The sequence below is a fragment of the Thamnophis elegans genome, chromosome 4, assembly GCF_009769535.1.
Source record: "Thamnophis elegans isolate rThaEle1 chromosome 4, rThaEle1.pri, whole genome shotgun sequence".
Lineage (NCBI taxonomy): Eukaryota > Metazoa > Chordata > Lepidosauria > Squamata > Colubridae > Thamnophis > Thamnophis elegans.
In genome coordinates this window covers 104,450,685-104,572,580 of record NC_045544.1, presented here as the reverse complement: position 1 = coordinate 104,572,580, position 121,896 = coordinate 104,450,685, and the positions used below count along the sequence as shown (strand labels likewise).

Genomic DNA, 121,896 nt, shown 5'->3' with positions numbered 1-121,896 from the left:
AGCATTGAGAAGACATCTACAGATCCCCCCCCCCCCCATCCTGGATACAAACTCTTTCAACTCTTCCCCTTGGAATGACAGTACAGGGCACTGCGTGCCAAAACAACTAGATAGAGGGACATTTTTTCCTTCATGCCCTCAATCTGCTGAAACCTAATTTTCACTGTGCTGTCTAATGTCCTATGTATATTTACCCAACCCATATAGTATGGCTGTAGTATTATCACTTATCCTTCTCATCTTCTTTACTCCCCACCTCTTATTGGTATTATTATTCTATTGCTTTTCATGTACACTGAGAGCTACTATACCGAAGACAAATTCCTTGTGTGTTTAATCACACTTGGCCAATAAAGTATTCTGTTCTGTTCTATTCTAAATTGATATCTCTTCAAGACAGTACAAAAAGAGGCATGGCATGTATAGCACACAAACTATGTTGTGCTTCCCTCAGTTATTCCCCAAGTATGAACCCTCCCTCAACCATTCTACACCTTTCCTTAAGATGTATTTTGCTTACCTTTCGATTCATTCTCTTTCCATGATAGTGCTTATAATCTGGAACATTTTGTTGCTGTGAATTCAACAGCTGAACAGTTTTGAATGCCTCTGTCCTATCAAGTTGAATTTACTATTTGCATGACATCTTTTGGAAATTCCCTGTTAATAAGGATGTGAACTATTACATTACAATGTGGGAAAGAAAAGGAAAGCCCATTTTCAATGGTAACATCTGTTACAACTTGTAGATTGTTTCCCACAAGTGAATGATTAAATATGATGCAACAAGGAACCAAGGATCTTGCTTACTTTATCTTAATCAAATGAAGTGATTGCTTAGTGTTTAAGCAAATGCAATATGCAGAAGTTGCTTTAATCTGTTCCATCTCTTCCTGCAATGGCTTTTGGTCTCATATTCCTTGCTGACTTAATCAACATGGGTTTGGAAATGTCCTCCACCCAAGGTCCTGTACCTTCTAGCTTTCTTTTTCATAGTGAATCATTGAGGAAAGGTTTCTGAATCAAATAAGCTATAACAAATATTATTTTACCGACATCTTTATTCATTTCTCCCACCCACTTTTGCTGTTTCATTCAAAAGAAACAAAAATTGCTACAGACAGGAAACAAATTGCAGTAATCTGAGGTAACCTTTGCTGTTACTTCTGCATTGCTGAATTTTAAAAATTTTGCATAGCATTTCCAGAATTAATGCTAAATCTGAGCAGCAGCAAATGAAAACAATCTTTATAATGATTAATATGTACTTCAACCCAAAACAAAATAAAATCCTTCATGTGTGCATAATTTAATTATTGCCTGACACTTTTTGGTGAGGAATTCATAATGAAAATTCTGCTGGTTTGTATCAAGTGGCTTATAGACAAGAAAAAAAAGCCCTAAGAAAAATTCCTTTTTCTTAAATTAGATTTAGATTTCTATTCCCAGAATTCTCAGCCAGATGCTAGATATTCTGGAAGCTGATCTAACACATCTGGAAAAAACATCATGTTGGGAAACATTTTATCAGCTTAAGAAATCCTCATCAACAATGAAGGTTTTTCTTTAACACAATAGGATCAGTTGAGCAAAAATCTTTCAGCAGAAGGAAACTGAAGTTTTATAAATGATGCTTACTAATGATGCTTACTAAATAAATATTTTTCCACTTAGTATCATCACACCTAAATTGATACTAATTAATTAGGAAGTTCAGTTACTTGTCTTTCTGTGAGGCATTTTTTACTTCTCTATTTAGGCAGACCTGGAATATCCAGATGATCTATGCAAATATTGACCAGGACTAATCCTGCTCAGCTCCTGAGATCAGCTAGATATCTGTCCCTTACTTAGAACAAGAACCGTCACCTATAACTCCTTGATCAATCCCTAGCTCCAGTAGAAAAGCTTATTTCCCAGACAAGACTATAAAATAGCACCAACCATTGTTGGTTGAGAAAACTATGTAGGAATTATTTGGGATGGATAGAAAAGATTAATTTCAATAAGGTGAAGGCAAGGTGACAGAAAAATCCAAATTAACTTTTGGGTAAGTATTTGAATCACCCTCCTCCTGATTGTAAATCTGATCCAGATCAACTATTGATCTATTGCAACAGTAATTTGATAAGAAAATTCCTCTTAACTCTGATCGTTATCATCATCCCACCAGAGAATATCAGATTCAAAACATTTTTACAAAATGAGTTACCAGAGTTAGAAAGCATATCCTGAGAAGACGTCTTAATGTCTAATGAAAATACCAGCAGGGACAGGACCAAAATAGATTTACTGTGCAAAAGCTATTGTACTTTAGACACCTTCTGGTAAGCTGACGCATTTATGGAAAGTATGATAATACTGAGCAAGGTGGAAGAAGAGTCTGAGTGCATGTGAAGTGGATAGAGTTCTGGAAGCTGCATGAATACAAGAATTGCATAATGTAGCAAGACATATAATTAACAGAAATTGCTACAGTGCAACATAACATAATATCCCAATTAAATTGGGAATGGCAAGCCCTAGACAGAAGAGTCTTCAGTCCTCCACAGCTACAGATGTAACTGGAGAGTGTAGGTACTTCCTGGAATGATTACAAAAGCATTAGTAAGCATCCTGCCTAGACGGGGTTGGACTAGAAGACCTCCAAGGTCCCTTCCAGCTCTTTTGTATTGTATTATCTCAAAATCTGGACTCATTAATTTAAGAAACTTGTGTAAAGAGATGAAAGTATTTTTGTTCACCTAATTTCCTTCATGAGTCACAAATTCAAATGTATAGCAAAGACATAGAGAGATCTTCTGGTAAAAATTAATCGCTGATCATCTGAACAGATCAGAAAAACTCCTATGCAAAATAAACCAATGTAATAGAATAACAGAGTTGGAAGGGACCTTGGAGGTCTTCTAGTCCAACATCTTACTCAAGCAGGAGACAATATACCATTCCAGACAAGTGGCTGTCCAGTCTCTTCTTAAAAGCCTCTAGTGATGGAGCACTCACAACTTCTGAAGGTAAGCTGTTCCACTGGTTAATTGTTCTTACTGTTAAGGAAATTTCTCCTTAGTTCTAGGTTGCTGCTCTCCTTGAACTAAGGAGAAATTTAACAGTATTTTGATATATTATCAAAACAGAATCTTATTTTCATCTTTCATAACATGAAAAAGTAAATATTAAAAGAGACTCCATTCTGTATTAGAGTAAATGAAAGTGTCCAAGATTAGATTTTAATTTTTTAAAAGTTTATCATAGTCTCTTATATACATATAATATTCACAAAATAATTCACAATAGTTTTTTTTCTTTCTGTATGTCTACTGGTGAATTCCTCTGATTCTGTACTTCTTTTCACCCTTGGTTCACAAGGAGAACTGCAGGTGTACTTTTCTTCCTTCAGCTTTGTGATTCTGAATGTCCAATAATTTACCATGTCATTAACTTGGCACGGAAAGCAGTCCATACTCGTCTGCCGTATCCAGAATTTTACAGATAACTGGTGACTCTACCTGGAAAGAAAAAAATATTTACAAAGATGTTAGTCACAATGAAACTGACCAAAATAAGTCATGGGGAAAAAATCAAATCAAACAACTGTGACCAAAAAGCTACTATAAACTTAGTGCTCGTAAATCTGATGCTCTGGAGTTAGAAAAAGATTATCGGGGGATAATCTTGCAATCAAAATATGATTGGTCAAGCTTTTTGAACATCTTATGTATATACAAGGCTCTCAAAAAAAGTTAAAATCCACTGACTTGCTCACAAATATATTTTAATTAACAGAGTCTGTGTAAAGGTCTTACGGTTTTGGCTAAATTGTGCCCAATGTTTTTAACATTTAAACATTTTATTTGGGATAAAATGCATTTTTGCAAAAAAATAAAATAAAAATCTGTCAGTCTTCCTGGTTATTCCAAATAGGAAATATGACCAGACAGGCTAATTCTGCTTTATTGTAAGGCTAGGTTAACAGAATCTTGCAAATCTGAACATACAAGTTTCATGCTATTTCCTTTATATCTTGAGAAGCTAGGGAGGGTCCCTTCTTAGTCTCTTTCTACACCCATTATGCAGTTGTGGCCTATTCCCTCACTTATTTGACCATTCCCTGCATAGCATTTCTTTGCCCTATCTCTCGAAGTCTTTTTCACATAATATTATAACAGTTTAATATTATCTTTAATTTTGGGGTGTGTGTAGTCTAACTGCAATATTTTTTTTAAATAACAACTTTGTCTACCAACATTTTTGTCGTGGATTCCGATATTAAATATGACCTAAACAGACCTGAAAGTTCTATCCAATTTGAAATTTACTTAATATCACAGAGACTATTACCAAAAAATAAAAACTTATGGGAAAGCATTATGGTATACATCTGACATCTATGCCACATTGTTGTCACGTCACTCCATTCCTAATGCTGTAGAACAGGGGTGTCAATCTCATGGCCCATGGCCAGAATGTGTCACGTGCTGTCCATGCCCACCCCCATTTTAGTGAAGGAGAAAAAAGTCATGATGCATCATGTGACACGATGCCGCGAGGTTGACACCCCTACTCTAGGAAAATGCATTGTGTCATATTATCAAAGGCATTCGGTCCATATTAATGAAAAATTAGTACTAGAACTTTCATGTTTCTCTAAATGAAATACATTTTTCATGGGAAATTTTCCCCCCTAGAAGTCAACATAGTTTAGATCAAGATCTCAAACACATACCCCAAGAATATATTGGCAGGAATGAGGCTCCACCATATATATAGTTACTGCATGAGGAGAGTCAGATTCTTTGCACCTTAAAACAGGAAGTAGACAAAGCAGATTAAGAAAATGGTTCTTCAAGCCCCAAGATTTTCAATCACCATTCCTTCTAAGGTGCGCAGCTCTGGAGGCTAAGGGGCGTCAGAAAATCTAAGGTTTCCACAGGCGTGGGGATGGCGGCAGGAGCTTACATGGCACAGCCGATCTCCTAGGACCTCCTAGGCACCGGCTGCGCCATTCATTACCATGGGTCGCCCCGTGTTCAGCAAAGCAAACACGGGGAAGCCCTTTGCAGGCGGCTAGAACTGGCCACCCGCAAAGGACCTCCCCTGCGCCCGCTCAAACTAGCATCAGTCGCCCCATGTTCAGCAAAGCAAGCTCAGGGAGGTCCTTTGTGGGCGGCCAGTCCTAGCCGCTTGCGCCCGGCTCTGCGGCTGAGATGAAGCCGCCAAAGCTCCCGCCAGCACCCCCGCCCATGGCAGTGGTGCCTCCCCCTCCACACGGAGCACCTTTACTTTTACTTTTTTACTTTTGCCTTTATTTGTATGCCGCCCTTCTCCCTAATGGGACTCAGGGAGGCTCACAATTCAAAAGGGAGAGGGAAACAGCAAACAATAAACAATACAGCATATTAAAAGAGAAAAACGCAACATTCACACCATTCGAGTGGGGCTATAATCTTAACCCCAGGCCAGCCGGGACAGCCAGATCTTTACAGCAGCGCGGAAGGATTGGAGGGTGGTGAGGGTCCGAATCCCCACGGGGAGTTCGTTCCAAAGGGACGGAGCAGCCACCGAGAAGGCCCTCCTCCGGGTAGTTGCCAGTTTGCACTGGGTAGAAGATGGGATTCGGAGGAGGCCTAATCGATGCGATTGAATCGGTCTGGTGGAGGTAATTGGCAGTAGGCGGTCTCTCAAGTACCCAGGCCCACTACCATGAAGGGCTTTATAGGTGATAAGTAGCACCTTGAAGCGCACCCGGAGATCAACAGGTAGCCAGCGCAGCTCGCGGAGGATAGATGTTACGTGGGTGAACCAAGGTGCACCCACTATCGCTCGCGCGGCCGCATTCTGGACTAGCTGGAGTCGCCGAATGCTCTTCAAGGGCAGCCCCATGTAGAGCACATTGCAATATTCCAGCCTAGAGGTCACAAGGGCACGAGTGACTGTTGTGAGGGCCTCCCGGTTCAGGTAGGGCCGCAACTGGTGTACCAGGCGAACCTGGGCAAATGCCCCCCTGGTCACAGCTGACAAATGATGTTCGAAAGGTCAGCTGTGGGTCCAGGAGGACTCCCAAGTTGCGAACCCTGTCTGAGGGGCGTATAGTTTGACCCCCCAGCCTGAGAGATGGAGTACTTGGCCAATTCTTGGGAGGGAAACACAACAGCCACTCGGTCTTTTCTGGATTGAGCACAAGCTTGTTGACCCCCATCCAGTCTTTAACAGCATCCAGCCCCTGGCTCATCACATCCATCGCTTCGTTGAGTTGGCACGGGGCGGACAGATACAATTGAGTATCGTCCGCATATTGATGGCACTTTATCCTGTGCCGTCGAATGATCTCACCCAGCGGTTTCATGTAGATGTTGAAAAGAAGGGGGGACAGGACCGAACCCTGAGGCACCCCACACGTTAGGGGCCTAGGGGTCGATCTCTGCTCCCCAACTAACACCGACTGCGACCTGTCCGAGAGGTAAGAGGAGAACCACTGTAAAACAGTGCCTGAGCTGGCCCCCGCATTATTCCTCCCCCTTCCTCCTCCCCCGTGCTTTTGAGGAGCCATGAGGCCACGGGAGTTAGTAGGAAGGCGGCAGAGGGGGCGGGAGCAGGAACAAAGGCCTCATGGCTTCTCAAAAGCACGGCGGAGGTGGGGGTGGCAGCAGGGGTAACACAGTGCCCAGCTGAGGTGCTCCGAGCAGAGGGGGAGGCACCGCTTCACCTCAGCTGCAGCGCTGGGCAGCAAATGTGGTGGTGCTGTTGGAGGAGGAGGAGGTGGCGGCAGCAGTTATTCTAGTGGCGGCGGGGGCTCGTTGGCATCTTCAGCGGCAACCCTGCCCCCTGTGAAAAAAACCGAAGATGGAGCAGATCCACGCAGATGACATTGCTGCAACATGACTGGAGGAGGAATTCTGGGAGTTGAAGTCCACAAGTCTTAAAGCTGTCAGGTTTGAAGACCCCTGGGTTTTTTTCCCCTAAAGGGTTAGGGGTGCAAGGATCTTGTAACAACAGCTTTAAGACTTGCGTGCTTCAAATGCCAGACTTTCTGAGCCAACATTTTGGTTGCTAAGCAGGAGCGTTGTTAAGTGATACTGATATTATATAACACTTTTAATTAAGCAGGTACCTTGAATAAACATAACTTTGAGTTTCAAATAATACTGATTTCGTTGTTGTCTTAGGTGACATCTGTGAAAAAAATTCAGGTGCTCAGGCATGAAAATGTGCCGCCCAAACACTATACTTTTCTGCTCACACTGAAAAAAAATTAGAAGGAACATTGTTTTCCATTAGTATAGTGGTCTATGAATCATCTCTAAAGAGGATCCAAGTCTTGCTGCAATACGAGCAAAGAATTATGCTTTTAGATAACATTTCCTGGTGAATCTGGTATTTAGAAGAGCATTGTTGTAGCTCAGGATTGAATGGTTCTCTTTGAGCTTGGCTGTTTTCTTCCAGACATTTCATTACCCAAATAGTAACATCATCAGTGTTAGCACTTGTCTTGCAGGTAATTCTCAAATTATTTGTAACATATAAATATGAATTGTGCCCAATAATTAGTAAAGGAAAAAAGGAGCACTTTAAGGGTCCAGGCATCTTTTCCTTAGGAAACATATATAGCTCAATTAGTCAGTACAAAGAGTATTTATTTTAAGTGTAACTCACTTCAATCTCACAGTCACTTGTCGAGGTTTGTCAGTTAAGTCACAAACATCTCCATTGCCATAGTAGTGAGACACCATCCTGTCAGGAAAGACTCTGATTGCAATAATCACGTTTAAAACTCACTGCTTAAGGTCCAAAGCTTAAAGCTTTCATATGTCTTCTATACAATTACTATAAAATATATGAACAAAATCCTCAACTAGAGTTGAATATCAGAAAACAATTATACAATATTTAGCACGTTTAGATATCTTGCATTTAAATTTCATTATTTTTGTTTATCTCAAATATGTCTTCAGTACAAAGGAATATAATATGCAATCCATCTTTACAACCAACATTTCTTAGAAAGGGAGCCATAAGCAATTACCCATCCATTCATCTATAGGTGGGCTGATAAATATTTTTTAAAAATACAGTGAAGGGACATCTAAAAATTTAAAAGCATGAGATACAATATTATGCAACATTGAAGATTCCATCCTGGGTTGGATACTGAAAGTAAGTGGGACTTAAAAATCAGCTGGAGACTACACTTATGTTTTAAAAGTACAAAGCAGCAACCCTCTTTCTAAGCCATCATTTTAAAGCCAAATTGTGCATACTTGACTGTTTGCAGGTCATCGTCTTTCTGGTGATATGTTCTAGCCACATTTTTTTGTGCCCATTCAAGGTGTTCCTCTTTGTTCCATGTCCCCACAACTATAGTTGTTTTGCCATTTTCTTTATCCTAAAATAAGTAATATATTTTATTGGTTATTTATTCATATAATTCATATAATTTTCATATAATTCATATAATCCATGCATAATTCTGTTTTTTATACCACCCTAAACAGATATTCTAAGGTGGACAATAATCAATATTCATGCTGTTATGGCAGTTTCCCCATAATAAAATTATCCTTATGAACCCAATTGGCTCCAGGTAGGCTTCCTCCATTATATTTAAATGGCAATGGTTTTAACTAACTAGAAGTCTGTTTTTCTTTTGCTTATCCTTAGTTATATCTTGATGAGCATGTTCTGCTATTCTTAGTACAGGGAAATTGGTTGAATGAAGACAGGAAGGAGGATCTGGGAATTAGTAATGTAATAGGAGACTTTAGGTCGTATGATTGCATTTCTCTTGAGCAATAAGAGTGATTAAGTATGACATCCGTCATAACAAACTGAAAAAACCCTTCATGGCAAGTATCCAACAGTCCATTCTTACCATATATGGCATTATGAGGCAGAATTAAAGTAACACCTGTAACCACCCAAATGCTACCATTGCTCTAATGCCTGGCTACTGGTTTGCCCATCCTGGGTTGACAATATCAGAGACAGACCAAGGCACATAACTGAATATTGGTCTATTTTTATTATAGCATGAACCTCATACAGCTATAGCTTGATGCAGCTGCATGTGTTTTGCATGTAGTAGGTGCCAGATTCTGTCTTTGAGGGTAGACATATGTGAAAATTGCTGAAACCTGAAAGAACTGCTCCGAGTTTATGTAGGTCAGGGATAAGGAAGATGTTACTCTTGGCTTGATTTTATTCTAAAGAGAATGCCCAGAGAGAAGATAAATGCAGGAGGGGATAAAAAGAAAAAATCCGAAATGGACAGAAATGAAAGGGAAAATATTTTCAAAAACTTTTCTGACCAAAATAGTCCTGAAAGGGGTTTGAGATGACAGAAGAAATGATACTATGTACAATAAAAATAGGAATAATCTATCTCCTTCCCCTTCCCTGATTCCTTGGGACAAAATTAAAAAAAGACAAAAAAGGGGTTGGGGAAGGGTGGGTGGGTGACGAATGAATGTTCCTGCCCAGTTTGGATTCCAAGTCACGCAGTTACCTGCATGCAGTGCTGAACAGATCATTTCCAGGGCAGAATGCTAGATTAGATGGGCCAAAGATCTAATACAGTGTTAGGTGACTTCCTATATTTCATCTCTGCCGAGCCTAGTAGTAAAGGCAACAATGAATTTATGAACTTTAAATCTGTACTTTCAGATTCTTCTTTATGGACAATAATAGAAACATGTAGCCATCTAGTGGAACAGACTACCAATGATTATTTATATATACCTTGTGATACTGATGCACGTACTTGCCATAACAGAATTCATATCTCCACCAGCCAACACCCTAAGAGAAAAAACAGGTTTAGGCAGAGCACAACATTCAGTAGCACAACAACTAATATATTTTGTGTATTTTTATTTCACCCTTATTATTTTTATAAATAAGTCAAGGTGATGAACATACACAGTACTCCTTTCTTCTCTCATTTTCCACACAATCACCAACATGTGAGGTGGATTGGACTGAGAGAGAGTGATTAGTCCAAAGTCACTCAGCGTGCGTTCATGGCTAAGCAAGACTAGAACTTACACTTTCCTGGTTTCTAGTCTGGTGCCTTAACCAGAGACCAAACTGAAATTAAATAAGCCACAATTTCTACTTTGCTCTGTTCTGGAAGCTTAAGACAATTTTAATCTATGAAATGTGCTTTGTAAAAAAATTTGAGATAAAAGGGTGAAAAGGTGATTTCTGGTCTCATGCTAAGTTTTTATTTACAACGCTTTTCAATTATTTGAACAAAATATGCAAATTAACAAGATTGACATTACACAGGGTAAGCCTTCTGTACTTATGTTATAGTTCAGCCCCCAAGTTATATAGCCCAGAAATAGATTGCTTACCATGAGAACTAGACTGGTTAGTATTTGTTCTAGTCTGAAAAACAGTACTGCTAAAATAATTCCCTCTATTCCATCTGATACTTCTATTTCACTTTCTGTATTGCAAACTTCCAGTTTTATTTTGAAACATGTATTAAAATTGAGTACCAATAGATTGTAAACTCTTGGGATACTAAAAATGCATGTAGTACAAAACAATATATTCACTTCCAAGTCATATATTGTTTTACAGAAAACCATATCAAAATGAAGAAGAGCTTCCTTTTAAATTCAGAATGGGTGTTCTAATGCTTGGCATGCATATGCCCAAAACTCTGTATTATGAATGAGAATAATTTAAGGGTGCCTTAAATTATTCCATGGGGAATATATGTTGCTATTTTAAACCGTTTTCTATTGTTATGTGTTCATTATGTGTCTTTTGTTTTCTTTTTCTTTTTGTAAGCCCCTCGGAGTCCTTCGGGATTGGGCGGCATATAAATTTTATTAATAATAAATAAATAAATAAATAAATAAATAAATAAATAAATAAATAAATAAATAAATATACATATCTATATATGTGACAAAATAGAAAAGATGGGCATAATCTGCCTCTGGAAATTCTCTTCCTGCCAATTTTCTAGACATACAAACTGCACTATGCTGATCAGCTGAGCCTGGAAAAAAGCTAAGGAAAATAAAACCAGATTAGGTTTATCATATGCATTGTCTCTCTCATAGAGATAGGGTTATAATCTTGTTAAAGGTAAAGGTTCCCCTCGCACATATGTGTTAGTCGTTCCTGACTCTAGGGGACGGTGCTCATCTTTTTTTCAAAGCCAAAGACCAGCACTGTCTGAAGATGTCTTTGTAGTCATGTGGCTGGCATGACTAAATGGCAAAGACCCACGGAACACTGTTACCTTCCCACCAAGGTGGTTCCCATTTTTTCTACTTGCATTTTTACATGCTTTCAAACTGCAGAAGCTGGGACAAGTAATGGGAGCTCACTCCGTTACCCGGCACTAGGGATTCGAACTGTTGAACTGCTGACCTTCTGATTGACAAGCTCAGCATCTTAGCCACCATATCCTGCAATAATCTAGTGAGTAGGAAGGAATTGGGGTTGGAGTGAAAGGAAAGGAAATGATAAAGTGGCTTCCAGGTAAAAATTGGCTTAAGCAGTCTCAGTTGCTCAAGATTCCTGGATCGTTCAAAATCATCAAAGAGAAGATGGCACAGAAATCATTATGCTGGGAAGACAAAAGTATGGTGGACTTTTCTTGTCTGGTACAAATGCCTGGAAGAAGAGTAGAAGACACCAAGCAGAACACCAAGATTGTGCTAACCATGAAAGGTTGCAAGCTGAGTATTAATTATAGCCCTTCATTAACATATTCGGGGAATTAGCAGCAATTACCTTTTAGGGTAGGCACACAATTATATTAGTGTAAGGGACATGTTATTGGTAGAGTTAATCTTAGAATGGTAAAGCAATTAGGTAATAAAACAATACATTACATTGTTTCGAAGACAGAAAAAAGGGGGTTTAATTTCTGTTTAAATGTATTAATAGGGATGTCTAATTATCTGACTGAGTCCATTTAGTAGAGAGTCCAATATCATTTTATCCTTTTTTTAAAACAATTTTTATTTATTTTTGAACAAAGACAAACAAACATAAAAAAACAATCTTCCATTACAAATTGTAGAAAGTGTGTCAGCTGGTTACAGTATTTCCATGCATCTCTTCCATAGTCATCACCTGCTTTTCATATCAAATTGCAAATTTTAAATTCACATATATTCATGTATAACAGAATTATTATATCTCAACCTTAATTTGACTATAAATGTTTTTACATCCTTTTATATATAATATTCAAAATCTAGAATATGATAACATTCTATTAATAGCAATAGCAATAGCAGTTAGACTTCATAGGGCTTTCAGCCCTCTAAGTGGTTTACAGAGTCAGCATATTGCCCCCACAGTCTGGGTCCTCATTTCACCCAACTCGGAAGGATGGAAGGCTGAGTCAACCTTGAGCCGGTGAGATTTGAACCGCTGAACTGCAGATAACAGTCAGCTGAAGTGGCCTGCAGTACTGCACCCTAACCACTGCGCCACCTCGGCTCCTTAAATCATCCTAAAATCATCCAATCGCAATACATCTTTATAACATATTCTAGATAAAGCTTATAAACCTCCTCTCATATTCTCCATGTGTTGTTTATATAAAATTTCATATTATCAAATGAATATATCTATATGTATTGTTATCATTATTAATCACAATATAACATAGCTATTGTCACTTCATTTTATACATACTAGTAAACTAAATTTAGCTTAGTTTTTATTATACATTTTCACTGCATCTACCTGTATCTTTCCAGTAATAGTGCAGTGTTATATCTCTTGCCATTTTTAGCATTAATATTCTAATTACTTTCTTAATAAATCTTGTATGAAATCTCTTTGCAACATGTTGTTCCTTTCGTATCTCGTAAAAGCTTGAAACTCAGCATCTGATCTTTCCATCAGTTTATCTTTGGTTATCACTGGTGCTTCTGTGAAGATTTCTCTCCTTCTCTCCGTCAATTTTTCTCTCTTTTCTTCTAATGTGCTTTGAAGTCTGGGGTAGATTTCTGCCCTTTCCATATTCCGCTCTTGCCATTACCAACCACACTCACTTTATTGTCAGTATCCACAGTTTTCTTATCTCTTTGCTCATTTTTTTTCTTTCATTTTTTGAACTCTGTCCTCCACATTCTTCATTTGATAAACATCCTCAGTTTTTCCATCAAATTTTTCTGTTTTGTATTCCATATTCTCCAATCTATTTTCAATTCTCTTTGTCACAACTAATATATTTTGAATTTCAAACATAATCATTTGCAATGTTACAGTTTCTTTTTCCTGCTGCGCCATTCTTCCAATTTTGCAGGCACTGCCACCATAGGATTCAAGGCTATTTTAATAAACTTCAAACAGGTTCATTTATTATCTTTCAAGTCCAAATGTTGTCTTCCCTCCAATAGCTAGTGATAGAACTCCCAAAAAGCACCTGTATAAACAACTTGTGCTCTTCCTACTATCACTGTCAGTAAACAAACTGAAAGAACCTTGAATCTCAAGTGATCAAAGACAAAGAAGAAAAAACAATGTATCCAGCCTCCAGCCTCTAAGTGGCAGTGTAACTGCTTTTCCTCCTGTTGTTACAACCCTCTTTATAATCCTTCTTATCTTCTTTATATTCCAAGCTTAAGAAAGAAAAAAACCCTTAAATGGAGATCAAAAACAATCCAATCAAGCATTATAAAAAAAAGAAGGAAAATTTTAATCCATAGGTGTAAGCAAAAGTAAAAAAAGAAGAAAAAATTAATCCATTCAGTTTAAAAAATAGGGAGCCTTTGCAAAAATTCCAACCATGGGGAAAAAATATAGAAACAGGATAACACACTAAGTTTAATATAGATTGATTTCGCCGCTTACAGTCTTCTATCTTCAATTTTAATTTAACTTAATTTTTTTTGGGGGGGAGGGTAGTCTCTTTTTCTAATAATAAAATTTCCTCACCAATTTGACACACTTTCTCTTTTCGCTTTCTTCCTGTCCCAACTTCAGCAGCTTCATTAGCTGCGTTTCTGTCGCCAGAAAAAAAGACTATTCCTGGATCTTATAGGGACTTTGCAGTGTCCCTGAGATCAGCAGGAGGTGCCCTTCTCAATCACCTCTCTGTGGGACAGTTAAGGTCCGAATGGACCGTCCAGTGGCAGAAATATTGACTGCGATCTCAGAGAACCAAGATCGCACGTCGTGCCATTGCCCCCTTCTCTCCCTTTTATCCTTGATTATGCTATGGATAAAAACCCTGTGTGTTGTCTTTTATCTGGCTGAATCCAAGAATTCCTTAAACCATATGTAAGTTTGGAGAAATGACAGCAAAGAGTTTTTTGAGAGCTAAATTCTGAAATATCAAGGAAAATGTGATTCACACATACTGAGTACACATTTATTTATAAAGTTTGGGACTTTTTTAAAAGGAACTGTACACAAAAGGGAAACATTGGAGGTAATAAAACTATGAGTGGAACCAGTTTGAGATTCTCATCAGGGCTACTTTTTTAAGTATTATAAGTCTTCCAGAAACAGGTATGTATAAGCCTCATAAAGTCTGATTTGAGATATAAAAAAAACCACTTCCATATCCAGATTTTATATAAACCCCGCAAATCATATAAAATATATGTATATACGGTTCATAAATTGTGATTCTTACCCCATGGAAGCAATAAGACCCACTAAGAAATTCTTTAATGAGCTGCTCATCTGTCAGTTTGGAGATGTGTGTTGTTCCAACTGTTAAAAGCTGAGATGTCCCAACAGCAACCGGTTTGTGGAAGGAGGAAAATTTTTCTTCTTTTGCTGAACTGATTTCTTCCTGCAAATTAAAAATTACTAAGATTTAAAGACAACTGATGTTTCCTTACTACATACATTAAGATTAATGCCAGGGGAGCCTTAGTCAGCATCCTCAGTCTATACCAGAAAATACTCACAAGCTGCACTCAAATTAAAGTCTTAAACACATAAAATATTAATTTTAGGGACCAATTACAATATATAAATGCAAGGAAAAAACCCAAGGCATGCAGTGTTCTAAATTTGAATGTTTTTTTTAAAATCTAATGTTCTCCAGCTATGTTTGATTACAATTCTGTTATATCTAGGCAACAAAGCCATGGCTGCTCTGATGTAATGATAATAATGTGTCAATTTCACAATCTTCTTTGCTTCTGCATAAACAGAAAAAAATAACCTTGGTTTTGTCTTATAGGAATATAAGAACAGGCATAACTTAAGTAATATAGCTACGAAGAAGCCTTCTCTCTCTTTGACAATATTAGGTCATCCACTGTTTTTAAATACAGGAGGATTCAGTACTGACTTAAAAGGGTTCATGAGGCTCAATGGCTGCTAATTAATAGTATATGTGCAGGGATATGGATTATTCCCTTCAGGTTAATTACTATATTTTCCTTGATTAATTATTTTCAAATTTTGTTTTGTTATTTGCCACCCAATTGGAAGGCTGGAATTGAACAGCCTTCTAAATGTTTTAAAAAAAAATAGTATTTACACATATAGTAACAAAAAAGCCAGATATGATAGAGGGTGGTTGCAATTTATGTCCCAAACATGACATCAGTGCCCACACTTTCAGTTTCCAACCTCTTTGGCTCTTCTAAATGGCATCTTCATCATTTCTTGCTGCTGCTCTAGATGTTCCAATTTATGAGGTTTAAGTGGAGATCCTGGCAGTGACTGGCAAAATATGTCATTCACCGGGGAAGCTCTGAATCTGTCCAAAGAATAAAAAAGTTTATACTGAGCTTCTTAATAATCACAGAATGCAATGGCTCACAGTGTAATGCATATTCAGATAAAGTAGAAAAACTGCACCTAAATCCATCCAGATTATTTTGTGTTAAGATTGTATTTTAGTATAGTGCTATAGATACTTAAGCTTTCTATTGGTATGTATGAAATGGCATACACTGGTGATCTGCGAATCATAGGACAATATTACATAGGAGACACATGTTTAAATCATAGCTTGGGAGTGTAACATTAAAAAAGTTAAAATGTTTTTATTTGTCATGTTTGTCTGGTTAGGTCCACTGACTTCTCTCTAGCCGTGCCTGTGAGTCAAGCATTCTTGGATATAAGAAATACAAATACTGAGCAGTCATGCAGAAAGAGGAAAAAATAGCAGAGTAATAATATACCATGGATAAGTGATCCCCTTATTTAATATGGGGAAAAGGACAAAACGTGCCTTGAGTACTTCATTTTGTAAGAGTAAAGTAAACCTCAGCTAAAGCAATAATCTGGAAACACTACTAAGAGCTGTGATAAGAAGAATTAAAAAAGATAGTTATAGAACATTTTACTTTAATTCTAGCCTACAATGATAGCTGTTATTTCAATTCCTTACCTATATTTAGGATGGCTGCATAACAACGGAGTCAAAATAACTACTTCATATTCACAAGTAGTGACTTCAGCCACAGAAAGTATCTCGTGCTTTGCTTCTGGATGGCAGACGTACATCACTGTGCTTGATCTGGGAAGGTTTTGTCTCAGGCTACAAGGTGTGCCATTTCCCATTCTTATAGGAAAATATGGAGTCATCTGCCCTTCTATATTTTTTGTCGGAATCTAGATTTGTAAAATATAGAGAGAAATATAAGCATTATCTTGGAAAGTGATACAAATAGTCTTTCACCATATAGAATACCAAATGGTCTGAATGTAGTCAAAAGTACTAAGAAATTTATTTATTTCTTATGACTTTTTTGACATTGTCTTATGTTAGATTTAGATTTTAGATTTAGATTTTATTGACATTTGTAGGCCGCCCTTTTCCCTGAGGGGACTCAGGGCGGCTCACATAAAATCAGGGAAGGGGAAATGCAGACAATAACAAAGACACATATAATAAAAACAGTAACCAACATGCATTCATCATTCGGGAGGGGCAACTATCTTCATCCCCAGGCCTGACGGGCTAGCCAGTTCTTCAAGGCTATGCGGAAGGCCTGGACGGTGGTGAGGGTACGAATCTCCACGGGGAGTTCGTTCCAAAGGGTCGGGGCGACTACTGAGAAGGCCCTCCTCCTTGTAGTTGCCAGCCGACACTGGCTGGCCGATGGAATACGGAGGAGGCCCAATCTGTGTGATCTTATTGGTCGCAGGGAGGTGATTGGCAGAAGTAATAAGTCTCCCATCCTGTTGGTGCTTGGAGGACTACAAAGACCTTGTTATTCCTCCAGGCCTTGGGCTAGGCTGGCTGGAACCCCCTTCACTGCATGTTGGAGGTGGTGGGATATTTTATGGTGTCTGCTGAATTTACTATCTTGTTCTTTCTTTTTCTTCTGGTCTAGTTTAGTTTTGTTTGTTTCTTCCAATTACATTAGTTTTAATAATATCTAGTATATTGTGAGCTTCCCAGAGTTATTTGGAGTTGGGTGGCATCAAATTGAATGAATAAATAAAATCACATTTGTCATTATTATCTTTTGTCATGCTACAAGAAAAGCAAGCATGCATTAACCACTATGAAAAGTGAAACTACAGAAATTTAAGAGCAAATATGAATTACTAAGAAAAGCTGGCTATGGGATAAGTGAAATTGTAGATTTCTCACTCGCCTCTTTTGCTGTATCTTTTTCAATTTCATTTTCTTCTTGATCTGGAAAATATTGAGAAAAAAACACTTCTTCTTACCACCAGTAACCAATACCTGTGTTTTTATTTCTCTATACAGAAAACTAAATATTTTGAAAGGAAGATTTTCTTTTAGCACAATTCTAATACTTGACTGAGTATAACATAAAGTCGGTATGGAATAAGATAGTATGGCTATTCAAAGATAAATTATTAGCTATAGGTTTGGTGATCCTGATTTGATTCAATAATTATGAAAAAGTGCAAATGCATGAACAGGCGTTTTCATAAAATGTCTCTCTCTGTGTGTATATAATATAGTAGTGTGCACAAAATGCTACAGATTCCATTTAGTTTTGGGTTTTGTATAATTTTAAAATTCTAATTTGTATGGTTTTAATACTTTAATATATTTAATTATTTTTCTATTTGTTTTTATAATCTGTAAGCTGCTCAGAGCTACCCTATAGGGGAGATACTGTACTCCTGTATGGCTTAACAACTGCCACACTAGTAAGTTAGAGACCAGATTCAACAACACTATGAGGATTATAAGTGGATGTATTAAAACCATTTCAATTTGCTGGCTTCCTGTTCTGAGCCAAATAGCACCACAATGCACTAGTGAGAGAATACAGAAAAATTATGAACAATTCACTCCTTCCAGTGCATGCCAACCTTCCTCATTTATTAGCAGGAAGATTCAAAACCAGGATACCTCGACTGGCACTTGCACAACATCTGCCCAACAACTTTAACATCAATTCCCAATGGAAAGCCAAAGGGGTCACTGAATGCCCAGTTATAGGACAACATATAAATGATCCACAAAATAAGTTCCAGGTCAGCAATGGACAATCCTGAATAGGATTCGCACCTCACATGGTGTCTTGTTAGGACTCTGTATAAATGGGGTATAGTATTCTCCCCTTGGTGTTACTGCAGGGTCTCATTTCAAACTGTAGATCACATCTGGTTGTAAGCTGAGGGCATATATTGGTCCAGTATCTGATTTTTTAAAAATATAAATAATGTTGCACTTCAATGGTTAAATGGCCTAGACATTGATATTTGAACATAGATCTTTTTGACTATTGTGTTTTATTGGGATCTACTAATCTAGTTGAAATGTTAATTTATATTGCTAGTCTATGTATGATATGCCATACACTAAACAAATAAATAATTCCTCATGCTATCATGTAATTGACAAATTCTTTCTAAGCAAGGATTCAAATAGCAAGATAACATCAGTATACAGATAGTCCTCTCTAGCAACCATTCAAAGTTACAATGGACCTTCCCAGAGCTACTTAAGATCAATTTTCAAAGTGCCAATGCCAATCTCAGTGTAGTCATGTGACCACATTTTGGATACGTGGCAACTGGCTTGCATTTATGACCTTTTGCAGGGTTCTGCAGTGATGTGACAGTGTTTTTTTAAATGTTTTTTGTCAGTTTCCAGTGTTTACTTTGGCAAGAAACACCCACTGGAAAAATGGGTTAATGACCACAGTTTGTTTAACAACTATGGTGTTTGCTTAACCATGACCACCAAAAAAAGGTTGTAAAATCAAATTCAGTCATGTGGTGACTGCTTAATAACCACATGATTTGCTACTGTAATTCCAGGCTCAGTAATAGTTGTAAATTGAGGACTAGCTGTATGATAAAATGAAAAAAGAGGTAATTAACAAAGTTTAACTTCTACTGAAATCACATTTTCACTGAGAATTAGAGAAGGTGTATTTTCTATACAGTTTAAGCCTTACTCTTACTATTTTCTTTCATGAATAAGTCATAATGACTATTTATTTATTTATTAGATTTGTTTGCTGCCCATCTCTCGAAGCAACTCTGGGTGGCTTACAACAATAAAAGCCAGTAAACCATTACGAATAAATAGTTATAATAACAATGAAGATTACAATAAAAAAATGGGGAAGAAGGAACCAGGGTACTTCCTTTAAATATATTAAAGATGGGGGGTGGGGTGGAGGTGCAGTTTTCACTTAATCCATGAACCACCTCCAGCGTGATACACCGTTGTTGGGGCCGCAATCAAAGCCAGGTCTTTGGGCCCTAACAGAAGGTCAAAAGGATGGAAGTGGATCTCACCGGGGGGGAGGGGGGGAGGAGAAAAGGCTCTTCTGGACTCTGGCAGCCAAAATTCCTTAACAGAAGTATGCCCTTTCTGCTGGCATTAGTAGGGCAGCTCAATCCCATTGGGGTGAGATGGTTCTTCAATTAGCTTACATGGCTTTAAAGGTGATAGCCAACAACTTGAATTGCATGCAGAAGCAAACCAGTGCAGCTCATGGAATAACAGTGTAACATGGGACACTCTTCCTATTTTATTCATTAGCATTTAAAAACAAAGTAACCCACCTGGATCTAGTGGTGGGCTCTTTCTCGGCGTATTTCCAAGATAATATTCTTGAATATTTATTTTCTATAAATAAGAAAGACATTTTCATTTATTTTCATAATCATCACTTCTCCTCCAATGATTTAATCTTTGTTAAAGTAATAATTTAGAAGGACCCGAAGTATTGAACAAAATGCTAATTTAATGTTTTTTTTAAATGTATTTGAGGGTGAAATTATACATACCTGTCCAGTTTCTTTCTCTTCGTGATACTGACGAATGTGTTTACCATGACAAACTTCATAAGTCCAGTATGATTCAATCTAAAAATAATTGACACATATATTCTGCTTTTGGATAGTCAAATTAACAATTTAAAAGGGTTGAATATTTACATTATGCTATGATCTTAATTAGTATTTTTATAAAATGAGGTATTGTTTGAAAATAATGCCAAAAAAATTATCTAGAATTGAAAAAGTCATTCCAAATGTATGTTGGAAATGGGAACAATATGAAGGGAAGTTGTCTCATGCTTGATGGACATGTAAAAGCTAAATAATTTTAGATTCAAATACACATAGGGATACAGAGGATTTTAAAGAATAATGTTCAAGTACAGCTAGAAGTTTTTGTTTCAGGGCTTATGAATGCATCTAGAAAAGAGTCATGGAAGATTATTTTATTATATGATTACTGCGGTGAGGCTATTCTATGCCCAAAGATGGAAAGATTCTGTACTACCCACCATGGAAAAACATTTATGCACATTTTTAAAAATAAAAGCTATTCTAAAAAAAACTTCACAGGAAAATAATACAAATTTTTATGTAGTATATCAAATTTATAAGTGTTTAGATCAATTTATTCGGGATTTAAAACTACTTATCTCAAACCAAAGTAAACATACTCTATAAGAGCAACTACTTTGCTTGAACAGAGGTTCCAACAGTTCAGCTGGGCTTGGCCCTTTATAATCCTTGTCCTCCTCCTAAAATAGAAATAATTGGAGAGAATTATTATTTCAAATGAATTAAGAATATTAGCAAATTTATTAATTGTATATGTACTGAATAATTTATTTTATTAATTTCTAAAAATCTACAGGAAAAAACAAATTACTAGAAAATAAATAAAAAATTTATAAACCCAAGGCCCAAACCAGCTTTCATATTTATCAGACAGTTAATACTTCTATTATTCATGCAACAGAATACCTTAGACTTTTTCAAAAACTGAACAGGATTCAATCTGAATTTCTTCAATTCAGATTCAAAAAATTGATCTGGATCTAAAGAACCTTTAAACTATCTGAAGAATTTATGAATATCAACATCAGCCATACCTTCCTTGAATTAAACTGCTTTTGAATTTTGCAGAATAGTTTTTACAGCATAAATTTTTGCTAAGTTAATACATGCCTTTTATGACCATGTTGTGACCTACAAAGGCTCAACCTTTATAGAACCACCTATAAAACAATATTATTTCATAATATCAAAAAAATTAACAGCTAGATAAAATTATCAGCATATTGCTTATTTGTCCAAGGATTTTAGTTGATATCTCAGTAGCCTATTGTAAATTAAAAACACAATAACAGATATGACATATTCTATTTAACCATGTATTGAGACAATTTTAAAATAAGATTACTTTATACCACAAATTAAATCATTTTCCAAAAGAATTTGGAGCATAAATTGCTCTTAAAAGATACACGCTTTCAAGACTATACTCAAACTCAACAAGTTAAAAGGCATTTTATGGTGCATGTTTAATTTTTAACACAAGTTATCTTTTGCCAATTATCAATTAAAACCTCCTTATGTCAAGTTACATACTTGGCATGCTAACAATTCACAGCAATTAAGGAACCATGATCTTGCATTGGATTTAATTCCTTCTGTGCATCTTAAATATTTTATATAAAATGTATTGTAGGTTTCTATAATTGGTTCTAGAATAACTTGCCTCATCTCCGTTAGCTAATACTGGAAGAATGCACTTGTATTTTTCTTTATCTGCTGTTGTCATAATGATGTAATAATCTTCTTTGTATAGAACACCAGCAGTAGGCTTAAGAGGAAGAAACACAAACCAAAATTACTAAGAAGCAAGCTTAGATTTGTTAGATAAAAATGAGTTTACAGACTTGCTATATACACTATTGCAATCTATATTCATGATGGCGAACCTATGGCATACGTGCCGGAAGTGGCACACAGAGCCATCTTTCTGGTCATTTGAGCTGTCACCTGTTGCTCTTCCAGGTTCCGGTGCACTGGCCAGCTGGTCTTCACTTCTTCCAGAGTGCTGGAAACCAGAAGAGCAGCCAGAAGATCTTCCGGGTTCCAGTATGCACATATGCACTGGCCAGCTGGTCCTTGTGCATATATGCTTGCCAGAAACTGGAAGACCTGGTGGCCGGTGGACATGCGCACACCAGGAAGATGATTTTTTGGTTTCCGGCACGCACATGTGCACCGGCCACCAGGTCTTCCAGTTTATGGCAAGCATGTTCGCTCAAGGACCAGCTGGCCAGTGCATATGTGCATACTGGAACCCGGAAGATCTTCCTGGCATGTGCATGTGCTCCGGGCGGATGCTGGCACACACGTGTACTCCCGTTTCAGCACTCAATGCTGAAAATGTTCGCCAACACTGGTCTATACTTAGAGCTATAGAAAACATTACTGTTAAATAAGCTATTTGATTAAGATGCAAGCAGTGTCTTATTTACAGATGAAATTTTAAAGCAAGCTCCCTTTCTATCCCATGACTAGGGAAGTTAAAAAGTCATTTGATTATTTATAAATATCATAGCAATTACAAAATAGCTTTTGCAAAAAAAATTTTTTTTTTAGTGCTTGAATAATAGTTGCATGATATGTTCTCAGCTACACAGAGGATGATTCATTAGTTCCCACAGCCTGAAAGCAGGTATTGCTGCTACTCATAGCACCATTTATTACCTTTTACAATAAGCAATTGGTCCATATATCTGAAAATCTTAAACACTTATCAAGCATAATTCACTGGAGTTGCTAAGACACTCCTTTCCACAGAGGAAATTAGGGTTATGTTTTACTAATTTACAGCCTATCCACATAAATTGCTCATGCTCCCGAGTTGTTTTCTTCATAGCTTTGTTTCTGTGTATACATCATGCCCTTCAGCAATTTAACACTGTAACAAGGCAGAATCCATGAAAATAAATCTTCATAGACCTTGACAGAGAACATTTTTAGAAATACGTAATTCAGTGGAACTTATCCCACCAATTATGGAAAATGTAATTCTGCTCTAAAAATAATATCTGCTCATAAACCCCAAAAAGATGGTCAACAATCCATTTTAATCTGGAGTGGTGGTGCAATGGTTAGAATGCAGTACTGCAGGCTACTTCTGCTGACTGCTGACAGAGTCTCACCGGCTCAAGATTGACTTAGCCTTCCATCCTTCCGAGGTCAGTAAAATGAGAACCCAGATTGTTGGGGGCAATATGCTGACTCTGTAAACCACTTAGAGAAGACTGCAAAACACTGTGAAGCAGTATATAAGTGCTATTGCTATTCTTCATGAGTGAAAAAACCAACCCCTTATTTAAACAATATTCATAGTCTCATACAATGTTTCTTCTGCTTGTTAGGTTCCACCATCATCAATAAAGAAACAATCAATCAAAAATATGCTGCAGGTTAGCACTTGATAAAATAGCCTTGAAGACCTTGGAAAGGATATTCAAATACTGCTAAGCAGCTATAACTACAAAGATCAGAGCAGTGCAAAGCAAAGGAAGTAAAAGAGCTGCGGTGATGCAGTGGTTAGAGTGCAGTACTGCAGGCTACTTTTGCTGATCACTGGCTGCCAGCAGTTTGGCAGATGGAATATCACCAGGCTCAAGGTTGACTCAACTTTCCATCCTTCTGAGGTGGCTAAAATGAGGACACAGATTGTTTGGGGCAATATGCTAACTTTGTAAACTGCTTAGAGGGCTGTAAAGCACTGTGAAGCGGTATATAAGTTAAGTATTATTGCTATTGTTATGTGGTTGCTACAAATTGGCAACTTGATGGCATGTAATCAAACAAAATATAATGTTTATCAACCATAATAATAGCTGGGGAATTTTGGGAGTTGAAGTCTACACTTCTTAAAATTGTTGGGGTTGAGAAACACTGATCTGAAACCTTCCCCAAACTGCATAACCTCTAGGGGTATGGCCCACTAGTGGAGAATTGTGAAAATTGTTCAACATGTCTGGAAACGATCCAGGCTCAGTTAAGTCTAAAGTAAATAGCTAAGAGGAAATGTTGAATTTTAGCTTTGAATGACATTATGAGCCAGTTTTGTTTTACAAAATCAGCCTGATTTTCTTAATGACTTACATTTTTTCTAATCTATCTCTGACAATTATTTGGGCTACTCTCTCTCAGCCCAATCCACCTCACAGGGTTTTTGTTGTGGAGACAACTAGAATTGACTTTAAAAAAATTAACAGCAACTTCAGTGGTAAAGAGCAACCCTGCTGGATCACATCAGTCATCCAATTTCATTCAGTGTTTCCATAGAGGATGTCCAGTATTGAGTGTTTATAACAGTGAACAGATGACTCTGAAGGATCCTTGGTGCCTTCTGAGTTTGTTTACTTGCAGATGTGTCATTACCCTAACTAGGTAACATCATCAGTACTAGCACTGATGATGTTACCTAGTTAGAGTAATGAAACATGTGCAAGTAAACAAACTCAGAAGGCACCAAGGACCTTTCATTTTAACCCTGTGCTGCAAATATTCTCTTTTATAGATGACTCTGAGTAACTCGTGGTGCAAGAAGATAACAAGCTGGCCTTCAGTGTGAGAAAGTGCCTTGGAGCACAAAGGCTCAGTTAGGTACAGGAACTGACAACCACACACAGATCAATCCCAGTTTCCTTTAAAAAAGAAGAAGAAAGACATCATCACTTCAAAGCACACTGACGATGTCTCCTACGAAACGTTTGCAACCAAATTGCCGAGCTCGGCGCTCAGACCAACAGCCCGGAGGAAAGACAGCTCAACCACGTTGGCTGATTGGCAAAACGAAAGAAGGCGATCGGCGAGTAATATCCTACAACCAGCCAGTGTTAAGCCCACAACTATCTACTCTGGCATAAATACGGCTACAGTCCACGGCAACAAGCAAAGAGTTAAAGCGGTGGTCTTTCTTGGAGACGACTTGGCGGTCGCCCGTAATCCCCCACTTCATTTCCAGCAATCTTACGAAAACCTGGCAAACGCCGGTCCGCCCCTCCTCGCTTCGGCATATACTGGTCCCTCTTCCCGCCCCCTTTCCTCCCCGGCTCCCTCTATTTCTCCGGGTCTAAAAACTCTCATTTTCTCCAGGCAGAAAGCCACCCACCAGGATGAATTCTCTGCCCGGCCAGTGTACTCGGAAAGGCACGTCGTCGCTAAACTGCGGGAGGGACCGGCTGCCTCCGCCCGCCGCCGCCGTCTTCGCTTCCAGGAGCCCCCATAGCAAGAGGGGCACAAGCGCAGCCCCCCTGCGGGGCTCCAGCTTTCTCCGCTTCATTCTCTGCAGCGGGAGCCCGTCCGAAACGGCCGGCAACGACCAATCATCACACGCCCAAAGAAGCCGGCCACGTCTGTTTCCGGAGGAGCAAAGCACGTGATTTTCTCTCTCTCTCTCTCTCTCTCTCTCTCTCTGAAATCCTAGAGTTACCGGCAGTGGAGTTTAGTTTCCGTAGCCGTAGCCCTCGGGTTTATTTATGTTGTTGTTTCGGTTGCCCCACGGGGATTAAAAACAACAGCGGACTTCGCAAGCTTTATATTGTCGAAATACACAGATCCTTACAATCTTAACACCTCCAGCTAATTATTTTTGTGGTGCTGAGCCCATTCCCTGTCACAAGCATGAAGTAAAAAATAAGGGCTGTAAAAATAGGTCTACAGACTCTTCACATTCTGCACATAAATTGTTTAAACTCCTACCCTCAAAACGACGCTATAGAGCACTGCACATCAGAACCACTAGACACAAGGACAGTTTTCCCCTGAATGCCATCGCTTTGCTAAACAATTAATTCCCACAACACTGTCAATAATTTACCAAGAATGTATTAATATTATTCCTTCCTAGTAGCTATCTCTCCACACTTATGACTATAATCATGTTGCTTGTATTTTTCAATTTATGTTGTTTTTATTGTTTCCTGTACGATTTGATAGCTTATTACTAACCTTGATTATCACTGTTTTATCTTTTTATTCTTGATGAATGTATTTTTATTCTCCTTATGTACACTGAGAGCATATGCACCGAAGACAAATTCCTTGTGTGTACAATCACACTTGACCATTAAAGAATTCTATTCTATTCTATTCTATTCTATTCTATTCTATTCTATTCTATTCTATTCTATTCTATTCTATTCTATTCTATTCTATTCTATTCTATTCTAGGAATGGCCTTCAAAGAGACTTTTTCTCTCGAAACACCCTGCTTTCCATAGAGTTCGGCTCTTTCTGGCTAAGATTCCTTCCCATACCGGTCTACTCCTATAAATCCTTGGCCAACAATATCTTGGCATGCAACAACGTTTGTATAGGCTACACAAGATTAGTCGGCGGGGAGTCGAGCAATCATCTTGGAAGCTCAAAGCAGGCGCAGGTTGCGCGTGACTCTACACTCTGCGGTCTTCTATGAATTCTCCTCCCGCGGATCCGGCCTCTGGTCAACATCCGGGGCAGCCGGAGCGCGTTGCCTGAGGAGAGCAAGGGAAGGTAAGACGCTGGAAGGACGAGGAGGGGCAGAGAGGACCTTGCTGATCTCCGGGACCGGTGTTTTTTGTTTCGCTTCGTTCCGGATGGTCTGGTGGAAGCTGCCTCTCCTTTTTTTATTTATATGTATTTATTGAGAACTAGAGACCGAGAAATCCGTGGTTGCGAGGGATTTGCCGGACTCACCGTGGTGGGAAGTGGAATAAAGATACTTTAGTGGGAATTGGGAGGGTGGCGATTTCGGAGCGCTAGTTCTTGCGGCAAGAGAGAATGGGTTAAGTGATATATTGTCGGCAATTGACCAAATCTACCTCAGGTTAAGCTGGTTCCCTGTGGGGGTGGATCATATATGGCAGACCGCCAACCGAAATCTCAAAAGAGTTGTAAAGGTAAAGGTTCCCCTTGGAATAATGTGATTATGATAATAACGAAAATTGCACATACAGGTAGCCCTCGGCTTACAACAGTTCATTTAGTAACCATTCAAAGGTACAACGACCCTGAAAAAAGTGACTTATGACCCTTTTTCACATTGCAGCATCCTAGTGGTCACATAAACCAATCCAGATCCCTAGCAACTGACTTATATTTATGACAGTTGCAGTGTTCCAGGGTCATGTGATCACCTTTTGTGACCTGACAAAGTAAGTCAATGGGGAAAGCAGATTCATTTAACAATCATGTTATTAATGCAACAATTGCAGTGATTCACTTAACAACTGCAGCAAGAAAGGTTGTAAAATGAGGCAAAATTCACTTAAGTGAAACTTAACAAATGTTTCACTTTGCAACAGAGATTTTGGGCTCAACTGTGGCCTACAGGACTACCTGTACTTTAAACTGCCAAGAGCAAATAAATAAGATCCAGAGCAAAGTAACCTTACTGTAAACAAGGCTTTGATTCATCTCCAGATCAAACCAGGTACAATGTTTTTGACAGCTGAAGTTAAATAGTAGATTTCAGGGAGCTTAGTATGCAGGCAAAGAAGTAGAGGTAGTCCTGGACTTAACGACCACAACTGAGCCCAAAATTTCTGTTGCTAAGACATGTGTTAAGTGAATTTTGCCCCATTATACGAGCTTTCTTGCCACAGTTGTTAGTGACACAGTTTGTTGAGTGTGTTAATGGCTTTCCCATTGACTTTACTTGTCAGAAGGTTGCAAAAGGAGATCATGTAAACAGAGGACACCGCAACCATCATAAATATGAACCAGTTACCAAGTCTCTGAATTTTGATCAGGGATGCTGCAAAGGTGGTGGGAAAAATGGTCATAAGTCACTTTTTTTCACTGACATTGTAACTTTGAATAGTCACTAAATGAACCATTCTAAAACAAGGACTACCTCTAGTGCAAGATCAGAAGATCTGGAGAGACTTGGCCTATAGAATCACCAAGAGTCCGACACAACTGAATGGGTATTGCGGTTCCACCACAAAACCGCGTTCGACTAAAGCGCGCTCGACGAAACTGCATAGCTGACGTCATCACAGGGCGACAACAGTGCGGAGACAGAAGCACGCTGTAAACGCTAAACCTAAAATTAACCCCTAAACCTAAACCTAACCTCCCTAAACCTAATCCTAAACCTAACCCTAAACCTAACCCTTAACCTAATCCTAAACCTAACCCTAAACCTAACCCTTAACCTAACCCTAAACCTAATCCTAATCCTTAACCTAACCCTAAACCTAACCCTTAACCTAACCCTAACCCTAACCCTTAACCTAACCCTAAAGCTAACCCTAAACCTAACCCTTAACTTGAATCGGCTTGCTTTCAAAGCGCTATTTAAAGCGCCCTTCTTTCTCTGCGCTCGCTGTTGTCACCCTGTTGATGACATCAGCGACGCGGTTTAATCGGGCGCGCTTTAGTCGAGCACGGTTTTGTCGTGCCACGCGGTATTGCCACTTAGTATGCAGGGCTACCTGGAGTTTTCTATTTTGTCATGTGGAGGGAGATTTTGTTAGTGCCTATTTTATGGCTTAAAGTTTTGTTTCCCACCAAACAATACCACTAAAATCCACAATGGCTAACAACAACAACAATGGATTATTAAGTTTGCAAAAAAGTGGGGGGAAGGGGAGGAATTTAGCTCAGTAATTTGCCCTACCTGATAAATCCCAAAAGTGTTTTTTTCAAATGGCAACTGGACTTTATTGTTTCTTTGAAGATATCTCGCTTCTCACCCAAGAAGCTTCTTCAGCTTCTTGGATGAGGAGCAAAACATCTTGGGACAACCGTGACCTGGATGTCTGAGAATCTCCATCCGTACCTGCTTGATTAAGAAAATATAATAACATGAGAAAGCTCTTCTCTGTTAATTGAAACTATTACCAGGGCTTTGTCTGCCCTTGGCATTAGAAATTGCTGTTAATTTAGACTATGTATGTATCAAAGCTAGTAATTATGAGAGAAGAAATGCATACTGATTTTCCATAACTTGGTACTCTCTGAATTTATAATTATTAATTGGCACAGCTATGGAGGAGTCGCACTCCCCAGACATCTTTGAACTAATAAGGTCAAACAAGGAACTATGGCTGTTAGACCTGTTACTCTAATGACATTCCACACTAATTCTAGCAAGGCATTTTATTAATCTTTTTATGCAGTAAAATTAAAGAAGGAAATACATTTTCTCCTAATCTGCATACTCTCATTTACATATTACATGTATTTATAAGAAAAAAATAGTACAATAGTAGCAACAACTACTGCAACTCATATAAAAATACCGAATGTCGGATATTAATGTTTATCCATATTTAATTCAACAGATGCTACTCAACTAATCTGGAAATATGCCCAATATGGTTGCTTTTGACTTGGTAGTTTATAATTGTAACAAATATGTGAACAATGCATGCACTTTTTAAATAATTCAGGATTTAATTGGTACATAATCTCATTGAAAAATATTGCACTTAATGATATTATTTACTTTGCTTTGACAGTTATCTGGAATTAATTTTTTGATGGCATCTTCATACAAGCATTGAAAACTATTATTTTATAACAATCAAGTTTGAACTACTGTAATCCTAAAATAATAATTTCATTATTGGACCCTTTTGACAGAATGCTAGTTATTTATATTTCAGTATGTCTTTAACAAACTAGTCCTTATTAAGAACATTGTTTTCATTAAGTTGTGGTAACGTGGCAGATACATTTTATAATTATATTTTCTCAATGATGTCAAAATTGGTTTAAAGTTGAAATGAAACATTTTGTACTTCTCTGGTATGGTGGTGATTATTTATGGAACCTTGTTAGGTGCACATAACAATATATAATACAGCAGCTCATATTGCAGTGTACTGTATAAAAAGGGAAAATATCACTCCTTGGAATATTTTTATGACATCAAACACACAGTTGTAAAGACATCTAACAAATGCCTTTTTGCTTCTAATTAGGATTTCTCCCTCAGAAATATTGCAGATACTTTATATGGTATGTACAATTGTTCTCCATGCTACAATCTTTTTTCCCCACAGAAATTATTTTTGTTGTTGAGTCGCTAAATTGTCTCAGACCTTTCACAATCCCATGGACCATAGCACGCCAAGTTCCCCTGTCCTCTACTACTAGAGTTTACTCAAATTCATGTTCATTGCTACACTATTCATTCTATTCATCTCATCCTCTGCTGTCCCCTTCTCCTTTTGCCTTCAATCTTTCCCAACATCAGGGTCCAATGAATCCTCTCTTCTCCTTAAGTGGCAAAAGTATTTGAACTTCAGTTTCAGTATCTGTCCTTCCAAAGAGTTGATCTCCTTGCAGTCTAGAGGAAAATCAAGAGTCTCCTCCAACACCACAATTCAAAACCATCGATTCTTCAGTGCTCAGCCTTCCTTATGGTCCAACTCTCATAGTCATACATTACTACTGAAAAAACCATATACAGGCTTTTGTTGGCAAGGTGATGTCTCTGCTTTTTAATATGCTGCCTAGCTTTGCCACAGCTTTCCTCCCAAAGAGCAAGAGTCTTTTAATTTCATGGTTACAGTCACCGTCTGCAGTGATGTTAGAGCCCAAGAAAATAAAATTTCTCACTGCTTCCATTTCTTCTATCTGCCAGGAAGTGATGAGACCAGATGCCATGATCCTTTTTTTTAATGTTGAGTTTCAAACCAATTTTTGCACTCTCATCTTTCACCCTCATCAAGAACCTCTTAGTTCCTCCTCACAATCTGCTATTAGAACAGAAATTATACTCTTGTAAATAAATACAAGTAGTTCTCAAACTTGGAATTATATTTGTTACTGAAGTTATTAGTGAGGTGTCCATGTGCTCACCTTGTTTATGACCAGAATATCTGCTTTCCCCATGGTAATTGTTAATTGGAACACACAATGCCATAGCTGGTGGGGGACGCCTAATGCAGGACTGTAGTGCAGTGTACCTCCCCAGCTCACATATCGCCTGCATCAGGCCTCCCCCACTTCTTGAAGCACTCCTTCTACAGCTTCCTGCCCCCCTGGGTCCCACACTCTTGCGTATCCTCTCCTGCCTCACTCCACTTATCTTTTCCAGTTTACCATTCCAAGAGAGTACCCAACCCTAATGCAACCATGCAGCCTTCTTGCAGAGGCCGCTTTGTGTCATTCTGTAGGCAAGCGTCAATCTGCGAGATTGGTGTGTGTCACATCAACTGATTCTCTTTCCAAATGACAACTTCCAGAAATTGTCTTTCAGAAAGAGAAGCAGCAATTCATCACTATATTCACCTATACAGAAGTTGCCTGGTACCATACCGGAAACTGGTGCCATTTTAAAAGTGGCCATACTTCTTGAGATCTGAAAATTATGGCCACTCCCAAAATGGCACATTTCCAAGATGATTCCAAGCCAGTTTTATATAGGAAGACTGCATGATGCATTAGCTATTTTTCTTCAGGAAAGGGAATCTTTGATATAGGTAAGTGCATGGTGGGGTATGGGATCCAGCAAGATGGGAAGCAGGCTCATGGGAAACAGTGGGGTGAATGGGAGGAAGATAGATAAGTAGGGACAATTGCAGCATCCCTGATGTTGATTGTATGGATGCCTGAAGTGTGATGTCATGACCACGGGGAGGGGGGGCACTGCAGTGGCCATAGGTTTGGCTATAGGTCATAAGTCCCTTTATTCAGCGCCATTGTAATTTTGAATGGTCACTGAATCTTCATAAGTTGAAGGATACCTGTAACTCATTAAAATATGTATGTGCATTTATCTTCTAGTAAAACAAGCCACCCTCTGATGCTGAAGCAGGTTTCTAAGAGTGGTGCTGGCTTTTCAGTGTACTTCTAATTTCAAGCTTAAAAGTCACCACATTTCACCTATAACTTTTTGCATATTTATACCACTGTACTGCATCTCTAGTGTTGATGGCTGGGATCCAAAGATTTTCAGAATGCCCAATGGAATTGTATATATATTTTTTCAGAGAAGCAATTTATGGATTACAAACTTATTAAAATTCCATTTAATTTTTTAAGAGAGTACTTGATACGCAGCATGAGTTTCTACTTGGGAAATGAAAGTTGAACATTTCTTTGATTATACAGTATTCACATTTGCTGGTTGCTGAGCTCTGCTTTGCTTAATGTAATTGAATTAAAATTGAATTAAAAATCAGTGAAATTTTTTTATGGTAGCTAAGCCCTATTTCTATATAGATGTTTTTATAATGATGTAATAAGAATTAATCATATTTAACCTAAATATGATTTATTTTACTACGATCTGGAAATACCAGATCAGTTTATAATTTGTATCAGAATTCCTTTTCATTGTGTAATCTCTTGATTAACTCCTTATTAAAACTATACCCTTCAGATTCAGACTTAGTTATCACACTTTGTTGAATAAAAGTGCCTTCAAAAACACAAACAACAACACAGCATAACATTTGCGAGTTTTTGTTAAACAGAGGAAGAAAAACACTGTATGGGCTTAAATCATAATTGTTGTATTACTAATGCAAAATCATACAAGTTTCATTATGAAAATGACAGAAACATAGAACCAGTTTATGCTTTTGTTGAAAGTTTAAAGAAAAGAACTGAAACTGTGAGATGTACATGCATAGTTGGGACGGAAACGTTTTTTGTTGTTATGAGATCATCATCAAGTTAACGCAGCAGATAACCATTTTAGTGGAAGTTGAGAAGATTTAGAAGTCCCGGCAATTTACTGTGCAACTTACCCTTGATAAGTACAGAGTCCTGAAAAAAGAGGTACATTTAACTAAATCAATCAATTTTATTTACAGCCAAAAGATCCAAAAGCTACTTACAAACATAATCTAAATTTGACATTGGATAAAACAGTTTAGTAAGTAAAATATTTAAATTTATATTGTGTTTGTAAGTTGCTTATGGGCCTTCTGGACGCAAATAAAATTGGCTGATTAGATTTAAACTAAATCAACAGCTTATGCTTACCTGGTGTAAATTTTAATTTAGACTCTCAAATAATTACTTTGACGTGGTTTCAAAAATATTGTGACAGATTGCCTAGATATATGTAATACAATCTTCAATAAACATCAAGTTCAAAGCACTATGGGAGAGAGATGCACAATTAGAATTTTTAAAGGGTATTTACTGGCCAGCTATAGCCATGAAAGAGGCATTCCATAGTGTTTTTTTGAAATCCTAGTCTATGGGAGGAGTTATAATATTTTTATGTCTTTAAGAGATTGGAAATAGACTGGAGCTCATGTATTTTCTTTTGTTTACTGACATGTTTATCATTGCAGTAAAATATTCTAGCAAGCATTTCCAAATTTTGTTAGTAGAAAATATAATTAAGTTAATTATACTAAGTTATCCAGGTACAACTAGAACTATGCTAATGATAATAACTAGACTTGGACATTTGCAGCGAAAAATTTCCATTTAAAACCTATGCTGCAAGTTATGTGCCAACATTTTCTGAGGAACTTTGGCTTTCAAGGGAGCTTATTCCTTTAGATGCTTGCTAGATCTCTGCCAGTCCTTATAGAAACAATAATCCTATTCTTCTGTTTGAGGCAAAAAGAAATTAGTATAGAATAGTGTCAAAAATGTGCTTTTGTATTGCAAATGCTGATTCTCTGCTTTTCAAATGGGCTGGATAATCCATATACTTCCAAATTTTTCCAATTAAGAGTGTACAAAGAGAAGTGCAGTCTTCATAATGAAAGCTTTACAAATGCATAGAAATTTATAAAAACTAAGGATTGTCACTAAAAACAAAAATTGAAGAAGAAATATTCTTGTACCTCAATGTGTTATTGTGTGTTTAGAAGCAAGAAGTTGTGAAACTATAATAGGTATTGGTGACCACTTCATGTTGGCATAGTAAAGGTTGAACAAAGGGTTATTGTGAATTTTCATTAATGGAGTTCTAATTACTAGGATAAGGGCAAATTTGACTATCTCTAAAAATGCCCAATGATTATGGATAGGAGTTTTGTTACATACTTTTTACTCTAGATTCAAGTTGTTTCCCTGATTACAATTATTTTCCAAAAATGAGAGAAAGTCTTATGGTACCAGTATACATCATCTCTGAAGATATTGAAACCATGAATGCAAAGTGCTGTTTCCTTTCATTTGTAACTATTTGATCCTCTTATCACTAAGCAAATGTTATATATAAATTATTGAATTTGGGCAAGTGAAACTAAATGATAAATAATATATAATAAGCAATACATTTCAAACAGTTGTACAAATAATCCAGGCCTTTCATATAGATATAATTGCCATTTACAATGTAGTCCTACACATATTTACTTTGTACCATGTTGGACTCAATCCTAAACAAGTGTACAAAGAATTTTTCTCTCAGTGCTGTAATCCACAAATCCCATTGGGAACATTTTTGAAGGAATATACTGACATTTATGTCAACACACATCACTCAATCCTATGCATTTCTTTCTTTGTTGAAAGGACTTCCTTTTGTGCATAGGACTGCATCCATACCTAAGTGAAGAATCTAGTTCAAAACTTTTTTTTAGAAAGGAAAACAAAATCTAATAATTTAAAGTTAAGAAAGTTTCCCTTCAACTTAAATCAGGCCTAAGTTATTCCAATTTGAGAAATGAACAGAAAAGCATTCTTAAAACTTTATGGAAATTCAAAGTTCCTTCTTAAATTTAAATATCATTTTAAAAATCTCTGTTGCTCAAGGACAGTGATGCCTCAATGAAATATGAAAATTATTTTTTTAAAAATTTTGATGGCTAATTTCCAAATTATATAAACAATATAAACAGAATAAACTTAGTCTGATAGTGAAGAAACTGTTTGCAAAGCGACTGTTATACAGGTTTGTTTTGCTCTTGTTCCAATAGTTTCTTTACCAGTTTCTCTAAATTAAAAACATGTTCATCCACATCTTCTGGTACAAGATCCCTGAGGGAATTGCAAAGTTCAAATAGGTATTCTGTATTTCTTCCACTAGGACCAACTGCATTAAAAATCTGTTCGGCAATTTCTTCTAGAGGTGCAGGTCCGAGGTAGTTAGGGTTTTCACAGGTTCCAATATATAATAGCACATTAAAAGGTTCCACTGCAGGATCTTTAGGATAGAAGACAATAGTTGTAGTCCTATATCCACCCTTCTCTCGAAAATCAAGATAGGCTTTTACTTCAACTTCTTGTCCTATTGGCAGCTTGTATGCAACACCCCACACACAACCCTGGAGAAGAATACAACCAGAAAAATAAAGCATACTAAGATCAGACTCTATCAAAGAGTTGCAGAAGTCACTCTTCCAAACCATTATTGTCAGTAATGCATGCACATAACTTCTTTAATGAAAAAGTAGAAAACAGGATATTAATGAGGGAACTACAAATTCTCAAACCCATGTTTCCAATTCTCCACTGGCTCTCTTCCCTTCCCATGTTTTCTTCCAGGGTTTTACTACGGTTCAGAACTCTTTCTACTCTCCGAAGTACAGGTACTTCATCTAACAAGTACTGTTAATTTAGCAAGATAGATTGATAGAGATAAGCTAAAAATATTGCTCATTTCTAGTTATTTTAATACTGCACTATTAGGATGACTGCAGGATATTGATTTGAAATAACTAGTTTGCAATGATTGGAGTTTGTTTTGCAATACAAATGCTGGGGAAAGAAAGAGAAAAAAAACCAAGCTAAACTATTCTTTGCTTATAGAGGAAGCTGTCTGCTAACATAATAGGATCTAACTGCACAGCAGTATGAAAAAACTTACCAGAAAAGTACAGAAGAATTCACAGTGACAGACACTGTGTTGCATTTTGCTGATCTTGTCAAGTACAAAAGGTTGAAATCTGTAGCTGCCATTACTCTGATCTAAATTAGGCAGCATTACAGGGCAACTAGTGGTGTACAAACCTCCTTGTTTTCATGACATTTAATTTATTCTCAAGAAAATTTAAATACTGGGGGGGGAATTACTGATGCTACTTAGAAAAGATATACGGAATTGAGGCTTCAGGGCTGTAGGCAGTGACCATATCCCTCTAAAACCTGCCTCCAATTGCATTTTTAAGAGAAACTGCTCAGTGCATCATAAATAAATGGTGCATATTTTAATGTAATGTATATAATATCTCAACTAAACTATGGCAAAATGATTTTTATTTTTGTCTTAGCCACTTTTTAATCTTGGTTTCACTTAATTTTTTTTACAGGGTCCCATCTAGCATACCATCTAGAAGTCAAGAGTGGTCCTTGGTGTAAACACTCCTAATGTAGAAGAAATAAAGATTTATAATAGTAATACAAACTCAGCTTATTTTATTTCAGTTCAGTTTTTACTTTACAAAACATTTCACATGTATTTTCAGTAATATTGCAATAATTTTGCAACACCCTGTAAGTTTTTACTTTTGCTCGTCAGGTTTGAGAACACAAAGTTGAAAATTTAATTCACCTGTGAGTTTGCAGCTGATTTGAGGATGGAAGTGAGATTTTCATGGGTCACATTTTTAATTTCTGATCCTAAGCAAATTTACTTTAAATAAGTAGGTTTACTGGTACCTAGCTGTGTAAAACTGTAGTTTTAAGCATCAGTGTTGCAGTATTTAACAGCAGGACATAGAAAGGGAGCAGTTGTTTATTTTCTTTGTACTATAAACAAAACATTATTTTCTAAAAATAATGTAAACAGTTTTAAAATATGAACATTGTAATCAGAGTTAGCAGTTTTCAGCAACATGTTAAAATATAATGCTAATTATTCTGGGAAGTTAAATTTTAAAAAATCAAGGAAATCATTCAAGTACAAGATACATTACATTTGCAAAAAGTATATTGAGGACACACCAGAACTGTGGTTTTTCTTGAAGAAATATAATGGAATATGCTCTAAAGAGCCAGCATTTCAGAGAACAGATAATCTTAATGTTTAGATTTTTTTCTATATTTCCTTATTAACATTTTATTTTAGAATAATACTGACCAAATATATTTTAAATCAAGTTGAGTTTATATGGGGCAGGACACTAATTTCTTTGCTATTCAAAAAGTATAAATAGCTGCTTTACCATTCAACTCGATATTACTTCTTGCTCACCTATGATAGAGTCCAACACAAATACTGAACATATATACAACAGCAAGAAAATGCCATTAAGAGGGTGAATTTGGCACAGGATGTGTCTATCAGCACTGTCTGACAGCTTATTTTTCAGGCTGCAATGTATCTCATATTTACTTTGTATTAATTTACATTGTGTCTGAATTTATATCTCAATTGATGTGTATAAGATTACAGGTTAAAATTCTAGTTTTCTATCAGAATTAGGAAGGCAGATGCTACATGCTACTATTGAGGACAAAACGTATTTATAGAATATGTAAAAATGCAACTACTTTACCTCAGGATCTTCAATAAGTGTCACAACTCTTCCAGGCTAAAATTAAAAACAAAACAAGCAAAAAATCAGTAAAAATTTATCAGAGCTGGTACAAAAGTGAAGTTTTTTTTTAAAACAAAAATCCAAACCACAGATCATTATATAAATGAAATATAATTTTAAAAGTATTCGAATTCTGTCATAGTGAAGGTATATTTGCTGGCTGAGGAGCTTATATTTGATAAGACTGGAGATAGTAATATAAATCCATTTGTAATCATTTTATTTATGTACAAGTGTTTCGTGTGCTTTTAGGCTGGTTTAACCAAGCAAAATAATTCACCTCAGTAGTAATAAACCAATAAGTAGTGCCCATATGTTTCTCAGGCACATTTATCATTGGTTCTTTAGCCCTTAAATGCCTGTTAAATATTTTCAGAGACTTTGAAATATCAAGATGCTTATCTTATTTTAGAAGACAGGTACTTCTATAAATGGAGAGATCCAGGAGAGAATGGTTTTTTTTGAAGTCCCTTCTATAGACATTTTTGAGGATGTATGAATATTCTAACTGTGCTTCTTTTATTTGCCTTGTAGAGGCAGATTCTACTTGGAGCTCCCAAGTAGAAATGATTTCATAGATATCAAGGTCTCTCATCTTTAACTCTTATTGTTATAATCGCAATAATTAATTATTAATGTAATAATTAATAATTCTTACAGCATAATGAATTGCATCCAGAAATAAACTGGCAACTGTTGTAGCTTCTATAATATAGATGTTGTATGATGATGAGCCAGTTGTCCTAGTTGGTTAAGGTACCAGGCTAAAAACCAAGACTTATAGTCCTGTTTTAGGTATGAAAGGTAGCTGGATAATTTTGGGCCAGTCACTCTCTCTCAGCCCAATCCACCTCACAGGGTTATTGTAGGGACAATAGGAGGATAAACGAGTATTAAGTATATTTGCTTCATTAAGTTATTTATAAAAATAATACATGTTGGACATAAATAAATAAAATTTTAATAAAAATAAATAAAAAGCTGCATTTTTTACCAGTTAAAAGTTTTTCTATTCACAAATTTGTCCCCATGTACTTGCTAGATTCTCTATTTTATCTGAGGTTATTTTTTTTTAAAGATGAAAATGATGGTCGTGATAGTAAAAGCAGGAAGCTGACATGCTACAAAGCACAAGGCTCTAGAACAGTGATTCTCAACCTGTGGGTCGGGACCCCTTTGGGGGTCGAACGACCCTTTCACAGGGGTCGCCTAAGACCATCGGAAAATACATATTTTCTAAAAAATACGGAAAACAAAAAATAATTTTATGGTTGGGGGTCACCACAACATGAGAAACTGTATTAAAGGGTCGCGGCATTAGGAAGGTTGAGACCCACTGCTCTAGAATCATGTAGTCTTTGAGTCACACATATATCTGACTGGGAAATGAGTGTTGTGAGATTGGCTATGTATACAGTACTATGACAGCTATGTTCTGAATCCACCTACCACTATGCTTTCAAAATCTTAATTTTGCCCCTAGCCCATAACTACTAGGATTGTCTCCATTGTGTACTTGTAATAATCAATAAAGTCATATAGGTGATGAGATTTGCTTGGAGACTGTTGAGGTCTGGATAGGGAGCAACAGGCTAAATCTAAATCCTGACAAGATAGATTGGCACTGGCTTAGGGGCTCTTTGGCTCTTGAAGAATTGCCATCGTTGGTTGTGGATGGGGTTGCACTGCCCCATACTGACCCATTATATAATCTGGGAGTTCTTCTGGACTCGTGACTCTTGCTTGAGGAGCTGATGGCAGTCTCTGCACAACTGTGCCCAAGATGCCCTTCTTATAGTCACCCATACCTTGGTTATCACCCATCGGAACTGTTGTAATGGGGCTTACATAGTACAGTATCCAGGGGCTTCATTTGGTTCAGAATGCAGTAGCCTGAACAGTTTTATGCAAGCCCAAAGCTCTGCATGTGTCATCTCTCTTGTATGAGTTGCAATGGCTGCCAATATGCTCCTAGATACAATTCAAGGTGCTGGTTATCACTTTTAAAGTATTGTGAGACTTAGAGTTTTTTGAAGGACCACCTCTCCTTTATTACATCCACCTAGCCTACCAAGGCAGGAAGACAGGATATGTTATGGGTCTCATCAGTTGGGAACGTATATCTGGTGGGACCATGAAAAAGATGTTCTCAGTGGTAATCACTTCTCTATGGAATACCTTTGCTGTTGAGGTATGGCTGGCCATCTATCCTGTTGCTTTTCCAAAAGGCAATGGGTGTGGGGATCCCAAATGAAGCTGAAGCTGTCAGGTCCAAGAAATTGGGAACCAGGCTAGAGTTCAAAATGCTACAAGTTTATTTTATGCTACCTATACCTAAGAATTTGATCTATTAACGGTCAAGGTGAATCGGCTCCATGTAAGAGTTAACAGACTTCAAGGTCTCTTATGGGAGTGTAGACATTCCAAATAGATTATGTGTTTGACTCCATCCTCAGGCTCACCTGATCAATCGTGGTTAATTTGATTGTGTTCTGCTGTCATGGGAGGGGAGGGGGTTATGTATTTTTATATTTGTGTTTTTTAATGTTGTAAGTCTCTTGGAGTCACCTAGATGTGAGTTTAGTTGTCTGGTAAGTTTGTTTAATAAATTTGAAAAATAAGATTCGGCCTCAGAAATGTATTCATGTGTGCACTCATAAGAATTACCACATTTGTACAGGTATAAGAATGAAGTGTCCTCTCTACCACAAATGGGATCTTTGTGCTCAGTTATCTAACTCTGTTAAGATGAGGCCATCTGGTATCTATAGCTAGGAAATTGGTACTGACAGATAGAAACTTTATATTGGCCATTTACTAATAAAACATTCTATAAAATAAAGCAAAATAATCCCTTAACTTCAATAACTGTTGGCAACCATTTATAGGCAAAGCTTATACATAGTGTAGCAAAAAATTTCTATGGTTACAGAAATAAATTTAATTGTTTAATAGATAATACAAATGAAAATATTAGAGTGCCTTGGAAATGTATGTAAAAAGGGGTAATCCACTGGTGATGAATTTCTGTGTAGAACTGACAATACAAAAAAACATGGGCTGTGGTTTCTATAGCACCCAAGTCACAGGGGCAATATCTGCTTTCATATGGGGCTTTCCTATAGTTCCTTTAAAATAACAGATGTGGGAAAATTGGTATCGTGTTATCTTAGTTAAAAACTTTTTGAAAGGCCTAAGCTAAAGTGTTACCTCTTAGTCTGAATTCATGTCAACAATATAGGAATCTGTATTCAAGTTGATTTGTGATTACTATTTCTCTGAACTCTTTTAAAAAGACAGAATTGTTTATAATGTAGACATTAACCGATAACTAAATTAAGTTACTTTTTCAATAAATATTCAGAAGTACATAGGTACTGTTTTATCCAATCATGAAGATATTTAGATGATTAATCTAAATGTTGTAGGTCGACTTTCTAATTTCTGTAGTATATTCAACCTTAGTACTAATTTGTATAAGAAAAACCTTAATCTTTATAGCTTTCTTAGGCATACAGATGAAAAGAAAAATGCAAAAATGCAAAAGTATTAAATACTTTTTTTTATTAATTTAGTATGGATGTTCTAAACTTATGCTGAAATATTATAAGAAGCATATACTTTTAAATAAATTTTCAAAATTTGTTGTAAGGATTTCAGACTGGAGGTGAATTTGCATAAAAAGCAAACAATATTATCTGAAAGGTATAAGCTCTACTGAATATTAATGTTGTTGCATATTGTCTAATCCTAGAAGAATGCCAATTATTTTTAAGTATTGGCTCATTATGTTGAAGTCAGTCAGTATTTCTGATGACTGACAAATCTGCTGCATATACAGCAGTAAATAACATAGCCTTGCCTTGTCAATGCCATTCTCCTAGATTGCTGGATGTTTCTGAACTCCATTGTTTCCTCTGCTCCACAAATACTATTTAGAATTTTATAAGCTCTATAATCCTTGTATAGCGAGAGGCACACTGGGTTTCAAAGTACTGTAAAATTTAATATTTTTGTTCAAATATTTTTATTTTTTATGAAATATAAAATAGGAAAGGCTTTACTTGTTTTAATCTTAATTCATAGATATTGTTATTAATCTATGGCAGGCAATGCTTTCTGAAAAGCATTTTCAAATAATAACTAGACCATAGCTTATTATCAGTCTTTATTTGGGCTACAAATTCAAAATATGGTTTTCTGAAAAATCCCTGAAAGTTGGAGAAGTATACATCAGTGGGCTTTAGTAACGAACAGCATATTTTTATAATTATACAGATACCTGCACTAATAACTAAAATCCTTCATTTTGAGGAAATTAGTAGTTGTGGTTCCCAAAAAATTGTTTTTATGCTTAAACAGGAATGATTAAGCACTTACATAAAAACAAACATTTTAAAATTTGACCAAATATATTTAAAAATTTTCCACACGTTAACAAATCTAGATCAACACAACCAATTTTCTTATAATATCAAATTATTTAGAAGAGTGAAATCCATTGCATCCTGGCGATGCTTGAAATCAGCTATTTAAAATTCTGTTTAATAATAAGCAGCTTGTTAGTCCATGCTGCTTGCTTGCTTTAATTTAACTCCCCAGAATTTTGATTCAAACTAAAAGGTTATTGGGCAATCTAATTCCTATGGGTAGCATATAAAAACGAATAGTAACACACTTCTGCTGATATAACTCAGTAGTTTGATTGAGAGTCATATTTCCATGTTTCTGGATTGTAATAGGACAGAAACATGTGAAAAGTACTGGTTTACGCACAACTCCATACAAATCGAATGCAGAACTTTCAGAATGATTTATCCCTGGTAGTCTGGGAACTATCTGTACCACATATTACTCATATGCTATACAGACTTATTTATTTATTTTATAAATTTATATAGCCTATTATTTTATACAACATAATGGTGGGCAGTTTACAAACACAAAAAAACCAGAACCAGTGTAAAAACATGCAGTGGCCCTAAAAAAACCACTCCTTATATCTACCAACAACTTTATCAGGTTCCAGCCAGATGCTATCCCAACTTTGTTGGAAAAATGAAGTCTTCAAGGCTTTTCAGAAAACCAATGGGCTTTTCTGGATCTCCGAGGGAAGGTTGTTCCAAAGGACAGGAGCTACTACCAAGAAGGCAGATTACTTTAATCCTGCTAGATGGCAACATTTAAGGGAATGAACCTGGAGCAAGCTCATTCTATCTAATCTGATGGAGAAGGCAAATAGCTTCAAGTGGTCCCACAAATAATCTGCCCCCATGCCATTCAGGGATTTAAAGGCGATAATAAGAAACTTGAATGGCAGTCAAAAAGAAAATTGAAGATAGTATAGCTTGCATAGCATCAGAGTACCATGGGCAAACCATGGGATTAGAGGTGGTATTCAGCAGGTTCTGACCAGTTCTGGAGAACAGGTAGCGGAAATTTTGAGTAGTTCGGAGAACCGGTAAATATCAACTCTGACTGGCTCCACCCCCATCTATTCTCTGCCTCCTCGGTCCCAGCTGATTGGGAGGGAATGGAGATTTTACAGTATCTTTCCCCTTGAGTGGGGTGGGAATGAAGATTTTACAGTATCCTTCCTCTGCCATGCCCACCAAGCTAAGCCATGCCCACAAGCCACACCCATAAAACCGGTAGGAAATTTTTTTGAATTCCAACACTGCATGGGATGCCCAAATCTTTGCATGCCGCTGCATTCTGGATCAATTCTGTCTTAAGGGTTCTATTTCAATGTAATGTTCAGATGCAGCCACTATGAAATAATATGTGTATTAAAAACGGAAGGAATAAAATAACAAATAAAACCAATAAAAAATAGGGAAAGGATGGATACTGGGCAACACCTCCTTGTCTCGGTTATACTACAACAGTCAGTTTGTAAACATTTCAGAACTATCTATACTCCTGCAGTACTATGAGCTGCAATGTGCTTTAAACTCCATCTAAGATTTATTAGATTAGATTCAACAAACACTTTATGTACTTTTTGACCAATCCTGCACTTTGATTTGCAAGTATTTTGGCCCTTTTCCCTCTACGTAACAGCTTTGTTTCATTGATAGTTTGGGGTTGTCTTAGATGAATTTGTTTTAGGTCAGATAGATTTTCAGTTAGGCTAATTGTTGTAAATACCCAGCAATACTCCTCCCAACAGTAAAATTAACTATTTCCTCCCTAATTATGAATTGCCAGAGTCGTAAGGCTGAAAAACAGTTCCAATCCATGAAAATTCCCATCACTATTCTTACAATGAGTTACTTTTACTGGAATTCAATATTTTACTTCCTTCAAAAATAAAATTTCTCATTAATATCCAAAGACCTATTTTTATCTCAGTCTGTCCACAGAACCATGTTCCAGTAGCCTGCTGGAATATCTTTGGCAAACTTGAAACATGTGGCATTGAGGGTTTTTTTGGAAACCAGTTCCAAAGTTCGTCTTTGATAATCTTCCATTCAGATCATTCTTCTTCAGTGTATCTTATGGTAGTCATGAACACTGATATCAGTACAAGTTCAGTGCAAGAACAGCTTGATTCTTTGCTGTTCTCTGGGCTCTTTGTGATCTCCCAGAAAATTGTAAGCTTTGCTCTTGGGAAATTTTGCATTGGATGATCAGTCTTGGGAGTAATAGTCATGTTGCATTTTCTCCAATTGTACCCTACCTGACTCTGAATTGATGGAGGCCATTCTAGTCTCATGAACATCAGCAACACTTTTTCTTATGGTTACAAATTTGCGCATGTTTACACAAACCTGGACTGTGAGCAACATTCTGATGATGACATAAAATGTTTGTTTTATTAATGGGCTTACATGAGCTCTGAGGACATTGTAAGTCATAGTGTTGTAGGATTATGGATAGCTCCAAAAGATTCATGTACTTTCTCTTCTCTTTTTTTTCCTTCCTGGCATCTTTTTGCAAGTGCAGTATCCTGGCCCAAATTCACCTAATCAGCCTTCATGTTCAAGGTAGGACTAGAAATCACAGTCTTCTGGTTTCTGTAAGGCCTGGAGCCTTATCTACTAGACCAAACCTGGAGCCTTACCTACTAGACCAAATCAGTTCTTTACTGATTCTTAGTTCTTACAGTTCTTAGATTTTTCCTCATTTTATTCTATCCAAAAAAGATACTGAAGGATGTTCATTTAATCAGAATTTTCTTATTAATTCCAGACTGGTAAAGAAGTAAAAAAAATTGGAAAATTAACAGCTACTTTTGTATTTGCTTACAATTATTTAATATAATCAGAAGTTAACATTGTTTCAACAACAATCATAAATCAGAATGGGTGCAGAAATTGTGACCATTCTAATATGCCACTGAATTCATTGACACTTATTTCTTGGTAAGGATGCAATGGTTACAAGCTAGGATGTTTTTAGTGAACAAACTTTGGGCTCATATTATTGATACATTTATATAAAAAAAGTAATGGAAACTGAAGCAGTATAAATGATGTAGAGACAAAATTATTATCTCATCATGCAATGACATTTAAATTAATTGACCACCCAATTCTAACTAATTTTTCACTAGTTTTAATGTTGCTCACATATTCATTTTAAATGAAATGTAATCTGAATTTATCAGTTGATTAGTAAACTCTATAGATAAATGCAGTCAAAAAGTTAAACACCTTAGGCCCCTCAATTGAAATATGGAAAAAAGTAACACTTAATCAAACAAAAGGACATTCACTGAGAACATAAAATGCAAACCCACATTCTACCCTGGAAATCTTGGAACACTGATTGACTGCTAATTCTAGAAGAATTGTGGTCTGCCATTCCGTTATAGTATCACTTCAGAAAGTTGTAAATTGTTTCCCCAAATATAAAGAAACCCTCTACATACAGGAATGAATTGCACAGCACAGTAAGCTAAAAATCCAAGATTATACCTTCCCATTTCAGAAGATTTTAAAATACTGGATGCACAGCTCATCTCACTATACAGAGCACATTATGTTCTTGTTTTGCAATCAAAATCCACATGTAGTAAGTGGGAATTGGTCTTTTTAAATATTTGAAACAACTTCCTTCATCTTATTTTATTTACTAGACAATCTCATTTGGCTTAATGTAGCCTATTCAGACAAACCATGGAGGATTGAGCTGCGCATCTGTTACATGTTTATGTTATGAAATAGTCTGAATTTTTTGTCAAATTACATTCAAAGACAAAATGGATACAGCCATTAAAAGACTTGCTGATGTCAAATACCTTAAGACAGTTCTAAAGGGAGACAATGCTTTTCTTGATCTTTAACAAGTATATGTTGCTCAGGAGATGATCACATCTGTTCATATTGCACAATATGCTGAATATAACTGATTAAACTATACATGCTAAGCTAAAACTAAACAAATCCTGTTATGTCTTAGTATGTTGTGCGAACAAGGCCATCATTTTAAGCCATAATGTGATTTCTTTGTTTTGGTATAGCATGTTGGAATACAACCAGCATTATACATGGGTTTGGATTTAAACATGATATGCAAGGTCAGTATTTTTATTTTTAGCAGAAAATCAAATCTTGCCATTGAAGTTCTCTTCATAGTGTGCTCAGAAGGAATCTGGGCAAATATAAATAAATGTATAGAAGATATCCCAAACATTGAAGTGTAGTGCAACCATATTAAAAAAAATAAAATTAGCTTGGGAACTTTGTCCTTTTCCTTGTTGCCTGCAAGATACACTGTCTTGTCTGCATTTCCCCAAAGGGCAAGGGAAAAAAAACAATTGTACCCAAGTTGCATTGTCAACTATATTAGTATTCGAGGTTTGTCTGTGTATATAGTTAACAAGTTAAAAGCAAAGAGAGTAGTTGTGGGAGACAAAGACACCTTTCCTCTATTATTCCAACAATAATAAGAGCTGGGCTGTGCGTGTGAAAACTGCACCTGGGTTCTGGAATCGATCCACCCGTACAAAATTGGCACTTGGCTTATTTTACTCCAAACGTGGGCGATCTGCCTCGGCAGTTATGCACACAAACATCAATCCGACCAGTGGGCATGCAGGCACTTGCCAAGCTCCTCTGCCAACAGGATGGCTGGCGGGTCAGCTCTTGTCAGTCGCACAGATCCACCTCTCCAAACCTTTTCCTTCTCTGGCCCAGTTCGATTCCAACCCAGCTCCCATTTGGAAGATAACAAATTCTCCCCCCTAACTAAAAGAGAGAGCAAGTCCTGGCATCTCTCACTGCCCCACTGACACCGAGCGGGTAATGAGGTAGCCCCACTTCTCCGCTCCGTCTGCCTACCGCAGCTCACCTTGCCCGGCACTCCACGGTGATCCGTGCTGCCTTGCCAGAACCTCCTGCTGTAGCCCGTGATGTATCCTACCATCTTGTCCTCGTAAGGAAAATCCACCTTCCAGATGAGAGAGCCATATCCGAACACCCACATGTTTCTAGCCCCGTCACTCTTTGCTTCGCTGACTGGGGAAGAGGGAGGGGACGGGCAACAGCGGCCCTGGGGGCTGCTAGGGCTTTGCATATTCTCTCCAGCCTTTGTTGAGCAGGCAGAGCACACAGCAGAGCGCAGGGCCCGCGCTCAAAAGAGCCCCAACCTCCGAGCGGGCTCCGCTTCCACTTAACCACGTGCCCCTCCACTGACTGTCTCGCCGGGAGAACTGGGGAGTCAGAGGCGCCGCTGGCTTTTTTTGCCGTAGACCGAGCTCAAACTACAGCTCCCGGCATCCCCTTCTGAGCCAGGAAAAGAAAGCCTGGGTGTCAACCGGCTGCTCTTGCTCGGCAAAGCTTCTGATATGCTCTTTGGGACAGCCGCTCTGAGCCACAAGCGCTGAGCGGTCGCCCCTCCTTTCCTAGAAAGGGAGCCTCGCTCGGCCACGGTAGCCCCGGCGAAGATTTCGGGTGAGAAGAGCGGGCAGTGAAGGGAGCGGGGCTTGGATTCCATTGATCTGCTGGGCTCCTGCTCTTTCTTTGGCCAAGGCAGGAAGGAGAAGCGGCCACCTCTCTTGGGAGGCGCGTTGGCTGCTTCGTCCTGCTCGGCGAGGGGCAAGCCGGATTGGCGACGGCTGTTTGGCGCGGCCTTTTTGTTTTTCACAAGACGCTTCCGCCATCTTACGGAATATCCCACGCCGAGCGGCCGAGGGAAGCATCTTCACCGCTTTCCCTTCAGGCTGCCCCGGCAACCGAGAGGGAAAAAGAACCGTCGTGGTGGCGAGGGGGTTGTGCCAGCTTCCCCCTTTGAGCTCCTTCGGCCAGGCAGCGGGTTTTAACTTCAAACTAGGGAAGTGAGGATCCGGGGCTGCAGTCCGCTGAGTCTCAAAGGAGGCGTCCTAGCTCTTTGCTTACTTTGCTGCACGAATTTAACTTGTAACTTTGCGTGGTGCTCGAGTATGGGCTTTGAATCCAGTTGGGTTAATGTCCTAATTCGTATTCAGTTAATTATTGATTTTCTATCCCTTCTGGGAGTTTAGAGTGCCCGGCCCGGGGATCGCCGTTGAAGTAGCAACCTCTGAGGAAGGCCAATTCGAGTATTATCAGCCCTAAGTCAGCCACTTTCTGGTCTCTTCAGCCCAAGCCATAATCAGTATTAATTCTTGCCTTAGCCCTGTATTCATACATTGCACTAGTGATGAATGAAACTACTGTTGGGTTCGTGGCAAACTGAATTTAAACTATATAATTTGTTATATAGTAATGTACTATGGTGTCTAAGTACACTGTGAGCCAAAATGATTTTGATATTGGGCGAACTCATTCAATATGTTAGTGACAATAGAATTATTATTACATGGAAGAGATTTTGCAATTGTTTGTGATGAGTTTAAAAAGGGTAGCCTTCTAAGCTTATAAAGAAATTTCCAGAAAGCCTTCTGACTTTCTTCTAGTTACATATGTTTAGTTTGTACAGTATGTGAGTGACCTGTGAAAAGGGCCAGTTACATCTGTTGATGCTGTGCAGCTGAAGTTCAACTCCTCTTGAATCTGAGTAGTTTCATTATCCAGAAGTCATAAAATTCTTCACAGTGGGCCTTTCAGACTTTTTATGAAAATCATCTTTTTTGTCTTTAATCAGATGCCATGAAGTGGCAAAATATCTCAATTTGATTGTTGGATTTTCACAGTGTAGATGCAAATGTGATCTCTTAGTAGCGGTTGGACTCAAAATGGGTCTTCCTTCCTCTGTGATTTCATCTCCATAAGCTCTTTAGTAAACCAAGGAGCACTATTATATCACTCCAGTGTAATTTGATCAAACTCCTCAGCTTCCCCTTTATTTTAATGGATGACTAGTCTTAATCGATTCTTGGAAAACTGTGCAGGTGCCTTCTGAAACTTCATTGGATCCATTAGGCACCATGGGTTGATTGATCTGATAGATCACCCTGTGAAGAGAAGTTGTCCAGCAAAACTCCTAAATAAAGAGTGATCTGAGTGTTGTTCCTTTTTTGTTTTTCATGTTCAGTACAGTAGCAAACAATGTGATCTCACTGACAGTCCATAACAGTCCACTTCAGTTAACTTAAAATGTCAGCATGTAGTTGTTTCACTTAATCTTTCACTGTGTTGAACATGCTCATGCTTCTTATGTTGCATTTCCCACTAGACCTCTGTTTTTGCATCTTTGCGTTTTCTTTTATATGGCACCGTTAATGACCAGGTGTCATGAAGAATTAAATCAATCTGACATGAACACTAATGGAAAATCCTTAGCTCTTTCTCAGTAGCATGTTGAGTGCCATCTGACCTCAAAGGCCAGCACCAGCCTCTATATTGTCATTCACCATAACTAACATCCAAACTATCCAAGAAGTTTTCTAGTAAAATACAGGAATAGTTTACCATTGTCTTCTCTCATACAATATGAAATGGTGCCTTTACTGTTGTTACTAAAGTAATTGTTCTCTTCCAGCATTTTCCTACATTGCTGCTGCCTTATACATGGGTCTGTTTACTTTAACTGGGATGCTCTTCACGCCTTGGTGATCCTGCTAGATGTATATACTCTGAGCATGGCCTTCTGATGTTCTTAATACTTTCTGAAAATAAATTTATTGTAGAGGTGCCTATCAAATATATTTGTGTAGATTTATATTCTAATGAAGATAACTTTTGTTGAAATAATACACTGTTGTATTCTTTTTCCATTAAGTTTATGGCCAATGCCTCTTCATTTTCTCCTACCCCAATTTGTTAGGATGGATTTTACAGAAGCCTATTCTGATAGATGTTCGGCTGTTGGGCTTGCAGCCAGAGAAGGCAATATTAAGCTTTTGAAGAAACTAATCAAAAAGGGATACAGCATTGATGTTCCTGATAACAGAGGTTGGATGGCTATTCATGAAGCTGCATTTCAAAACACAAATGAATGTCTAAAGCTTTTAATTCAAGCAGGTAAGGAGAAATGTATCAGCAGTAGTGATATTTATATGCTTTCTGCTTCAGAGTAATAGGAATTTTCAGAGACTCCATTTTTCCCCGGGAGATTAGTTTCCTTAAAGGGGTAGATATTTCAGAAATTACAAAAAGCATAAGATCCTTAAACTCTCAATAGCTTGAGCTGCTGATACTCAAGGAGCAAAAGGTCAAAATTTGGCATGATTTTTTGGTTTTTTTTTCTATCCTAAGTAGCAAGCAAAACATGCTCATTAAAATTCCAACATTATTTTAACACATTTAATCTAAATTCTTTCAAAATATGACCAAATATTTTCCAGTCTCCCTCTAGGGTCATTATTGCTACCATGACGCTTGGAGGCTGAAGTTATGTGTGATCTTCATTTCCATGATAGCCTTCCCTTGATTTTAAAGGAGATTACTGCCACTTATTTACAAATATATATAAAATGAAGATAAAATTTAGCCCCATAGTATTAGTTCTCCAATTTACTCCACTTTCCCATCAGATATCTAATTGATGAAAAGTAGACTAATCATAGCTGGCAATTGTCTGTGTACAGCATTGGAAAACATCATTATATCTTTACCATCTTTTGACTTTTGCTAGGTCTTGCTGTCGTTTATAGCATCACTGAATTAGTGGGGTTCTGTGAGGTCATCACCCCAGTACCCTACTGTTATAATAATGAACAAATCAAGGAAGAACAGTTTCTATGTTCTTTGGTCAACTATATTTTTCAGGATAAGAGTTTTAAAATCTGTTAAAAAATTTGTGCAGCAAGTATGGAAAATGTACCTGTGTTTTTGCTAAGCACTATCGCTACATGCAAATCAAGCCAAATATTAGTAAAACGATTTCTTCTAAGGCTCTTTTAAAGAATCAAGATATATTACTGAATTATTTTCTTCATGAGAGGATTTTTGATATGAACATTTTTGCTAAATTTTAGCTTAATAAATGTTGAATAGGGGTAGAAAAACTTGTGCATCCTGGAATCACTCTTTATTCCTTTTTGGGGATGCAAAAATTGTGGTTGATTATTATTATGAAACTAGAGTGGAGGAGCAAATTAGACTCACCATTGATTGATTGATTGATTGATTGATATATTTAAAAGGTATTTAAATGCCCCACAAATGATTCAACAATGAAATGTTAGAGGCTATGATTTGTATACCTGATATCAAAGTCCAATATTTCATTATATTTCAGTACTATTTCCAGCTGTAAAATAGTAATTGTAAGATTGTATGATATTTGTAGAAAAGTAAATAATTAATAAAACAGCTAAACTGATCCTAAATTGGCATTGCAAAAGGAATGCCTTCTAGGAAAGGGTGGTCTTTACTTTCTCAAGAGAAAACAGGCAGGAGGCAGATAGACAAACAAGTGTGCTCCTTTTTACATATTTAGATTAGCAATAGAAAATTGCCTTATACTAATTCAGAGTGATTGTCCAAGTAGCTCAGAATTTCTTCCTAGGAACAACAGCAAGTTATGATTATTTTAAATGAAGATGTGAACTGGAACCTTTTATGTGAGAAACACATGCTTTGCCACCATGTTGTGATTCTGTTTATATACCCATATTTTTCGGAGTATAAGACACACCTTTTTCCCTCAAAAAAGAGGCTGAAAATCTGGATGCATCTTATACACTCAATATGGCATTTTTTGCCACCCAAAACCCCACCCCTTTCATCAAAATGGCCATGAAGAGCCTGTAAGAGACTTTTAGAGAGCTCTTGGGGGTTGGGGAGGGCAGAAATTTTACCTCCCCAGCCCCCAGGAGCACTCTATAAGCTTCCTAAAGGCTATCCATACCCTTTTTTAAAATGAAAAAATGGGCCTATTTTTGTGAAAAATGGGCAATTTTTTGCTCATTTTTGGCCCCCGAGCCTTCCCAGGAGCACTCTACAAGCTCCCTAAAGCTATTCATGCCTTTTGGGGGGAAAAAACAGGCCCATTTTCATGAAAAATGGGCTGTTTTTGGGAGGTTTGCAGAGTGCAAAAACTTTTTTTTATTGTCCTCTTCAAAACCTTGCTGGGTCTTATACTCCGATGCGTCTTATAGTCCGAAAAATATAGTACGTAGATGGACTGCAGTTAGGGAGGCCTGGAAAATGGCTTCTCCAACTTTTGCGTATTATTCTTTTACTCATTTTACTCTGTTATGATTTGTAGCATCCTCTGCTAACTACATCAGATCCAAAACATTTGAGGGTACTTGTCCATTACATCTTTCTGCAAGTAGGGGAAATCTGGAATGCACTGCTATTCTTCTGGAATCTGGTGCTGATCCTAATGAAGTCACTAATGATGCCACCACACCCTTATTTCTAGGTGAGTATATTGTTATCAAAAAGTTTAAAAGTTACACGGGGAAAAATTCCTCAAACATAGATATTTCAAATTTCTTCTTTTCATAACTTTAATTGTTCTAGCTGTGTGCTTTGGCATAAACAAATAAAAATATAAAAATAACAAAAATGCCATCATTACTTTATATTAATACAAAGTTTCAGCTAGTCATAGTTCTTGAATATACTGCAAATATAGCTGTTATTGGATTGCTTCCTTTATCATTGTGCAGGAAACACAAATCCAACTATGGCAAGTGCATGGACACGTCTCTGCATTTTTGTACTGTGTAGTTTTCCATTTTCCCCACCAGTGTTGTCCAGTGCTCTTCAGTTTGAAGTGGTTCACAGTTGGTTCTATTTTAGAAAGGTTTTGCTTTTTGTGGGTAAGATGGATATTTGGCTTTATATTTTCAACATAGCTGTTCATTCTTGAGAGTAAACTATATTTGGGTTTTTTAACAGTTTTTGAAAGCAAGATTTGTAATTCAGTACATATGCATGTGTTATACATTATGATTAACTGTTTAAAAAGGCCAAACGCTCACAGAGAATAGGACCACCTGTAGCACTAGGACTGAAGGAATGATTGCAAAGTAAGCGGCACTGTATATATGGTCCAGTATTTTTGTTTTTTTTCTTTATGTTTTGAAGATTCCTCCCCCCCCATTTGAATAATAATGAGTCTATTTTAGCACTTTGATAATAAATTTTGGATATTTCTTGTATCAGGATGCCTGACCAGTGTCACTGATTGTTGGCAGTTACATTCAGAAGAATTCTGGGTGCCACATAACAGGCTCTGTATTAGGGATTGACTTTATCCTTGTCACTTGAATTGGTACTTGTGGATGCTTCATCACTGGAGTTTTTAAGAAGAGACTGGACAGTCACTTGTCTAAAATGGAATAGGATCTCCTGCTTGAACAGGGGGCTGGAGTAGAAGACCTCTAAGGTCCCATCCAGCTCTATTCTGATACGCAAGGTGTTTATTTTATTTTGAACTAAAACCAGGGTAGATTATACTCATCATCTTTCAAATATGTTTCTTATTTCCCACATGTTATTTAATACACCTGTTCCTATTTTTCAGGCAGGAAACTGCCTCCTTACAACATCAATCCGTGTACAAATGGGCAAAATTCTGTTGGTCATTTAGTTTTTTAGCTGAAAGGGAAGAAAAGGTGTCCTTAATTTAAGTTCTTAAACTACACCAAAGTTTACTCTCAAAGACTGAATTGGAAAGGCAAGGTTGTGAAACCACCGTCCAGGCCTTCCGCACAGCCCTTAAGAACTGGCTAGCCCGTCAGGCCTGGGGATAAGGATAGCCGCCCCTCCCGAATGATGAATGTATGTTGCTTATTACTTTTATTATATGTGTCTACGTCATTGTTTGTATTCCCCCTCCCTGATTTTATGTGAGCCGCCCTGAGTCCCCTCAGGGAAAAGGGCGGCCTACAAATGTTAATAAACATCTCAAACATCTCAAACAACCTATTCAGTAATTGAACAATAGTCACAGGGCTAATGGAAATGACAATCTTTAAATAGGAAGGAATCAATTGCTATGTGTGAGCCGGTAGGTGTCAGTGTTATCCAAGGAGCAGCAAAATGTTGAATTGATTTTAAACATCTTAGACTTCAGTGTACTCTTATAAATTACAGCACTTTTTTCAAAAATTCAATGATGCTTTGGCTAAGGAAAAAATCCTTTACTGGAAACTTAGAATTGTGTAATTGGTCTCTGGATAGGTTGCAATAATATCAGAATATTGGTAATGAGTAGGGGTGTAGGGAAGTCACAAGGCTAGAGTTGAGAGTGATTATATGCTCTGGAAGGAATAGAATTTGTCTCAGTGCACCTTGGACTGATAGCTATCTTTGGATATGTTTGCATTATGTCTTAATTTTTTATTGGTTATCACTGTGATCTTTTGGCTAAAGAATTAGATTTATTGCAGAGGAAATAAAACAATGGATTTGGAGTCTGCCAAGAGAAAAGACTCATTAGCTATACTAGCTTCAGAATTAATAATTCTTTACTTGTCAAGCTGAATTCTAGCCCACAGGCTAGTTTTAACCTGCTAGAACTATAGTTCTCTATTACGAACAATTGTTTTTTAATTAATTAGAGATTTCCTGATGGATTAGAGATCTGTAATAGATTAGAATGTTCTTACACAGAACTTTTCAATTTATCCCCGATATCAACATTGCTAGCTGGTTAGTATAGAGCAGTGGTTCCCAATGTGGGGCCCATGCCCCGCAGGGGGGCAATTTGATTTTTAATGGGGGCAATTTGAATCTTGTTTAAACCAAGTTAATGGCCTTTTAGGCATCCTCCGCATGAGTAGAGTTCACCTTTTGAGTAAAGTAAGGATTATATATCCTGGGGGGGTGGGGCATCGGGGTTTTAGAGATGCTTAGGTGGGGCATGGCCAAAAAAAGTTTGGGAACCACTAGTATAGAGTAATATTGCTGTGCATCAGTAGATATAAAAGAACTCTTTTTCTTTCTTTACCTCAAACTTACAGTAAAGCAAACACTATTCATTCCCCAATCTAGAATTCAGAGTGCTGATCAATGTAAAGTAGCTATGGTGCTGGTCTGGTTGATAAAATATGATGATAGAAAATATATTCCCCAAAGGTTAATTTTATATTGCATGTAAGTACTAGTCAGTCTTGAATTATGCAAAATATGCCTGGGTTTCAAATTATTTATTAAAAGGAAATTTGATGTTTTGATGTCTTTTGTTTGTTTGTTTCAAATGATAAAAAGAGTGTTGTGTTTGTTTGAAAACAGAAACCTCTTTTTCAAAACTCCATTCAGAGCAAAGCATTACAAGAGTGCTCTGAAAATCAACCTGAAAGCCACAGGCTCTCAATTGAACTTGGCTACTTCTAGAAATCCTGTCCAACATCTCTTTACTGTTGTAGCTTTTGTTGTTATTTGGTCTCAGCCACAATACAATCTATTTTCAAAGAGTTCCTGACTTTGCATCTTCTTGATGTGTGAAGATTTGGGATTATGGAGTTAATACATCAGTAGGAGAGTCAAGTCTACATGGAGAATTAAAAGTGATCAAGGCAAATTCCTGGCTTAATGTGAAATAGAAACTGCTTTGGCAATGCAATAATCAGATAGGCAAAAACCTGGAAAGAAATAATATATTCTCAGTTCTTTCTTTGTTCAACTTTTTAAGGTCATACAAGTTTCTTTAAAAATGCTGTCCTTAACAATGCCTTTTAAACTTTTCCACCTGTATAGGATGGTAATGAACCTCCACAATTTATAAATTGACTGATTGATTAGAAGCACTTACCACTGATGGACCTTGATCCTCTACTCACCACTTTTTTACTGTAATCTTGTTGCTGTCAATACACACACACACACACACACACACACACACACACACACACAAACACACACACTGCTTATGTATATCAATTTCTCTCTTTTCCCATTCTGTACCTCCCGTCTCAATTCTCATCTGGAAGATCATCTGTCTCGATAAAATTTGCTATATTAGAGGGAATAGAATAAAAAGAACCTTTCCAGTTATAATTTTTCTACTACTGAACTGAACATTGGATGCAATCCATAGAATCTACTGGACTTTTAAGTGCATATCTAATATAGTATTTTCTTATTTTTTAAAAAAGTTTTCATTTTCTTCTTGTGGGAGAGAATAGCACAAACAATATAAGCATTCAGGATTTTTTTTTTCATTTTAGAAATGTATTCTCTGAATATATTTTTGGTCTGTTTGCACATTTCATATAATAAATATACAGTGCATGCAAGATATTTAAATCTTGTTGCTGTCTGATCTTGAATTGCTGATGAAGCTCCAGAAAATAATTGCAGTGATGCTGAAGTTTCCAAAACTGCCTTAGTACGAATGAAAAACTACTGAATAATAATTGCATTTGTTGCCAGAGATGAGATCTATGACTTGCTGCTAGGATGATAAGTTAATATCTCTTTCTAGTTTTTTTTTAATTAACTGAAAGCCTAATGAAAGATGAATCTTAAACAGACTTTTAAAATTATATATGGCAGTCAAAATCAGCTGCCAAAGGGATGCTTTCCATAGTGGGAGCAATATAGAAAAAGGGGGGGGGAAACTTTCTTATGAACCCTAAAAATGGGCCTCCTTTAACAGGCATGTCTTCAGAAAGCCATCTCGCACATTTCTGAATAGTCAGACAAGTTACTCTTAAGTAGTAAGGCCCTAAGTGGAAGGGAAGGGAAGGAAGGAATTATTTCCAATGCTCCCTGCCAGATTCTTACATGGAAACTCAATGGGGAAGCTGGCAGAAAGTTGTTCCAACTGGATTTTTTTTTTTGCCTGCTCTTGGTCATTCCTTTACTCAGTTTAGGTAAGAAAATATGTCTGAAATGATGACCCAGAGGGGTATGGGTTGTCTAGTGTATAATAATAATAATAGCTTTTAACCCATTCTTTGAAGCTGTTGAAAACCAACATACTAATGTGATTAAGCTTCTCCTTCAACATGGAGCCAATCTTAATGGATCCCACTGCTGGTCTGAATGGAATTCCTTGCACCAGGCTGCTTTTCAGGTAAGCTATAAATCCATAATTTCATTTCCACATGAATAAAGGTTTTACTCTTGTTCTCTTTAAAGAACAGGTTTGTGTAGTTTTTGCAAGCCATTTACTTTTAGATCTGTGACAGTGTAGTAAACTCAGATTAAATGCAAATGATCATCCTCAATATGACAAGAACTGAAGAGAGTATGAAACAATATACATTTTAAATAATAAAAGTAGTACACATATTTAAGAAATGATCAGATATCATAAATGGGTCATAAATCCATTATTGAACAATAATTCATTTGAAATAATTGTTTTATTCCATTACACTGAGACCTTCAAAGAAATGGCATTTTGGTATTTAAAAGGTGAGTGGTTCCATGGATAGACTCTTAATCTCTTTAGTTCTTTAGTGTAGTAGACTGCATTCTGACATTTTGTGTGTGTGTGTGTGTGTGTGTGTGTGTGTGTGTGTATGTTCCAGCATAACTCTGGGACGCCTCCAGCCGTTTCAACCAAACTTGGTACACAGATTACTTAATCTCTGGAAAAAAATACTGTGGGAGTAAGACATCCCTAACACTCCTCAGGGTGTGTGTTCTGTTAAGATACAGCCTGATGTGCCTTAAAATGGCTTCTACTGTATAGTGCAGTGGAGTTGCCATGGAAACAGCTTCACAGTGCTCCACAAGGGGGCTCCCTCTGGCAAGGGGGAAAATCCAACATTAGGAATTACGTTTGGTCTGGAAATTTCTTCCCTATAAATAAATACCCGGACAACGTCATGTTTTCAGCTAGTACCTTTATATTCTACAGTTCTAAGTATGGTAATAGTTTTAATAATGACTTCTTTGGGTTGTGGTGGACAGTTCTTGTTGAAATCAACTGTAATATCTAAATATTCATGTACAAGTGGGAAAGGCTTCTGCTTTCAAAAATCACTGTACTTCCTTATCTTGATTCAGCCCTTTGTTTCTGATCCTGTCCTATTTTGAATGAAAAAGCTAAGCTGTTAAGAGAATGTGACGGAGGAATTTAAATTCCCTTGCTCATTTTGCATGAGCAAAATGTCACAGAAACACCTGGATTTAAACCAGTGAGAATTCTAAGTAATGGGGACTTTTTGACTGGAATTTATAATTTTGATGAAATCCCTTTCATTTAATGCCTTTGTTTATTTATTTACCATATACGTCTTTTAGATCTTTCTAAGAGATCGTTAAGACTTTTAGTCATCCCACATCTGTAAAAACTCAAATCCTGTTTTGATTTAATCTTGTTTTGATTTTTTTTAGGTTTTATAGCAAAACTGCCTCATTTCGTCAGTTATCCTGATGTCCATCTAGTCTTAAGCCAAAAAAATCTTACAGAGTCATTTTGTTTGTTTTTTCTCCCTTGAGAACTGCTTTAAAAACTCTTTTGTAAATCAATGTTTCACTTGAGCAGAATTAAATGTTACAAGAAACAAAAGGCTGTATTATAAAATGACAGTCCTCTAAATCTGTTTTGGCTTTTATTTTGCTGGTATCCTACTGTGTGTTTTCAGTTGTCACTGGCAATATTGTAATGGGTTAGCATCAGCTAAATTTAGCTTTAAGGGATCAAGGAACTGGCTACAAATAATAACCAAAGTGGAAAATTTTCAGTTCTGTAGCCATATTTAACAACCAATCTTTTCTCCCCATTCCAGAATAATTCTGAAATACTGAAATTACTTCTAGATGAAGGCGCCAACAAAGAGTCTGTAGATGATTTTGGGATCACACCTTTATTTATTGCTGCACAGTATGGAAAACTGGAATGCTTAAGGATACTTATATCATATGGTAATTTCTGCAAAACTACAGTCATCGTGGCTTTCATTAGTAAAAGCTGTGGTGAATTATAGCAGATAGATTATACTATTAGCGACTTATTTTTGGCTAAGAGTACTGATGTAGGACTGATTTGCAGAATAGAATGCCATGTGTAAAACAGTTTGAGTGGTTATACATCTCTTGTTGTATGATGAGACCAATTGATGTATCTGTGGTCAACTTTGTATGCATCCCCCCCCCCCCCCAAAAAAAAAAAGTCTCACATGGAATGGCTGGCAACTTCTCATAGAACCTTAGGGTTCCACTGAATCCTAGTTGAGAAACTCTGAGTTAGATAATAAAGAACTTAAGCTGGGTAGACAATGATAATAGCAAAAAAAACCAGCAACAATGAGCAGTTGGGTCAAACATGAAGTAATTAGAGTTATAGGATCTTCCTATTTCTTGAGTCTTTTATCAGAAGTAATGTACATTTTGCTATAATGTATTATGCACATTTTTTTAATAACATAGTATGAATGTTAGTCTTGCTAAATTTTACTGTGTTAAAATAAATGCCTAACTAAAGCTGGAAATAAGGATGATTCTGTCCCTATGACTCTTCTGGTGAGTAGTAAAGATCTAGCTCTTTTGTAGGGATTTTGAAGAGAATAGAGTGATGAACATTGCTCCTAAGAGAGTGAGGCTATAATGTTTGAATTGCATTTAATACCCTGTGTTTGGATAGAAATAGGTACATTGCTGATTTGTAGAAATCCCTAAAAGAATCAGCAACCATATTGTAATTATATATTAGTTATACTAGTTCCTTTTCTAAGCATAGAGTATAAAAATAAGGTTCAGTGAGCAATTGAAAATGAGGAGCATTATCAAATTATTAAAATTCCCTTATCAGGAGCAAACATCAATTGTCAAGCAAAAGATAAAGCCACACCACTCTTCATTGCAGCCCAGGAGGGCAATGACAAATGTGTGGAGCTGTTACTAGTCGAAGGAGCCAATCCAAACCTATACTGCAATGAAGAAGAATGGCAGCTGCCTATCCATGCAGCAGCACAAATGGGACACAGCAAGTAGGTGATATGAAAAAATTGCTCCTAGTTTCTGTTAAGCCTTGAGTTCTATAAAGAAAGAAAGGCCAAGCATAAATTATGAAATAAAATTATAGTTTGAATAATAGAAATAAGATGTTCCTATTTATGGCTATATTTTCTAAGCAATATTAGAAATCATTTAATCTTTCAGAATTTTTACAGTTGATGAATCAGTTTTGTATCTGCTCTGTTTTTGACTGGTAGTAAAATCACTTTCTTCTTTCTTTTTTAATATTATTTAAAATGTCTTTGTAGTAGCTCAGGTTAGACATTTTCTAATGCAATATGTGGGATAATAGTAAAAGAAGGTTTATTTTGTATAAAATATTTTATAATGTAAAAATATTTAATATAAAATAATAAAATAATCACATAAAAGTTAAAAAAGTTGATGTTTCTCTGAAATGAGTCAGAGTATCATGATTTCCTTGATGATTCCTGAATGACCCAATTTGCCCTTGAGAATTCCAGAAAATATTAGTGTTTGAATTAAAAAATTTAAGCCCTAAATCTCATGCTTTTAATTAGAACCAAAAGAACAAACCAGCAATTTGTTGTGAGGCATTGACACATTAAAGGAAAAAAGGCAGGATAAAGAAAAAGAAACTGTTGTATGAATTGAAGCTCCCTTCTTCCTTTAGAGCAGCAGTTCTCAACCTGTGGGTCGGGACCCCTTTGGGGGTTGAACAACCCTTTAACGGGTTGCCTAAGACCATCGGAAAACACATATTTTTGAAAACATACAGAAAACATAAAATAATTTTATGGTTGGGGGTCACCACAACATGAGGAACTGTATTAAAGGGTCGTGGCATTAGGAAGGTTGAACCACTGCTTTAGAGCGTGGATGTCCAATCCTTTGGCTTACCTGGGAGGAAAAGGAATTGTCCTGGGATGCATTAAAAGTATGTAATATAGTTAACGTATACAAATAATGGGGTGCGATGGCTCAGTGGTTAAAGAGCCTGAGCTTGTCAGCTAGAAAGCTCAAACCCTGGTTTGAGACCTGGTGTCGCATGACACTGTGAGCTCCCATTACTTGCCCCAATCTTGTCTACCTAGCAGTTCAAAATCATGCAAATAGTAGATAAATAGGTATCACTTTGGTGGGAAGGTAAAAGCGTTCTGTGCAGTTCAGCTCATAGTCATTCTGGCCACATGACCAAAAAATGTCTTCGGACAACACTGACTCCCGCAGCTTAGAAACAGAGATAAGCACTGCACCCTAGTATGGTCAGACATAACTGGAAGGAGGAACTTTATGTTTACCTTTATACAAATAACAAACTTCCATTATTTTTTATTATTTTTATTTCTTGTGGAACCGCATTACTAGGTGTCTAGGGTCTCATGCAACGCATGGGCTGTGGGTTGGATATTCCTGTTTTGAGGTATTTGATGTACCTTCATGTATTTGTGAACCAAATGGGAAACTTAACACACAGTAAATTATGAGAAAAAAATATTTTGTAGATAATCACCTAGCAACATGGAAAAGTATAAACTTTTAGGAATACAGAAAGCAGCTTTTCATCAGATCAGGTTATTTGTCCATTGCTAAATCTGAGAAGCAGCAGCTTTCTACCAAAACACTTTCTTTCCCATTTCCTGACATTTCATTTTTTAAATTACAACTGTCAGAAATTGGAGCATCTGCATGCAGAGCAGGTTCTGTGCTTCTCAAATGTGGTTACAGGAATCACACAGGCAGTCTAACAATTCAAGACACTAAATGCATAATTTATGCAAGACCTTAGGAAGAAATAATGGGTCATTATTGTTATTGTTATTATTGATCTGGCTTTTTCACAGGCTTTGGGACAGATGGATGTTTAAGCCCCTGTTAGATGGATTTTTCATTTATTTGTTTGGACTATTCTTATTTCAATTTCTGTATTTTTCTTATTTTTTGATACTAAGCTGCCCTAAGTAACCAGGACTTGGGCAGCTTTTAAATCTGTTTGTCTGTCTGTCTAAATAATCATGAGGGTAATGGAGACTGTCCATTATGGTTAGAGTTTGTGACAGTCATTATATGAAGCATCCATGTGATTGCTTCATTTTGGACTGTCCATCCCTGCTCTTCTTGATGTGGTTGGTAAACAAACGTGCCATATGGGTTCCAGGGACTCTCAAGACCTCTCCCCCTCCTATGAGACAGCTGGTTTTCTGCTTCCCACCCCTCAGAGTGCTGCCCACTGGGCCCCAAACCAGAGGTGGTATTCAGCAGGTTCTGAACAGTTCTGGAGGACCGGTAGCAGAAATTTTGAGTAGTTTGGACAACTGCTAAATACCACTTCTGACTCGCCCACCAAGCCACGCCCACAGAACCTGTAGTAAAGAATTTTGAATCCCACCACTGCCCCAAACCTTCCTCCGCACCCCATGTTACCCATTGCACACTTACCTAGCAAAGATGTTTGGAACTCATAAAGGGAAATAAAGCAAGCTGCTTTGTTGCTGGACTGCCCCGCGCAATCCCAGCTAGCAAACTGTCCAAGCTCTGCAAATTGTGGCAGCTGAGAAGATGGTGGGTCTTCTGGTATTTCACTGTGCAGCCCATCAACAAAGCAGTTTGCTTTGCTTCCCTGACCTGAATGGAGTTCTGGAAATTTTCAAAAAATGAGCACAAGAGTAACGTGGAAGATGTGGAATCGGGGGGATGGGATAGGGGGAGATAGATGGGGGAGTGCTGCAGTATCTCTGTGGCTGGTCCTGATGGCAAATGACTGTGGGGGTGCTGAGCTTTTAGGGAGTCTGCCTTATCTTTAAATGGTTGCTAAGCAACTGGTTGCAAGTTGAGGACAACCTCAACTTAAAATCAGTTGGATTTTGTATTAAATTTGTATTTTGGAGAAACATTCGGACTACCATGGCTTACAATAAAAAAATACAGTAGAATAGAAGCAACCCCAGTTAGGACAAAAATACAAATATATTTGCATAAAAATAAAAGAAATAAGCAGCTTTAAAATCATTGTTTCATAACTTCAGAATTCCAAGACAACTAAAAAACCCAAAGCTATAACAGTAAGAATAAAAAGTGAGGAATATAATAAAAATAGTTATGACTAAGAATCACTTCTCATACTCTCTCTCACATCCAGCCTTTGGAAACTTCTGGAAAATTATTACTGGAGCCGCCAGTAGTATTACTGGATCCAGCCTTTGGAAACTTCTGGAAAAGTATTACTGGAGCTGCCATCTGGAGCAGTGTTTATCAAACTTGGCAACTTTGAGATGCCACCATGGGGAATTCTGGGTGTTGAGGTTTGCACACCTTAAAATTGCCAAGTGTGATAAACACATCTATAGGAAACCTGTTCCAAAGAATAGTTGTTGGAAAACAATGCTTTTTAGTTTCAGCTTCCCCCATCTCCTGAAAATGGGACACTATAAGCAATATCTAATGGGACAGCCTCCCTTTTCTTATAATTTAAAATATCTGTCCCAGCTTCACTAAGACCTATGAGGTAATTTTATTGAGTTTCTCCTCAAAGACGTTTCTTTCTTCCAGGCTACGTATGGATTACCTCTAAATTCCAGAGTGGTGAAGGAAATGTGGTTTTGGGATGAAGGGAATTTTTGGCTACATATGTCTGGAATGCTGTTTGAATGAATACACCAAGCTACAGAACTTGGGTAGATTAAAAGAGGGCTATCAAGGAAGAGAAAATAGATTTAAAAATAAAATATATCTCTGTCACAATGTATTAAAATTTAGATTGATCTTTGTAGTAAGCTTTAAAAAAATCAGTGAGATTTCTTTACTGTAAAAGCTTGTTCCCAAAACCTAGGTGCTGTTTAAGGTTTTAAAAGGATAAAGAAGCATCATTTATAGAGTATGGTTACCTCAGCTTCTCCCTCTGCTGGAAAAAGAAAAGTTCTTCTCCTTTTACAATCTGGGGGCAAAATTTGAATTGAGACTGGGAAAACCCGGGATTAATATTCCAATGTAAGTAGCTGTAGAACTGGGAACATCTGTTTAAGAAGGTGGCTTGTTTAACATTGCACTGGCTTTTGATTTATATTTCTTCGTGGTGCTAAAGTCTAATGTTATTTCTCTGACGAATTGGACATGTAACCTCAGTCTTCAACCTATCATATTGCATATGAAGATTTCATATCTTCTCTGGGATGTTTATGTAATCTTTAATATTAATTTGAAATACCTAACCCGTCTTCTTTTTTCTCTCAGAATGAGAAACAGCATCTTGCCTGTCTAGAATATTGCATTATCCTTTGTATTCTTCCTTTCAGTCAGCTGTTTAATTGCAATCTGAACAGGCCTGTCATTTATCTTTCACATTCACCATTTGGATTTTAAAAAAATTAAATGGGAATACATTTTAACATTTCTGTCTTTAAAATAAAATTTGGTTGTATTTTTTTCTGGTGAGATTGGTCTATCACCAATAGAAAAAGAGGAAGGATAGATAATCCAGCTGCATGCCTATATGTAGATGTCCAGGAGGTTACATTACAGCAATTATTTTGCTTTTTTTTTTTTTTTTTAAATTGCTTAAAAAGGCAACACTGGTTTGAGAGTCCTATTTCTCACACATACTAAAATTACACAGGGGACTCAAGATGAAATGTTGCCATTCCAAAGCAAAAGATGGGCCCACCTCTGAAAGAAAAGGTTTGAAACCTTGTACTTTTTAACCATATAGGCTCATCCACTATGGAAGCCGTTGAATCCAGCTCAACTGCTATTAACAGCATGAAAGAAATTATGCAATGTTCTTGGCAGCAAAATTGAGTTTAATTGCCACTGCCTTTTCTGAGATTTTTTTAAACCAATATATCTTGTCTCAGCACTGGTATTTTTCAAAGGTCTCGTATCAATTAGACGGGACCCTACTTAGTTTTAGAATCCAGATGACATCAGCCAGTTCTTATCATTTGCTGAGAATTCAAGTTTTATACAGAACACATTAAAAGGTAGCAAATGATGGTTTTCGTTTTAAGGTCAGGAAAATGATGTTTTCATCTGTAAGATACGTAATAAAGATTTTTTTTTTTGCTTGCACAGTAACATCCATTTTACATTTTTGCAGTATATTGCGCATGCTGATACCAGTTACTGACCGGGTTTGTGGTAATGCTGAAGGCAAAGTGAGTCCTGTCTACTCTGCAATCTACAGTGGTCAGGAAATTTGCTTGGAACTTTTGCTTAAAGAAGGTTACAGTCCGGATGCTCAGTCTTTTCCTGTTTTTGGCTGCAAATCACCAATGTCTCTTGCTTTTCAGAAAGGGTGCGTATGTTCTTTGCAGTTATTATAGGACAAGAAAGTTATGGGAACTATAAACCTGTGGTAAGATGGGTGGCCAATAAAATTTAAGAATAAGCAACCTAGCAAACAAGGTGAATATTATGGGAGCGGTAACTGGTTTGTATTAAACCTTTTTCAAACTTTCTGCTTTCAGATAATATTTCAACTTTAGTGTGCCTGTTAAAGTAGATGCTTGGAAATACCTTAAAGTAGCACTACACCAACATAATGGCCTCAGGACCCCTTTACATTCTTAAAAATGATGGAGGATTCCAAAGAGCTTTTGTTTATGTGGGTTATATCTTGCAATATTTATTGTGTTAGAAATAAAAACAGAGAAATGTTAAAGTTAAATGTGACATCTGTAAAGATCTCAGGGTTCCCTGGGGGTTCCCAGACCTCACTTTGAGAACCACTGCCTTAGAACATACAGCTTCACATTTCAGGAGATATCAGCCAATATGGGAAGGTGAAATAGTTTGGGAAAGCTTTTCTGCTGTTATTGATCCTTTTTATGGAACTGTTATTAAACTAAGGAATTATTGTTCTCCATATCAGATTACAATATTATTGTAACCTTGTGGAGGGCTCACATGATATAGGAAACTTGTTGACAAACTTTGAAATGCTTTTTACCTAAATGAAAGGGTAAGGAAGTAGGGCCACACAGTTGAGATATTTGTTATTTTATAAAAAAAGATAATGCATCATTTATTATACTTCCACAAGCAGTTGAAGGGAATCATAATAAAAAAACCTCTGGCATCTATTGCCAGTCAAACAAATTCATGTGCAAGAGAACTGTTAATGGTTTGGTCTAATGGTTAAGGCATCAGACTGGAAACTGGGAGACTGTGAGTTCTAGTACTGCCTTAGCCATGAAAACCAGCTGGGTGTCTTTGGGCCAATCACCTTCTCTTAGCCCAACTCATTTCACAAGGTTGCTCTTGGGGGGACAATAGAGGAATAAGGAATATTAGATATGTTTACTTCCTTAAATTTATAAATAAAATAATAAAAGTGGGATAAAGAAATAAAAATAAAAAAAACAAATACATAAATATACAGTACATTATTGATTTGCAGTATAAAATATTTACATATTTATGAAATATTCCAGCAAAAATAAATTTGAAAGAGATGTCTTGAATTTATTTGATCAGTACACTTAAAACACAACATATATTTGTTAATCAAAATTAAATATTTTTGTTCAATTACTCTGGGAAAAGTTTTAAGAATTACTCAGGTTAGGCATATTTTGTTCACCAAATGTTAAATAGGCTTTTAAATGGATTTAGAATAGTGAAAAAAAAATCCAGCAAAATAAATTGAGTTAATTACTTTGCAAACTTCATGTCATTGCTTTACTCTCTAATACTCATTATTGACTCTTCAACCTATGGTTATGTAAAATTATTTTTTTTATTTTCAATACTTCTTTCTCTTCTTTTAGTAGAACATTCACTCTAAACCACTAAATCACACTTTCAGAGTTATCTAGGAATAAGCCTAGCTAAACTTAGTTGAATATATTTCTAAGCATCCAGAAATCCCAGTACTAGGTCATCTCTAGGCATATAATATCCTTGTAAAAAATCTTTAAGGGGTATTCTTCCCTTTGAACAGAATTCTTTATTTCTGTTATATATTTTTTGAAAGCTATGTCTCATGAACACTTGATATGATTTATGAAATTGAATAAAATTAATCATTTTACAGGGTTTTTTTTGCTCAAAATGGCTGTTCTTGTATTCTCTTATTTTTAAACTGCCTTTTTTAAATTTTTAAAAGGCACATTATTAAGATGCTAATATGCATTCTTCAGGGACATCCGTTGCATTTAATTTACAGAGTGGGTTAGTTGAAACATTTTTTGAACATCAAGTTGCCCATATTCTACTTTAAAATAAGAGAGCCATGTTGAAATATGTTCAAATAGATATTGCTAAGCCAGTATTTCCTGGCTATGTACTATCTTCTTCTGTAATGTGTGTTTTGCTGAAACTCTTCAGTGATAAGATAATTTGACAGTTTGTCAATAATAATTTGTGAAAAATGAGGTAGTGGGAAGACAAAATTGAGAACATTCAAGTTGCTATCTCCATCATACTATATTTTAGTATATAATGTATGATAAGGTATACAGTTGTAATGTATGATGACCACTGAACTGATCTTTGCAAGAAAGTGCTGGAAAGTGAAGAACAAGCAGACAACTGGTTTTCCATACTTACAATTCACACACTGCATTGAAGTGTAACAAGTAAACAACTCTTTTTATTTCTAGTGCTGAGAGATGAAAGCTGTTGCTTATGTAGGCAAAGCAGCATTATCTGCACAAAAGGGAAAGATTGGCAGATTCATGAAAATACCAGAGTTTCAAGAAACATAAAAAAAACCCTTAACTGCTATAAAAGAAGATGTAGAATGGGATGTTCTGAACAGGAGTCCTTCAGATTGTATTTGTTGCATTTCCTAATTGTAGCAATAGCAACTTAGTTGAGATGTAATTAATACAGCTTCTCTCTGTTTCTCTCCCTCTCTCACACATATACAAAAGCACACCATTTATAGACAAGTTTAGAAAATACTGTGAATCCACCAAAGGATTTGATAAGCCACTTTTCTTCAAATTCCTGGCCTCCACATCCATTTGGAGATCATTGTCTCCTGCCCTGCTTAGTCTGTCCTGTATAGCACACCAAAGGGACTTAGTGGTTTTCAAAGTAATGTAGAGCTTTTTAGAGGGCTCTGTGTTGGAAAGATTGTTGCAGCTAGAAACTCACCTCTCAGTTCATGTTTGGCGACCTCTATGGATCGTTCGTTGAAATATTCTGCTGGACAGGTATTTGTATTCAAAGAGATCAACTAATTTCATGGATGGTGTAGAGTGGTCCATCCACTTACCTAGTGCTATTTAATAAGTAGGAATTAATCAGCTATCTAGCAAATTAACTAACTAGTAGGTTACAGGTTAATTTCTGGAAAAAATGTTTGAATAAATACTGTATTGCCATTTTAAAATATGATTTGTTGCACAGTCAGCCAGATGTTCAGACTAGATTGGGCATTTTGGTCTACCTGTTGAGTCCTTTCCAATGGATAGGCAGATGTGGATATTTATTGGCACACCACTTTTTATATGTTTGTTCAGCATGTCTGAAGCAGACTACAATCACTGAATTTTAATGTGTCCAGTATTACTTTATATCCCATTGTGAGTGTCTTGAATTGGGCTAGGAAAACAATTGCGCAATTGGTTATCATATCATGACATTAATGCAGGAGGATGTACAGCTTAAGATGAAATCAACAGAATAATTAACTGCAGAGGGATTTAGTTTGGTTTTTCCATGCACAATTAGACATATTGTCACAGGATGAGAGATGCTCTGAGTAGAGCTGCCTTTTGAAATTGACTTGCTGGTGAATTTGCCAATGTCAATGATGTTCAAGTGGTGTTGCAGTTGTAATGAAATTGTACCCAAGTCACCTATTATTATTGATATCATTACATAGCTTTGCTTTGGCCACTCTTCTGTTATTTCTTATTCTGGTCGTTGTTCTTTCCAGAACTGGTCCATTTGTTTCAAATATCCTCTTGCTGGACTTGATATGTAACAATCTGTAAGAATATCTGCATTCTTTGTTTTCAATCACTGTATATTTGTGATGGGTAAGCAACTTTACTTCGAGTAACTCTGAAACTGTTGAACCTGGCCAACAGTTCGGACTTCGGTAGTCCATTTTTCACTAGATGTCCAGGAACTCCCAACTTCTGGCATCGTCCTTGTTAACCCAGGTAATAACTGCGCCAGTATGGATGTCTGTAATTTATGTTTCACTATATTTTTTAAGGGGGAAACACTGTATATCTGACTCCTCTGATGAGACCTGCCCAGTATGCTTGAACCTCTGGCATAGTTCTCATCTTCCTCAGAGCACACAAGCCCCACAATTATGTCACGGTAGTGTCTTACTGGGGTTATCATTAAATTTATTTGCTGCCCATCTCACCACAAGGCAATTCTGAATGGCTTGCAAGGTGTAACATGTACATGTCTTGTACATTTCTTGCAGAAGTGAAATAATTCTCATTCTTCTGAAGTACGGAATCAAAATTCTTGAAATAGATTTAGGCCTCTGCCTGCTACATAGAAGATATGGTTTATTTCGGCATTTCTTGAGGAAGGATTGCAAGCTCCCATGTCAGCAGCATCTGGCAGAATTTTCAAAGTACGCGGTCAGTGCAGGACGTGACTACAGAGAATGGCTGCCCTCACTCTTGCTAGCTGGGTTTAATCCTGTGAATCTTCTATTTCATGATTGGTAAGCAAGACAATATAGGCATATAAGTATACTGTATGATTGTGTATGTGTACCGGTGTGCTGCTAAATGTTTTAAGAAACAGCTCTGCTGGCTCCATTGCTATTACTGTTAGTGGTGGAACAGCTCAGTAATGTACTAAGTGTTCAGGCTCATCTCTGCTGTGAACCAGCTCACAAAATTAAGAAAACGTATCAATTGACTCAGCAAGTTGGTTCCAGCTCACCACTATGTAAATATATTTACATACATCTCTTTGTAGGCATACAGATATACAAACATCTGTTCATTCATGCATCCATACATCTTATAGAATTGCTTTTGTTACTCAGTATTATTGTGTGGAAATGCTATCTTGAATATAAGTGGATAGTTCAGGTAGGATTTCAAATTTCAAATCCCCTTCCAAATTGGAATTCACCAATAAAACAAATTACAGAAACAAATTTATTTAGGATTATGGAATGTTGAGGCCTTAATTTGGAGTTGATACCCGAACTGTACTGACTGCCAAGCCCTTCCTAAAGTTAGAATGCATTCCTGACAATTACCAGATTTCTTTTATCCATTCATATAGCAAAAAATAAGAGATGTGTAATTTTGTTGTTACTATGATTAAAAGTTGTTTGTCAGAAATCCACAAGCTTGCAGATCAGTAAATTCTGATAGTAAGTTTTTCCCACTTCTGTCTCATATATTGTAGTGTCCTCAGTCTCATTATGTCTGGAATGTTGCATATGTTTGGATATACATACACGAAGCTTCTGTAACATGGACATATAGATCTTATCAGCTTGTGTTTGTGTGTCCATGAAGGATTTTACAAGTGTATATTCATATGTGTGTAGTAGTCACTTCAGGTGGATACCTATTATGCAATGTTCTGAATACATTATTCAGAGCCTTGTTCAATATCTGGCAGAGTAGGATTGGGCTACAAGCATGAAAAGTTTTTTTATATGTTCAGCATGTCTGAAGCAGACAGCATGTCTGGACACTATAGTGTTATAGTGTCGTACATTACTTATATGCCATTGTGAGTGTCTTGAATTGGGCTAGGAAAGCAATCAAACAGTTGGTTATCAAGACATTAATGCAGGAAGATGTACAGTTTAGGATGAAACCAACAGAATAATTAACTGCAGAGGGATTTAGTTTGGTTTTTCTATGTCCAATTAAGAGAGAAATTTAATGTAGGTAGTTAAAAAGCTTACTGGAATAGAACAACAAAAGATGAAGAAATTGAATTATGTATGTGTGATTGCATCCTGGGAGTCCAGGAGGTAGTCTCATGCTATTATCTGGGCTTGTTGCATATCAATATTACTGTTGTAACTGCAGCAAATTAATAGAATGCTCCTTTGCATTTATTGATTTATCTGCCATCTGTCTTTTTTGTGGGAAAGGTGGCTATATACATTTATCAAATAAGTAGCTTGGCATATCTTAGCATATCCTTCAAATGGTATGAAAAAAATACAGGCTTTTCTCTTAAATCCTATATCAGTCTATTCCCTCTTTCTGGGATTCTGCCACCTGACTCTGTCTGACTGCTAATTCTTAGAATTCATAACCTGAGCTAAGATTTAGAACTACAAAATGGAAACTCTATGACCTAAGTAAATAATTATGGTTAAAGCTGTTGGAAGTGAACTTGCAAATTGCATGTTTTCCCCAGTGGAATAAGCCAGGTTGATAGAGAAGTTAATTCTGTGAACCAGTTTCAGCTTTCAGTGTCAAGCTCTGATAATCAGGTTTTGCATTAATACGAGTGCTGATGTAACACAACACCATAGTTAATGCTGAAAATGGGGAGCATTTGTACTACAGAGAAAATATGTGAATTAGGGCAAATAGCATTTGTTAATGATAATTATGACATGAAAGAAAATTATTTGTGCCTTAGGCCTACTGAAGAGCAAACTCGGGATAGCATTTAGCCATGATTATTATGTTAAGCTGCACCATGATTAAATGTTCTAATGGGAGTAGTGATTATAAGGGGCTTTAGGGAAGAAGCATATGATGTTGCTCAACTCCCTAGTACCGTTATTACATCTACACCTTAGAACATCAGATCTTAGAACAGGAGAAAGTTTGGAACAAAAGTAAATTATTGGAAGACAATGAGGTTGGAGGTGAATTTGAAGACCATTGTGCTGGTCCTTCGCAGTTCTGTGTCAAATTCAAACTGTTGATTCCTCAGTGAAAGCAGGTGGTCTGATTTTTTTTCCAGTGAAAAGGAAAATTGCTTTATGCTGCATTCTTAAAACTTTGAACAAATACAAAAAAAATGAAACATATGCATATTCCTTCCCATGTAGAAAGGACCAAATATCTTCTCTTTGCTTATAAAGGGCAGAAGTCATCTTGTTGCAGTATACATTAGATTTACAGCCATTCTAAACTAATAAAAAGAGCCTTGTGTTCTGAAGCCAAATATCATCAAAGGTTACAAGAAATACAGCCCCGGTATGATTCTGTCAATTGCTTTGATCCTTTGTGGATACTCTTCACTTGCATGTATGAGAGAATGGATTGATTGATTGCAGTAGTTGAACAAAGTTAGGATTTCCAGTTGGCAATATGATTTTTTAAAATAATTTACTACATACTCTGTAAGTGGAGTACATGTATGTTTGTTATGTATTAATGTCAGGGTGGATAAAAATCAATGATTAAAAAAAAACCAAAAATCAGTTTTATTTTAATAAAATGCTTTTGGAATAAAAATCTATCTAAAGATAGTTTTCTATATAAGATACATTAATGCTTTAGTTTATTCAGCATGAAATGGAGCTTAGTTATGTAGCATGGGGCTGTATATTCTGTAATATTTACATTTATTTGTAAACTCATTTAATGAATCCAAGCTCTGCAAGCTGAGATAACATGACCTGCATTGATGCATTCACACAATTTCACAGTAACCATGGGATAAATCATAAAACAAAGTTCAGGAATATTCCTTTATCCCACTGTTTGGCAAATCTATGTATACTATAATCTGTGTGATTGTTTGGAGAGAAATTAATCTGCACCATCAGGCTCTAAGTGCGAGGAGGCAGAGCAAGCAGTAAAAATGAAAGGGAATCCTTCTAAGCAGTTTATAAATATAATATTAAAGAGCATCTGTAATTTCAGATCCATCATGGCAGTGCTTGTTAGCGGGCATCCACTCATCTGCTGCCTGCCGCGTCCCTCACCTTGTTGTATCCCTGCTGCATCACCAGCTATCCCATTAGAGTGAATGAGATTGTCAATGAGTCAACAGTGGGTCAGAGAAGGAGCCATTGCATGACAGAGATGACAGTTGCTCTTTAAAAATTAGGATTTAAATTGAGTTGATTTAAATCAAGCCTTTTTACTAGTGATTTAAATCATGATTTAAATCAACTTGATTTAAATTAAATCCACCCTGATTAATATCCAGAATGCAAGCATTATGTAGTGAAGATCTGTTACAAAGATACTCAGATTACAGGAGACCGGTATTAAATTCATTTTATTCGAATGAACAGAGTACTAGTAGAATATAATTCTATTAAGATATATTTGATATGGCATATTTCCCAGTTAAATAAAGTTTTGTATTTTAGGAGTACATCACTTAATACCCTCTAAAATGTACTACTACTCATCTTTATATTTCTTTTGTGAACTGAGAGTATTATAGGTTTAACTGAAAGATAATAATTGGCCTTAAATCACTCAGTTGGTTACATGGCTGATTAGGAATTTGAACTCTTGAACTCTTGTACCAGAAGCTGACACTATTCAATATGATACATGGGTTCTTATAGTAATTTCTTTTTGTTCACTTCTAGGATTTTCTCTGTAAGCAGTGATGCTCTGAACTTCCTGCTGGAGTTTACTAATTGGAAGAGGCTTCCCTGGAATGTGGAGCAGGTTCTTTCCAGCCACAAGGCCACTTCTATGTGGAAACCCTGTAGTTATTTTGGTAAGCAAAGAATGAGCCAGCTTATTTTTCTATGGCCTGTTTATTAATGTCTAAATAACGAATAGTTTTTTGGTCAATAATACAAGGGATTGTAGCCTTGATATACATGCTCTCAGAGAGCATAATGCTGATTTAAATATAAATGCAAATTAAGTATTAATTATTCTATTTTGAACATTTGAGCATTTGAGCTATTTTGAGCATTTAAATATAAATGCAAATAAAGTATTAATTATTCTATTTTGAACACTGTCAATACTCTTCGTCCTGCTTCTTTGAAGTCCAACTTTTTCATCCAAAGAAGGTCACAGGAAAAACTTCTGCCTGTACAGTTCTGATCTTTGTTACGGCCTTTTAAAATCTTTTTCAAGGCCTTTACTGCTTTACTGCTACTCACCAAGTGTATTTCTTACAGCTGGTTCCTTAACTGTTGATAATCAATTCTATAAAACCGACTATTTTCCTGTATAATGTCTTCATTGTCAATTTTAAGGTTGGTTGCTGTGCTTATTGTATTAGTTTGGTCTTTTTTAGATTTAAGTCTTAGATTTAAGTCTCATTTTTTCAGTGGGCCTTGACTTTTGTTATTTTGTTTCATTTCAGTCCTTTATTTATTGGAGTATGTATTAGAGTAGTATCATCAGTGTAGTTCAGGCTACTGAGATTGCTTCCTCCAATTTCAAAATCATGCCCATGTTTTTCTAATCCATGCTCTCTCAACATATATTAAGCCTACGCCTGAATAAATAAGGAAAGAATATACAACTTATCTTCTGACCTGGGGACTGCTTTGCTATGGACTATGGCTTTCTTTTATTTAGGTTTTGTATGAGGATATTGAATAGTTGTGAGCTTCCTATTTTTATACTACAGCTTGATGTAATAGATGACAATCATTGAAGTACATTTTTGATAGTGCTTTACTTTCTCACTTATCCAGAAATAATTTACTTTATTGGCCTTTTCTGTGTATGTTTCCATCTTCAAGATCTAGAAGTGCGATTGTAACAATCCTTCTTAAGAGTTGTTTGGCATTCTTCTTCTCGAGATCTTGTCAAGACTTCAACTTTTCTTTTTTCAGTTTCTATCATTCTGTTTCCTAGGCCTAGAAACATTCCTGCTTCTTTCATTTCAAGTTCTCACTGTAATTCTGTTCATGCAGCTCTTCATCCTTCCCCCCGCCCTCATGACAGTACCAGCTACTAGACACTCCAAAGAATTTAATGTAGCCACATCATAAATACTATTAATATTCTGAAAAATCCTTAGTTCTTCTTCAGTAGTATATTGACTGCAATCTGACCTAAGGGGATGATCATTTGATATTAAATATTGTCAATCACTTTATATTGTCTCCTTTTGTTGTATTTTGATAATATATAGGAGTGATTTACCTTTGCTTTTCTTAGCATGGTATGAAATGATGCCTTGTTATGGTATTTAACAATTTCCACAATTTTCCAATATTGCTGCTGCCTGATATAGGTGTCGGCTTGTTTTAGCTGAGCAACTAGGATGACCTTCAGGCTTTGAGTGATGCTGCTGGGAATATGCACTCTTGAGATTGATTCTTAGCATTCTTTGCACATTGCTCCCATGAACATACCCCTTGTCACAGTGAGGCATCCGTAGCAGCACCTTGGTGCTTTTGTGAGCTAAAAAGATACACAAAAGATAAAGCAAATGTATAGATAGTATCTCAGGGTCAGCTTAATGTGCCACGAACAACCATTTATTATTACTGATGAAGCAAATGTTTTGAAAGTTGAAGGATCCTGGATTTTCTAGTTTTAAGTAGAGAGCGTATGGGAATATCTAGATTATTCCAGGCCATATTCTGAGTGGCTAGAAGGTTTCCTAAACAGTAGGTGCTAGTGTTGAAGTAGTAGTGGCATCTGTGTAACTTGGCTTCCCCCCCCCCCCCCCAAATTAGACTTTTGAAACCAGTGTGCTGTTGTGTTTTTAATAAATGATCCTGTGGCTCTGCTTAATCCTGCTCTGGAAATAAAGGTCATCCAATTACTGCAGACAACAGTGAAGCTGCAGACTGCCTGCCAGGCAGGGAGAATAGTGCAGGTATAGTCTGCAATCATCAGTTGCTAACTAGATACCCTGGAAACTGAAATACCATCTTTTAATAATGGAAAGGTTAGGAAAGCCTCTGATCAGAAAATGTCTCTTTTCTTTTGTGTTCAAATTCAGCAAATGCATGGAGAGAGTTCTGCCTGAATGGTGCTTTAATTAATCTCACTTTATGGTCTCTATCAGCCTGCCAACTAGATCTTTTTTCTTATTTTTTTCTGCTTAAAAATCTCTTTTAAAAATTCAAACTTACGCTTGTTAGTATGGTTTGAATTGACTTCGTTTTAATATTTTCTTTTTAAATATTAGGATGCATAGCTTTCTCGGTGAACACTTACATGATTGCATTCCAAAATACATTGACTTCAAGAATTAAATGGAAGTATGATAAAATATATTTTATGCTATTAGAATTAAATACAATATTAGTCTCTAGTCATTCATTTATTAATTGCCTTTCTGTCACATTAAACATTGGAATTTAATAATACTTTTGAAGGTTTCTGGGGGCTACATAGAAGTATTTTGAACATTTTGTGGTGCATTGAAAACATAAAACATACTGCTGTGGTGTACAGCAAGAACTGGCTTGATATATTTGTTAACCCAGTGTCTTTTACCTGTTGTCATCTAAATACTGATTTGGAAAAGGTTTGTGTTTGTTGTTAGATTCTGCACAAAATAGAATTAATCTGCATTTGCTGTTGCAAAATATGATTTCCTCAAACAAATACAGATTTAGAGAACATTAATAGTTATTATTGCTAAATTTATTTGCCACCAATCTTTCCCCAAGCCATTAATTTTTTATAAATGGTTGTTAGCTACTTGAAATGCAAATTTTCCATATCCAAGTATACCTTTGAATATTACTTGTGGAAAGATAAGAGTAACCCAGGATATTTTACTCATGCACTTCTTAGAGTCCTCTAGTTAGCCCCTGTGGGAAATAAGATGCTGACATAGATAGCTTTTTGGTTTGATCCTGCAGAGTGCTTATTAAATTATGTTCTAAGGGATCCAAAGGTAAGCCTTTATAGAAGAACATAAGAGGAGATTAATGAGAACAAATATTTGAGCATATGTGAACCCATAAAACTAGCACCTTTCGCAATAAATAGGCACACCTGGAATTGAGTATTGCTATCACTTTTATTTTTATTTCTTTCAGTTCCAACCTGAATTTCTCCATACTTCATCCAGGGGGGATTCATCACCACATCTTTTGTCAAATCATCACCCTTATTTTCTACCACTCTTACTTTTCCTGCTCACTTTTACTATCGCTTTCTTTATTTTAAATAACCCCAATAATATGCTAATTTGCAAAGTGAACACCCACAATTAACTATTCCCAGCTAGTTAATTCTGGAGCTAAAAAGTAATAACCTTCCCGAGCACCATTTTAGAGCACATAGCCTTCAGATACAATGCAGAGGAATCTCAATAAAAGAAACCAAATATATGATCTTAACCAATTTATGTCTCTTGCATGGGTAATGTTCTGAAATGGGTCTCAGTTAACTGTCGCCAATATCACTCACTGTATATATACACATAAACTCCTGTGAGTCCCTTGGACTGTAAGGCAATCAAACTGGTCAGTTCCAGAGGAGATCAACCCTGATTGCTCTTCAGAAGGCCAGATCCTGAAGATGAAACTCAAATACTTTGGCCACCTAATAAGAAGGAAGAACTCACTGGAGAAAAGCCAAATGCTGGGAAAGATTGAGCGCAAAAGAAGAATGGGATGCAGAGAATGAGGTTGCTGGATGGAGTCACCGAAGCAGTAGGCATGGGCTTAAATGGACTCCAGAGGATGGTAGAGGACAGGAAGGCCTGGAGGAATTTTTTCCATGGGGTCGCAATGGGTCGGACACGACTTCGCAACTAACAACAACAACATATACACATATGGACCTTGGTTTTAAGATGAACACCCAAAGAATATGTGCATATCTATGCATGATCACCATTTAAAGCTCCTGTGCACTGTGTTCTTCCTCATGTTTTCAGTAAAGTGAATTCCAGCTGCAGCCAATCCTGAATATTTCCCTTTTGCTCTGAAAGTGTGCATGTGTTGTGTGTGTACATGTATACATAGAGAGACAGATACACAAAATATGTTTTTGTATATACCTGTGTAGAAGATCCAACTGATGGTAGACGGGTGGATGGGTGAGAATTGAAACCAGAAGGTAGGAATTTTATGCCAGCCCTCACCTTCAACTTTGGGGTAACTGATAACAATTCTTACTGCCACCATTTCCTGACAGGACAATTAATCTGAATAGTTTCTTTCAGAAGTTGTGGGTGCTCCATCTCTGGGTTTCCACAAGGTTTTTAAACCATTGTTTTTCTGAATGAACATTATGTGAGGCATCTATTCTCCTGCTTCACTTTTGTTCTTCCTGCTAACTGGGATTCCAGTAGGTTAAATCTGAAGTTATAGAGTACACGGAAGGAACTGTTTTTCTAGACTTAGTGTACAGTTTTTGCAGTTTTCTTTTTAATTTTGCTCCTAGAATTAAAGTAAGCCAAATTTTTCCCTATATTCAGGAATGGGAAAGCTGGGATGGTCTGAGTCTGGACCCCAGCACAAAGACAAGTTCGCTTGTCTTTGTGCTGGGGTGGAGAGGGAAGAATGAATTATGTTATATCTTCAGCCCACCTCGGCCTGCTGTGAACTCCATCCAAGTTTCTGCTTCCTATGCAAATTTTTCCATTTGAATTGGTTAGTGTGTGCTTTGGAGGGCGGGGAGGGCTTAACCATTTGTATTTCGGATATTAATATAATTGAGAGATTCCAGAGGTATTTTACGAGAAGAGTACTCCTCTATTCACAACAGAATACCCTATCCCACCAGGCTTGAAATTTTGAGCTTGGAAAACTAGAACTACGCCGTTTACGGTCTGACCTAAGTATAATACACAAAATTATCTACTACAACATCCTGCCTGTCAATGACTACTTCAGCTTCAACCACAATAATACACAAGCAAACAATAGATACAAACTCAAGGTAAACCGCTCCAAACTCAATTGCAAAAATACGACTTCAGCAACAGAGTGATCAATGCCTGGAATACACTACCTGATTCTATTGTTACATCCCCAAACGCCTATATTTTCAACCCTACACTGTCTACTGTTGACCTCACCCCATTCCTAAGAAGTCTGTTGGGGCATGCATAAGCACACCAGCATGCCTACTGTCCCTGTCCTATCCTCCATATATTCGTACCCATTTACTGTGTTCATATTTATGTTTATACGTATACCTGTTTACATGTTTGACAAACGAAATAAAATAAATAAGTTCAAACAAGCAGGATTTTGCCAAGGGCATTTAAAGCATAAGCCATTTGCATCCAGCTTTCCTCCAGAAATGAGAGGATTCCCTCATTTCTGGGGGCTGGCTCCAAATGCACCATACTGCAAACACTTCATGCCAAAATCCTGCTTGGATTTCTGAATGGAGTTCTCCAGCCCAGTGCTACAGTTTCCTTCTGCTGACAGAGGGGAACTGCCTGACCCCCACTTCCCCCTTTGGCAGGTAAGTTTTTTGCTCTGCTTAATGACCCACGGGATCACTTAATCACCCCAACAAGTAGAATCAGGACTGTAGTTTTTGAGTAAGGTGATCACGTGGGCATCTCACTTAAGAATTGCAATGGCTTATGGCTTAAATCCTGGGCTCAATTGTGATAGTAAGTCAAGGACTATATGTAAAGTTGTGTCTTTGGGGTGTGTAACAGCTCTGCAAAGTAGCTTCCCAATCAGCATTCCCACAGTTTCTGTATAAACAGAAGAAACATCTTAACAAATGTACTTGTTTGAAGGCTAAAATATTTTTGATCAATCCATAAAGATTCTTGCCTTCCTTATTGTTTTCTTTGTAACCAAAAACTGTTGGAAATAAGTTGTTCTTCAACATGAGCCTGTTTATTTGAGAATGTTAGCTAAAGCACCCTTTCCCTTTCCTTTTCCTTTTCCTTCCAACCAGTGTAAATATTTTCCATAGCTTCTTTCAGTGCAAATTTTTTCCAATCCTCATAAAATTGGAAGAAGCTTTTGGGGCCATCCAGTCCTTCGGTCAGTGCAAGAATTTAGATTAAAGCATTCATATTACATGCCTATCCAGTTCCTACTTGAACATATCCAGTGAACCAGAGCTTACCACCTCTTTCAGTAATTGGTCCCAGTCATCAAAATATTGTTAGCTTTATAATTTTCAATTTAAATCCATTTATTGTATCATACTCTCTGGGACAATGGATAATAGCCTTCTCCTATGTGAATATCTTCAGGTATTTGAAGCGAGTCATCAAATCCCTTCCTAGTTGGCTTATTTCAACTTATATTTGAGCCTGGTATCTGAAGTTTCAGTTCTGTTTTCTTCCATATTTAAAAACATTGGACATGTAAGTTTTACACATCTAAATCTATCCCTCCCTCCCTCTCACCCACCCATCCACCCACTCACCCACCCATCCATCTGCACACATGCCACACCCACATATAGTATATGTATGAAATAGAGAAATAAATCAGAAAACCTGATTGAAAAAGAAGGAAAAAAGAAAAGTTGCTGTCTCAACACTTAGGCTTACTGCTTACCCTTCTTTCAGGTCCTGAGTTAAATCTGCCCTGCTTTGTTAATGGCTGTCCTTTGATCTTATTTAATTTAATTTTAAAACACTGTTTATTCTTATTGTTTTAGTCCTGAATGTAGCTTTCTTTGAAGATTAGGCATGAGAAAGTCAAGGATTTCCTATTCGGTAAATAATTAACAACCCCCTTTTTCCTATCATTATCAAAGAGGAAATATAAATATACAAATTTTATTGTATACAGTAGGAAATCCAGGTACCAGTCCAGAAGATTGTCTGTACCTTCAAGAGAGACAAAGTCAAAGAATGGCTGAGACTAAGAGTAGGTCCTTCAATTCATGAAGGAATACATCAGTTCAAGACTAGAAGTTTTCTATGAGGCCCCTTATCTTGTTATTCTCTTTGTAAACTACAGAAGTGAAACCAACAGTTCCCCAAAGTCCTGGCCATGTCACCCAGAACACCAAAAATTGTTGGTAACAGTGATAATTTTTAATGTGACAGAAAAATAGAATTATTACATTACATTAATTGTCAATAATTATTTGCTATATATATTGGAATTAAATGAAATAAAAACTAATTTTGCTCTGGACTGTTACTCTGTGGTGTATAGCCTGGGGCATACCCCTCAGAAGCCAAGTGTAATTCTTGAGTCAGCAAAGGTATTGGCCTCCCTCTGCAAGGCCTTTGGCACTGAAGCAGAAGGTTTATGAAACACTCAGTTGTTTTGCTTCTGATCAATGCATGTTTCTTTCTTGTGACAGATCATATCCCATCTTTGTCTCATCTGTGCCGCCTGGAGATTCGCTCACTTTTAACAAGTGTTTGTTTGCGATCAGACCAGCGCATCCGCCAGTTGCCGATACCTACTTGCTTACAAGACTTTTTACTATATTTGGATGTATTAAGAACATACTCCATTTCAGAATCTTGGCTTAAGGTTGGAGAAGTCTATGAAGAAAGTACCCTGCCATCTTGTTCTAATTCAGAACATAAAGAAGAGAGAAAATAGAACTGATTCAAGGTCATCTGAACCTTTATACAGTTTTCTACTTTTATAAAGAATGAACTATGCTGTTTGATAATTGTTGTGAAGATATTCATTTCTCTTCTGTCACTCACTATAGGATAATTTCATTCAACAGCCAGAAGGAATTTCCTCACATGTCTCTCAGATATGCTGGACCTAAATTACTTCAGGTCAGCAATGTTTTGAATGCAGTATGGATGCTTTCAGATAACTTACACCTTTTGCAAGTTCCCACTCAAAAAATTAGAATTTAAATAAATAAAAATGGTATGCAAACATAGATCATGTCAATGATCAATTGCATCTAAAACAAACTATGATGACATCAAAATGTCAAACTCTGTGACTTGACCTTATGGCGCGGACTTTTCATGTTACCATGAGATCTGATGCAACTACTTCCTTTGTGTAACAGAGTCATACATGTGTTATTCATTTGCTCTCCAGTGGACACCGATGACAGTGGTCATTCCAAAATTAAAATAAGTTTCTTGGAAGTGTTCTTGGTAAAATATCTTCTTGTTGCCTTTGCTCACTATATGTTCAAAAAATGAATTTATTAATGATAATAAATGAAATTTATGAAACAAATAAATGCATGCATGTGTTGCCAGAGATCTCACTATAACAAGCCCTGTCCTAAATACCATGCCTTCCCGATCTGGTACTCTCTTGAAGTGTAGGACTACTACTCACTCACTAATGGCTGGCATGGCCATTGTTATGATAGTGTTGTGGCCCTCCACCAGCCAGCAGAGCTGGCAGCAGATTTGGACAGTAAGGAGGTTGGGGAGGAGCATGGGCCAGTCCTGGAATCTTGGGAAGTCTCTGATGAGAGCTCTGTGTCGGAGGCAGAGAGGGGGGCAGAGCCGTATGCCAGTTATCAGCTGCCTTCAGAGTCAGACATCACTGAGGCAGACAAACAACTGGAGCCTTTTCCCAGTGTGCGCATGCGCAGAGTTGCCAAACAAAGGGAACAGCTACAGAATGGAGGTCGACTTGGGAGTAAGGCCACAGTTGGACGATGAATGGCCCCTCCCAGAGGAAATAAGAGGGGAGTGAAAGGGGAGTGGAGTTTGCAGGAGACAATTAGTTTGCTTAATTGGTTTGTGACTCTCTGAGACTCCTTGCCAAGTTTTGCAGGTATTGGCCTGGCAGCTCTCAAGCCAGATAAGGTCTGTGACTGTAAATCCTCCCTTGAAAGACTTTGCTGGATGTGAATGAACAGAATTCACAGTAAATTGATAAAGGGTTTTTGTCAGGGCAAGGAGTTTGCTTCATGCTCTTGGGAAGCCTAGGTCAGAACAGACAGGGAGGATGGGAATTGTGATTCAGATCAATCTGTGGAGCATAGGCTTTGGGAAGTTTGCCCTCTCAGTGAAGAGAGCGTCTTAATTAAAATAATTTAGGTTAAAGACAAGGATTGATCCTAACTGGGACCCTGGAGAGATGCTGCCAGTCAGAGGAGACAGTATTGGCCTAAATGGATGAGTGATCTGATTCATTGTGAAATAGTTTCCCCCCTCCCATACAAAATAGTTACGATTCATCTTTGTAAATTCCAGCCCTTGAGTGATAGTCAAAAACCATGAATACACAGTATTTTCAGGGATGTCTGCAGGAAGGCAGGATGAAAAATGCTGCATTGTGATCAAGACCTGCCTCTTTTCTCTGTGTGCTATGCATTTTAAGAAAAGTGGCAGATTCTTGAAGATGCTGTTTTGTGTGTTGCTGTGACTAAGAAATGTGGATAAAATGCAGCAATTTAAAGAAGATTGGAGGGTATCTTTCTTTCAAATTATGTTATCAACAGCTATTCCTCAAATAATAAGATCAACAGTGCATAGTTCTACATGCACCATCACAGCTAAAATAGCTTGAGACTAGCTCGTACACTTACTTGCAAAGGTTGTGTGCTTGTGCAAGACATTTGTAAAGACTGATGACACTTAGATTTTACACTGCTTTGTAGAATTACTAGTATACATATGGCAAAAATTAATACAGCATTCCTGGCTTATGATACTCCTGTCAGGTTCATTCAAGCCTCTTTATAGAGCTCTTGCTTTTTTTAAATCCCATTTTGTCATATTTGCAGTATTCACTGCTAAAAGATATGCACCCCCATTCCCTGGACAAATTATATTTCCAACTATTTTTTTCCAGATACCCTGCTCAAACTATTTCCCCTGCCTCTACCTTGCTTCTCATTTTACTACCCTGGTTCTTTACTGCTGGATTTAGATTACAAATGGTTCCCAAATTTCTAAATGTACAGATCAATTCTTTTTTTTTTTTTTTTTTACAATGCAGTTCTACTCCAGGGAAAAATGCAGTGAGGCCATTTTTGGGCTAACAGAAGTGAGCATAAATATTTGATGCCTCATTCCGACTGAGAGCATGAAAGGTGGAAGCGGCAGCAACAATGTCTCTGTATTTGCCACACTGCAGTGATAGTGTGCTGTGAAACTCCATTTTTGTTTTTTAAAAATCAAATACATTTCATTTTGATTCCTCCAAAGAGACAGCAGAGGAGGAGGACTGCTGTGTGTCCACATCTAAATGATACTTACTTGATTTTTTAAAAATGTAAGTTATGCTGATTGTAAGGCATCATGTTGCGACATGCAGCAGAATGTCAGAGGAGATTTATTTCAAATTGTCATGTATCCAGGAGGTTCAGTGAGAGGAAAAAAACTCTTAACTACACTCTCTCTCACAGCTGACTTCATATGACTGTTAGATAAAATAGCAGGAAGAAGAATGGTCTATTCTGAATTTCTTGGGCGAGTTGAGCTGAGTGAACTTGGGCCAATCACTTTCTCTCAGCCCAACCCACCTTATAGGGTGGTTGCTGGGAAAATAGGATGGAGTGCTATGTATGTTTGCTGCCTTGAATCTATCTATCTATCGTCTGTCTGTCTGTCTGTCTGTCTGTCTGTGTCTGTCTGTCTATTATCTATCTATATCTGTCTATCTGTCTATCTGTCTGTCTGTCTGTCTGCCTGTCTATCTATCTATCTATCTATCTATCTATCTATCTATCTATCTATCTATCTATCTATCTATCTATCTATCTATCTATCTATCTATCTATCTATTCAAGGCAGCAAATGTACATAGCACTCCATCCTATATATATAAACGTGTGTGTGCGTGGGTGTTCCAGCATAACTCTGGAACGCCTCGAGCAATTTCAACCAAACTTGGTACACAGATGACTTACTCTCTGGAAACATACTGTGGAGGTAAGACACCCCTAACACCACTTGGGGTGTCTGTTCTATTAAGATACAACCTGTTGTGCCTTAAAATGGGTTCTACTGTACTGCCTTAAAATAGCTTCTGTACAGTGCAGTGGAGTAGCCATAGCAACGGCTTCACAATGCTCCACAAGGGGGCTCCCTCTGGTAAGGGGTAAAATCCAACATTAGAAATTACGCTTCTGGGGGCACAGGGAAAACATTTTTAATAAATTTAATTGTCACCAAAATCAGGGCTCGGGGAGAAGTTACTCTTTCCATTGCCTCTTCAGGAATTGCGGTGATGTTCATGGAAGGAGGGAGGACAGCCTATGCCCGCACTTACATTGCCACTTGACATTGACATTCCTGTCTCATAGGAATGGGATAAATAAATACCCAGGTAATGCTGGGTTATCAGCTAGTTATTTATAAAAATATCATACACACATTCTCTTTCTCATACACACACACACACACACAAAGGCAAAGTCCCCGGGTTAAAAACATTTGACTTAAGGGCCACCCTAACATGTAAACAGATTGCCTCTTACTGAAAATGGGAGACAACATTCTTCCTCACGATGATAAGCTGCTGAAGCCACTTTTTATATTACCTATAATTATTACAAGCCAGTTTTATAACTATACAATTATTAATTCTTCAAACTAAATTCTATTTTTTTTCTGTTTCAAGCATAAAACCAGAAGCAATATCCCAATAGAAACAAGACCAAATAAAATATCTGTGTTTAAAAGTTTATAAACACTTCAAACACTTTTCTATTTAAGACATATACAAATGGGGTTGAGAAGGGCTAAATTCATATGAATCCTCTGGCCATGTTGATAAACACTCAAATACAGATAGTTCACAATTGTGCTCAAACTTTCTGTTGCTAATTGAGATATTTATTAATATCTCAACAGATATATTTATTAAGTGAGTTTTGCCCCATTTTACTTTCTTGTCATAGTTGTTAAGTGAATCATTGCAGTTATTAGTAAGTTGGTTGTTAAATGGATCTGCTTTCTGCTTTAACTTTGCTTGTTAGAAAGTTGCAAAAAGTGAGCACCTGACTCTGGGACCTTGCAACTGTCATGAGTTGGTTGCCAAGCATTTTAATTTTGATCATATGACCATGGGGATGCTGCAATGGTTGTGTGAAAAATGGTCATAAGCAGTGGTGGGTTGCAGGAGGTATGCCCCGGTATGGGCATACCAGAGCCAGCCCGGAGCACCGGATACCATTCTGGTACGGTGCTCCGGAGGGCCCTCCCGCCCGCCCGAGCTCCTTACCTGTCTTTTAAGGTTTACGCGCATGCGCATGGTACGTACAGCGCCTGCGCTCCGCTCTGCTGAGCAGCTGGAGTGTCACGGAAGGTAGCGGAAGCCTCGCATGTGCATGTTGTGTGTGCACATGCCGTGCACGTGCATGTGGGTGACGCCGGTACCGGTTGGAACGGAATCCAGAACCCACCACTGGTCCTAAGTCACTTTTTTTCAGTGCCATAACTTCAAATAGTTACTAAATAAACTGTTGTAAGTCAACTACCTGTAGTGTCTCGGTTTTAGTTGCTGGCATGCCTTGTAATAGAGCTAAGCTAAGTGGACAGTAAAAAGGCAGGGAGACTGGCCAATGTGTGCCTGACAACATTAATTCCTCTCTAATACTGGCTTACAGTGGCAATAGGCCCTTTGATCTTACTACTAGACGCCCTATTCTCCCAGGATGTGGCATGATTGGATTGATGCTGAAAAGATGAGAAGATGATATTGCTTTGTAGGTGTCCTGACCAAAAGTTCAGACGTAAGAATCAGTGAGGGAAGATGGACACAGGCATTTAACTGAACAGGAAACACAGTGTAATAAAAGAGTGTACTGCAGACTTGCTTATTGCCACTATGTCCTTCCGTTTGGGAATGGGTACCTGGTGGCATTAGAGTCACCAGAAATATATTATGAAATAAAGACCAAAATAGAAGATAAAAGTAATGGAATACCTGCTGAACATCAGTCGGGGGATAAGTTACTGTTTCCATACCATCTTATCTCTTTCCTTGCATCATAAATTTTTGCGTGTTTAGAAACTATTTACTGGCACAGTGAATTTTTTTTTATCTTCTTGCTAGAAGGTGAGCTTCTTATTGACTGACAATAAATCCTCTTCAGATGCCAGATACCAAGACAGTTAAAACTGTGTTCTTGCAGCTGAGGAATGTTCAACATTTGGCCAGGGAATAAATTTCACAAACTCTTTATGTCAAGTCAATAAAGGTCTTCAGTTGTGTAGGGTTCCCCATATTAATGCATTGCTTTGATTAAAGAAATACAACACAGAGGTGTCAATGAGGTGTGGGGCAGTTATTGACCCGGTAATATAATTGAAAGGTTGTTGGAAAATGACTGGAAATTAATGGCATAATTAGCCTAGAAAATCACTATTGCTTGCACAGTGGTGCTGTAATCTTTAAAAGCTATTTATTGTTACTACATGTTTTGTATGGAGGGTTGGTTTGAATGGCAGAAGGCCATGTAAGGGATGTGTATGCAGGGTGGGATCCTACTGGTGTAACAATCGGTTTGCTTTGCATGCATGCACAGTTACCCATTGTTGTGATGAACAGCTGATTACATAGTATAAGGTGACCAGACGTCCCGCTTTTGGCGGGACACCCCCGCTTTTTAATGCATTTTCCCGCGTCCCGCACGCTTTTTTAAAAAGCACGCTTTTTTTGGCGCTGGCAGCTCCCGCCCATCAGCTGCTAGATTGCTGGGCTGGCTCTGTTCTATCTGCTACCTACAAATTTAAGCCAGCCCAGCCTGCCGCTCACTGATTTAATTGGCCAGGACTCCAGCCAATCAGTGAGCTGGCTGGGATGGAAAATTTTCCATCCCAACCAGCTCACTGATTGGCTGGACTCCTTAGCCTGAGGACGCCTGCGCAAGTCTCCATTTTCCTTTCGTCTTTTGGGGTTGCAGCTGCGCTTGTTGGTGAGTAATCTAATCTAATTCTAATCAGAGAATTTTCCGCTTGCCGCGGCAGGAGGAAAGGGTGGGGGCAGTGGCAGCTGCCCGCAGAGAACCTCCTCTCGCTTCCGGGGCTCCCGCCGCCCGGCAGAAGTCCGTGAAGTGCGTGGAAGTTCTGTGCGGGCGGCTGCCGCTGCCCCCACGCTCTCGTTCGTGCAGAGAATTAGCCTCGGCTGCTGAAGGGATCGGGCCGCCACTTTAACTTTCTCCTCCTCCTCCTCCCGCCCTCAGCAAGAGAAACGGCAGCCCGCCCGGGAAATGGACACTTTGGCAGCGCTTGCACAGCGCTGTGCAAGCCCTGTCAAAACGCACGTTTCCCTCCTCGGCTGCTGAAGGGATCGGGCCACCACTTTAACTTTATCCTCCTCCTCCTCCCGCCCTCAGCAAGAGAAACGGCAGCCCGCCCGGGAAATGGACACTTTGGCAGCGCTTGCACAGCGCTGTGCAAGCCCTGTCAAAACGCACGTTTCCCTCCTCGGCTGCTGAAGGGATCGGGCCACCACTTTAACTTTCTCCTCCTCCTCCTCCCGCCCTCAGCAAGAGAAACGGCAGCCCGCCCGGGAAATGGACACTTTGGCAGCGCTTGCACAGCGCTGTGCAAGCCCTGTCAAAACGCACGTTTCCCTCCTCGGCTGCTGAAGGGATCGGGCCACCACTTTAACTTTCTCCTCCTCCTCCTCCCGCCCTCAGCAAGAGAAACGGCAGCCCGCCCGGGAAATGGACACTTTGGCAGCGCTTGCACAGCGCTGTGCAAGCCCTGTCAAAACGCACGTTTCCCTCCTCGGCTGCTGAAGGAATCGGGCCACCACTTTAACTTTCTCCTCCTCCTCCTCCCGCCCTCAGCAAGAGAAACGGCAGCCCGCCCGGGAAATGGACACTTTGGCAGCGCTTGCACAGCGCTGTGCAAGCCCTGTCAAAACGCACGTTTCCCTCCTCGGCTGCTGAAGGGATCGGGTCGCCACTTTAACTTTCTCCTCCTCCTCCTCCCGCCCTCAGCAAGAGAAACGGCAGCCCGCCCGGGAAATGGACACTTTGGCAGCGCTTGCACAGCGCTGTGCAAGCCCTGTCAAAACGCACGTTTCCCTCCTCGGCTGCTGAAGGGATCGGGCCGCCACTTTAACTTTCTCCTCCTCCTCCTCCCGCCCTCAGCAAGTGAAACGGCAGCCCGCCCGGGAAATGGACACTTTGGCAGCGCTTGCACAGCGCTGTGCAAGCCCTGTCAAAACGCACGTTTCCCTCCTCGGCTGCTGAAGGGATCGGGCCGCCACTTTAACTTTCTCCTCCTCCTCCTCCCGCCCTCAGCAAGAGAAACGGCAGCCCGCCCGGGAAATGGACACTTTGGCAGCGCTTGCACAGCGCTGTGCAAGCCCTGTCAAAACGCACGTTTCCCTCCTCGGCTGCTGAAGGGATCGGGCCACCACTTTAACTTTCTCCTCCTCCTCCTCCCGCCCTCAGCAAGTGAAACGGCAGCCCGCCCGGGAAATGGACACTTTGGCAGCGCTTGCACAGCGCTGTGCAAGCCCTGTCAAAACGCACGTTTCCCGCCTCGGCTGCTGAAGGGATCGGGCTGCCACTCTAACTTTCTCCTCCTCCTCCTCCCCTTCCGCCCTCAGCAAGAGAAACGGCAGCCGGGCTTTTGCCACGCCCCCGCGCCGCCGCTTTTTCTTCTTCCCCGGCCTTCCCAGTTAGCTTGCTTGAAGCTCCGAGGAGGCGGGAGGAGGGTCGCAGGAGTGGAAGTGGGGGGAGGTCTCCCCGGCCGGGAACAGCTGAGAGGCTGCCGGCCCCTTTCGCAGGAAAGTTAACTTTTCTTGGCGAAATCCTGCCCCCCCCGCGTGGTTGAGTGGTCGGCTGTCCTCTTCCCGTAAGCCGCCCGGAGTTACCTGTGTGTGAGGTGGGCTGCCCTATGCATTTGCGTGTGTGCGCTGGAGAGAGAGTGAAAAAGAGAGGGAGAAATAATTATATTAATTAGATAGATCAGTCTTTCTCCACCTTCGAGACTTGAAAGTGTGTGGACTTCAACTCCCAGAAATGGAGTTGGGAGAAAGGGAGAAAGGAGGAGAGAATGAAAGGATGATGGAAAGAAGAAAGAGGTAAGGAGAGGAGGATGGAAAGGAGAGAAAGAGGGGGAGAGAGGGTAGAAAGGGGAAGAGGAAGAGCAGGAGTAGGAGAAAGGTAAGGGAAGAAGGAAGGGAAAGGAGAGCAGGAAGGAAGAAAGTAGAGAAGGGAGGAAGGGAGAAAAGAAAGGGAAAATAAGGTGGTGTTATAACAGGAGGAAGGGATGGTAAACAAAGCAACCCAAACTGTATATTATAACCTATTAAATGAAATAATAAATGTATAAGAATGATAAATGTTAAAACACTTGTAACCAAATGACATGCTATATGTGATGATGGGTTTTTTTCTTTTTGTTTTGTTTTTATTGTTGTGGGTATGTGTCGTCTATGTAACAAAAAAAAAATAAAAAAAGTTGATAGGCAAGAGGAAGGAGGAAGGAAGGAAAAAAGAAAAAGAGGGAGAGAGGAAAGAAGAAAAGATGGAACTAGAAAGCAAAGAAGGGAGGGAGGGAGGAAAGGGGAAGACAGGGAAAGAGTAGAAAGACAGAGAAGGTGAAGGTAGATAGGCAGAAGGAAGGAAGAAGGAAGAAATAGGAAAGGAGGGAAGAAGGAAGGAACAGAAGCGAAGAAATGGAAAGAGCAGAAAGACAGAGAAGGTAGATAGGCAAAAGAAATGAAGCTGGAAGAATGGAAGGAGGAAGGAAGAGAAAAAAAGAGGAAGGGAGTGAGTGAGGAAAGAAGAAAGGATGGAAGGAGAAAGGAAGGAAGAGAGGGAAAGAGCAGAAGACAGATAAGGTGAAGGTAGATAAGCAAGAGGAATGAAGGAAGAAGTGAGGAGTCTCGAGGAGGGGGAAAACATTTAGTGACCAAAGTTACAATGGCATTGAAAAAAGTGACTGATGACCATTTTTCACACTTAGCGACCGTTGCAACATCCTCATGGTCACGTGATCAAAATTTTGTTTGGCAACAGATTCGTATTTATGCTGGTTTCAGTGTCCTGGGGTGACCTTTTGACAAAAAAAATTTTTTTAATCAAGCCCCCCCCCCCCCCCCCCCGGTCAAGGGCGTCCCTCTTTTCCAATCTGAAAATCTGGTCACCTTAACATAGTAGGGACGGCGGCGATCACATGTATGCAGGTTGCGTGTGTGTGCTTAGTTCGCTGTTTCCCGATAAAAACAGATATGGAGCTGGGTGGGCAAGTGGGCCCGAACAGGTTCGCTCTCCACTGTTTACCGCAACTATCAGTTTGCCAGAATCCCATCCCTGGGTTTACGTGTGCATATTTTTCAAATGTGCATCAATAATGTTTATTACTTTCCTTATTGATAGAAATGGGATTTTTTTTCACTTTTTACTATTTTTCTTTTTCTTTGATTTCTATGTTCTTCCCAAAAACCTCTTAAATAAAATTTGATAATGTTTAGGTACAGAATGTGTAAAAACTTATACAAAACAAAAACAGCTCCCCAAAATAACAGTCAAAAGTGTAATCCTACAAACCTTGCTGTTTTATGAGTGCCTGAATGAATAATTCCATAATTGGAGCTCCGCCACTGTCTGATAAGACATTGGGAGAAGTCCATAGACCGAAAATGCACTAAAAAGAATATATGCACAGATGCATTTGTGTATAGCTAATGTCTGATTAAATCTAATGGTGAAATGGGTTGGTGTGTCGGTCTTTTGAATTCTTTAATGCCAGTTTCACCTCTAATTACTATTTATGTACAAGGGTAAGTATCATCTATACAAGTGGAAGATTTTTAGCAGGTAAAATAGCAGAGAAAAAGAAAGCAGGTGTAAAATCATCCATTTTGGATCTCCCATGTGGCGCTTCATAGGTGAGTTCACTTCTACACTGGACTAGACTAAAATGTGTGATTTAGAGTATTGTGGGAACTCAACCACAATCAAAGCACTGTATGAAACAAGCATACCATAAGATTTATTGGGAGGGAATAGTATGCTATCCCTGGCTTAAAATTTAGCATGTTGAATTGATGGGACTGATTGTGTGTGTGTGTGTGCGTGTGTGTGCGTGAGAGAGATGTGGGTTGCTACCGGTTTGGCCCAGTTTGACTTGGTTCAGCCGAACCGGTAGTGATATTTTGGCCTGGATGGCAGAACCGGCAGCAACCCAGGCTGGTCACGCGCCCGAACCGGTTCCCCAGTGTTTTTTAGTAATTTTTAGTAATTTCTGCATGCGCAGAACAATTGATAATCAACTACGCACACACACGCAGCACACACAAAGTGTGCACAAAGTGAACCAGCTGCAACACCAGCAGCAATCCACCCCTGGTATGTGTGTATATGTGTAGAGGTAATATCTAGGGTGGAGTATCAGCAGGGACTAAATTAGGAACCAGGATACTATTAAACAGTGAGATGCAAAAAATAAATGGGAACTCACAGGGTATATCTAAGGACGCTTAGAGTACAACTTATGAGTCAGGGCCAAAAGAAAAACCTAAGAAGATAGAGGCACACTAGAATCCAAAATGATTCAAGAAAAAAAAGGTGTCACGGTGGCAGAATTGAGTTTATTTAATCAGAAGTGGCATAACGTCTATAGTTATTTGGTGGATAAATACACTTTAATAAAATGCCCAATTTACAGAGGACCAATTTATAAGCAATTAAAATTTTATTTACCAAAAACATTTCATGATGAAATAATATAAATGTTTTCTGATTTGAAGTATGCTATATAGTTCATATACTATGAACTATACTTCAAAGCATCAATAAATGCTTATTTATTGAATAATACTTTACTTTTTCGGAAATCAACTCTTCAGCTATCAATGTCTCTTCATTTCTTGTATATAAACTTGATTATTTTCTTCTAATTTCTCTTTTTTATTCAGTCAGTTGATAGCTGCCACTTCTCTTACTTTTAAGTTCCCTTAATTTTTATCTGTAGACTCTATTAAGTACTTTATAATACAATACAATACAATAGCAGAGTTGGAAGGGACCTTGGAGGTCTTCTAGTCCAACCTCCTGCCTAGACGGGGAACCCTATACCATTTCAGACAAATGTCTATCCAACATCTTCTTAAAGACTTCCAGTGTTGGGGCATTCACAACTTCTGGAGGCAAGCTGTTCCACTGATTAATTGTTCTGTCAGGAAATTTCTCCTCAGTTCTAAGTTGCTTCTCTCCTTGATTAGTTTCCACCCATTGCTTCTTGTTCTACCCTCAGGTGCCTTGGAGAATAGTTTGACTCCCTCTTCTTTGTGGCAACCCCTGAGATATTGGAACACTGCTATCATGTCTCCCCTAGTCCTTCTTTTCATTAAACTAGACATACCCATTTCCTGCAACAGTTCTTCATGTTTTAGCCTCCAGTCCCCTAATCATCTTTGTTGCTCTTCTCTGCACTCTTTCTAGAGTCTCCACATCTTTTCTACATCATGGTAACCAAAACTGAATGCCGTATTCCAAGTGTGGCCTTACCAAGGCCTTATAAAGTGGTATTAACACTTCACCTGATCTTGATCCTATCCCTCTGTTTATGCGGTCTAGAACTGTGTTGGCTTTTTTGGCAGCTGCTGCACACTGCTGGCTTATATTTAAATGATTGTCCACTAGGACTCCAAGATCCCTCTCACAGTTACTACTATTGAGCAAGGTGTCACCTATAGTGTACCTGTGCATTTCGTTTTTCTTGCCTAAATAAATATATAAACATAGGCTTAGTTAATTGTTTGCTTCCATTACACTAAAGAAACGATCAACCACTTGATCAAGCAACCTGGTTGGGAAATAATGAAGGATCATCAAATTATTTGTGATTGAATTTATTTCTGCATTTATATTGCCAAAGAAGGGGGGAAATGCTTAAGGGGATTCTGTTGGCTAATTTCACATATTATACACACATACCCACGTGCATGCACGCACACACACACACACACACACACACTTTTATTAAAGTTTTTTCTTAAAAAGAAGATAAAAACTTATACAAACCAATATAAAAGAAAAAAGAAAAGTGTTCTTCTCACAATGGCCAGGGAGGAGGGGATTTGTGATTCAACACAACTGAGGGAAACACAAAGTTTGAGAAGTTAGCTACCATCCCAGTGAAGGAAGGAACTATAGTTAAAGTAACTTGGGATAAAGCAAGGCTCCACCTAAATAGGTGAATGATTTGATTCATTTTAAAACAGTTTCTCCCATGTTGGAGAATTTGAATTGTGATTCAACAGATCTGGAGTTCCCAAAGTTTGAAGAGGTTGCTATACTAGCTATCATCTTTGGATAAAGGACCAAGGTAAATTCCAGCTGATCACATGGAAGAAGTTAGGACTCCCCGCCTGTGTACCTACAAATGCAATGGTTTTTTTTTAATATCCTTGAAATCTTCACTTAACTTTGACTGGCTTTTAATTTACAGAGTATATAGCTATTAGATAAGAATGCAAATGCATTAACCCTGGGACTTGGAGGGGTAGAAGTGATAATTCTGGATTTGCTTTTCAATTTATGGCAGTAGGGGGTTGAGTGCCAATGTCATGCCATTCCTTTGGTTAATAATTATATATGTAGGATACTCAGGAATGCATTAGCGCTATACAGTTCAATGAAATGAAAATGAATTTTCAATTCTGACCAATTATAAATGCAAAATCTGATTGCCCACCAGAGGACGCTGTTTAAACATTATTGCAAATGAGCATATCTGAGCTTTGCCTGATTTGCTCTTTGAGCTCTTTTGAGTCTTAAAAAGGTAACTGTGTGACAAATAAATAATAAACAGAGTTTATCCTTTCATTTAACTCAACTGTTTTTCAAACTTAGCAACTTTGAGATGTGTGGATTTCACCTTCCAGAATTCTCCAGCCAACATGCAGTCTTAACGTTGCCACATTTGAGAAACACTGATTTAAGTAATGAGCAATTATATTTTTCAGGGATTTCAATACTCAGTGCTTATAGAAATGGACATTATCATGTTTAGATACAAATGACAAGAAAGCTAGGGTCCACCAATATAACTGGTGAAATCAGACTGCAAATATACAATCTGTCAGTAATTACTGAAGATTTCTTTTAGCCGAGGAAGACAGAATTAAAATACTCTGACTATAAACAGAGAAAACTTAGAAGCGTCTCTTAAGAGAGAGATGGACAATAGTTTTGTGCCATACTTTCAAAACCATTTCCTGCTTCCAAATACCAGAGGAACTATAGCAGTAATGGCCCAGGAAGGGAGGGTGTTGGAATTTCTGTTGTGTTTCTGTTCTGTTGTATATAATAGGTATTTTAGGTATCATCCAATTCAGCAGAACTCTTCTCAATTTCAACAGTATAATTTTGGGATGGAGATCATAAAAGCTGGGAGGCCTGGATGTGACCCATATGTTGCCCTTCCCTTTCAAAATAATAGACAAATATGCAAATATTTACAATAACTAGGTTCTGCTGTTCAGAATAAAATGTAGGAAGTGGATGGTCAATGCTGCTTGCAATAATCTGGAATAATTTCAGTCTAGGAGGGCTCTTCCTTTAATTCTTTGTTTTTATGTTTTGCAATAATAGCGAATTGCATTCTATACAGCTGGGGGTTTCCCTTCCACTGCTTATATCAACATAAATTGGGGGTGGTTTTCAGATTGTTATTCAATGGTCTGAGATGACTGACCCACCGCATTAAAAATGTCTAACTAGGTTACAGAGTTAAAAACTCAGGTTTTTGCACAACAGATTGAATAATAATCTACTCAATTAAGCTGCGCTTGCAAATCGTGCTAATCACTCTGTCCCCCTGCCTCAAACTAGTCAGTGTTAGAGTTTATAAAGCTTTGTAAGGTAAAGGTAACGGTTCCCCTTGCACATATGTGCTAGTCGTTCCCAACTTTAGGGGGTGGTGTTCATCTCCATTTCAAAGCCGAAGAGCTAGCACTGTCCAAAGACATATCTGTGGTCATGGGGCTGCCATAACTAAATGCCAAAAGCGCACAGAACGCTGTTACCTTCCCACCAAAGGTGGTCCCTACTTTTTCTAAGCATTTGTACATGCTTCCGAACTGCTAGGTTGGCAGAAGCTGGGACAAGTAAAGGAGCTCACCATGTTACACGGTGCTAGGGATTCAAACTGCCGAACTGCCGACCTTTCTGATCGACAAGCTCAGTGTCTTAGCTGATGAGCCACCAATGTGATGACTAGACTCTCAATGTGATTAAACATTCTGTGGAAATACAGCTGTTATGTCCCAAGACCAAGGTGGGCTGTGCCCACAGTGGTTTGAAACAATCATGGCCAGCCAATTAGATTAACCCTTTGTGTTTCATTTCTTTGAAATAGAAATATTAAGTACTTGCACTGACCCCCAGGCAAATTTAAATATTAGCAGGAAAGAAAACAACTTGATTCCCTTCAGGCCATGTGGAGTTCACCAAGTTAGAATTAGGGCTAACTCTAAAGTGAGATTTGAACATCTTAATAGTACTGGAAATGCACAAATAGCAAGAGCTTTTATGACATTTCAACAGGATTTGATGAACTTTGCAAGATATTTATTTATGTGGCTTATCTGGCCTTTCCCTTCTGATGACTCTGAGCAGAGTACAGTTCGTTACATATTCTGGCAGATGATGATGATGATGATGATGATGATTTAAAGAAATATTCCCTTTTATTTTTTAAATGGAAAGAAAAGTGAACTGGATTTGTACAATAGCAATATTTATGATTTGGGGACAGAAGGGAAAAAAAAGATTCAGTGGTTGTTCCAATTGTAACAGCAACAATTCCTTTGAATGGTTGAAACAATTCCTTTGAAGAAGTAACAGTTGTAAGAATTCCTTTGTAGATAGACACATGGTCTATCCCAGCTCAGATCTAGTTACCATAAAGGAAATTCTGCTTTATCTGGAGAAGCCAAAAGACAAACAAAAGTCCCTCTTCCTAAAGCCTGCTGGCATTCAGGAACAACGCCAACAAATCTGAAACACGATGCGCCCCTTGCATCTCCTGTCCTTTGCCACTGAACTTCAAAGGACCCCTGGGTGCTTTAGTTGCTCCAAGCCCTTCCTCGCAATTCTTCAGTCTGCTCCCTGTACTTCACTTGGCAGAATCCTTGCGTCTCTCTTAAGAGCTTTTGAACATTATATCCTGTTGATGTCTTTGGCTCAGAATTCACAGTATTCGCTACAATATTTTTTTTTCTTTTTCAATATATTTCACTATTTTTTTCCTTTTAAAACCTTTGGTTGGCTTTGTCCGCTTTTGTCTGATGGCAGGACAAGAAGCTCCTTAAAGAGAGACCTTACCCATAACTGGAGAAATTTCCTGAGAGTGAGAGCAATTAAGCAACGGAAGAAGTTTGCCTCCTGGAGTTGTGGATACTTCATTGCTGGAGTCCCAAAGGTGCTTTTTTATCAGGAGGCAACTGGATTTTCTTGTTTTTTTCTTTTGAAGACACTTCACTTCTCATCCAAGAAGCTTCTTCAGCTCTGACAGGATAGAGGGGAATGGAAGGATTTATATTCCTTGCAGACAGCTGGTCATTTGCATCCTTTTAGAGGGCTGTTGAAGCACTTGGAGGTGCTTCAACTTGAGAAAGCACCTTTGGGATAACCATGAGCTGGGTGGCCATGAGCTGGGTGACTGAGAATCTCTACAGACTTTTAGCTATACAATTTGGGGTGAACACCCTTTGAATGGTGTGGGAATAGGAATGGATTGCCAGAGAAGAAGAAAAAATGCAGACTACAGGAACCAGAAACACTACTCAGGTGACCTTGAGGACACAGAAAACCTCCAAGTGCTTCAGTGACCCTCTAAATAAGGATGCAAATGACCAGCTGTCTGCAAGGAATATAAATCCTTCCATTCCCCACTATACGGTCAGAGCTGAAGAAGCTCCTTGGGTGATAAGCGAAACATCTTCAAAGAAGAAAAAACCAGAAAGTCCAGTTGCCTCTTGAAAAAGTACTTTTGGCACAATCATGACCTGGATGACTGTCAGTCTCTACAGACTCCATTGCTGGAGGTTTTCAGGAAAAAAATTAACATTTGTCTGGGACAGAAAAAAGACTCTTGCCTTGGGCAGGAGTTTGGAGTCAAAGACACTGAGGTCCTTTCCAGTCCTATGTTTTATAATGATTCTTTGGCAAGTTCAGTTTTCATGGGCTGTTGGATACAATGAATATCAACTTCCCAGCTCTGGTTTCTAGCCTGATGCCATAGATCAAACTGGCTCTACACATAGATACTTATGAATTATAAAAAAATAATTAGTCAATGCTAACTGATACTTATGATCAATCTTTTGTAAGCATTTCAATTTGTTTTTGCATTTGATATTTTAATGAAAGAAACATTAAAAGGGAAGGAAGAAACGCTATATATATATATATATATATATATATATATATATATATATATATATATATATACATATACACACACATACATATATATATGTGTGTGTGTGTGTTTGTGTGTGTGTGTGTTTGTGTGTGTGTTGTATTTGTGCTGATAAATAAGTGAGATAAGTGATAAGTGACACTATATATATATATATATATATATATATATATATATATATATATATATATATATATATATATATATATACACACACACACACACACACAACACAAATACAACAAAATGTAACAAAAAGGCAACAGTAAAAATATTGGGTTTCTGTCTGGATGGTCTCTTATGATGAGCCGATGGACAGAGAATGGAAGTAGTGACCTTCCTCCCATATTTGGGCATACCAGGGGTTGTGACTTTATATATATATGTCTCTCTCTCTGTGTGTGTGTGTATATCCTTCTTTCTTTCATTCTTTCTCATTCTTTCTTCCTGCTTCTTATATTCTAAACTTATTTAAACTTTATTATTAATTTTAGAATGGATTTAAAAAAAATAAAGCTCACAATGGCTATGGACCTGTGGAACTTTAAACTCAATAGATATTAAAACTTTTTTTAGGGGAAAGAGAGGGAATCTCTTTCATGTGAAGGTTGCTCAGAGGTCATGACTGATGTGTCTCTCACTGGACCTGATCCAGAGCAGGTTGGTTGCAACTACAAGGGCAGAAAAGGACCATTGGTCCACTGTCCTGGGCAAGAGGCACTTCCCCAGGAGCTCCTACCAAGTGACCCTCACTGCTGTAGTTGTGGTCCTGAGTCTCTTTTGTTCAGGACTGGGGATGTGACTGGCACACCCAGAGGTTTATGCTGCCTTATTAATTAATTGGGAGTAACTTAATTTTATCTGTGCTCAACATTTTACTATGCATGTGGTAAAAAGTGTGATAGTACTGTTCACTCTCATGTGCACATGCTTTAGAGGGAACATAGCACACAAACCCATTATTTCCTTGCCTGTTTTAGAAGTCTGATTTCCACAAAATACTCTTGGCTCCCTTATCTTTTATAAATGCTGATTTGAAAAACGTTCTCAGTTCTTATCTCGTTTTTCTCACGTCCAGCTCTCAGTATCTCCAGTTATTGACTCATTCTGTTTTGTTTTTAAAGCATCAGATAGCAGGAGATGTGAGAGCCCCTCTCCTGGATTGCTGCAGCTAATAATGAAATTAAAGAGCAGATAGTCTGACATGAGTGATGCAGCTTCCTCCGCTCACTGTGAGGATGGACTGTTGCTGTTCTGATAGGGAGAATCAAAGATCTAATGAAACTGTAAAGAGTGAGCAGATTTAAACTCAGCTTGTTTTAATCTATGGAATGACATCACCTTGAACGATGCTGCCCTTGAAGAGTATTTAGAAACTCTAGTAAGTGCAAAATTAAAGTATATTGCTTTGAGGTTGATATTATATAGACTGAGGTTGATTTTAGATGATTGTATTGCATTTGTTTTGCATCAGCTAAGTGATCTGCTATGGTTTTCTCAGTTGCAATATATGACTGTGAAAGTTGGACCATAAGAAAGGCTGAGTGCCAAAGAATTTAGGCCTTCGAACTATGGTGCTGGAGAAGACTTCTGAGAGTCCCTTGGACTGCAAGGTGATCAAACTTGTCAGTCCTAGAGGAGATCAACCTTGACTTCTCTTTAGATGGCCAGATCCTGAAGATGAAACTCAAATACTTTGGCCACCAAGTGAGAAGGAAGGACTCACTGGAGAAGAGCCTAATGCTGGGAAAGATTGAGGGCAAAAGAAGAAGGGGACAACAGAGAATGAGGTGGCTGGCTGGAGTCACTGAAGCAGTAGGTGAAAGCTTAAATGGACTCCAGAGGATGGTAGAGGACAGGAAGGCTTGGAGGAATGTTGTCCATGGGGTCATGATGGGTTGGACACAACTTTGCAACTAACAACAACCAAATGCTCCACAAAGCCCAAGAGGCTTTAGATATGAAATATCTAAAAAATACTTAGAGAGAAAGAATACTTTCTTTTATATGAAGTTCCCTCCAATTTGAAATCTTCACCAAGAAGCTAGGATGGGGGGCAGGGATATCAAAAAGTCATCGTGGCAGCAGCCATGACACAACCCTGTCTTTTGTGTACAAGAAATACGTGTGTGATACATTTGGAAAGAAGTTTGTGATAATGTGATTTCAACTACCATCTTGAATTTTTGACTACTGCCCTCTCCATTTATGCCCCTGGATGAAGAACAGTAGTGAGATTCATTATTTTTTACTACCAGTTCTGTGGGCGTGGCTCGGTGGGCGTGGCATGGCTTGGTGGGTGTGGCTATCTGAGCGTAGCAGGGGAAGGATACTGTAAAATCTGCATTCCCACCCTATTCCAGGGGAAGGATACTGCAAAATCCCCATTCCTTCCCGATCAGCTAGAGGCAGAGAATAGATGGGGGCCTGGCCAGTCAGAGGTGATATTTACTGGTTCTCTGAACTACTCAAAATTTCTGCTCTGGTTCTCCAGAACTGGTCAGAACCTACTGAATACCTACTGAATACCACATCTGATGAAGAAGAAGAAGACATACAACTTTTTGTTTCCTTTTGGAACTCTCTCCCCAAAGAGAAAGTTACCATTTAATTTATATTTTTTATTATAATTATAACCAATTTTGTTGTACTTAAGTACAATGACAATAAAGAATATATTTATACTATTTTTTTTAATTTTATTTTATTTATACAGTTTACAGTTATAGGCTGTCCAAACTCCCATTGCCTCTGAGAAGTTAACAGGTTGCAGGAATTAAGTCCAACATTTCTGTTGTTAAGCAAATCAGTTGTTAAGTGAGTTTTGCTCCATTTCTTGCCACAGTTGTTAAGTGCATAATTGCAGTTGTTAAATTAGTAACATGATTTGGCTTCCCTATTGGCTTTGCTTGTCAGAAGGTCACAAAAGGGAATCACATAACCCGAGGACACTTCAACCATCAAAAATATGAATCAGTTGCCAAGCATCTGAATTTTGATCATATGACTATGGGGATGCTGCAACAGTTGTGTGAAAAACGGTCATAAGTCACTTTTTTCATTGCCATTGTAACTTTAAACAGTCACTAAATAAATGGTATAAAAGATAAAAAGAATTTGTTAATGGTGTCCAAAACAGCATGTTACCAAAAAGCCTTTCAGCACGAGCTCAACCTTCATTCTGTCCCCAATCTTCAGGTGACAACCAGGTCTTCAATAGTTTCCTTAACATCATCATGATAGGAGGCATCTGGATTTCTGGGTGGATATCAATCCACAGGACAGGTGGAACAACAGAGAAAACATGCTTATGGAGTCTCGCTAGGTGTCATTGCTTAAGTAATGGGCCCTAGAGCCCATCTACTCTGTCTGGATGCACAAGATGGGCAGAAACAACTAGAGACAAGCAGCCCCCAGATAACCAGGCCGAATGCCACGACGGGCTTTTGTAGGTGATATTTTGAATTGCACTCAGAAGTAACAGGGTAGCTCATGGAACAAAGGGGTGGGCTGCTGCGGGTTTGCACGGGTTTGGGCGATTCTCTAGCTAAGGATCTGCCCAGTTTGGCAAACCTGAAAATCCCACCGATGGCTGGCCCCATTCCGCCCACCTCTCCCCTCCCACCCCTCCCTTCTCCTCCCAGGAGTCTCCACATGACCCGTTTGGGATGTCAGGTAAGTAAAGGGCCCATGTGGAGGCTCATGGAAGGCGTATGCGTGAGCAAAGCAAATGCATGGAAGGCACATGTGTGAGCAAAGGCATGCAAAGAAGGCCTTGTGCATGCACAGAAGGTGTATGTGCGCGCAAAGTGAGCATGCGCGCACAGGGCGAACCGGTGTTAAAAATAAGTGAGACCCACCACTGGGTAAAACTATTTTTATTATATTCCTGCCCCTCCCAATGCTGAGCTCACATCTTTTTCTTCTGATTTTGCATCAAAGGATTCTCTAAGTAGAGGAGTGTACTGCCAAGACATTTACACAATTTTAATTACGTCCCTTTGTTCAGTTTGTGAACTAATACTTTTTTTCTATCCTGATATGCATATGTATGAACATTTAAAGTTCCCTGTATCCTGATGCTTAAAACAACCATATTAGACCCATGAAGGGGTTTTTAAAGCTGTTTTTAATTCTATAGGAGTTGCCCCTTGGAATGTAATTAAATCTGATCTCTTTCACTTGAAGCCAAATGAATAATTCATAGGTTATAATCAGCTTTTGTGCTTTGTGAAATTCTCAGATGATGCATGGAAAGGTTTTTTTACTTGAAAAAGAAGAGAAGAAATATTCTGTTTCCTTTTCAGAATACAGGTCTGTGTATGATTGCATGTGTACAGACCTATTATCTCAGATGTACAACAATGCAAGTTGTGTAGAATACCATCTTATTGGGTAGCAAGCCATGTGTGTATCACTCACTGCGCACAAGCAATTTTCATAATGTTAGATAAATAGAGCCTCCATGTTTAGTGCCAGGCTACTGCCTGAAAACAGCAGAGGAAAGTTGACACCATCAAGTGATATTTGTTGGGTTCTTGGTGGTATTTTGTTGCTATAATAACAGAAATGCTGGATTAAAATGAATACTGATGTACAGCATTTGTCTGGTTTTGTTATGTAATTATCTTTTAATAGAATTAAATTCAACATGGTGCACATTCATAACCTCTTTCATTCTCTCCAGTTCTCTTTTACAGTAAGATATCTCTTGATATATGTTGAAGGTTTGGGGAAATCACAGAGCATTTAAACTCCTGATTAAACTTCCAAGAAAAAAAAATATGCTGAACAAAACCCACATAAACTCACCCCTATATGATTTTAGCAAAATGTTACAGGCTAGAGTGCTTCTGTCAACTTTCCACTCCCACTCTCTTCCATGTTATTTCCATTTTTCCCATTGAATAGCTAGCATTCTGGACCCCAGTTAGGCCAAAATTATATTTGCTTTTTAATGTAGTCTTTCCTCTCTATTCTCTAGAATTGTTTCTAATTGTTATGGTACTTTTAATGTCTTGGTATTTAGATCGACATCCAGAAGATACTGTTAGTGTAAGTAAGGCTTGTATGCCTATGGGCTGCCTGAAATTGTGAGCTGTTTAGTCTTGCAGAACAGCCAAAGGCTCTGGGAAATCACCGGAACTCACCAGCTAATTGGTATCTAAAGAACCATCCAGACTTCTATTTGCACACTTTGAAGGATAGATCAAAACCAGAGTGTCCCATTCTGTGCATCTAGACCAGGGGTATCAAACTTGTGTCGTGATGGCTTCATCACGTGACGTGTCATAACTTCCCTCCCCTTTGCTAAACCTGCAGTTGGTGTGGCTAGTGCATGCTACATCTGGCCTGCGAGCTGAGAGTTTGACAGCCCTGATCTAGACTATATCTTCTTCCTTTATGTTTTTCCAGTTTTGAAGGACTCCTCTGTTCCTCTTAGTGTTGGCTTCAAGATTTGATTGCTGTCTCACACAGTCATCCTGGATATTGGCCAGACTATTTTGTGTCATTCACATATTTAACTAACAGCCTATCAATTTTGTTCTCAAGGCATTAATAAAAAATGTTGAGTAACATTGGTGTCTGTAGGACCTCATTGGTTACCATTCTCTAACATGAGGCAGAGACATTAATGTTGACTTTGTGATTGAGTTGTCAATTTGTGAAACAGCATTTCCTTATTTTTCCTCAGAATTGGCTCATCAATTAGCAGGAAGCTTTCATCAGCCATCTATAACAGTATAGCATCAAAATATATCAGCAGATCAACCATCTCCTGCTCACTGCTTCAATGTCTGCAACTGTTGTGCCTCTTTTTCCAACAGAGAGGAAACAGCAGGATGGAATAAGATGGAAAAGCTCATGTCATGCAACTTGAACATTAAATAAATTCCTTTAGTGGATGCATTATGTGAATGTATTATTATTAATAATAATGATTGATACACACACAAAAAAAATCTCCATGTAGTGATACGCTTGTATTCTTTCATGTTCTCCAGAACTAAAGTAGACCTTAGAGAAATTATCATGAAAAGTAATGTGTTGAAAGGAAACCTAACACAATATTTTTCCTTCTTCCCCGACAACAAAATTTGCCTATCCAAAACTCTTATTTGTATCGAGTCTGTATTGAACCCAATTGAAGTTTCTTCGAGATGCAAAGGGAAAATTCACAAATAGGCTTGCGTCACTGAGAAGCTGTGGGAGAGAAGTGCCAAGATGAGTCTAAGTGTTTCCCTGGGTTAGAGATTAGTAAACCATTCACTGCCTTTTCCAATCTGCCTATGCCATCCCCTCAATCCTTTTCATTTCCGCCTGTTGAGATCGGAGCAGGAAGGGCACTGGAAATCATAGCAGAACTCCAGGCTAGAGATGCCAACCAAAACTGGAGTCAAAATTAATTCTCCAACTGCAGTGAAGAGCTAGACTATTTGTGACTGCATGCCCTGGATCCAAGAAATGACAACTCTGCAATATCAGTAAGAATGTAAGCAGGAATGGGCTGGATTTGGCTAAAAATGTAGAATTTATTTGTTCGTTTATTTATTTAATCAAATTTATATAGCTACAGTGTATGACAGAAGTGAGTACACCCCCTCAAAATTTGTAAATATTTAAGTATATCTTTTCATGTGACAACACTGAAGAAATGACACTTGGCTACAATGTAAAGTAGTGAATATACAGTTTGTATACCAGTGTAAATTGCTAGATCTTCGCAAGGTAAGTAACCTGGCGCAGCAGAATGGAGGTGGGAAACAATTGTATGAGGTATGTCAATAGGCCTTGGGTAACCTTAAGCAGGTGGCCTGTTCCATCACTATCCCCACCCACCCAAGGCCTTCCTCACACTGAGAAACCTCACGTGCTGTTAATGAACCGGGCATTCGATTAGCAAATGCGTGGGCAAAAGCAGGGAGTTTTCATGTTCATTTTACATGATTCATTCCAACAATCCTCAGGTTATGAAAGTAATTGGCCATTACATTCGTAACTCAAGGGCTACCTGTGTATTTTCTTGTCTTTGACTGTAGGAATGAGAGGAAAGATTACGTAAAGAAATGTGCAGTAAAATTCCATGATCTCAGTAGCACCTCGCATACCTATGAGCTCACCTAATTAGCACAACCAGATGTGGGATGAGAGGAAAGGTTATGTACAGACCAGTGACGTGCAGTGATCTTTATGGCTGGTGAGGCAGCAATTTTTTTAGACTTGTGGACTTCAACTCCCAGAATTCCACAGCCAGGCATGCTCAGTTCTGATTTAAAGTGACAGCATTTTCCCCCCTTGCAAAATAAGTTTTCCCATTCTTTTTCTTCTCCCTCCCCCTCCTTCCTCCCTCTCTCCCTCCCTCGCCCCTCTCTCAAACAGACACACGCACACAGAGAAGTTGGATCCCTCTCTCACTCACTCACTCTCAAACAAATACAAACACAGAAGTTGGATTGGATATATTTTCCAAAGGCTTGAAAGCAGCTCCTCTGCCATACCCCCCCTTCCCCTGCTGCCTTCTGATCGGAGCCTTTGATTGCAGGTGAATCACGTTGCCTTTTCAAACTTGTAATCAGTGAAGCTGGGCTTATATACTTTTATCCAGCTCTGTGTGTGTGTTTGTGTGTGTGTGTGTGTTTGAAAAGGCAACATGGTTCTGCATGCAATCAAACTTTTTGAATTCCTCCCCCCTCCCCATACACGCAGCTTTTCCAGCTGTTTCAGAGAGGATTTCAACTCTGCTTTTGCCTGCCCTCATGAAAAGAAAAAAAGCCTCTAAAAATGCCCTCTACAAAAGGCGAGAGAACACGTGCCTCCTTTGCCTAAGAAATTTTTCATCTTTTAACCTCAACCACTGAAGTGCTGAGGAGCTGAGGTGCGGAGGTTCGGAAGTGCTGAGGTGCTGAAGTGCTACAGATCTGAAGTGCGGAGGTGCTGAAGTACAGAGGTGCTGAAGTGCTGAGGAGGTGAAGTGCTAAGGTGCTGAGGTGCTAACGTGTGGAGTACGGAGGTGCTGAAGTGCTGAGGTTCTGAGGTACGGAAGTGCTAAGGTGCTGAGGTGCTAACGTGTGGAGTACGGAGGTGCTGAAGTACTGAGGTTCTGAGATACGGAAGTGCTGAGGAGCTGAGGTGCGGAGGTGCTGAAGTGCTGAGGTGCTGAAGTGCTGAGGAGCTGAAGTGCTGAGGAGGTGAAGTGCTAAGGTGCTGAGGTGCTAACGTGTGGAGGACCAGCGGATCCGGGTAAGGACACACTTCTGGAATTATGGTCCAGTGGGTCACATGTCACACTTCTTGAGCTGAGATGTCATTGCCCACCTTGCACCAAGCCTTGATGACATGTTTGCTTTCAGTATTTAGTGAAATTTGGGGGGAGGGGGCAGACACCTTGGTGGATGTCTGTAAAATCCTGTTGCCAATCCCCATTTTAAAGGCAGATAAATCATAGAATCAATATAGAGTATCAAGAAGACCTCTGCTATTTGTCGACCTCTGTTCTGATCAAACTTTGAAGTAAAAAAGCTGCAAACATCAATAGCTGAGCTTGTTTTGCATATGAAGCTTTCATCACTATTGCAAATTTTGTTGATGCAATTGTGATGTCATGCGACCTCCCAAAAAAGGTACTGTGAGGAAGTAACTTGTTGGGATACCTTTGCAGATTGGCGTTTGGGAACAAAGTGAGAACTTTTCCCACATACTAAATAAAAAAAATGTACCTCTAGAAATTGTTTTGAATTGTTTGGGTCCGTTGTGGTATGAAAGAGAAAAACGTTCTTTGAATTGAAAGGCTCTTCATGGGGAATATTGACGGCCAGTTATATATATCATTTGAGATAGTTCACAGATCCATGGCTGCATCCCAGTGGTGGGATTCAGCCAGTCCGCCCCTATCCGGGAGAATCGGTTGTTAACTTTATGAGCAGTTCGGAGAACCAGTTGTTGGAAGAAATCTCCTTTTGTTTTTTTTCCCCACTTTACAGGGCTAATCCTGTAAGGAAGGCAGGCAGGAAGGAAACATTCTGGTGCTGTTTCTAGCCTAATATTTATTGCCCTCCTTACAGAAACTGCCTCTCTGGTTAACCCTAATTACATTGTAACAGCTAAGGTGAAGCCCCCATCGACCTGAGTGATATTGAGTTGGTCACACCCAAACAGTCACATGACCACTGAGCCCCACCTACCCAGCTGGTCATTAGGGCAGAAAACCGGTTGTTAAATTATTTGAATCCCATCACTGCTGCATCCCCTACATTGTAGGATTTACATTTTTAAAGCAATGTTAGTTTTGATGTTATCTGTTATAATCTGTTAATGTTTTATTTCATTTAGCTGCCTAGTGTTGCCTTTAGGTCAGATGGGCCACATATAAATAGGAAAATTGAATTATGTGGGGTTCAGATAGGTAGGTTGTAGCTGCTAGAAACACTTGAAGGGGTTGAAATAGCCTGGGGAACAGGAATGTCTCCCACATGTTGAATCGTCTATCCATCTGCTTTCATGAAAAAGATCATAAACTTCCCCTGTAAGTCATAGGAGATTGAAAAGTAGCTTAAGGTTATGGGACCTTATCAATTGGAATAGAAATGCCAAATATTTAGTTGAAAGAAAAAAAGGAAAGGGGAAACTGCTGGGGAGGGATGGCCAACGCTTGTCCTAAAGGATCAGAGTAGAGGAATTTGAGGGCAAATGTAATTAACCAATCATGTCCTATTCTAGACATTGTCTCTCAAGTTTACATTCCAATTTTTGAAATAAAAATGCCAAAGCTATTCTGCCTTGTCACCTATTTCTTTACCTTCTAGTTTCCATCACTGATTTTGCGATGGAAAACGATCGGTTGAGGAAATTAAGAAAAAAACTGAGGTGTCTCCAAAAAGAGGTAAGAGAAAATATTTGTTCATAGGCTGTCACAGTAAATGTGTGATGGAATCAGTGGTGGGATTCAGCCTGTCCACACGTATTCGGGAGAACCGGTGGTTAACTTTCTAAGCAGTTCGGAGAACCGGTTGTTGGAAGAAATCTTACTTTGGTTTTTTCCGCTTTACAGGGCTAATCCTGTAAGGAAGGCAGGAAGGAAACTTTCTAGTGTTGTTTCTAGCCTAATCTTTATTGCCCTGCTTACAGAAACTGCCTCTCCGGTAAACCCTTATGACATTGTAACAGCTAAGGCGAAGCCCCCATCGACATGAGTGACATTGAGTTGGCCACGCCCACCTAGACATTTGACCACCAAGCCATGCCCACCCAGCTGGTCATTAGGACAGAGAACCGGTTGTTCAATTGTTTGAATCCCACCACTGGATGGAATGTATAGAAATTTAAGAAAGACAGACAGGCAGATTAGGTAGTTAGAGACAGACAGACAGAATATTAATTATGGTTTCTGTTACGCCATGGTTAAGGCATCAACCTGCAAACTCAGAGACCGACATTTCTTGCCCCACTGTAGAAGCAAAGACAAGTGGGTCACCCTGAGCCAGTTAGCTTCTCTTAGCCCTAGGAAGAAAACAACACCGAATCACTTCTGAAAAACCTTGCTAAGAAAACTGCAGGGACTCGTCCAGCCATTCCCAAAAATCATTAAAAATTGGGTCTTTGGTCATTGCAGGGAGAACGATCGAGACTTCCTCTTCTGTCATCTACCACCGAAGAACGGAGACGTGCTGAGGTATATAATGTATACTTGTAGCTCACCTTGGAATATATTTATGAGAAAAATGAAAAGAAATGATTTCTTCACAATTGGTAATTGTGAATAATGCATGTGTAGCATATTTTATAGAGTATATATGTTCGCTTTATATTTCTACTATATGGATGAAATCCATACATACACACATCTATTCAATACAAACTAGTTTATTTGTAATTTCTATTCAAGAATGGCAATTGTCAGAGTTCATGCTCATTCTTGGTTGGTTCCTTCTTTGCCACATTAGCTAGTTTCTTTGGCCACATACAACACCAATGGTGGTGAAATAAAATGTAGATGATTCAGATTTTGTTTGAACCACCGTGTTTTGCATTTCCTAAACAAATGAACTAACACTAAATCTTTCTTTTTCTATCCCGGTGTGAATAACCTTTATTGCCTGCATTAAACATCTACAGCAATAAATCGGGAGTTGCACATTTGTGCTCATCTTGACATGCATGATTTTAATATGCACAAATATGCTTGTCTACACCCCAGACTTTTTTTCCTAAAGCGGATGTTTCAACGAATATCTTCTTTACACTGACATGAGAGAATTTATGGAAAACAAATTCATGTAATTCTTCTCATGACCATGAAATGAAGGAAATTATGAAGCAAGCGTTTAAAATTCATTTTGTTCTTCATTCTTCACGGAACTGCCAGGTTTCCCGGAGTCCAGAAAGGCACATGGACCAGAACATCAGTTTAAAGATGCGTTCCCATTGGGTAAGCAACCTAGCATGGAAATATATTCCTGACTTGTGATGTATTTTGGCTTCTCTAGATTGTTCAGACAAAAACTGAAAAATTGGAAGGAGATCTGAAAACAGCAATGGACCAGAGTTATACGTAAGTCTTTGCATAGTTCATCACATCATTTTATAACCCTATTCAGTTCACACTTTTTTATACAACATTCATCATTTGTCCATTGGCAATGGGAGGGGCCATTTTATGAAACAAGTGATGGAAAATTATATTCTAGTAAAGCTTGGGAAAAAAGGGTGGAATGTGTTGTAATTGTATCAAAAAGTTGATAATTCAAGTAAAAAAAAACAAAACCCAAGGGCCTAATTTCTCTCTGGTCTTCATAATTTGCAGAAAGACAATGGAAATCTTGAAACTTCTGGCAGAAAAAGAGGAGCTCAAAGTCCAAATTCAGAACCTTATACAGAAAAACCACCAGCTGGCCGAAGAGTATAAAGATTATAAAGAAAACTTGAGCAGGTTAAAAGATTTAGATAGCCACCCTGACTTTCTCTTCCTTTCTCAGCTATTTAAATTAGTTTTAATTTTAAACAAGTTTTATAATTCAAATAAAAAAACCTAAGGGAGCTAATTACACTTTGCTCTTGATATTTTACAGAAAAATCGGTTCAGAGGAACTTGGGCAGCTGGAGAAACTGAGGCAAGAGAACGAGAGACTCCACTGTGAGGCTCAGAAAGAAGCTGCGGAGAAAGCAGAGCTCCTACATGAGAATAATTCTCTCAAAGAAGAACTTAATAGGTGAGAAATATTTAGATAGCGATTTGACTTTTTCTTTCAAATTCAGATTTATTTATTAGATCCCTTAGGCCAGATATACTGGATAAAAGAAGTATTCCATTCATGTATGTATGTATGTATGTATGTATGTATGCATGTATGTATGTATGTATGTATAACTGAGTAAGAGAAGAGCAATAGTTATAATAGAATACAATAATAATTAGTAATTCAAGTAATAAATTAAGAGGGCTAATATCTCTCTGGTCCTCATAATTTACAGAAAGAGAGCAGTGATGTCAAAACTGACCGTAGAATGTGAAGAGCTCCGAAACAAAACAGAGATTCTGACGTTTAAAAATATCGAACTTACCGATGAGAAAGAGGCGTACGAAGAAATACTGTGCAGGTGAGAAATGTTTAGATAGACACCACAAACTATTTCTTCCAGAATTTCATATTAGGGTCTCCTTATCTTAGAAAGCTTGGAAAAACCTGACATTCTTCTTACTATAGAAAGAAATTAACAAACTGTGGCTCTTATACTTTCACATATACAAATCTAGGAGTTAGTCTCATGGAATGGGAAGATAGGTATAGAAGAGACTTTTCAATCTCCATCCCCCGGTGCCCAACAATATTCATAAACTTTCAGAGTGAGAGTTTCCTGACATCAAAGAAGTTCCCGTTATTTTAACTAAGAATACTTTGTTGTTGGCGCAGATTCACAGCTAACATTCTGATTTTTTTTTCCAGAGAGGAACTACAGAGGATAAGCCGCTGCACCTTATTGACACACGGAGACCAGAAGGAAGACAAGACAGAAGCTCAAGAGAAAATGAAGCCTCAGATGGTGGAATATCAATTGAATCCGAAATGGCTTAAAGCTTCGGTAGACAAAATTAAAAAATCTAAGGAACCCGGGTCAAATATTCTGAGGTGGCTGCAGAAATCTCTCAAACTCCTAAAAGAGGATTACTCTGAACGGTCAAAACACACCCTGCCAGAATGGCTTAAAGCATCTGCCACCAACCTCCCGGAGGAATGTGCTAAGGCAGCCAGGGAGGATGTGAATGATTGGCTAGAAGAATCAATAAATCATCTCCAGAAAAAAGGGCCAGAAACGTGCGAGTTAGATGTGGAGGGATGGCTTCAAGCATCTATTATAGGCATTCAACATCTTCAAAAGTTCAGGTCAGGGTCTCGTGGAAGCCGGAAAATAAAGGGATGGCTTGCAGAACCAATAGAAAACCTGAAGAAGGGGACTTCCTGTGGTGACGTCATCATGCTTAGAGTGGAGGGAAGGAAGTTCTCCTAACTCTAACTCCTTTGTTTGGGCTCTTTTTTGAGCACTGTTGATCCTGAAGGGGTCAACAGATTAAAGGGGATACTCTGTAGATGCTGGGGTGATAAGGCAAATCCCCCCACGGATAGGAGAAACCCCCTAAACAGACAAAGAGATATCCTACAAAAGTTCAAGTCAGAGTCTCATGGAAGCCAGGAAAAAAAGGGATGGCTTGAAGAATCAATAGAAAACCTGAAGAAGTAATGTCCTGAAGGATCTGAAGAATATGTTAAAATGACTTCAAGGATTCTTAGAAAGGCTGTCCCTTTCTAGAGAACCTAGATCAGTTCTTGAAAAATGTCTTTCACAATCCTTGAAAAACCTGGAAGAGGAAGGTCCTGAAGTATCTAAACAAGGTGCCAACAAATGGCTTGAAATAGCTATAAAGAATCTTGAGGAAGAAGGACCTAAAACGCCACTCCTAGATACTCAGGAATGCCTTGAAGCCTCTATTAAAAGCATTCGGGATCTACAGAAGTCCAGATGAGAAGGTTTGAAAAATCAGTAGAGAACCTCAAGAAGCAATGTTCTGAAGGAACTGTGGAAAATATATTTCAATGGCTTCAAGGATCCTTAGAAAGCTTTGCATTTTCTGAAGAACCTATACCACTTCTTCAAAAATGGCTTCAGCAATCCCTGAAAAACTTGGAAAAGGTCCTGCAACATACAAACAAGATGCCAACAATGGTTTGAAGAATCTCTAAACAGCTTCAAAGAGGAAGGACCGTGAAGCATCCCATCTAGGTCCTCAGGAATGAAGCATCTATTAAGGACATCCAGGATCTCAAATAATCTAAGGAATCAAAAATAAGCATGGGAAAGACGAAGGAGAGAGTGATTTGGGTAGAACCTGCTTGCTCTGAAAGAAACTGAAGGATGAACCCTTGTCATCAACAATTTTAACTATTGTGGACTTACATTTGGGTGTTCCACATATCCCGGCTGATTCTACTCTCATAGGAGGTCTTTATGGTCACCCTGGAGAGGTAGCGAAGAAGCGAGGGATTACTTGTTGATTCTGGGAGAAAAGCAGCTCTCCTGCTTGATCCCAGGAGCCCTCCCGACGGGTAGAGAAGAGGGACAGCCATTATGACTGGAATAAAGCTGGAGCAACCGAGCTGGAGTGGTGTGTGAAAAGAGGATTGGAACTGGGTGAGAAGATTTTCAAATTAGAGACCCACCTAAATAAAAGAAGTTTTAAAAGTCTCCAAAGTGGCAACTTAATACACGGAGATAAATTATAAGACCCAAAAGAGAAATCACATTTGGATGGAAGAATATGAAGTTTTACGATATAGAAAGACTGAATTGGAATTTTGTTGCTGTTAAAAGTGACTTTGATTTGCCTGCAATATTGTTTGACTGTTAGAAGAAATTGTAAAAAGAATGTTTTTTTCTTTTTGTTGAACTTTGATAATCAGCTGTTAGAGGTCTCCCTCATCTTGGTACCCAAAATAACAGTTGAGACCCCATCTACTGGCCAAAGAAGATACTGTATTATTATATGGTTGGAAAGAACCTTGAAAAGAAATGAGTTGATATGAAAAAAAAAAAAAGAAAAGTCAGGAATGATAAGAAGAGAAAGAAAGTGAAAGGAAAACAACTTCTGGAAGGCCTTCTTTTTGTTTCCCCTTTTTTATCTACTTGTTTTTTGGTGGCAAAAGTCCAGTCAGAGTCTTGAGAAAGCCTACGGAAGAGATGCTTTGAAAAATCAATAGAGAATCTCAAGAAGCAATGTTCTGAAGGAACCGTGGAAAATATATTTCAATGGCTTCAAGGATCCTTGGAAAGCTCTGCATTTTCTGAAGAACCTATACCACTTCTTGAACAATGGCTTCAGGAATCCTTGAAAAACAAACAAGATGCCAAAAATGGCTTGAAGTATCTGTAAACAGCTTCAAAGAGGGAGGACCGTAAAGCATCCCATGTAGGTCCTCAGGAATGGCTTGAAGCATCTATTAAGGGCATCCAGGATCGCAAATAATCTAAGGAATCAAAAACAAGCATGGGAAAGACGAAGGTGAGAGTCATTTGGGTAGAACCTGCTTGCTCTGAAATAAATTGAAGGATGGATGGATGGCTTCAAACATCTTTAGTAAGTTCCAGACAGCCTGGTTCTACTGCATCCATAACAGATATGCAAGTATAGCTACAATCATCTCTGCAAAACCTCAGTCATGAATCCCCAGATGAAGCCAGAAACAATCTGGAGGAATGGCTCTAGGAATCCAGAGAAAATGCCCTGAAGTATCCAGGCAATAGGTGAATGAGTAGCTTGAGATACCCTTAAATGACTTCCGTGAGGGAGGGCCTGAAACTCCCCATCCATTCCATCTTGATATATACTTGTCTCTCATTTCTGCTGCTTCTAGTGTTACTGCGATCAAGATGATTAAATGAACAAACTGGAAATGAATCAGCAAGTATTTATTCTTTTGGTTTTCCAGAACTTACTGGGCCTTTATGGAGTGAGTGACATACTGTTTTAGTAATGGACTACGGTATTCCAACATAGCAATAGCAATAGCAACAGCAGTTAGACTTATATACCGCTTCATGGGGCTTTAAGCCCTCTCTAAGCGGTTTACAGAGTCAGCATATCGCCCCCACAGTCTGGGTCCTCATTTCACCCACCTCGGAAGGATGGAAGGCTGAGTCAACCTTGAGCCGGTGAGATTTGAACCGCTGAACTGCAGATAACAGTCAGCTGAAGTGGCCTGCAGTACTGCACCCTAACCACTGCGCCACCTCGGCTGTTACATGAGCTTCATAACCAATGAACCCTTGTCATCAAGAATTTTGATTATCTAGATGCTCCCTTAAGTTGAGTGGGAGGATAAAAGAAAGAGAGTGGAGGGACAAAGAAAAAGGAAATATGGAGAGATTGATATGGAGGAAGGAAAGGAAATAAGGAATCCAGAGAAAATGCCCTGAAGAAATCATGCAATATGAGAAGCAGTAGCATGAGGTCTGCGATCAAGATGACTAAATGAACAAACTGGAAATGTATCAGCAAGTATTTATTCTTTTGGTTTTCCAGAACTTCTTGGGCCTTTTTGGAGCGAGTGGCAAACTGTTTTCTTAATGGACTATGGTATTACAACATGAGCTTCATAATCAAGGAACCTTTGTCATCAACAGTTGTGATTATCTAGATGGTGCCTTAAGTTGGGTGGGAGGATAAAAGAAAGAGAGAGGAGGGAAAAAGGAAAAGGAAATAAGGAGAGATTGATATGGAGGAAGGAAAAAAAACAAGGGCCAAAGAACAAGCACAATTTATGCCAAAATGCCAAGAATGGATAGACAACGGTAGAGCACAGAGAAACAAAGCTTTGAAAGTGAAAAGGAATGAACCAAAATCAGGAGGGTCCCTTGACTGCAGCATTGCCGGCATAACAATTCATCTTATGGGGAAGGGAAGAGGTGCATTATCAGGAAACCTCTCGAGACTTCCATGCGCGTCAGACAGTTACAGACCATGGTCTGGTCCACAGTCTGGGCTATACACTCAGGGCTTTTGAGTATCATCATTACTATAGGGGGGTTATGGGGTTCCCAGCAGCTGGACGGAGATCCTTGGACCTGAAGGTGTGGCAGCATGAACGGATTTCCAGAAAAATTGCAGACTACGGGAATCCTTTCAGCAGTTCCCAAAACGCTGCACAGCCGTTTGCACTACTCAGGTGATCCTGAGGATCAGGCAAACATCCAAGTGATCTCACCAACTCTCTAAAAAAATGCAAATGACCAGCTGTCTGCAAGGAATATCAATCCTCTCCTTCCCACCATCCAATCAGAGCTGAAGAAGCTTCTTGGATGAGAAGGGAAACATCTTCTAAGACTTGATTGGTTCTTCTATTTAATTTGCCTTCTGCAGGTACTTAATAAAGCCTGAAATCTCCTTATTAACTGTTGTGTTCATTGTGTTTGGATATCTTATCTCATTCATCCGGTCCCTGGGCCATTGCCTGATACTTGGCGAAAAACACACACACACAGAGACACATAAACATATCTGATTTATCATATCAAATGTATTTCCTTTCAATAACAAAGTAAATTTACAATCAAACAAAGGAGACCTTAAAAACTTTCAGAAGCAATTGTGGCAAGAGACCAGAATCTCTGGTAAAACAGTCTCTCACCAGAAATCAACTGTACCCATAAGGTATCTGGGTCGGTCCACCAGAATGGTCCTGGCCTTGCGTGGGCAGCCCGAAGCAGACTGCAGCACTACCAAACCATCAAGTCACACTATGGCATATGCCAAGGATAGGAAGCTTTGCTTGGTTTTCTGCCCAGTGACCTCCCTGTCTGAGGAAAGATGCTGGAGAGAAGCAGAAGCCCCTTGCCCCTTGGTCTGTGAGGGAAGAACTCAGGCTCTGCTCTCTCCACGGAGTGCATCGTCTCCATGCCTGGAGCAGCCTTCCTCCCAAGACGTTTTTCTAGAAACCAGAGTTCTGGGCTGGCTTGCTGATTCCACAGCAAAGACAGCTAGTATTTGGGCCCCAGGAAAGAAAGCCTTCCGTTCCTTTCATTCTAGGTTAAGCTGAAAGAAAAGAGCTCACAAAGGGCCACATAATACTGTACTATACCCTCTCCTGCCAAATGACTTCACCTCTACTGTTGGGATTAAAAAGGAGCAGCAACAAACTCTGGACACTCAGACCATGCTATTCATATGCTTGCGCAGAGCTTGGAGGCTTTGCGTTTCACCATAGGTAGGAACGGAGTCCACCCACCTCAACCCTGGCTCTCAGTGGGGTAAGCGCTCCCCAAGAGACAGCCACTAGGCAGTTTGGGTTTTCTCTGGACTCACAACTATTGTTCCAGGAGTGGCTGGTAACTGCCTTTGCACAGAGCTATCTCCTGCAGCCATGCTTGGACTGAGAGGAATGCTCCCAGTCTGTCACAAATTGGTCCTTTCACAGTTGGAGTCATGCAACGGGCTGTACAGCTAGTCTTGCTGTGGAAACTTTCTTAGGCACAAAACAAAGTCCTGGGCATCACTTTTCAAGCCACAAATCCTCAGATCCAGGATACGTGCCTCTCTCTGAGGGTACATGCCCATCCGACCATGTCAAATAGGGTGGGTCCCTCTTGGCCCCCTCGCTTAGATGTTGTCACCCAGTGAAACCTAGTTAGCGCATCTTTCCCATAGCTGCCCTGCCCTGAGAAAGAGGATTATGAGATCCAGCAACCTATCTCCATCCCCTTACTGGGTGATAAGGAGACCACAAACAGCTGGTTCTTTCCCCAATACATGGGGTAGGTTGAGACTACAGTCCAGAAGGTGTGGTTGTGGAGGGCAGGAAATGGTTTCGCAGGTACCGTAGGGTGTACAGTTTGTAGTTACTATCGTTTTGTTGGTTTTTATATTTTAATGTTATGCAGTGACCCATCAGGCATATTGTGTATAAGATGTGTGTCCACATCAGTCTCTTAAAGTGAATGAGTTCAGATTCTGGGTTCTTTTGGTCTCTGGTATGGTTCCCTAGGTTTGTTTGCTTGGATCTGCAGGGGAAGAATTTCTGTGGTTTTAGAGACTGATTCTAAAACGGCAAAAAACTCTGACCGATTAGCATTGTGTATGTTGTTATTGAGACCTTCCTGGCATATTGTGCTTTCCAGTAGAGAATGGTCAACTGGATGAATGTTGACTATTCATTTGGGCTCATTTATCTCTTTCTTTCTGGAGTTTAGCTTGAGTAGTTTGATTTGGAATTTTGTTTTCCCCTTTTTTTTTTTGGCTTAGAGATGGAGCCATGACAATGTCAACATTTTTGGGTTTGTTCCAGTTGCTCCTTGAGGTTGTTTACGGTGCATCACCATAAAACAAAAATCAACTAAGTAGCTTAAGAGGACAAAACTAGAGGCCATCTACAACATGTGGAATAAGAGCCGCTATGTAGGACAGAGAGACAGACTGCATCCATAAACACCAACTGGCAGTCAGAAGACACATACACACAAACCCCCTTAATCTTACAACACATACACAGACTCAACTATAGTTTCAATTGGGAATCTGTGACCATCCTAGACCAAGCCAAATCCAAAAATGCTCGGGGATTTTCAGAGAGATTAGCACAGTGGGAAGGGACCTTGTAGGTCATCTAGTTCAACTCCTCCCCCCCCCCCACACAAGCAGGAGACTCTACTCAGATGACAGTTGAGTCCCTTCTTGAAAGCTTCCAGTGATGAAGCTTCCACAACATCTTAAGGCAAGCTATTCCATTGATTGATTGTTCTCACTGTCAGAAAATGTCTCCTTACTTCCAGGTTGAATCTCTCCTTGTTCAGTTTCCATCCATTATTTGTTGTCTGGCCTTCAGGGGCCTTGGAAAACAGCTTGACCCCCTTGTCTCTGTGGCAGCCCCTCAAATATTGGAACACTGCTATCATGTCTCCCCTGGTCCTTCTCTTTACGAGACATTGAGCCATCCAGCAATGGACACATAGAGATAAATCACATTTACACATCATTCGTTAGGTGATTCAAACCCAATTTTATGACTTTTTTTGCCATGGTTCTTAAGTGACAATGGTAGAAGAAAGGCAAAAAGGGATGACCAAGATTGTATATGACATACACCTAACCTAGAGAGCAGCTCACTGAATCAAAGAGTTCCTTGGGAACTAGGAATTATGCCAGTGAGAGCTGGATGATTCAGGAAGATAACCATCAAAATTAAAGAGTCCTCAATGATAGCCTATCAAGAAATCTCAAGCCAATATGTTCGAGGACTGACAATAGCATATTTGGCAAGAAAAAAAAAGAAAGAAAAACAAGAACTATTAGAGGAACAACTTTAAAAATTGGAAGCGGATCTGCAAAAACATCTATAAAAAACCAAAATAAAGGGAAAGAGAGATTTGAGAAAACATAAACTTGAAGTTTTGAAGAAGAAATGGTTCAGAAAATTTAAATAGCTAAACAACTTTTTTTTGACAACGCAAACAAGTGTGGTTAGCCCACAACCTAAAAAAAGAAAAAGAGAAGAGAATAATGCATTAATTACAAGATGAAAAGGGAAACATAGAACACTGGAGGGAAGAAAAAAAATATAATACAAAATCTCTTTTAATATTATACAGCCATGAAAACATACCACAAGATAACATTGAACAATACTTAAATAACATGAATTTTAAAAAAAATTGGGGAGACCAAAAGAGAAATGTTAAATTGAAAAATTACAATGATGGAATTATCAGAGGCAGTGAAGATCCCAAAAAAATAACAAGACACTGAGCCCAGATGGAATACCTGTTGAATTCTATAAGAACAGTGACGTGTGGCGAGGTTTATGCCTGGTGAGGCTCAGCTGGGCATCCTTTTGCGAAGCAGGGCAGCGTTCGGCCTCGGTGGTGGTGGTGGGGAATTTGCATCGCGGGAGCCGCCAAGCGCCCGGGTCTGCAGCAAAGGCGCTTGGCGGCTCCCACAATGCGAAGTGCCCCGCCGCCCACCCGCTGACCCGACCTGCGACCACTGCTTCTCCAAGCTCCGCCGCTGGAAGTCTCGGATCGCCTCTGGGGGAAGGCTGAGTGAGAAGCGGAGCGAAGCTTCTCCGTGGCCTCCTGGCGCTGCGCAGAGCACCGGGAGGCCGCGGAGAAGCTTCGCTCCGCTTCTCACTCAGCCTTTCCCCAGAGGCGATCCGAGACTTCCAGTGGCGGAGTTTGGAGAAGCAGCGGCCGCAGGCCGGGTCAGCGGGTGGACGGCGGGGCACTTTGCATCGTGGGAGCCGCCAAGCGCCCAGGTCTGCAGTAAAGGCGCTTGGCAGCTCGCGATGCAAAGTGCCCGTCTCAACAAGAAAGAAGCAAGGGCTTCTCCCATCTGGCTCTTGTAAGGAAACCCCCGGCTAAGCGTTTTGTGGCTGGCTGAAATGCGCGGACATTTCCACCCACCCACAGGGGGACTAGGAGGGAAGGAGTCACTCCTCAGGAGTCTATCTAGCCAGCAGCCCCAGGGGACACCCCCTGCCCCCCAGAGAAGAATTGGGGCCACCAAAGCTCCCACACCCACCCACCTTTGGGATGCAAGAGACAGCAAGGCTTGCAGCGAAGGGAATCTGGACCCTGGGAAGGTTGGGGAGGGGTGAAGAGCGAGCCTCCTCCTTCTCCCCCACTCCTCTCTCCTCTGAAGCGCGCCCTCCGAAATAACCCGCCTAACGTAAGCGTGCTCAAGAAGACATGATTGGCTGCTTCCAGATCAGGAGGCGGGAGAATTAGTGCCTCTTTTCCATCTGAACTTCTTTGCCTTTTAACTCTTTCTTAACTTTTAGAAGGCGAAAAATTCCTTATGGAAAAGAGGCCCCGAGTTCTCTCGCCTCCTGCTTTGGTTAACACTAAGCAGACACCAAGCCACTGTGACCTGGAATCTGGTAGCAACTATCTTGGCTTTAATTATTAAAAAAAAAAATTAAATTTCTTTTCTTTTCCTGAGGAGAGTGGTGAGGCTCCGCCTCCCTTGCCTCTAGTAACTGCACGTCCCTGGTACAGACATGCGCATTAAATGGCCATGAGCTCAGCGACCAATGACCTCAACTGTTTATGAGAACCAGGTAGTACCAGGGAGATATGTAAGGTGACCAGATTTTCAGATTGGTAAAGAGGGACACCTTTGACCGGGAGGCGGGGTTGATTAAAAATGTTATACGGAGCAACAAACATTTTCATACAATGCAAAAATAGTATTGTAATATTTTTTTATTTCAACGTAACTACAATTTACAAATATAAATTGTAACTGTTGCCAAACATCAAAATTTTGATTGCGTGACCATGAGGATGCTGCAACGGTCGCTAAGTGTGAAAATGGTCGCTAAGTGTGAAAAATGGTCATCAGTCACTTTTTTCAATGCCATTGTAACTTTGGTCACTATACCACCTTTCTTGCTACAGTTCTTAAGTGAATAACTGCAGCTGGTATTTTGTATGTTGGATAGAATCTTTTTTTAAATAGTCTAAGACAATTTAAAAAAGAGAATCCACACAGAATAAATTGAAGTAAAACATTTCAAACTATTCCACACAGAATAAATTGAAGTAAAACTAATTTTAAAAATTCTATGCACAATATATTTCAAAGTATTGTGCATAGAATTTTTAAAAATGGTTTCACTTCAATTTATTTTGGATAGAATCTTTTTTAAAATAGTCTAAGACAAATTAAAAAAAGAATCCACACAGAATAAAACTATTTAAAAAAATCCTATGCACAATAAATAAAATATTATTTTAAAATACTTTAAAAAAATAAAAGAAAAAAACCCAGCTCACTTACCAGCAGGCAGGCACTCCAAGTCAATCCAGAGTGTCTTTTGTCTTGCCCCGGTTAGGATTTCTTAAGCAAATCCACTGGGCTTTCAACATGAAGCCAGAAAATCAGGACTTTTTAAAAATGCCCCGAGACACGGGACAAATTGTTAGAAATTATGACTGTCCCGCCAAAATCGGGACATCTGGTCACCTTAGAGTTATGTGAAGCCTCTACTCTGGCTGGGATGGACTTAAAGATTGACAAGAGTAATAAGAGAGAATGTACCAATAAGATGCTGATGCTACCCCTGCTTTTGCCTGCTTGTTAAAACTATAAAAGCCAAATAAACTCTGTGTAAGGCAGAAAGACATTTTGGACACCACTGCTTGATGGATTTCTGAAACCCATACTTGACATTATACTCTTTACCTTAGAAATGTACCCTGAATTCTAGCCAATTGATGCTTCTCAAATTACTTCAAGTTTTCCTATTTCTTTTTCAAGAAGTGCTGCTGTGGCTTCTTTTTAGCTTTGGGTGCACTTCTAAGATTGTTTCATACTAGCGTAGTCTAAAATATTACATCTGCATAATCCTTCTTTCTTAAAGGTATTTCCCCCCCCCCCCTTCATGTCATTCTCCCTGTTTCTTTTTTAAACATAATATCCAGCCTGAAGAAGAGTTTTCATACATTTGAAGCCTTGTGACACCATAATTGGCCATTTTCATAAAAGCTGATTCCTGCTGCTGGTACTATAATGAATTAGATGAACTTCATAAATGTGTGACTGTTTAATTATGACCAAGATGGTTGATCGAGAGCCTACCTACACCTTTCCAACCTTCTTTTTAATTATTAAGCTGTGCAAGAAATACATGGATTGATATTTATTTTCTAACTTCTTTTATGTTACAATAAATGAATGCAATGTGTTATAAATAAGTAGGACTAAAAAGCTGTGAAAAACTAAACCATTTTCTCACTGTCAGTACTAAGGAAATAACACACTTATCTTAGGCTAACAATCATGCTTTATCCACAGATTGATATTGTGATAATTTTTACATGAGGCAAGCTGCATTGGCTTTCAGGATGCATTTGGCTGCTAAGCAAAGTGCTGGTGGTCATCTTAAAAACCCTTCATGGCTTTGAATTGGCTTGCCTGAGGGCCTATTTTCTTTCTGAAATTTCTACCTGATCTGCCAGGAAGAGCATACTCCATGTACCATCAAACTAGA

General features: G+C 38.5%; 3 protein-coding genes and 2 long non-coding RNA genes across 7 annotated transcripts; 3 read left to right on the top strand and 2 right to left on the bottom strand.

Moving 5' to 3' along the window:
• Positions 1–3,047: 3,047 nt before the first annotated feature.
• ERLEC1 (endoplasmic reticulum lectin 1) lies at positions 3,048–25,610 on the bottom strand. Its single transcript, XM_032217116.1, has 14 exons — positions 25,340–25,610; positions 21,911–22,015; positions 20,847–20,927; positions 20,182–20,259; positions 19,957–20,020; positions 17,553–17,593; positions 16,337–16,560; positions 15,571–15,700; positions 14,618–14,779; positions 9,733–9,792; positions 8,256–8,380; positions 7,651–7,728; positions 4,724–4,799; positions 3,048–3,506 (listed from the first exon to the last, which is right to left on the bottom strand). The coding sequence occupies exons 1-14, from the start codon at positions 25,508–25,510 to the stop codon at positions 3,435–3,437; spliced, it is 1,467 nt and encodes a 488-aa protein (XP_032073007.1). The 5' UTR covers positions 25,511–25,610; the 3' UTR covers positions 3,048–3,434.
• A 1,073-nt stretch (positions 25,611–26,683) lies between these two features.
• ASB3 (ankyrin repeat and SOCS box containing 3) lies at positions 26,684–81,735 on the top strand. Of its 3 annotated transcripts, none has more exons than XM_032215252.1 (10): positions 26,684–26,721; positions 49,812–50,008; positions 52,200–52,358; positions 56,854–56,966; positions 58,633–58,768; positions 59,655–59,832; positions 64,914–65,111; positions 69,213–69,461; positions 73,287–73,420; positions 80,884–81,735. In XM_032215252.1, exons 2-10 carry the CDS (start codon positions 49,813–49,815, stop codon positions 81,129–81,131), a joined length of 1,611 nt encoding a protein of 536 aa, XP_032071143.1. In that variant the 5' UTR covers positions 26,684–26,721; position 49,812; the 3' UTR covers positions 81,132–81,735. The 3 variants fall into 3 exon arrangements, with proteins under 3 accessions (XP_032071143.1, XP_032071144.1, XP_032071142.1); XM_032215253.1 differs by lacking the exon at positions 26,684–26,721 and adding an exon at positions 30,151–30,177; XM_032215251.1 differs by lacking the exon at positions 26,684–26,721 and adding an exon at positions 47,145–47,518.
• On the bottom strand, positions 30,731–47,163 carry CHAC2 (ChaC cation transport regulator homolog 2). Its single transcript, XM_032215254.1, has 3 exons — positions 46,917–47,163; positions 37,578–37,613; positions 30,731–35,405 (listed from the first exon to the last, which is right to left on the bottom strand). The coding sequence occupies exons 1-3, from the start codon at positions 47,139–47,141 to the stop codon at positions 35,025–35,027; spliced, it is 642 nt and encodes a 213-aa protein (XP_032071145.1). The 5' UTR covers positions 47,142–47,163; the 3' UTR covers positions 30,731–35,024.
• Positions 81,736–106,069: 24,334 nt separating the features above from the next.
• Positions 106,070–108,531, top strand: LOC116508526. The gene is made up of 3 exons (XR_004255356.1): positions 106,070–106,108; positions 107,671–107,747; positions 108,477–108,531. It is a non-coding gene; the product is annotated as an uncharacterized LOC116508526 (long non-coding RNA).
• A 1,894-nt stretch (positions 108,532–110,425) lies between these two features.
• Positions 110,426–110,886, top strand: LOC116507044. Its single transcript, XR_004255139.1, has 2 exons — positions 110,426–110,461; positions 110,809–110,886. It is a non-coding gene; the product is annotated as an uncharacterized LOC116507044 (long non-coding RNA).
• Positions 110,887–121,896: the final 11,010 nt, after the last annotated feature.

What these genes read in the sequence shown, in the direction of transcription:
- CHAC2 (XM_032215254.1), bottom strand. Translation starts at nt 47,141, where the DNA reads ATGCAAAGCCCTAGCAGCCCCCAGGGCCGCTGTTGCCCGTCCCCTCCC. An exon ending in ACCGTGGAGTGCCGGGCAAG is followed by an intron (nt 37,614 to 46,916) that starts GTGAGCTGCGGT and finishes TTTTAATTTTAG; the next exon opens with CCTGGAAGAGTTGTGACACT. An exon ending in CACTTATTGAAGATCCTGAG is followed by an intron (nt 35,406 to 37,577) that starts GTAAAGTAGTTG and finishes ATTCTTCTCCAG; the next exon opens with GGTTGTGTGTGGGGTGTTGC.
- ASB3 (XM_032215252.1), top strand. Translation starts at nt 49,813, where the DNA reads ATGGATTTTACAGAAGCCTATTCTGATAGATGTTCGGCTGTTGGGCTT. An exon ending in AAGGATACTTATATCATATG is followed by an intron (nt 58,769 to 59,654) that starts GTAATTTCTGCA and finishes TTCCCTTATCAG; the next exon opens with GAGCAAACATCAATTGTCAA. An exon ending in AATCTTCTATTTCATGATTG is followed by an intron (nt 69,462 to 73,286) that starts GTAAGCAAGACA and finishes GTTCACTTCTAG; the next exon opens with GATTTTCTCTGTAAGCAGTG.
- ERLEC1 (XM_032217116.1), bottom strand. Translation starts at nt 25,510, where the DNA reads ATGAAGCGGAGAAAGCTGGAGCCCCGCAGGGGGGCTGCGCTTGTGCCC. An exon ending in TGCAGCCATCCTAAATATAG is followed by an intron (nt 15,701 to 16,336) that starts GTAAGGAATTGA and finishes TTCTTTGGACAG; the next exon opens with ATTCAGAGCTTCCCCGGTGA. An exon ending in GATGACCTGCAAACAGTCAA is followed by an intron (nt 7,729 to 8,255) that starts GTATGCACAATT and finishes CTTTCCTGACAG; the next exon opens with GATGGTGTCTCACTACTATG.